Source organism: Marmota flaviventris, chromosome 9 (genome assembly GCF_047511675.1).
Source record: "Marmota flaviventris isolate mMarFla1 chromosome 9, mMarFla1.hap1, whole genome shotgun sequence".
In the NCBI taxonomy this organism is placed as follows: Eukaryota; Metazoa; Chordata; class Mammalia; order Rodentia; family Sciuridae; genus Marmota; species Marmota flaviventris.
In genome coordinates this window covers 56,506,809-56,650,987 of record NC_092506.1, presented here as the reverse complement: position 1 = coordinate 56,650,987, position 144,179 = coordinate 56,506,809, and the positions used below count along the sequence as shown (strand labels likewise).

Genomic DNA, 144,179 nt, shown 5'->3' with positions numbered 1-144,179 from the left:
AGATTTAAGAGCCATTAATAATGAGATGGTTATTATGGGACCTGCTCAATCAGGGATTCCTCAATTGTCTGCTTTGCCAAAAACCTGGCATGTTTTAGCTATAGATATTAAAGATTGTTTTTTTTCAATTCCAATTCATCCCGAGGATAGTCCACATTTTGCATTTACTATCCCTGCATTAAATCATGAAGGTCCTGATCAGAGATATGAATGGAAAGTACTCCCTCAAGGGATGGCTAACGGCCCAACTATGTGTCAAATATATGTTAACAAAGCAATCCAGCCACTTAGAAATCAAAATCCTGAACTACAAATATTTCACTATATGGATGATGTATTATTGGCACAAAAAGATAAAAGTATATTGCTGGAATGTTATGCCACACTTACAAACTTATTAAAAAATTATAATCTAGAGATAGCAATAGATAAAGTACAATTAAATTTTCCAATTAATTATTTAGGAGTTCTATTATCCTCAACCATGGTCCGTCCACCAAAAATTCAAATACGAGTAGATCAACTCAAATCACTTAACGACTTTCAAAAGTTATTGGGAGACATAAATTGGATAAGGCCTTATCTAGGTATACCAACAGGAGAGTTGGTACCTTTATTTGATAATCTAAAAGGTCCATCAGATCCAAATTCACCCCGCATGTTAACTCCTAAAGCAAGAAAGGCATTAAAAATTATTGAAACATATATGGAAAATATACATTTGGATAGAATTGATATAAGTTTGCCTTTATTATTTATTGTACTACCAACAAAAAATATTCCTACAGGAGTATTTTGGCAAGAAGGTCCATTATTGTGGATACATTTATCTTATTCTCCTAACACTATTCTTACTAGGTATCCTGAGGCTGTAGGACAATTAATACTCAAAGGAATAAAAGCAGCGAAGGGAGTGTTTGGAATTTCTCCCAATAAAATTATTACTCCATATACTATGGTTCAAATTGATGAGTTAGCTAATGAGTTAAATACTTGGGCAATAATCATGTGTAAATCTAATGTTACATTTGATAATCATTTACCATCTAATCCTTTGTTGTCTTTTTGGTCTAAACATCCTGTAGTTTTTCCTAAAATGACAAGAAAAACACCTATCATGAATGCTCCAAATATATTCACTGATGGGTCTAATAATGGTACAGCAGCAGTAGTTACCCCAGATCAAACTTTTACATTTTTAGTACCCAAACAATCAGATGGTGTCACTAGTGATGCAATTTTTATTTCCTTGCCAGCGCACCCCATGTTAATTGTGGTAGTGCTGACACATCTTTGCTGATGGTGTCACCAGTGATGCAATTTTTCCCAAGGATCCGTCAATTGGCTTGGTGTCGTGGCATTTCTGTATCCTCCTCCCTTCTGCTAGTGATGGTCTAAAATTTGGGGGCCAATGGCTATATGCTGGACTGGTATTCAGTGACGGGTATGATCCAATTGCAGTGGTATCAACCTAAGACAGGAGGCTGACGCCTAAAGGTCAGTTTTTCCCATGACGGGTAAGAACCATATGTTGAATTGGACAACCTACCAGGCACGGTCCTTAAGCCACATTGCTTGTTGTTTAATTAATCAGAAGGGGGGGAGATGCATGGAGCCATTAGCCAAGTAGGTATGACAATTTCCTTGCCAGCGTACCCCATGTTGCTTAGTGGAAGGACTCGTGGAAATAGGACATTTTGCAGTGACATTGCATGTAGGTGACCTTGCTCAAGGACCAGGGTGGATTAGGGTGTTCCTGGTTTAGGATAATCGGGTTTAGGGCGTTCCAGGTTTAAGATTATTCCTGCTGGGAATAGGGCATATCCTGCTGCCTGAGTTCCCCTTGAGTTCTCACGGGATTCAGACAGTATTTTTGGGGAGATAGAAGCCCAGTGGAGGTGGATTAGGGCAGAGAACGTGGATTTCCCCAGAACGTGATTGTAGACGGCTGGTGTGAGTTCGGGAATAAAGAGTTGCTGTTTGAATCTACAAGCTGTGTGGTGGCTCGTGATTTTGTGCCCAGCCAGACTGCGGCATTTGTGCCCAGCCAGACTGCGGCAGTCACCTCCTGCTCCTATTTACCTTCCCTTGGATCTTGTTTTCTATATCTTGAGTCTAAGATATCTTGAGCATTATACTTTCTTGGTTGCTTCAAATTGGACAAGAACACATGCTCAAGTCTTTCCATTCTACATTCCATTAAATTCAAATCTGCATTCCATAAATGCAGATTGTATCCTGACTATAATTTTTATCTTCTTCATGTTTCCTTTAGTGTGAGAATTCTTAATAATAATTTTAAAAGGCTTAAAATGAGCATATCTGTTTCAACAAATGCTTGTTGGTGAAATCAAAGGATGAATCCATCACATCCACTGATTATTTAGTCTGACTTCTGACTAGAGATTTAACAAAGAGACGCTAAAATTCAGGAATCTATTTCACACATATTTATTGAGGGCTACCCATGCTGGGAAATATCTAGGAGCTGTGGGTTCATTGATAAATAAGACAGATTAGGTTCCTGCCCTTAGGTGTTTACATATTAACAGGTTAATTAGACCATGGGTAAACACATGAATGAATAAAATACTTTCAGAATAATTTAAGTGTAAGAAAGCATGTTATTGGGGCTGGGGTTGTGGCTCAGTGGTAGAGTGCTAGCCTAGCAATTTCAGGGCCCTGGGTTCGATCCTCAGCACCATATAAAAGTAAAAAAAATAAAAGGTTTTTTGTCCAACCAAAACTAAAAAATAAAATATTTTTTTTGAAAAGCAAGTTATTGGTTATAAACTCAAGGCTGCTTTAGATTGTGTGGTCAGGGAACATAGCTTTGAGGAGCTGTCATTCTGAGGCTCAACATGGGGTGCTTTTGCTCTTCTTACCTTTTCTAATTTTTATTAAATTTTAGCTTGCTTCTTGGTCTCTGTCTACTGTCTGAAGTGTTATTATTTCTCTGGAGTAGAAGCATCTCTCAGGACTTATTGAATTACCCATACAGAGTTGTTTATTCTGGGAACTTGTCCTAATTTCCAGCTGTCACTCTAGCCATTTCTTTTTCCTAGATATATTCTCTACTTCTATGTGGTCAGTATATTTAGACTCTCCATGTGAGTGAGATCATACGTAATTTTGGTTTTTTGCATGGCTTATTTCACTTAACATGTCTTTCAATTCCATCCATGATGTCACAAATGACAGGGTTTCATTCATTGTTAAGGGTTATTCCATTGTGTATACATATCATCTTTCCTTTGTTCAGTCATCCCTGATGGGTGTTTAGATTGATTCCAGTGCATAGCTGTTGTGAATATTGCTATAATTGATATGCAAATGCAGATGTCTTTTTGACAAACTGATTTCATTTCATTTGGATATAAACTCTGTAGTGGCATTGCTGGATCATATGGGAATTCCCTTTATAATTTTTGTGGAATGTACATACTATTTACAATAATTGTTATACTAATTTACATTTCCACCAACAGCATATGAATTCTCCTTCCCCATATCCTCACCAGCATTTTTTATTTTTGCCCTTTTTATAATAACCATTCTTAAGGGAGTGAAGTGTTGCCTCATTGTGTTTTGATTCACATTTCCCTGATCATTTAGAGGTATGGAGCATTTTTTTTTCATATACCTGTTGGCCAAGCATATGTCTAAGTTTGGAAAATATCTACTTAGGTCTATTTTCTATTATTTGACATAGAAAATATATCATGACAAGTTTCAACTTTAGGATTCCATCACAATAATATAGTACATCATGGTCAGGTAGAGGTGTTCTTACAAAGATGCCTTAGGTTCTATGTGTTGTGGCTGATGAATTGAAACCTCATGTGCTGCCACAACCTATCATGGAAGAGTAATCTGACCCCAGAATGATGTGATATGGACTGTCAGAGTGTGCATTTTGTGGTCCTTTTGTGATAACATTTTTTGTTTTCTTTCCCAATAATTAAAAAGAAAAAAATTACTCTGGTAGGTGAGTACCAGGTAAAGGATCAGAGACCTCAGAGCCCTCACATGGCTAATGCTGTTTTTCCAAAGAAGATTAATTAAATCTAAACAAAACCTTTAAGAAATTATTAAAATCACACTCACCATCAAAAACAAATCCTGAGCACAAGGAAGAATTTGATTTCTAGATTCCCATGTTATAGTTTCAAAATTTCCAGTTTTTTTACAAAAAATTAAAAATCATAAGAATATAGTTTGGTCTATTTACATAAAAACTAACAAAAAAACTAACATATTCCTTGGGGGGGGGAAAGTCACTTTATTCATTCAGCAAAGATTTTAAATCAGTTGGCTTAAATATGCTTCAAGAGGTAAATGAAAATCATTAACAAAGTGTTAAAGGAAATCAGTAATGATGTCTCCTAAAATACTAAATATTTATAAAGAGATACAATATTATAAAAGGCCCCATACAGAAATTCTAGAGCTTAACATGCAATAAATTAAATGAAGGAGTTACAAAGAGTTTCAATAGCAAACTTAAGTAGACAGTAGAAAGAACCAGAGAACTTTAATAGAAGTCAATTGAACTTACCCAGTCTGAGGAGAAGTGGATAAAAAATAATGAAGAACAATGAAAATAGATTATGAGACTTCTGGGGCACCATCAGTCACACCATTGTATATATACTGGTAGCTTCAGAAGGGGAGAAGTGTTTGGGGGAGAGAAAGAACTGCTGTGGTGTGGATAGGGTTTGGTTATCCTCAAGTATCCATGGGATTGGAAGGTTAGTATTTAGGGGGGTGGTAATGGGAGGTGCTGTTGGACTTTTAAGAGGTGGGCTATTAGGGGCATGCCCTCAAAATGGATCATGGTACTTTCCAAGGAACCCTGGTTAATCCTTTGAAGAGTGCTTTTACAAAGTGAGTATGGTTGGCTCCTTCTCTCTCTGTTCTATGGTTCAATATGGAACTCCTTGCTCCTTCAGGCAGTCTTGACATCTGCCTTGCCGTTTGGATTTTCTGTCTTAAAAATTGACTTATATATAACATCTCTTCTTTAGAAATTCACTGTTGCTGGTATTATATTAGGGCAAGAATATGTGGACTAATATAAAAATTTATATCCAGGAAATGAAATACCAAATGGCTATAGAAAAAATAGCAAAATGACTAAAAAAAGCCTTTGATCACTGATGGATATAAAAAGATTAATCTCTTCCATCAAAAGGCAGAGATTGAGAAAGTGAACAAAATATTAGGATACAACTTTACATTGTCTACAGGAGACTCATTTAGAAACAACAACAAATAAATAAGCCAAAATACAAAAGAAAATATATTCCAGGCCGCTAGTAACCAAACAAGAGCTGGGGTGGCTTCCTAAAATCAGATGAAATATATAGTAAGTAAACAATTGTTTCAAGAGACAAATAAGGACATAAAATATTGATCAAATATCAATTCATCAATAAGGTAAAACAATCATACATATCCAAGTATAAATCTCTGTATTTTACATGGAGTACAAATTGAAAGAATTAAATAGAGAAATAGTTCTATAAAATAGGACAAGGTTTTAATGTTCCATTTTAATTTTTTTCTTTTAAAGTGCTTTATAATTATACATAACAGTAGGCTTCAGTGTTACATATACATACATGAACATAACATAATTTGGTCAATTTGATTCCCCAATCCTTCTGCTTTCCCTTCAACACTCCATTTTTGATAATGGATATAATCAAATATGAGATTAAAAATACAGAGCTTGTAGAGCACTATAAACTGACTACACCTGACAGATGTTGTATACAGAACGTTCCATTCAACTACATTCTTCTTTGATATACACATTCTACCTATGCAACATTTTCCAGAATAGACTATTTAGTAAGCCATAAAAAGTGTCAATAAAAAATTAGAAGATTGAAATCATAAAATGTATCTTCTCTGACCACAGTGTAATGAAAGTATAAATTAATAACTAAAGAAAATATAGAATATGAAATTATGTGAGAATTTAATAATACATTCTTTAATAACAAAATGTCAAAATGACCATAACTCCAAGAGTATTATATAGAGTTAATGCAATCCCCCACCAAAATACCAATGATTTTCTTCACAAACTAGAAAAAAGAGTCCTAAAATTAATCTGGAAGAAATAGGAGGCCTAGAATATCTAAAGTGATTCTTTGCAGGAGAGTGATGCTGGAGGGAACACAATGCAATACCTCATATTACACTACACAGCTAGAGTGCCACAACCAGCATTATATTGGCCCCAAAACAGACATGAACCACACAGACAAATCTACATAAATACAGTCAACGGATACTCAAAAAGAGTGCCAAATACACACATTGGAGAAAAGATAGACTTTTTAACAAATGGTACTAGGAAAACAGGATATCCATATATAGAAAAATGAAACTAGGTCCCTATCTTTCACCCTGCACAAAAATCAACTCAAAGAGAATTAAAGACCAAGGAACTAAACCATAAACTTTGCAACTGCTAGAATAATAGACTTAATATTTGAACATATTGGTATAGGCACCGATTTCTTGAACAAGACTTCTAAAGCATAAGAAATAAAGCCAGGAATCAATAACAGATATAGTGTTATATCTCTGCAACGGAAATAATTAAGAATATGAAGAAAGAGCCTACAGAATGAGAGATCTTTGCCAGTTGTTCCTCCAATAGGGTTTAATATCCAGAATATATAAATAACTCAAAAACTTTAATAACAACAAAACACAAATAATAAAATTAACAAATGAATAAAAATACTATACAGACACTGCTCAAAACTGCCAACAATTATATGAGACAATGTTCAACATCCCTATCAATCAGAGAAATGCAAGTCAAATTGAGACTTAATCTTACTTCAGTCAGAATGACAATTATCAAGAATAAAAAAATAATTAATGCTGGCAAAATTGTGGAGAAAATGATACACTCGTATTGTTGATGGGACTGCAAATTACTCAACAACTCCGGAAAGGAGTATGAAGAGCCCTCAAAAAAATCAAGAATGAAACAAGTGAGCATACAATAGTGATACAGCCACAACAATGTTTATAGCAGCACAATTCACCATAGCCAAATATGGAACCAGCCCAAGTACCCATCAACATACGAATGGATAAAGACAATGTGGAACATACACACCTGTACATTTATTCAATCATAAAAAGAATGAAATTATGGCATTTGTTGTTAAATGGATGGAACTGGAGAACATCATGCTGAGGCAAATGTCCCAGAGTCAGACAGTTAAGGGTGCAATGTTTTCTCTTGTTGACAGAAACTACACCAAATAAGGAAAAATAAATGAAGGAAAATCCCAAGAAAAATAGAAGGAAGGTCAGTGAAGCAGAGGAAGGAAATTTTAGGGGAGACGGGAGAGTAGGAAAAAGAGAGGAATCGTGGAATGAAGTTGATGAAATTATATTAACTACACACACACACACACACACATATATATATATATATATATATATATATATATAAATACACATAAGTAAATTTTAACTTTATGTATAACTACAACTATGTATAACTATAACACTAATTTCAAAAACACAGTAAATAAATAGAAGGAAGATCAGTAGAGTAGAGAAAAAGGAAAATAAGGATGGGGAAGGAGAGGAAAATGAGAAGTACTAGTGATTGAAGTGGGGAAAATTATATCCTATGGTTCTATAATTAAATAAAAGTAAATTCTAATATTATGTGTAACTATAATGCACTAAGAAAAAAGATGTATTTTTAAAAGTACAAATTAAACTGGATGAGACAATTCTTTGGCATAATTATAAATTAAAATGCATCAGTCAAGTTTTAGAAGATGCAGTGAAATCAATGCTCCATGGGAAATTTACAGCTCTGAATTTCTAAATCACAAAAGAGGGAAGTCCTCAATCCATAACATATTTTCATAGTTTAAGGAAATAGAAACCAAAGAGTAAACTGAACTCAAAGACTGCAGAAGGGAGAAAATAGTAAAGATTAGTGTGGTGATAAATGAAATAGAGAATAGAAAGACAATGGAGAAAACTGACACAAACAAAATTTAGCTTCATGTAAAGACAATATCCATATGTACAAAAAAGAAGTCAGTGCCCTACGTTCCAAGATATACAAAAATTAACTCTAATGGAGCAAAGACATAAATATAAGAGGTAAAAACATAAAACCCCTTCAAGAAACCATGGGTAAATCTTCATGATCTTGGATTCAATAGTAGATTTTTACATGACACCAAAAGCCAAGGCAAAGAGAGGGAGGGTGGGATGGGGGGAGATAGAAAGAGGACTCTTCAAAATTAAAAAACCTTACACTTCAAAGCTCATGATCAAAAAATGAAAAGTCAATCCAAAGAATGGAAGAATATATTTGCCTGATATATATACAATATTGATTTAATGCAATGAATATAAAATGAACTCTTACAACTCATTACCATAAAGACAAGGAACCCAATTTAAAAATGGGCATATGATTGCATAGATATTTCTCGTAAGTAAATGTACCAGTGCCCAAAAAGCACATTAAATGATGTATAATATCCTTAGTCATTGGGAAAATGCAAATTAATACCACACTGGATATTTTACATCCACTAGGATAGGTTTATCAACAAAGGACTAACAAATGCTGGAGAGGGAGGCAGAAAGTGAAACATTATTTGTGGGAAGGAGGAATGGTGCAGATGTCATAAAAAGCAGTCCTGTGGTTTCTTAAAAAAGATTAATAGTAAATTATGATGTGGCCTAGGAAATCTAAAGAGAGGTATAAACCTCCCAAATTGAAAATAAGTGTTAAAATACTTATACACAAGTGTCCACAGTGGTACAATTCATAGAAGCCAAAAGGATGAATATTACCCAAATGCCTATTAAGCAATGCATAAAAAAGATGTGGCACATTCATGCAATGGAACAAAATCGGCCAAAAAAGAATGTTCCAATGTAGCCCCAGTGTGGATGAACCTTGAAAATATTATTATAAGTGAAATGAACTGTACAGAAAAAGTGAAATATTGTATCATTCCCTTTATAAGAAATATTCAAGATACATACATCCATAGTGACTGAATGCAGATTGGTGGCTGCCAAGAGATCTATAGGAGGTGCGAATGGGGAGTGATAGCTTAATGGGCTTGGAATTGTCTTTTGGGATAATGAAATTAGTTTGAAACTTGAAAGAGATGCTTGTTCTATAACATTGTGGATGTACCAAAGGCTAGTGAACTGTAATATTTAAAATTGCTAATTTGATATTATGTAAAATTCACCTTAATAAAACAGAAATCATGTACATTTCCAATTAAATAAAGGGTAATAAAATGAAAAGGTAGTCAAACTGAAATTATTGTATTATATTGTACTATTATTTATGCTCAAGGGTCCATGTTTAGCCATCATATGTGTACAGAGGGCAAGCTACAAACTGATGTGTTACTATGCATCACTTCCCAACTGAAAGTTTCTCCTGGAAAATGAAAGCCTAGGCATTTAAAAGTGGTTTTAAAAATAGTGATTTATCAGAATTATCCTGTAGTTGGAATGGGTAATTTTCAGTTGGATACTTTATGTAACGAAAATGAGTAAATGCTATAACCAGGAATTACGGGCTGGGAGTACAGCTCAGTGGTAAAGTACTTACCTAGCATGCACAAGGCCCTGGGTTGGATTCCCACCAATGACAAAATTCCAAAACAAGAGTTTCTTCTCCTGAGAGTTGTTAGACATTTACTACACTGCATGGAATGGAAACTTCATGGTCTTATCTGCTTCCCTTAGATGATTGACTATGATCTCAGGGACCACAGATAATTCAACTTTCAGTTTTGAATACAGACAACAGTTTCTGGCAAAGATTGAGCATGTTCAGGAATCAGAGAATGTGCTCTGCAAACTTTTTTGTCTCCAGGCTTCTGCAGTTTCTTTCCCTGTTTTCTATTTGAAGTTCCTTGGAAAGAATTCTAGCTGTATTCTGGAATAAACTAAGGGAATTTGGTAACACTTTTTTTTTTTCTGGGAGAAGAAAAAAAACTAATGATTCAGGAAACCATACCCAGCTTTGACTAAAAGGCATTTAGCAATGTGGGGCAGAGAGGGAAAATAAGATGGTAACTGTGATGATTGCTCTTTTCCTTGTGGAGTTCTCTAAAGTTAATCATCAGCTGTGAATGAATATTTCTTTCTAGTCAATCAGTTGATCTCTACTAAAAACCAACTTACTTTTTGAGCTACATAAAAAAATGTAGAAAATATGACATGGACACCTATTCCATTATTATCATTATGCAAAAATTCTGCTCACTTTTTTCTTCACTTTTTCCTAATATACTATAAGCATTCATAAGGTCTGCTCTTTTATGATGTATAATAAAATTTTAGTATTGTATTTAAGTGTGTCATAAAGAAAAATCTCTAGAAATAGTTTCTTAGAAAACTGAAGATTTCCTCTTTTATTATATTTACAGAGATATTTGTCTGACTGGAAATATATTAAGAATAGCAACAATGAATATTATTTTTACTCATATGATCTAATCTGTGAATATTTATAAGTATTAACTTTTTCTGGTCTCTGTTAATTAAACTGTAAGGCAAGAAGTCTGGTATTTTTTTTTTTAAAGGAAGAAGGCAAAAAATATTCTTTATCCTTGGTCTCAAAACCATGACTTCATTGTTTAATTGTCATCAGGGGCAAGATCTGAAATTTTGGTAACAGGTATGATATGATGATCTTTCACTAAAACCTTAAAAACATCAAAACACCAAAGTAATCTGGTACATAAAGAACACTTTCAAAAGAATGAGTTTGGTACAGTGCTATGGATCAAGCCAGAAGTTGTGGAGAAAGCTTTAGGACACCATTCTTTACAAAAACTAGCATGAGACCAATGCATAGGACAATAGTTTATCTGAAAGTCATCTATGGATGTGGCTTGTGTCCAATGGAGTAAGGCCCCAATGAAATATATCACAAGTTCTTGAGAATATTAGTGTAAGAGGACAGATAGATGAGAATGATGGAAACACCTGGTTAAGAGAATAATTGTATACAATTGGCCCACAGTGCTGAGCCTCTTCATACACATGCTTTCTTTGCCAAAAGCAATATGCTGGTAGCCCTTCATGGTCTGAGTGGACAGGATATGTCACATACCTCAGCAAACTGAGGCAGGGGGTGAAGGTCAGGCCATCAGTGTAGGTAATGAACAACTAGGATGAGGGCTGTTTATCAAACAGAGAACAATGGGTTGTGACTCTCTCTCTCTACCCCATTGCTCAACTTGTTTTTCACCTACTTGTCTCCTTAAGGCCAACAGTCTGTCAAGTGCACTGCTGAGAGCAGTTTTCTTCCCCAAGTGTGGGAAGCTGAGGATTCACAGCTGAGGATTCACACTCTGGTTGCTAACAACTAACAATTCCCTGCTTCCAGGAACACACATGGAGAAGAAAGAGAAGACAATGAATAAAAGGGGGTTCTAAGGTGTATAGGAGAACAAGATGTACACCCAGCTCAGGAGCCCCTTCTCTTAGTAAAAGTCTATCTCTATCACTTCCTTAACCAAAACTGGCTTTCTACACTTGCCTCTGCATTTTTTTGATGTTTAATCTTCAACACCAGGGAACAAGGACCTGTTTCTGATCTCCAAGACACATATCATTAGTACAACAGACAGCCTGCCAGTTGAACTGAGACACGATGAGTACAAAATAAAAAGTGGCTGTTATAGCCTATCATTCCACCTCCAAATTCTACTGATAGGAAGCAAATGACAAAACTGTCAACTCTGAACATTTCATGAAAAAGAAAGGGTGACTCACAGGGCAGAACCAGGAGCCCAGGGAGCAGAAGCAGAGGCCATTATTGCCCTCGGATATGGAAACCTAATTGAGGAACTCCAACTACAGTTTCCCATCTGGATTTCAGAATCATCAAGTCTGGTTCTTTAAATTTCTCTGTCTCCCCCATTGCTCAGCTTTGTTATTCACCTACTTGTCTCCTTAAGGCCAACAGTCTATCTTCATGTTGCTCCAGGAAAAAAGTGCACTGCTGAGAGCTGTTTTCTTCCTCAAGTGTGGCACGCTGAGGAGTCACAGTTGCATTCAGTTCTGGCTTCTTTCCTGGGAGAGGGGACTGAACGTAATCTCAGGGCAAGGCACCTCCCAGTTTCTCTTTCTGTTGTGGGAGTTTCTCTCTTATGCATGTGATATCCTTAGTCTTACACAAAGTGAATTAAATGTATGGATGTTCAACCCATGTGTGATGATTGAAAAAAAAACTTTCATATCTGAACCGGTTTCTGCTTTTGTTTGTGGGGATGAATTTGTTAGGTAGTAGCTACATTGAGCAGTGAAATGCAGGCAAGGCCACAAGTGTTCTTTAAATTCCTTTATGTTCTTCTTAAACTACTTCAAGAATAAACAAGAAAGCAAAGGGTGGTAGTTAACTTGTATAAAATAAACAGAAGCAAAAGGAGCTAATTGGGAAATATGTCAAGAGAAAAGGATTAATGGGACTAACTCTTGACAGGGTCCATTGATGCTGACATAAAGCTAGGAATTATGGCTCTAAGTGACTCCAATTGTCTGGGAAGACAGTTTCCTTTAGTAATGCAGGTGCACTAAGGTAACTTCTGATCAGCTATTTTCCCCAGAGCCCACGTTAACAAGGGATTGACTTGTAGATAAAGCAACCCTAAATAGGATGGCCACCATGACAGTTTCAGAGAGATCCAACTAAGGTCAAAAACTGTAAGGCCCAGGAACTGAACACCTGATTGACAAAGAGAACAGAAGGTGGTCCCCAGTTCTCCTGGTAAACATCAAACAGTGATAAAATTGGGGACAGCATTTTCTCTTTGTCATTGTCTTCTTGGAGATATCCCACTCTCTCCCTTGAGAGCGCTTTTTGCTTAAGCCTCACTTTTCTTTTACTTTACTTTCACGTCTAATAAAATTCTCCTGAGGGACTCTTGGTGTCTGACTTTAAATCTTCTGTCATTGGCACACACAAACCAAGGTTTGGAGTTTCATATCCCTGCTTTCCTGTGACAAACTGGTGTGAGGAACACAGGGGATATAAAGAGTGTCTTACCAGCAAGACTGATCTCCCTTTTCATAGGAGCACTTTCTAAAGAGGGAGAGTTTTAGTATGAGTCAAAGTTTTAACCCAGGATTCAAGTTACTAATGAGGGAAATCAAAATATCTCACTGTAAATGTATTTCTTTTTTTATGGACAGCATGCCTTTATTTTATTTGTTTATTTTTATATGGTGCTGAGGATCCAACCCAGTGCCTCACATTTGCAAGGCAAGAACTTTGCCACTGAGCTACAGCCCCAGCCCAACTATAAATGTATTTCTTTGGTACAGTTTGAGTTGGTTATTCAGATACTGATGATCTCTTAAACAAAGGAAGGCATCTGAAAACTTTTCCTTTTGTAAAAAGTATTCTACATGTACCTGCCCTAGTAAAGTACACTGTGAACTCAGGCAGAGGCTTTTCTATCTGATACCCTCTTTCTATCTACAAAAGATCTTTTTCTCAAGAAAAAGAGATTGAGAGTCTGACACCAGGCCCAGACAGAGGTTACTAGTGGTGACTGCTACCTGGAAAATTCACCTGCATGAAAGACAACAACACTGTGCTCCTCCTTCCCTGCCTTTCCAGTGCCTGTGACACTCCCCCTCCCAGAAGTCCAGCACCTATACCCTTGTTCACCTCTCCATGAAGTTCACAACATCTTGCCCTCTTTGAGTCTCATACATTGTTATGAATTCCATGCTTAAGCACATTAATATCCTGTAGGCATTTTTCTCTCGCACAGTATGTATGTTGTAAATTTATTTTTCTGACTAAACTTATTAAAATCTGTGGAGGAAAAATAGTAAATTTAAAGCTTCCCTACACTACCTGTCTATAGGAAAAGAGCAGGCAAAACACTGAGAAGAAACTAAATGGTGGATGAATTTGCTAGTGGCAGTACTATTATCTAACTCAGTAACAGTCTTGAGGACAAAAGGAGATGACATTGATGACTTCTATCTCGTCCTTGTTCTGAAGTACATGTTCAAATATGAATTCTTTTCTCCCCAGCACAGAGTTGACTTTGAAGATCAAATGTGTCAGAAGAGGAGGTACTGGGGAGGCACTCTCCGGCTATCATATTCTAAGAGTTTAATTTAAACCTGTGACACTTTTCCTATGACTGCCAAAATCTTCGATTTGTTGGGGCTTAGAAAATGTCATTTCCCAAAGATTGATTTTTTTTTGGCTTGTTGAGCAATTTCATGTAAAAGGAGAAGCTACCTGGAAATTTTTTTATATGCATTAAGACTAGACTGCAAAAGGGAATGATTGCCTCACTCCCACCCTAAAATCCCATTATCTATGTGAAAAATAGGGGGGATTGTCTTGACTCCTTATGCTGAAGATTTTTTTAATTTTTTTTATTAGTTACACATGACAGTATAATGATCTTGACATTTCATACATTTGAATCAAATGGGGTATAATTTCTCATTTTTCTGATTGTACAGGTTGCAGAATCACATTGGTCATACAGTCACGTATATACATACAGCAAGAGGATTTTATTGGTGCCTGTGTTCTCTGTTGCAGGGGAATACAACTACATTTGTATGGACTTTCCTTATAAGATTCTGTCCTTTGGGCTCTTTCAAAATTCTAAGACACCCTCCTGGAAACCACCTTCTCGACTAATAATAATTATAAGCCCTCCAAAATATCTACCTGTCCCAACCTCCCCCTGCCTATAGAAAAAGGGTTATGTATTTAGCATTTGTGCATAATGCTAAACAGGTGGGTAATCATACTCTTGTGACTGTCTCTCGTGCTGTGATTTTTCTAATTTTCATCATAATCAATCCATATGCCTTTTCTCCTATCTAATCTTGTTTCTTCCCAGTGGTCCTCAAGAGGGCTGAGGGGAAATTCCACATTGCTTCTACACAGTTCATGGGGGGGATTGTCTTGACCCCTTGTGCTGAGGCTTTTATTGGTGCCTGTGTTCTCTGTTGCTGTGCTAGGAGTTCACAGGTGATAGTCTGTGTCCGATCCCCCTGAGATTTCTTCACAGTGAGAGCATACTGCCTGTACATGGTCAGATCTCAGTAAGGGTTGTATCAATTGATGAAGTTGGTAAAACCCACCATTCCACCATCTGTCTGTGTCCTCAAATGCTGGCTCATTCCCATAACTGAAAATGGACTTAGTTTCTTTTACAATTCTCAGAAAGGCTTATATTTAACATGACTGATGACTTGTTTCCTTGTAAGCAGTTTTCACTAGGGGTAACTGTCTTTTCTTTTCTTCTTTCTTTATTTCTTCATGTCATTTTCCTAACTTAAATCTACTTGAAAAATTCTGACCTTTTTATGATGCATTGAAGAAAAGGGAATTTACCTAGACCTCCTTAGGGAACATGGAGAATCCTATGACCCAGGACTACCCAGGGGGACAAGGGAATCTGAGAGCTTTTGCTCAAATACTGATCCAAGGTGCCTCACTTCTCTCACCCTATTTTCAGCCCTCGCCAGGCTCCGACTGAAAGCTTTGGGATTGGGCCAGTATATTTTTCATTCATTGGTTAAAAAGTGAAGGGCAGCTAACTTTGCTGGTTCTTTCTTGCCTGGAATTTACCAGTAGCCTTTTTCCTGAAAGCAGGCTCAAAGTTTGTTAAGAGGTTATTTTATAAATGCCTCCTGTTAATCACTTGAAATCTGTGAGCAATACTTGACAACAAAGAGAACAAGGGAGAAGAGGAATAAAAATCAAGAACTCAGGGACAGAGAGGGAAGATCCTGCCTTCTGTGGGCTTCTCTCCCCACCTCTGAGGGCAGTGCAAGCTGCAGTCAGAAGGCTCTGCTTGCCAGAGGAAGTATAGAGGAAGAATATCCCCCATGCCCTGTGTGTTTGGAATATTTTCTATTTCAGCTATCCAATCATATGCCTAACCTGCTCACTTTAGGAAGTATGAATTTCTGAGCAAATTATCAAGTGTTGCCATCTTAGCATATGGGCCCCTCTCACACACTGTGCGGGGCTGAGTAGAAGGTGTGTGTTTCAACATATTTGAGCTACCTCCAAGTTCCAGAAAAACAACTTGGGCAACTGGTATCATTTTTACCTACAGGTCAAAGGTGTTATCTATAGTGAAGCTAGTGGCAATATATTGTTTCACTCTGTGACCTTGAAAAATTGGTACCATTTTATCAATTGGCAAATTGGTAAAATCAAGTGAAACTAGAGGGTTTATTTGGATTTCCTGTGAGGTTTATTGATCAAATTAGATTATTCTAGTGGCACACCCAAAATAGGGGATCACATCACAGGTGCCTTTCATGTCTCCCTTCCATTCAAACAGGAGAACCCTTTCTTATCAACTCAATCTAAGCCCTAAGTGAGGATATTAAACCTGACTCTGAAAAACAGAATATAGATCTCAAGCAATCTTCCGCCACCAAGTCAAGGGGAGATGTTGCACTTTTCTAAATATCATTATCTTTCTGATAATCTATGGTAATAACTGCTATAAATATAGGATAAGTATCCACAAGTGGAGATCTAGAGGAGTAGGTAAGGAGAACTTAAGGTGAGTGAGGACTTAGGGCAATTCCCTTTGCAGAGAGTCCATGGAGACTGTCAACATGGCCAACCTCTACAGAGTGCCCACCATAGAAGTCAGTGATAGGGATGGGCATGGAGGACAAACTACAAGCTGTGTGGCAGCAGTGATGGGCTTTTTTTTAAACTGATTTAAAAAAAAATGACAGCACAGCTCATTATGATTCTTATGTATACAGCACAATTTTTCGTATCTCTGGTTGTATGTTGACACCAATTTGTGTCTTCATACATGTACTTTGGATGATGATGTCTATCACATTCCACCATCCTTGCTAATCTCCTGCTCCCTCCCTTTCAGTTTTGGACTTTGCTTGTTCTCAAAGGTGTTCAACTGCATTCTGACACCACTGGTCATTGTGGAGAAATACACCCTTTAATAGAAGAGATTAGTAACCACCAAAAATACTCCATGGGTTTGGGATCAAGTTTGAGGAAGAAACTGATTCAGGGATTTTATTAGTTTTGCCAAATAAGATTTGTAGTTAATGGAATTTGTGATAACATTTGAAATGATATTACTAAACTTTCCAAGTCAGGAACCTGGAAGAACATAGCATTTTCATATGTAATCCAAGCAAATTCTGATGGTGCTACCATCAGAATTCTGTATATTCAAAATGCATGCTGATTCAGAAGACTTGTACCATACATAGCACTAACCACCACCCTTATCCAAGCTGCCATGGTCTCTTTCCTGGCTCATTACACAGTGTTCTAGATCATTTCTCTGTTTTGCCATTCTACTCTAATCCACCTCATCTCAGTTTATTCTTCATATGGCAGCATAATTGATGGTTTTAAATTGTTAGGATGGTAGTTCTCTGCAAAGTAGACCTCCAAGATTTTCCTGCCTCACTCTTAGCAAAAGAAATACTCCTTTTAATGACTCCAAGTCCCTAGGCCATCCTACTGTGTTCCTTGGCCAACTTCTCTCTGACACTTTCTCCCTTGCTTATTGTGCTACAGCCTTACTAGCTTCCTTGCTGTCCTGAGTCACCCTGGGCACTTTCCCTTTGAAGGTCATTGTGATTGATCTCTTTGGTTGAAAAACAATTTCACAGCTCCTTCTCAGATTCATTGATCACTGTCATCCAAATTCTCCTCATATATTCCCACTCAAAGAAGTTGGCCCTAATGACACAACATGAAGTCATGATCCTCCAAGTCTAGCATTCATCATTGCCATATTTTCTTCATAGAAATTGCTGCCATCCAACACACAATTTTATTTTAACATTTAAGTAAAAATTAATGATCATATGACTATTAGAAAAACAGGCAAGGTTACAGTTAGAGGGAGGTACAATAGTTATTTTAAAATATTTAATTACCTTATCAAGATCATTGAGGCAGAGTATTTACACTGAGGGATCCTCGGGCATGGCCAGAAGCTTTGAACTCAGCATTAATTCCATGAACTTTTGTCAACTAGTACATTTTAACAAAGGTTAAAGTAACATTGGAACCTAGGTTGTGGAGACAGAAAAGTCAATCAATGCCCTTTCTATCTTTTTTGTTACATAAATTCTTTAGCATATAAATTATTGTATGAATTTCAAATTTCTAATGATTCAAATTGTGTAAAATGTATATACAATTAAACAATTAATTGTATATTCATAATTAAATTTATATATATAATTTATTTATTAACTTTTATATCCTTTTCTTCTCCTCTGCATCGAGAGCTTTGCTTGTGAAACAACAAATAGAATCTAAGGCTTGCACGATGTAATGGGTCCTGTTGCTCCCTCAGTAAAAGATCCTCTCCCCTGACCCTTGGACTTATACCATCTAAAGCAATAGTCTCTTCTCTTTTTGTTTCTCTCTTTTCTTACATTTGCTTTCTATGTCTTTCTTTTTGTTTCTCTATTGATCGATTGATTGATTGATTTTAAGTATTAGAGGCCTGAATCCAAAGTCCTTAGTTTCTGATTCTGGTTGATAAGAGGGAAAAAGTCAGATGAGAAGAGGCCCAGTACTTGTAGGAAGTAACTCTTTATCATTTTGGACTGTACCCCATGACAAGGTAGTGTGACCAGGGCAAAGGACAGGTTGCTGATTATAAAAGAAAATGAGTAGATAGCACTCTCCATTACCTTGTTACTAACAACATCTAAGGGAGGGGAAGGATAACATTTTCAAACACAAGTAATCACCCTTGGATGGCTCTCTTCTCACCCATTTGGTCACCCCATAGGCAGGGTGGGAGAAGGGGACATGAGAAGAAAGGAAACCTGCAATCTATACAAGGGGTAAGACACTCCCACTCCCTTGGGCCCCAGCTCTGGATCTCCTCCTTTCCTGAAGGACCTGTGTGTCCCTCCCTCTGTCCCTCCTCCCACCATCTTCTATCCTTTAAATAAAACTTGTTTTTGTGCCTTGGCATTTCTCAGGTGTTCAATCTTCAACACCAGGAAAAGAGAACCCAGTCCTGATTTTCAAGGCCCATTTCAATAGTCTTTGTTTTCTTTTTCTATATAATAAGCTCTTTGAAATGGACTTCATTTGAAGAGGACTGTAAAATGTTTCTTTTTCTTCTCTCTGAATCATTTCCTGAGTGCTTTGGGTGGTATAGAAGAGCCTCTTGTCCATTTGTTCTCATAGATTTTTACTGGAAAACAAAATTGTGGGTAACCTCCTACTATACTGGCCTTGTAATCAGCCACTTCCCTTCCCAGAGTGTTCCAACTGACCTCTGAATGGTTGAGGGATTCAAAACCAAATCTGCAAGAGAGGCAGCAGTGTAAGGTGGTGCTTGCCCCAGCAACCCCATTCTAGGCAGGAGCCAAGGGACTCAGGGGAACTCAGATATCAAAGCAATCTGATCCCTTCACCCTGGCTCTAGTTTATCTACCCCCTGAATCAAACTGTCTTATTCAACTGTTACTCAGGAGAAATTACTACTTCCCTGGAGCCTGGTGGCTTGTATCTCTTTCATCTGCAAGACTCATCTTGACCAGTGTGGCCTGGCACATGGATTGCCAATGGCCACTACCAATAACTCAGGTCACTGAAATGGGACACATGTCATAAGTTTCAAATGGTGTCCCTCTGCGACTCAGGTTGCTGAGGGAAATGCACATTTTATCCTGAATTTGCCTCCTTTGCTTTCAGTGTTGCCCATCACTTCAGCGAGTTGTGTACAGGTACCACAATTTCAGAACAATCTGAAAGACAGTGCCAGATGACAGCAGTATGCAGCTGCACGAAGTAGCACAAACACTAGCAGTCTCTAAGAGGACCACCCTTGAGGACAACCAAGCATAACACCTGTCTATCCTTATGCACATGCCTTCCCTAGACAGAGGTCATATGTTTTTCTAGAGAAACATACCAGATTCAATCTTATAAACTGAGGATGAAAATCTAAAAATTGTTCTCACATATATTTCAAAGGGTGTACAGCCACAAAACCAAGAGCAAGGAAGGCCCTTCATTATTATCCAAATAATAAAAGTTGTATCCAAATTTATTCTTAAGCCCATAACTTCTAAACCCTTCTATTCACAGTCCATTTCCAGTTCTAAACACTCTGACTCTTACTTCCTGTTCTAAATATCCTGAAAAATCTCTCTCCAACTATGCTCCTACCCGTGTCTCAAACCCAAAACTATAGACATTTCTCTTGAGAGGATCTCTTTCAAGCTTCCTCAATCTGAGATGATCACCCATCACTACAGAATTCTTTCATTTTCTTTTCCACACTTTTGGGACTTACACTTGTTCTTCAGGCGATCTTATTATATGAGACTCTAGTGACTAATAATATCAGGGTAGAGGACAAGAAGACTAAATAAAGGTGCCCAGTACTGTCTTCTTCACAAAAACAAATAAACAAAGTTTGTACACAGGCATTTTGAGGTAAGTGATCAAAGAGAACCCTGGAAATCACAAGAGATACTGGAATCTTGTAAGATTCATTGACCTAGAACAATAACATAGTAAGAGAAATAAAATACCCTGATGTCCTCCACCCTGTCTCCACAGCCAGGGGAATGGGGAGTCTCTCCTTTGCAGAAGGAAGGGTGTAAAGGAGAATCCCTGCAAACTCCATTAGTGTGTGTGCTGGCAATCCTAGCTACTGGAAAGTTTCACAGCCCACTCAGATAAGAACACTGAAATTGCACATTAGCCTTACTTTGGAAAAGGATTTCACATCATCTCCATAGGTGCTATATCCAGGTTTCCATCTTGAGAACAGAGCTGTTTTCTGAGTTTTGAAGGCCATAGGGATCATAAACCCCTGCATGTTCTCATCTGTGAATGCACAGACATTTGACTGCACAGTTTGTGAAGGGGAGTTAGTGCTTAGAGAAACCAACCCAGTTCAGCAGAGTGACACGACTCAGATGCACTGGGGGTCCTGAGCTAAGGTTACTTGTGTCTTCTATCTCTTTCAACTCAGGGCTATATTTCATATTGACAATTTGTAAGTGCCAAAAACTTAATTTAAATTTATTTTTGTTGTGAGAGCATCTATTATAAACATATGATATTTTGCAGCAATGAGCATACAACTATTAGAAAAACAGGCAATTTTACAGTTAGAGGGAAGTACAATAGTTATATAAAAATATTTAATTACCTTCTCAAGATAATTGAGGCAGAGAATTTTCATTGAGAGGGATCCTCGGGTATGGCCAGATGTTTTGAACTCAGCATTAATTCCATGAACTTTTGTCAACTAGTACATTTTAACAAAGGTTAAAATAACATTCAAACCTATATTGTAGAGGCAGAAAAGTCAATCAATATCTTGTCTATCTTTTTGTTACATGAATTCTTTAGCATATAAATTATTGTACGAATTTCATATTTCTAATGATTCAAATTGTGTAAAATGTATATACAATTTATCAATTAATTGTATATTTATAATAAATTTCATATATATAATTTATCTATTTACTATTATTTCCCTTTGCTTCCTCCCTGCATCTAGAGCTTTGCTTGTGAATCAACAAATAGAATCTAAGGCTACCCTGTTGCTCCCTCAGTAAAAGTTCCACTCCCCTGACCCCTTGGACTTTAACCACCTAAAGCAATATCTGTTCCTCTTTTTCTTTTTCTCTTTTCTTGCATTTGTTTTCTATGTCTCTCTTTTTGTTTATCTACTTATTGATTGATTAATTGATTAATTTTAACTATTGGAGGCCTGAATCCAAAGTCCTTAGTTTCTGATTCTGGTTGATAAGAGGGAAAAAGACAGATGGAAAGAGGCCCAGGGCTTATAGGAAGTAACTCTTTATCATTTTGGACTGTACCCCATGACAAGGTAGTATGACCAGGGCAAAGAAAAAGTTGCTGATTATAAAAGAAAATGAGTAGATAGCACTCTCCATTACCTTGTTACTAACAACATCTAAGGGAGGGGAAGGATAACATTTTCAAACACAAGTAATCACCCTTGGATGGCTTTCTTCTCACTTATTTGGTCTCCTAATAGGCAGGGTGGGAGAAGGGGACATGAGAAGAAAGGAAAACTGCAATCTATAAAAGGGGCAAGACACTCCCACTCTCTTGGGCCTCAGCTCTGGATCTCCTCCTTTCCTGAAGGACCTGTGTGTCCCTCCCTCTGTCCCTCCTCCCACCATCTTCTATCCTTTAAATAAAACTTGTTTTTGTGCCTTGGCATTTCTCAGGTGTTTAATCTTCAACACCAGGAAAAGAGAACCCAGTCCTGATTTTCAAGGCCCATTTCAATAGTCTTTGTTTTCTTTTTCTATATAATAAGCTCTTTGAAATGGACTTCATTTGAAGAGGACTGTAAAATGTTTCTTTTTCTTCTCTCTGAATCATTTCCTGAGTGCTTTGGGTGGTATAGAAGAGCCTCTTGTCCATTTGTTCTCATAGATTTTTACTGGAAAACAAAATTGTGGGTAACCTCCTACTATACTGGCCTTGTAATCAGCCACTTCCCTTCCCAGAGTGTTCCAACTGACCTCTGAATGGTTGAGGGATTCAAAACCAAATCTGCAAGAGAGGCAGCAGTGTAAGGTGGTGCTTGCCGCAGCAGCCCCATTCTAGGCAGGAGCCAAGGGACTCAGGGAAACTCAGATATCAAAGCAATCTGATCCCTTCACCCTGGCTCTAGTTTATCTACCCCCTGAATCAAACTGTCTTATTCAACTGTTACTCAGGAGAAATTACTACTTCCCTGGAGCCTGGTGGCTTGTATCTCTTTCATCTGCAAGACTCATCTTGACCAGTGTGGCCTGGCACATGGATTGCCAATGGCCACTACCAATAACTCAGGTCACTGAAATGGGACACATGTCATAAGTTTCAAATGGTGTCCCTCTGCGACTCAGGTTGCTGAGGGAAATGCACATTTTATCCTGAATTTGCCTCCTTTGCTTTCAGTGTTGCCCATCACTTCAGCGAGTTGTGTACAGGTACCACAATTTCAGAACAATCTGAAAGACAGTGCCAGATGACAGCAGTATGCAGCTGCACGAAGTAGCACAAACACTAGCAGTCTCTAAGAGGACCACCTTTGAGGACAACCAAGCATCACCCTGTCTACCCTTATGCACATGCCTTCCCTAGTCAGAGGTCATATGTTTTTCTAGAGAAACATACCAGATTCAATCTTATAAACTGAGGATGAAAATCTAAAAATTGTTCTCACATATATTTCAAAGGGTGTACAGCCACAAAACCAAGAGCAAGGAAGGTCCTCCATTATTATCCAAATAATAAAAGTTGTATCCAAATTTATTCTTAAGCCCATAACTTCTAAACCCTTCTACTCACAGTCCATTTCCAATTCTAAACACTCTGACTCTTACTTCCTGTTCTAAATACCCTGAAAAATCTCTCTCCAACTATGCTCCTACCCGTGTCTCAAACCCAAAACTATAGACATTTCTCTTGAGAGGATCTCTTTCAAGCTTCCTCAGTCTGAGATGATCACCCATCACTAGACTTCTTTCATTTTCTTTTCCACACTTTTGGGACTTACACTTGTTCTTCAGACGATCTTATTATATGAGACTCTAGTGACTAATAATATCAGGGTAGAGGACAAGAAGACTAAATAAAGGTGCCCAGTACTGTCTTCTTCACAAAAACAAACAAATAAACAAAGTTTGTTTACAGGCACTTTAAGGTAAGTGATCAAAGAGAACCCTGGAAATCACAAGAGATACTGGAATCTTGTATGATTCATTCACCTAGAACAGTAACATGGTAAGAGAAATAAAATACCCTGATGTCTACCACCCTGTCTCCACAGTCAGGGGAATGGGGAGTCTCTCCTTTGCAGGAGAAAGGGTGTAAAGGAGAATCCCTTCAAACTCCATTAGTGTGTGTGCTGGCAATCCTAGCTACAGGAAAGTTTCATAGCCCACTCAGATAAGAACACTGAAATCTGCACATTAGCCTTACTTTGGAAAAGGATCTCACATCATCTCCCTAGGTGCTATATCCAGGTTTCCATCTTGAGAATAGAGCTGTTTTCTGAGTTTTGAAGGCCATGGGGATCATAACCCCCTTCATATTCTGAGCTCTGAGAATCCACAGACATTTCACTTCACTGGTTTGTGAAAGAGCGTTAATGCTTAGAGTTCATGCTTACAGTTCAGCAGTGTGACACTGACTTTGACCCACTGGGGATCCTCAGCTAGGGTTATTTGTGTCTTCTATTTCTGTATTTGATTGTTTGGCTAAGGGTCTATCAATCTTGTTTATCTTTTAGATGAACAAACTCTTGGTTTCACTAATCGATCATATTTTTTGGTCTGTATTTCATTTAGTTCATCTCTGATCCTTATTATTTCATTCTTTCAGCTGATTTTAGCTTTGCTTTCTTCTTTTCTTTTAAAGACCTTGAGATTCATTGGTAAGTTATTTGAAATCTCTCAGTTTTTTTAATGCAGTTACTCATAGCTATTAACTTTCCTCTTTGAACCACTTATTGTATACCAGAGACTGTGTAATTTGTTTCCATTTTCATTTCATTCTGGAAGTTTTCTCATTTCCCCTTGATTCTTCAAAGTTATGCCCTATTTTTAGATCAGTCTCCTTGAGTTTGTGTACTGTTCTGCAGTTTCTTTTTCTATAGATTTCTGGTTTCCTTCCATTATGATATGATCTTATCAGATGCCTTTTCAGTCCATTTGTCCAAGTGTCAATTAAGTCTAAAGATTTTTTGTTAACTTTTTGTCTGGATAATCTATCTGTTGTTAAGATTGAGGTAGGAATCAATCACCCCTTGTTTTTGCATTGAGGGCTATCTCTCCATTTTGGTCCTGTATTATTTGTTTATAAAATTGCATATATACAGAATGGAATATTACTCTGGCTTAAAGAAGCATGGAATTATGGAATTTGCTGGTAAATGGATGTAACTGAAGACTATTATGCTAAGAAAAATAAGCAAATTTCCCAAAACCGAAGGCCAAACATTTTCTGATATTTGGATGCTAACTCACAACAAGTTAGGGGGAGAGGGAGTGAAGAAAAGGGAGAAGGCATGGGAATAGAAATGATAGTAGAATGAATTTGACAATAATACCCTATGTGCATATATGATTACATGACCTGTGTAACTCTACATCACGTACAACCAGACAAATGGGAAGTTATACTCTATTTATGTATGATGTGTCAAAATGCATTCTGCTGTCATATAAAACTAATTAGTACAAATTAAAAAAATTAAAAATCATGTATTCTGGTTTTAGGTGCATATATATTTCAATCACTACATCTTTTTGATGTAATATCTTTTTATCAATGCGTAGTGAACTTCATGCTTTAGAGTAACTAACTTGGAGTCAGTTTTGTTGGCTATCATAAAATTCCAAATGGACTTAATAGTATAGTGGCTTTTCTGGTTTCTAGCTAGGATTGGTTGTAGTTTTGCTTTTTGTTTTTTGTATTTTCTTTTGGTACCAGTGCTTGAACCTAGGGGCACTTAACCACAGAGCCACAACCCAAGCCTTTTTTTAAAAATTTATTTAGAGATAGGGTCTCCCTAAGTTGCTTAGGGACTCACTAAGTTGCATGAGGCTGACTGAACTGGTGATCCTCCTGCCTCAGCATCCTGAGCTGCTGGGATTACAGCTGTGCACTACTGCACCTAGTTTCATTTGACAGCTTTCACATGGTTTTTACTTATTATGTAGGGCCTGATGTTTGAAAATTTTATGTGAGTCTCCCAAGAGCTGAGTCCCTGTGGTAGGTTAGAAGGTGTGTTATACACAGTGGATTAAATGAGGTGCAACCTTTGCAATTATTATTCTAGTCTTTTCAACAATATGCTATTTGCAGGGTGGGTATGGGAATGAACTATGCTATTTCTCTTATGGGTGTAGGGTCACAGCAGATATTTCCTTTTTCTCTGCTGTAATTATTGGAGAGAATATCCTGGATCAGATTATCCAGGATCTGAACCACTCCTCCAGCCATGCTTACTTGTGGCTGGGTCATTGCCTAAAACTTTGACTGGGCCATGATTAGAGTAAGGTCCATTCTCATTTAGTCATATTGGGAGGTTAATTCAGTGGCAGAGCCTGCATCCAAAGTGCTTCAAGTGTCAGGCTTAAACTCTAACATTGTTTAGAAAAGAAGGAAACAATTAACACTACAAAGAACAAATTTAAAAAATCAGACACAGAAATAAAGGGAAAACCATGAAAAAAATGCAACTTTCATACCAGCATCAATAAAAGTGGGAAAGGCAAAAACAATATAAAGTAAGCTAAAAAGTCACTAATGTTTCAAATAAATTTAAGAGAGCAAAAATGTGATAGAAGAGCAAAAAAAAAAAAAAGAAAATACAGAAGAAAGACAAAACAGGGATAGGTAGAACATGAAAACTACAATTTTAAAGAAAGAAGAAAAAATAAATTCAAGTCTTTTTAAAAATTTTTTTAGTTGTAGATAGACACAGTATCTTTATTTATTTTTATGTGGTGCTGAGGATTAAACCCAGTGCCTCACATGTGCAAGTCAGGCAATCTACCATAGAGCTATAGGCCCAGCCCGAATTTAAGTCTTAAAAGAAGAGGAGACTCATATATATAAACAAATTATATATATATATATATATATATATATATATATATATATATATTAGGATATAAATGTGTAAAAGTGATATAAACATCATACAATAGCTACATAAATCAAACATTATATATATTTCATTTTATATATAATCTTTATGTTTCAGTTAAAGTATATATATATAGATAGATAGATATTTATATATATATATATATATATTCCCACTTCAAAAAGCTTTTAGTGGTATTCCACTCCCCTCTTGCTGAGCCAAGCCTCAAGAAGTATTCTCATTAGACAGTCTAATAATGTTAGCTCTGAGTCCCTGAGGAGACGAAATTGCTGCATGCACTGAAGAGTGGTGGGTTCCAAGGAAAGCAAACAAAAATTTTCAGGAATATAGAAGAGATAAACCATTTTTTTGTCCTGTTAATCTTTTTTTAAAAAAGTTTGTTATATATGGCAGCAGAATGTATTACAATTCATATTACACATATAGAGCACAAATTTTCATATCTCTGGTTGTACACAAAGTAGAGTTACACCATTTGTGTTTTCATACATGTACTTAGGATAATGATGTCCATAACATCCCATACGATTTGCAATGATAAATGTGTGTGAGATGAAATAAGGAGATTAATTTTAAAATTTTTGGAATCAAATGGGAAAAATGATGCAACACACCAGAATCTCTGAGACAGTATGAAGGCAGTTCTATGTGAAAAATTATTGGGAAGGGTTCTGAAAATCAGAATGATCCAAATTAAACAATTTATAATGTATCTCAACGCCCTTGGAAAAAAGAACAAACCAATTACAAACCCAGTGGAAGGAAGGAAATAATGAAGATCAGAGTTGAAACCAATGAAATTGAGAATAAAGAATATTAGAAAGGATCACTGAAATTAAGAGTTGGTTCTTTGAAAGGATAAAGCAGAGTGATAGAAGTTTACCCATACAAACCAAAAGAAAAATGAAGATGACTCAAATGAATAAAATTAGAGAGGAAAAGTAACATTCACCACAGATATCAAAGAAATCAAGAGGATCATTAAGGACTCTTTTAAAAACATTTGTTTCAATAATTTGGAAAATATAGAATGGATATATTTCTGGACACATACGACTTGCCAAAATTGAATCAATAAGACATAGAAAATATAAACAGACCAAAAACTAGTAGTGAGACAGAAGCAGCATTCAAAAGCTTTTCAGGAAAGAAATGTCCTGGACCACATGGATTCTCAACCCAAACCTACCAGACCTTTAAAGTATAATGATATAGGCCAAACTCTATGACTCCAATGTTTGCATGTACAAATATGTAACAGCAAGTGAAGCCATTATGTACAATGATAATGTGCCAAGACAATAAGGGGGGAAAAGCTAGAGGAAAGGATAATGAAAATTTTCACCATAAAGGAATCATAAAAATTTAGGATATAAATGTGTATAAAGTGATATAAACATCATACAATCGCTACATAAATCAAACATTATATATATTTCATTTTATATATAATCTTTATGTTTCAGTTAAAGAATAAATTTTAACAAGATCTTTCTCCAGACTTATCCCTGTGTCATCAACAGTGGCTTGAACATTAACAACTTCTATTTTAATAGGCTAATGAAATTATTAAAACAACTTACATAGGTTTGCTATTTGTAGAAAATGAAATGTATTTTATAGGTAGAAAATATAAAAAAGAACCCCAGTAATACTGTCAAATCAATATTTCAATGAAGTGCTTTTTAAAAATTCCACTTAATTTTGTCCCTGGTCAAAGTGATTCTTGCCTGTGGTTGGAATAAGTAGAAAGTAGAGAAATTTTTTTAAGGGAACTTGTAATTCTACAACAAATAGTCATTTCATTTTCTTTCCAAAATTTCTTCTGGTTTTGCATATATACATACATACACATAAATACAGAGTTATGATAATTTTGTCATAATTATAAATATTCTCAGAATACATTTTTACTACTTTCTTACTGACCCTTACTTGGAGATGTTTTCTGGAAATTTAATTTTAACAACAATGTATTGTTTCATTAGTTAAATGTCTTATAATTTACTTAACTTACTTCTTTTCATTGGGATTTAGTTCATGCCCAGATATCCTAATTTAAATAATTCCACAAGAAAATATATTCTTTACTACATATTTGATTTTTCTATGAAATGCAGAAGAGTGATCAAAGTGGGGCACAAATAAGCACACTGCCTTCACAATGGGGTTGGAGATGGCCCACTCATTCTCCAGTGACCTGGGTTGCAGTGCCTTAGACGGACTGAACAGTCCACATGAATTAAAGAGGGATAAATGAGTGTTTGCCTATGAATTTGTTCTCTCTTTTCCTTTGCATATGCTAGAGAAGAAAGTGAATATGTTCTATATTGGTCTCACAACATGGTATAAAAAATTCAAACAGTCCTCCCTCCATTCCCAACTAATCCATGGTGACTTGTGTTCTTCCTAGGTCTCTTCAAACATATTTATTCTCTGCAAGAAAAATATCCAGGTGCATGTCAGATGTTCTAGTCCTTAGAACACAGCCACAAAATGGTCTTGAAATTAACCATCATGTCTCCAAATTCATTACTTACTAAGAACTTGTAAAGGAAACCAGAAATTACTAATAAGAGGCTTAATTCTTTCCTTTACTCTCTCAAAGGTAAAACTTAGAAAGTTTGTAAATATATTCTCCTCTCTTTGAAATGCATATACCTTTTATTGAGGATTATATAGTTCTTTTGACCCAAGGAGAGTGTTTCCTAAGAACCTGGGAGCCATCTCTTTGAAACATACAAACATCAAGGGAAAGAGCATTCCAAGTCCCAGCTTCTTTGAGGGTAGGTTGTAATTTCCTTGAGCTCTTTGCTCAAAGCTAAAAAAGTACCTCTTACCATCAGCTTATGGGAAGTTTGGTTTTGCTCTGGATAAAACTAATTAGATAACACATGACCACCCAAATTACAGGAGATGTTAGAATAAGATATATTGGACAAGTTATTGTCAAGTGCCCTTACTTGTTCATCTTGAAACATTTCTGTCCTGAATTGTACCTGCTTGGTTACATAAGAGGTTGAGATTTCTTTGTGTCTTTATAATCACAATAGATTTGTTGTGATAATTACCACATTCTGTTTTAATTATTTTTTCAAAAAGAAAAGTGGATTTTTTTTTCTCTCTACTACTCTTGGGAAGAGAGTTTCTGAGTTAAGACTAAATTTGCTTTTTAAGTATGATTCCTGAACAAACTCAAATTTCTGTTATACTTAATGTCACAATTTTAACTTATTTCCATATTCTCTATTTGTTAGTAATTTCTGGTTTCCTTAACAAGTTCTTAGTAAGTAATGAATTTGGAGACATGATGGTTAATTTCAAGGCCATTATGTGGTTCTGTGTTCCAACTAGTACTTGTAGTTATTTATGAATATAAATATCTCAAAATTTTAATTGAATAAAACAATTATAAAGAAAAGAAATTGTATTCAAAATCTACAAGGGAATTTTTTAGTGAGGAAATGTATTTTTTTAAGTTTTAAAAACTAATTTAAGACTTTCTTATGGGCAATAAAAAAGAAAAACATGGATCACTTAAAATATTAATACTGTCTATGGGATAAGAAACTAATTACTCAGCAAAAGTGTAAATTTTCTTGCGACAGATTTCCTAGATGAACTTCTCTTGAACATTGGTAAGTGGCATACTGAGTGATGCTGTGGAAAATACCCCTCACACATAATAATCAGAGTAAAGATTTCTATGCAATTGTTTTGTTCAAATATTTATTTGTTAGTTGTAGTTGGACACAATACCTTTATTTATAATTTTTATGTGGTGCTGAGGATCGAACCCAGGGACTTGCACATTCGAGGTGAGTGCTCTACCACTGAGCCACAACCCCAACCCCTATGCAATTGTTTTTATAGTGCAATTCAAGACCATGATCCCAAATCCAGAGGTGTAAAGGCAATACAGTAGAAATAATGAGTTTCAAAATTGTACTTTCTGATGGACTAATATTCTTTGGGAAAAGTTTGAAATATTGAAAAGACTAGAATATTTTCATGTATCTGTTTTGAGTGAAGTTTCTTCCAAGCAAGCGGAAGTTATTCAATTTTATATTAGGTATCAAGCACCTGAGTTGCAGGGATTCTTTCCTGATGCTCATAAGCTGATTCCTGTAGTCTAAAAATAAATAACATAGAAATTGGGATTTGCTGGAAATGATAATACTAAATCAGTACTCTTCATATTCAAATGCATGGACTGAGAAAGAGGTGGCTAAGAGACGAGGATTCTTCATTTATGGAAATGTAGCAAAAAGGGAGGCTGTAAATCTTGGTGATGTAAAAATGAAATAAGACTTCAATGAAGTAAAATATAATAAGCATCTTTAAAATGCACCAGTGATTTTTCAAGAAGAAAAGATGCAGTGACCCTAAAATAGAGGAACACCCAGAATAGAGAGCAATCAGCTCCTGCTGCAGTAGCCCAGAGGAGGAGTGTCCTCTCAGGATCATGAGGTTTTAACCTATGTGTCAAAACAGGAGAGGAGGCCATAAACCCAAGAAAGATAGGAAGTTGGTACTAGTATCATCACTTAAATCAGACTTGGACAGAACTTTTTCAGCATTGATATGGTGTCCGAAAAAAGTTGTCTGTTTTTTATTGTATATTTTTAAATCAAGCTGCACTCCCTCCCCACCCATTCTCTAGGAATCTCAACTTAAAAATGCAAAGAGGCAGTTAAAAAAAAACACTCATGAGCAAAATGACTTTAAGGGCAAGTAAACCACTGACAAGTAGACCTTAGACTGTTATTTTCTAATCCATTGTTTTATAAACATCTGGAGTTCACCATTTTTTAAAATCAGTGTCAGCCTTAAATGCCACTATGCTCAAGCACTAGGCATACTATTTTAAACAGATGCCATTCATGAAGTAATACCGTTTCTTAATGCTTCTTTTTCTTGGAACTATGAGCTCAGCAGTGTGTGTGTGTGTGTGTGTGTGTGTGTGTGTGTGTATAAAACATATGATTAAGATGATATAATTCAAATTTTTGACATTTTCAAACCTTTATTATTTTATGTAATAAAGCCAACTTAAAACACTCTTTTTTTGGAAGGAGGGTACCAGGAATAGATCTCCGGGCACTCAACCATTGAGGCACATGCCCAGCCCTATTTTGTATTTTATTTAGAGACAGGGTCTCACTGAGTTTTTTAGGACCTAGCTGTTGCTGAGGCTGGCTTTGAACTGGGGATCCTCCTACATCAGCTTTCCAAGATGTTGGGATTATGAGCATGCACCACTATGCCTGGCTTCAAACACTCTTAATTAGTGGAAAGTAAATGCTAAATAGGAGACACCTGGAAGTGAAAGAGATAGATGTTTATTGAATTCATTGAGAACAGAATTTTCATTAGTATATGAATTATATGCATAAATTTATGAATATATAATTTATAAATTTCCCTGATAATTAAATTAGAGAGGGACATATTTCTAGAAATAGAGGATTAATAGAATTTGTGAAATTGTAAGCAGTTAGTGTTGGTTGTAATTGTTGGACATTTTAAAGCACATCACTTTTGAAGCACAGCCTGGGAGGACTGATCAACATTTCTATAAATAAAAATCCAAAGACTGTGGCCTAACACACGTAGAATGGCAGATGGGCAGCCAACATAGGGCACCAAGATAGGGTCTCTATGGATCTATACATAAGAACCCATGTAACCCTTATTCAGATGAGATCCCATATTTAATAGCATATCCCTGAATTAGTAGAAGCATTCAGATATATCTCAAAGTCTTCAAAAAGTTATTTTTCCAGAATATTTGAAAACAACTATATTCACTCAGAATCTACACTAAGAAAATAATCAAGATCCATGTGCAGGTATGTTCATCAGAACATAATTCAGGAAAGTGTTTAATTTGTAAAATAAATACTCAATAATATATAGAGAGTACAACAAAATAATAATGTACTTCTGATCAATTAATACAGCCTGCAATATGGTATTTGGAAGGACAAATACCCGTGAAAGGCAATATACACAATGCATATTGGGTAAAAGTCAAAATAGGTGTAGACACCAAAATGCCTTGGCTTCAACCCTAGAACTGGTTTAGGTAAAAGTAGAAAATAATTTTGTTTCTATGTTAGTAATTAGTACCAAGTTTCCTAATCAACAGCAATAAGACAAACTAGTCCCAAACATCAATGAGATGTTGCAAATGTAAATGAAAAACTTCAGAAATGTGTTTTACAGTCTCCAGGGGAAAATGGTTCCATGTAAATAGAGAGTATTATTGCATTCTCAAATACATATAAGTGAGTTTATACTTCATATAAAATAAATATCAAGCATTTTTGTAGCACAACAGAAATTTCATCAAAAAGAAAAGAAAACTCAGAGTCTGAACACTGAATTTTTCATCTGCAACATTTACAGGACTTTAATGAAAGAAGATTTAATACCTTTATCTGTTCCTATGTCTTTGTATGAGCCTTAAAATTAGGGAAACAGTAAATGATGGCTAACCATGTGAATTATGTCAATGTACAAATGGGACAACTTACTAGCTCAAAAATAATTAGTGACTATTATTCCCTATTAATTAGAGAGCAGAATTAATTTCTATTGTTGTCATTAACTCACATCATATCAGGAATTTTTTTTCCCTGAAAATGTGTAATACTTTTCTGGATACATCAGGCTCTCATCTCCATCTCGATTACTTTATACAAGATCCTGATCAGACACTGAAAATTCTTTAGAGTTTTTATCTCATGTTAGCAGGTTGCAAATAAATATATAACACCCCCTCCACACACACACACACACACACACACACACACACACACACACACTATGCAGTGAATGGATATTAGATATTACCCATGTAGAACTAAACATTGTAATTTTAAGTCTACATCAAGTTTTCCCATGTTTTATGTCTTTAAATACCTGACATTGAAATAGATACCAGTTTCATAGTTTATACTTATCCACAGGATCTTTTATCCAATATTTCAATTAAGTTACTGAGATAAGAAGATTAGCCTTTCAGAATTTACCCTAGAGGAAAGCTCCCAGGACCCTCTCTAGTCCCTGAAGCATGGTTATCTACCACCATGTTATGTTTTCCTCACAAATGATGAAACAACTCTTTTGCATAAGTCATTTTAAGAGAAACTTACTCAAGGATTGACATATTTCTTTTCTGAATTGTTCTCATTCATTTTATTTTTTCTATGATAAAACAACATGATGTCATAGAGTATATGCAAATCCACTTTAAAGGAGAAGATAAATATACACTTAAGATATAAAAAAATGCAGGACATATCCATTCTTCCTCCTTTTCTTTAGGGATGATACAGTTGCACTATAGATCATGCTATGTTAGTACCAACTGTATTTACAACAAATTTTCAATATGCGATAACATAGATATTTCAAATATTGAAAAAAACATTGTTGTAGTTTATACTCACTGGCATTTTTAAAGCACTAATGCTTATAGTCATAGATTCAACACAGAGCACAAATTTTGCAACATATCATATTAAAAGTGTATTCTCAAGTTCTAATTGTATTTAAAATAAATATATATGGCATATACCTATATGATACATCTGGCTCTCATCTCCAAATGTACTTCTTTATATTGGATTCTGAACAAAACTCTGAACAATTTTTCAGAGTTTTTATCTTATAATGGAAGGCTACAAATAAATACATAACCACACACACAAACACACAAAGAAGTGAATGGATATTAGATAATTACCCATGTAGAAACAAATGTGTATATATACATGGAGAGAGATAGATAGAGAGAGAGAGAGAAGAGAGAGATGTAGAAAGATATATACCCTAATTGTGTTAGGTAATAAAAGCATGAATTAAATGTAATGTCTTTGGGTTCCTTGATCATATTTGACATTATACATATTAAGAACTTTTAAATATTAAATCCCATAAACCAATAGTAAGTATTTTTAACACTCTCCAAAGTTTCTCAGACCTCAACCCCTGGTAAGAAGTAGTGAAACACAAATTGTTCGTTATACTTTTAAAAATTAATTCACTGGTTTCATTTTATTTTCACCTTGAAAGTTTAAACTATGTGATTAGGTAGATTTTTAAAATCTTCACACTTTAAACTGTGGTTTTTCTGCATGAAACATCAAAGGCATAAAGAGTTAATCTGCAATTTTCTAATAGCATTCATTCCATTTTTAAAATAGGTTGCTAAATTGTTACTGGATTCCTAGTTTAATAATTGCTTTTAAAATTAGAGTCTGAGATACATGGAGCATTATAGGAACATTTTTGCCATGTAATTTGAAAAATAAATAAAATTTTTCTCCACTACTCTGAAAACAAAAAGGTCTTACACATTAACAACTGAAGCCCACTTCCCTAATAATCACCTAGCTTCCGAGTAACACTAGCAGAACAGATACCATTGGAAAAATAGCTCACTTGGAGAGTGCTGAGGAGATAGAACTCTATGATCTTCTTGATGGCTATGAATTAGATGAGAGTAAATTGTGGAATAATGTCTCATCCACTGACCTCAACTTGCCCACTTCTGATAATCACAGCTACTGGGAATTCATTCCACTTGTCAAAATACATCAGCAATAAGATGATAAACAGTAGAAAAAGAAAGAGATCATGTTAGGTAGAGATGAATTTATTGAGCAAGTAAAAAGACTTTACTGTCTCATCAGAGAATGACCAAGAGGGTCAGAGAAAAGGGAAAGGCCCCACAGAGTAACTTCCTGTTCCTTTAACACAGCAGATAAATTACCCAAATGGGAGGGGCTGGCAGCTGCTCTGTTGTGGAACCAGTGAATGCAGTGAATGTAAGATTCACACTGATCTCTTGGGAGGGGCTTTTGAGAGGTTAGGAGGATTAACCAGTGACAGGGACATCATTACTTGTGTTCCATCCATAAGATCTACAAAATTCTGGCTAGAATAAGCTTTTTAAAAAATTTCTCCACTTATTTTAATTAGGTATATATTACAGCAGAATGCATTTTGATTCATTGTACACAATTGTAGCACAACTTTTCATTTCTCTGGTTGTACACAATGTAGGTTTGCACAATATGTGCAGTCATATATATATATATATATAGGATAATGATGTCTATCTCATTCCACTATCTTTCCTGCCCCCACACCCCCTCCTTCTCCTTCGCCCAAAGTTCCTCCATTTTTCCCATGCTTCCCCCCTCCCAATTTTGGATCAGCATCCAATTATTAGAGAGAACATTCGGCTTTTGTTTTTTTAGGGATTGGTTTCTTTGCTTAGCATGATATACCCTCACTCCATCCATTTACCTGCAAATGCCATAATTTTATTCTCTTTTAACACTGAGTAATATTCCATTGTGTATATATAACACAGTTCCTTTATTGTTTCATCTATTGAAGGGCATTTAGGTTGCTTCCACAATTTAGCTATTGTGAATTGAGCTGCTATATACATTGACGTGATTTTAAGTCTTTTGATATAGATAACTAATAAATTCAGCAAACTGGCAGGATATAAAATCAATAACACGAATCAAATGCATTTCTATATATCAGTGATTAATCCTCTGAAAGAAAAATTAGGAAAACTATCCCATACACAATAGCCTCAAAACAATAACAACAACAACAACAACAAAAGAAAAACAAACAAACAAACAAAAAAACAACTTGGGAATTAACTTAACAAAAGAGGTGAAAGACCTCCAGAATGAAAACTACAGAACACTAAAGGAAGAAATTGAAGAAGATCTTAGAAGATGGAAAAATCCCCCATGCCCTTGGTTAGGCAAAATTCATCATGTCTAAAGGATCATACTTCCCAATATACTGATACAGATTCAATGCAATTCCAATTAAAATCCCAATGTCATTTTTTATAGAAATAGAAAAGGCAATCATGAAATTCATTTGGAAAAATAAGAGACTCAGAATAGTCAAAGCAATCCTTCGCAAGTATATTGAAGTAGGAGGCATCACAATAACAGACTTTATACTATGATACAAAGCTATACTGACAAAAACACCATGGTATTGGCACCAAAATAGATATTTAGACCAATGATACAGAATAGAAGACACAAAGACAAACTCACATATATACAGTTATGTCATAGTAGACAAAGGTGCCAAAAATATACTTTTAAGATGTTTGACTCTGAAGTGCTTCTTCTAATTACTTTCTCCAGACCACACCCCAGACCACACCCCTACGCTGCCATCCCTTTCAGGAGTCACTGCCTTTGGAAATAATTGCAAGAGAAAGAGAAGTACTTTCTGATTTGGAACTCTTCACAAAAGAAGTCCAGAAGAAAGAAAATATAATCAGCCAGACAGAATATATTCCGTCTGGGAATGAGTTGAAGCCCAGTGTAACCATGTCTTCAGGGACAGCTGCATTCATTTTATTGATATTTTTTACCTATCAGTTACATTATTTAATTCCTCAATTCTAAAACATTCTTAAAACCCACCATGGTACCTTTGTTGCTAAATTATGTAGTGGTATAGATGGTAATCCAAGTGTACTGATTTTAACCTTAGATTATGTGCTTTTTGTTGAGGTATTTTGATGGGATGGCATCAAATTAGGGTTCAAGTCTAATTTGAATGCTAATTAGGATATCATGCTAATATATTTTCAGCTAAAGACATAAAACTACCACGGAATCTAAAGAATTAAAGTAGGGAGAATTTGCTCACATTTTTAACTCTTTTCATAAACTTTCTCTTCACTACTTTTTATTTATTTTTCTGGCTGGGCACAAATGCCGCAGTCTGGCTGGGCACAAAATCACGAGCCACCACACAGCTTGTAGATTCAAACAGCAACTCTTTATTCCCGAACTCACACCAGCCGTCTACAATCACGTTCTGGGGAAATCCACGTTCTCTGCCCTAATCCACCTCCACTGGGCTTCTATCTCCCCAAAAATACTGTCTGAATCCCGTGAGAACTCAAGGGGAACTCAGGCAGCAGGATACGCCCTATTCCCAGCAGGAATAATCTTAAACCTGGAACGCCCTAAACCCGATTATCCTAAACCGGGAACACCCTAATCCCGGATCCGCCCTGGTCCTTGAGCAAGGTCACCTAACTGCAATGTCACTGCAAAATGTCCTATTTCCACGAGTCCTTCCACTAAGCAACATGGGGTACGCTGGCAAGGAAATTGTCATACCTACTTGGCTAATGGCTCCCAGCAAATAAATAGCATCTAGCAGTTTGTTGATTCTTAAATTCACCAACAATAAGGAGGGAGGGGTGAAGAAAAGATATTTAGTAGGTTGACAAAGGGGAATGAAGGGTAAAGGGGCAGATAAAGGGAAGACAGTGTAATGAATTTAAACTACTTTTCCTATGTACTTCTATGAATATACCACAGTAAATCCCACTCTTATATCCATAAGAATGGGATCCTAATTAGAATAAGATATATTCCATGCTTGTATAATTGTATCAAAATGAACTCTGTCATGTATAACTAAAAAAAACAATAAAATTTAAATAATTAAAATGCACAAGCTAGACCCAAATAAGGGGGACAACCTGGGCAGGAGGATCCCTTGAAAATAGAAGAAAGGTCCATAGAGGAGAAATTAAGGAGGGATGGGAAAGAAAGGAACAGTATGATGAAATTGACCAAACCATGCCATGTACATATATGAATATACCATAGTGAATTTCATAATTATGTATATCTATAAAACACTAATAATTAAAAAAATAAACCTATGGATAAATAGAAGGAATACCAATAGAGTAGAAGAAGAGGAATAGTAGTAGGAGGAGGGACAGGAAAGGAGAAGTAGTAGGAAATATAGGAGACCAAATTATATTCCATGCTTATATGATTATGTCAAAACGAACCCCAATGTTTTATATAACTATAAGGCATTAATAAAATATAATTTAAAAACAATAATGGAATGAAACTCTCGTTTTGAATACAATGATCTTTCTGACATATTCTGTTCTTTCAGACTGACACTGTGTTGTGAAGATGTGTGTACCAGGCATGTGAACAAGTTGAAACCTGGAATATGTGTGAATGTAGCCAATTCTTCCTGTGACTTACAAACTGTATATGAATGTTAGTCTTAATATTTTCAGAAAGTTGCAAATTTCTTTTTTTTTTTTTTTTGTTTTTACTTTGTTTTTTTTTTTTTAATTTTTTATTGTGGGTTGTTCAAAACATTACAAATTTCTTGACATATCATATTCCACACTTTGATTCAAGTGGGAAAAGTTGCAAATTTCAACAACAAATTTTATAGGGACTTATAAGATTGTGTGACCATTCAACCAATATTGCAGTATACGTATGTCTTTTGTATTTTGGTGTAAAATGTTTCTGAGAAAATTATAGGCATATGCAGGGAGAATCCGCTATCAGTTTAGTTGAATATTTTCAAGTCCCTTGAAAGTGACTAAGATTTTACCTATCTTTGAGCTATACAATGCTCAGAATAAAAAGGTTTGAACTAGGAATCACTTCTGACCTTTATGTAATGTCATTCATTTCTATATCCATGCATACATCACCATGTGTCTTAATGTGATAAAGAAATTAAAGATCATTTAAAGTTACTCTCCAGTTAATAATTCGGGTAAAATACATTTGTGCCAATTTTGTTTTATGTACTGGACAAAAATTACTAGCATTCTGAAGATTATGTGTTAAAATACACAACACTCAGTTGTTAAAATTGTTGTAGTTAAAGCAACATCCCGAGGTTTCATAAATTGACTTCCAGACCACTCACATATAATCGAATCAAGCCTTTATGGAAGCACACCAGCGGTGACTGACCAGAACATAAAGCTGTTCCCATGATCAGCCCTGAACAATTGCAAGGGCATTCCTTATAGGCATGAAAACCACAAAAAGGTTGTTCTGGGGTCTAGCCAAGGCAAGCAAACCAAGTTACAGAAGTGGGAGAGTGCAGTCAGGTGGCGGGAAGCTTAACCAATCACAATTAGCCCAGTCACCCCAGTTACAGAAACACAGCCCCATTACCCTTGTTACAGAAACAATGCCCCATTAGGTAGCTCCATGTTCTTAAAGATTTCTATAGCAAAAAAAAAAAAAAAAAGAACTTGCCCCAGTCTTGACCTTTGTATTTGGCATGGTTGTTTTACAAAATGGAGTTACTTTGGCTTGACTATCACAAAATGAAAAATTCTGTTAATATAGTGCCTCCAATTCTGAACTACAATAATTAAAGACAAATTAATTCCAAGACTTTTTCAAATTTATTTTTCTTATCTCAAAAGCCTGGCCCCTACAATCTAAAGAGAATATTCTAGACAAGTAATCTAATTTGAAGTTCATGATTTACTAGTATTTTTAGTATATTAAACACATTCTACATTTGAAGAAAGACATGTCAGTCAAATGAGAAAAGTGTGCTTATTGAGGAAAAGCCTTATATTTTGAATATTTTAAAGTAAGAAGAGTCTGATTAAAATTTATGAAAACTACCTTTTTTCTACAAATATATACAGCAGACTAAGATACAGGACACATCACAGCCCTGAGAATCATCATGATTTATCTTTTTCCCATTACAGCTTTGTTGTTTATATCCTAATATACTTAGGAATAGTTTAATGTTGGACATGTTTATGTAGAATTGACCTATTGCTCACATATTTTTTGGAACCTTAACTCATTAAACATGATTTCATATACACACATATATAACATATAGTCCTAAGAGCTTTTCAATACAGTTTTCCTTGATTAAATTAATTCATTGTTGACATGATTGTGGCCAAAACTCATGTCCTTCTAAAAAATAAGAGTCAATGTACTCTTCTGTTGTCATGATTAAAAATCTTGCATAAGATATATGAGGAATGAATCAGATTACCTAAATCATTGCCTGACATCGAAAGAAAAAATACATGAGGAAATGTATAGAGCAATTTTTAGACTGAACTAACTAGTTCCAGCATAACAAGTTAGCCCAAGATATGGGCACTTTTCTTCATTCTCAAGTGCTGAACATTAACTACAACTGCTATGGATTGGTTTTTTTTTTTTTTTCCCCCGTGCTGGTTATTGAACACAGGGCCTCACTCATGCTAGGCAAGTGTTCTTCTACTGCGATACCTCCAGTACTTCTATTTTTATTTATATTTATGAGACAGAGTCTCATTAAGTTTCAGGCTGGCCTTGAACTTTTGATATTCTTGCCTCAGCTCTGGAGTAGCTGGTATCACAGCCCCTGTGCCACTATGCCCAAATCCAACTGGGAGTTTTTAAATGTGGCTCCAATTTAAAATGAAAGCAAAATGATAACACACTTTTTGTTGTTTCAAAATCTTAAACTAGAATGAAAAGACTATGCTTCATAGTTTCATTTGGTTTTTAATTCACAGGTTATTTCACTATTTTCCATGTTTAAAAATCATCATGTAATTGTTACCTAATGTTTTCAAGTCTAGAAGTCTTCCCAAAATAGGTTCAGTCAAAATCTCAGTCTAATTACAGTAGTTCATTTAACAGAAGTAAATGAGGGAAAGGTCACTGATTTGTCTTATGGGTAAACATAAGCATGACTAATGCATGTTTGAATTAACAATCATGAACCTTCTTTAAGAAGTATAACAAACCAAACAACTTCTAAGATGGGACAAGATTAATCAAGATTTGCAAATTTCTCAGATGAGCTTTGCAAACATCATGGCATATTCTTATATGGAGGAAGAAATTTCTTTAATTTCGAAAGTGACATTTTTAGAAAGCTGGTATTTTTAGAATTCATTTGAATTTGGGTTTTTATTAAAATCAAGCAATGCAAAACTAAAACAAACAGGCAAGCATACTGTTTATAGCAGAACTTTAAACAAATATTTTTGTAGTGCTAGGGATCAAACACAGGCCTCATGCAAGTAACAGAGTACTCTACCACTGAGGTACGTCCCCAGCCCAGAACAAGACAAAACAAACAAACAAAACAATGCTCCTATTTATAAATACTTATGTAAACAAAAATTAACAGTCTAAAATGCCCATATGACCAGAACTTAAAATTGGAATATGTTTATTAACGAGTTTGAAATACTTTCCAGGAAAAACCTTTTACATGTCTAGTTCTCAAGTATCTTTTTGGATATTATTTCCAGACTTTCCCTATAATATTAGTAAAAGGCTCCTAGGTGCTTCCACTCCCTTCCACTGCTGATGAAAGAGAGTTTTCATTAACTCTTATTTAAATTAATTAATTTCTTTAATTTAATTTGGCATATATGACAGCAGAATACATTTTGATTCATTGTATACAATTGTAGCACAACTTTTCATTTCTCTAGTTGTACACAATGTAGCTTCCCACCATATGTACAGTCATACAAGTACCTAGGTAATAAGTACATCTCATTCCACCATCTTTCCTGCTCCCATCCCTTCTCCTCACATCTCCCTCCCTTTTGATCAATCAAAGTTCCTCCATTTTGTCCATCCCCCCGCCCCAAGTTATAGATCAGCATCCACTTATCAGAGAGAATATTCAGCCTTTGGTTTTTGGGGATTGTCTAACTTCGCTTAGCATGATATTCTCCAACTCCATCCATTTACCTGCAAATGCCAGAATTTTATTCTCTTTTAATGCTGAGTAATATTCCACTGTGTGTGTGTGTGTGTGTGTGTATATATATATATATATATATATATATATATATATATATATATATCATAGCTTCTTTATCCATTCATCTATTAGAGGGCATCTAAGTTGCTTCCACAGTTTACCTGTTGTGAACTGACCTGCTGTGAATATTGATGTGGTTGCATTATGATACTATGCTAATTTAAATCCTATGGGTATAAACCGAGGAGTGGAGTAGCTGGGTCAAATGGTGGTTCAATTCCAACTTTTCTAAGCAATCTCTATACTGCTTTCCAGATTGGTTGCACCAATTTGCAGTTCCACAAGCAATGTATGAGTGTGCCTTTTCCATTAACTCTTGTTACCACAATTGCACTTCTTTCACTATCTATCCCAGATGTCAATGTACTTGTTTGTTTTTTATGATGAGTTAAGTCTTTAAAAAGAAAAGCAGATGTGTCTTCATTTTCAATGTGGTACATGTACCTGATTGAAGAGAAAATTCTGAATGGATTTGCAACATGCCTTTGAGGTCAGATAATCTTGCCATATTCTAGAGCCCATGAAGAAGTCAAGCATTGATTTCTTGTCAAATTAACATGTGAGTATCCCACTTGAAAAAGTAACCCAAATAAAGCCCTTCTTCCTATGATCCAACTGCATTACTTTTCTGCCTATTAGTTTGACATCATTAGAAAATTAGTCTATAATTTCAAACTTAAAAGATTTCCATCATGTATGAATTACCGTAGATGTTCAAAATGTAAGGGAAAATCAAGCTAAACTTTGAAAGTACCAGCAAAGTGATTCTTGTGCTTATGAAGCCAGATTTAAAGTTAGGTAGTCAGTGTAGTTAGGTAAATCCGGGTCTAATATCGAGTGAAATCTAAAATGGAGACCATGCGGAGAATGACTCAGGGAAAACACAGGACAACTCATGGAATGTTAATGAAGTCCCTAAAAGGCCCTAGGCCAAAGTCCACCTCAAAGAAATGTTAATGAACAGCCCCCAGCAAAAAGGTGCTGACTCAGAAGTCCTTCCTGACCAGATTACTTCTTTGGCCCACCTGTGTCCCACCCCTTGGGCCTTCCAACCTCCATTCCACCACCAAAACTATAAAAAGGGGAAACAACTGCACTTCCACGGATTCCACCTCTTGGGTCCCCTTCTTCCTCCGGGAGAAGTCTTTTCTGCTGTCCTTTAATAAACTTCTAATTTCTACTCTGACCTTGCCTCAGCGTGCTTCTTTGGTGTTATTCTTCAACATTGGGGAAGCAAGGACTCGTCACCAGTCAACAGCGGTAACAAATTGGAGGTCCCAGACCGAGATTCTACACCGAGGTAAGTGCACGCACCCCATGTCTGTTTGAGGTGCATCTTTCTCTCTATTTCTTTCTGGAGGGTAAGGTGGGCACCCGACGGCTACTTAAAGGCAATTAGTGCAGCCGCCACTCTTCAAGACTCGGGTGAGAGGTTTCCCGGCCTAGGCAGCTCTCAATCACCTGTTCAATACAGAGCAGGCATGTTGGGTTCTGCCAAAGCCGCTTCCAACTTTTCTGTCTGGGCCTGGAGAGCAATTGGCTTGAGTACACAGTGTCCCGAATCCCGATCTGCCTTGGATGCGTGGAGGTGGAGGAAGGAGTTTGGAACAACTGCGGAATTCCGGTCTGGGCTACACTCAGATGATTCCTAAGGTTCCTTTCTCTTGAGCCCCCTCCCGACAGCCCTCAGGGGTATCTAGGGTGATCGGTAGATGAATGGCACTGAGGGAAAGCCCCAATCACATTTGCCTCCATATGGGCCATGCAACACTCCCAACCTCGCATCCATTCCTCCTGGATGCTCCCCTTCCTTCGCAGGTCAGAAATGTTAGCAATTCAGGTTGTAGGACTGAGAGAAAGGCATGGGATAATTAGCAAAATCTGCCCAGGTTCCCTAAAATGCATAGGTAAATTTCACTAGTCTGTTTTACCGCCCCAATGTTTAAAATGTGTTGTGTTCCTTAAGCTGCTAGAGAGGCATTTTTAGAATCAACTCCTCCGGTAATCTGCTACCTTACAACCAGTAGATATTCCTTAACACTTAGGTGGCTCCTTTAGTCTACAGAGCAAAGGCAACAAAAGAGCACACGATTCTCTTTTGCAATGGGTTTTTAGTGGCCGGGAGGATAAGCAGTAATGCCCTTAAGTCTGAATCCTCCCAGGGTCTCTGGCACAGGGCAAACTGAGACCCTAGCACTTTGCTAAAGGGGACCAGAAACCCCTTGGCAAAGCAAGGTGAGAGACGGGTTTTCTGGACCGTTTAGGAAGCTCAAACTTAGGGAGACGTCCCTAATGAGAACAGTTTTCTCTGGCGCGGCGTGGGCGCCTGAGTCCTGTTCTTCTCACTCAGACGGGAGCTTCTCTCTCTCCAATACACCAGGTGCACCACTAGCCTGCGTATTGAAAAATTGGGATAAATTTGAACCTCAGACGCTCAAGAAAAAGCGCCTCATTTTCTTGGCCTGGCCTCAATACAAACTCTGAAGAAACCTGGCCACCAGAGGGAAATATCAATTTTAATACAATTTTACAGTTTGATAAAATTTACAAAAAAGGAAATGGTGTGAGGTGCTGTATGTTCAGATTTTCTTTGCTCTAAGGGAAAATCCTAAATTATGCCAACAATGTAAAGTAGACTTAGCTATGATATCTGCCATGAAGAGAAAATCTTGGACTCACTGAGGAAAAAGAATCAAGAGAAAAATTTGGGCTGATCAAAGTACATACCCCCTTCCCCCTTCAAGACCTAAGGCAGATAAAAACTGACTCTACTGGAAAGTTAGGAGATATGCCAGATTGCCTGGGATTGGATCTATCCAAAGGAGCTAATCCTGTAAGTAAAAGGGAAACTGAGGATTCCCAGCAGCTGCCAGAGCCATTTTTGCTTTGGGGAATTTCCTCATTCTTCCCTGCACTGTAAGGATTGCTCCATCTCTGTCCACTTAAAAAGAAGGGACACTGAATGCAGTAAAGTCAGTCACACTGAGACCCTTGATTTTACACCTATAGTTGCCCCTCTGTGAAAATATCTGGTCCACTTATGGGGAAATCTATGGTGCCACTGATAGGAGTCATAATTAAATGGAAGTAAAAAACCTGGAGAAATTTTTCTCTTATCTGGTCTCTCTATTTTAAAGGTTATTATAGATTGTTTCTTGGGGATGATCTTGGCTAAATGTGTGTCTAAAAGATGATTTTTTATTGTAACAATCTGGTATCTAAATGAGTTTGAAGCATTGCATAATCTTGCAGTTAAAAGTTGGGGTTAGGTAATTGTTTATTTTGTGATTTCAGATAATTCATGCTGGAGAACTTAAATACTTAGGATAGAAAATTAAAAGAATTCTACTTCCAAGTTGGCAAGTAACTCCCAATCATTTAGCTTTATTTTTTTTCTCATCAATTTTGAACTGGGTAGCCTGAGAAGATTTCACTAGGTATACCAGTGCATTAACTTGGGCAAGGATAGTAAATTATGATATGGTATCTTTCCCCTCAGTGTGTAAGATTTAGGAAAAAAATGTTGAATTGGAACGTTGGTCTGGCTTATTGAAATAACATTGAATAGCAACAGTCTTAAATTTTTAAAGCTTAATTTTGGATATACATGGTAGTGTGTGGTTCTATTTTAAGATTTTTTTCAAATGATTTAATGTAACTTAATACTATAGGAACTTCAGAACAAAGGAAGTAGCTTAATGATCCTAAAGAAATTTCTTCTGATGGTAGAGATCCTATTTTCAGTTTTGTGTGAGCAAGTTTTTGTAGTGTAGGAAAATGTAAAGGTATGAAATTTTGTAAATTGTATCTTAAACTTGTATCATAATTTTCAACATCCAAACCTGAAAATTGTGACTTATGGTTAAAATGCCTTAGGCATGAGGTTTCTGCTCAGAATTCCAGTTTTCCCAGTTCCTTCCAGACCTCAGCCAGGACTTAAGTTGATATGCAAATAGAAGAAGCCTGGAGCAATCAGTAGGAGACAGATCTGAGGCCCAAGAAAAAAAAAAGAGTAAAGGTGTCTTTTTATGGGCACTCAAACTAGATTAAACCAAAGAGTAAGTTGTATGGCATTTACTAATTACTGGCCGGTCAATTTTTTCTAGGACTTTTACTTTTTTCTTAGATTTTTTTGAGCTCGTGATTTTTATCCTACAGACAAGTTAATGTTTTTCTGATAAGTTCTATTTTTGATCAACTGGAGTTTTTTTTTTAAACATTGCAATGAGATTTCACCTGAAAAAGCTACAAGGCCTTTACTATTGTGTTGTGTTACACTTGTGTTACGTGTTGTATGTCGGTATGTCTGTGTGTATGTCTATATCATGTAGGGATATGACAATTGACAGATGAGGAGCACTCATGAAAAATTTTTAAAAAATGGATCCAAATATCTTTTGATTCATGTGATTCAAATGGTTCAATTTAAATTGGGTAAACAGATGAAAGTAAAGATGTCTTTAAAATTAAGCTTATAAGTTTTTCTAGATGTTCAAAAAGGCCCTAATAAAATGTTAAATCTGCTTAAATTCAAAAAATTTACAAGTATTGTTTCAAAATGTGAACAGAAGGAGGTTAACAGATAAAAAAGAGAAACTAGAAGGTTCTAGATATGGATTTAATAGAGGGAAAATGTGTTTCTGGATAAGAGTCTATATGATTAAGTAATTAAGAGGGTTTAAGTAAATGATATAAAAAAGGTCTGTGTAAGTTGCTTATAAGTGTAGGTTTTGAACAAGTAATCTTAAAGAAATTAAACAGCTGGTCAAACAAGTGCTGTTGTTTTAGAGAATTGTGCTATGTTATTTCTTTAAAAAGCTAAACTTGATTAATATAAAAACATCAATGTAATTGTGGTGTTAATGTGTCCATATCTTCCAGGTATACAAGTCTGTAAGGTAGAAGTTTTAAAAGAGCATTATATCAAGCTGGTGGTTCTAAAGTTGTATGGTAATTTTAGGCTTAAAAAGAAAAAGATGTTGGAGATTTATATCATTTGTGTTCTATAACTGGACTTGTTATCCATAAGATATGTAAAGTTCTATGTTACTTTTTACACTGAGATACAATTTAAATGTATTTTTAAATTAATGAGAGCCTAATCTGTGTGAAGGTTTTATTGCAAAACACAAAAGTACATTACTACTTTTCTACAAAAGGTTAAAAGCTTTCAGCTTTTCTTTAATTCATGTTTTAGGTGTGATATTATATTATGTTAGCTAATATTCATGTGAACTTGAGCAACAATTTATGTAGGCTTTGTAAAATGATGTTTGAAAAGCAAAGATCAGTGATCAGTTTCAGAACTACAGTACTTAAGATTTATGAAGAGCCCTGCCTTACTTGAGATAAGGCTCTGTCCAATCTCACTACATTTGAAAGTGACTATGGAAGAAGTAGGCCAGATTTCAGTACATTTAAAGTTGTGTCCAAAAGTTGGTTTTTGTCACGATTACCAGGATCTCAAACAGGGAATTATGATGTATAACCCTGCCAGAATTCAAGGTAGCTATTATATAAGCTAAATGTTTTTACTCTTGATAATTTTATTTTGTAGTTTTCTTATAAATGATTTAGGATTGCCTGTTAATGTTTTAAAGAGGTACTGCTTTAAGAACACAACCTGGGTCAACATAAGATAAGGAGTTATCACCTACAGGATAGAGAGATAGACATTAAAGCCCAGTGCTCTTAATATAAGGCTGTTAACTTATTTGCTGGATGTTTAAGATTAAGTTTTAAAATTAAAAATTTGGCTCTTGCCCTCTGAGTCAGTCTGAATCAGGGAATAGGGGACTTCTCCAAAGGGCTCTGCAACTCTAGGCCACATAACCTCCTGAGCAGGGAGATTAATGAGACCAGTGGAGGACAGAAAGCCAATCAGTGCATTTGCTGTGAAGAGGAGGGTCATCAGAAAAGGGAGACATCCCTGATGCTTCCAAGGGAAGCCACATGGTCAAGCAAGGCCTGGACCCATCCTAGCGCAATGGCACTAGCAGAACTGAGAAGCTGCTGTGAAGTTCCCGAGGACTCCCAGGGAAACTCAGCTGACTGTTAACCATAGATAGAAACAAAAGTCAGTTTGACTTGCTTCATCTTAAACACTTAGCAAAGACAGTCAAAGCCAAAACACAGCTATCCCTGGGCATTTTAAATAATAATAATAGTTAAATGTAACTTCCAAAAATAAGTAAACTGGAGGCTACAAAAGAGATTCTCAGACAGGAATGCCTGATAACTATCAAAAGGAACTGTCAGAGTAGTTTTTTTTAGTTTAAGGCCTTTATTTCTAACTTACACAGGTAGGCTTAGTGTTTGCAAGTATGGTTATCCAGCCCTCAGTAACAGAATTAAAGATTTCTCTATTAGACACAGAGGTCATACTAGTAAAAGGATTTTGCAAGATCAGATGACATTAAATTATTAAACTATATCTTAAGGGAAAAGACATCTGTAACCCTAAAAGTTAAATGTTGTGTTTACATCCCTGACATTTCTGGCAATGTGACAAATATCCTTAAAGATTTACATGCTCAGATAGAAGCCATGTCCTCAGCAACTTTGTCATGGAAACAATATCTTATCTCCTAGTTCTTGGTACTTCCTGGTGGAAAACATTGTTAGTCTTTGTCTTTGCCATCATACTCATTGGCATATTCCTGTGCTATGGCATTTATTGCTGCATCAATATGGTTCCAGTACTAATGAATTCTTGTTTCTCTTATAGACCATCCATCACTCAAATGGCCCTCCACCCTATTACTTCTCAATTGGACTTTTATCATGGACCACTCGATAGACCCGATTTTAAAGGGGGACTCCAAACTGCTTGCCCCACATCGTCCCTTTTCAGCCTGAAGAAGCCAGAAAGATCTTCTTCGCCCCCCTTCCTTACAGCAGTAAGGAGTTCCCAACTTAGAGGGGGGAATGAAGCCAGATTTAAAGTTAGGTAGTCAGTGTAGTTAGGTAAATCCGGGTCTAATATCGAGTGAAATCTAAAATGGAGACCATGCGGAGAATGACTCAGGGAAAACACAGGACAACTCATGGAATGTTAATGAAGTCCCTAAAAGGCCCTAGGCCAAAGTCCACCTCAAAGAAATGTTAATGAACAGCCCCCAGCAAAAAGGTGCTGACTCAGAAGTCCTTCCTGACCAGATTACTTCTTTGGCCCACCTGTGTCCCACCCCTTGGGCCTTCCAACCTCCATTCCACCACCAAAACTATAAAAAGGGGAAACAACTGCACTTCCACGGATTCCACCTCTTGGGTCCCCTTCTTCCTCCGGGAGAAGTCTTTTCTGCTGTCCTTTAATAAACTTCTAATTTCTACTCTGACCTTGCCTCAGCGTGCTTCTTTGGTGTTATTCTTCAACATTGGGGAAGCAAGGACTCGTCACCAGTCAACAGCGGTAACACTTATTTGTCTAATATTTTTCTTTAAACGATACAAAAATATGAATTTTCCAAGTTTATATACTGTCATTTAAAATATTTAAATGACACTTTCCTTACATTGAATTAATCAAGGGAATAGAATTGGCTCATGTAAACACTGGGAGCTCTATTTACTGTAGTCACTACTACACCCACTTCCAAGTTCTCTGTAGCTTCAAGTTGTCATGAAGGTTCTTATTGTCACAAGCAATTTATGAGTGAGGGACAAAAAATCATGAAACAGAGTTATAAGTTCCTAAGAGAATAATTATTTTTGAAATGAAAAAATGCTTCTATATTTTAAAAATTACATTTACTTAAGACTTAACAAATTGTGTGTGTGAGCAAATTTAATAAAAAAAAATCCATGTACCCATCACCCAGTTTAAGAAAAATAACATTACATTTCTATTCATGTGGCTTGCATTTCTCTCCCCAAACTAATACCAATATCTCTGTACTCTTAGTAAGCATGATCCAGTGTTTTGTGAGTTATACAGGTGATTTCCTTTAGAGTTCTATCATCCTTATTTCCATTGATACACATAGACTGTTTATGTGGGCATAGTTTTTACTTCATATAAATGGAGTCATACTACTCATAGTATCAGTGATTGACTTCTTAAGCACAAAATTATGGGCCAAGGATTTTTCAAGTTGTTTCTTGTGTTTGAATTTAATTATTTTTATATTAAATAACAAAAAACTCTGTGCCTATGCTAGAGCTATTTTTCATTTTACTATATATAAGAATTTTTATTTTCATTTTTTTTTTGTTTTCCTGTTAAAATTTTACTCTAAACAATCTTGTTCATCTCTTCTGTTCATGTGTGAGTTAGTTATTTGAGGCATATACTTAGGAATAAAATTACTAGGTTTAGGATTAGCCCATCATCACATTTATTAGACAATATCTAATGAATTTATCCCATTGCTCTATAATTTTTCTGACATCTGATATAATCAAGTATATATTTATGCAACTCTAGTAGCAGTGAAACTAAATCTGATTGTCCGCTTACTTTTCCTACTCTAAAGTACTAGTTGCATTGAGTATCTGTATATAAACTTATATAACATTTGAGTTTCATTTACTTTAAAATAACTGGTCAGGACTTTTTCCATTAGGTTATTTTAATTTTGTTAATTTGTACAATATTTTCATGCTAATAGTTTGTCACTTATGTAGGTAGCAAATAACTCCTCCGTTTATTTTTTATCTTTGGACATAACTCATTGATTTTTAATGAAATAAATTCTATCAATTTTTTTGCTGAGGGGCATTTTTTGTTTTATAAACATTTTCTAATGAGAAAATATTTTTCTACATCGTGTTCTAAAAGTTTCATCTTTTTTTATTCCTATTTAATTTTTGCTCTACCTGTTACATATATTTCTGTATAATATAAGAATCTACTTCTGTATATTTTCAGGGATTCATCAATTCTCCCAGTACCATATATTGACCAAGAAAGCCAGAAACCCATTGGTTGACCTTGGTTTCTTTGATTTGCTTATTCATTTGCAATAATAACCTTGTGAAATATTAAATTTTTCTATGAGTATGAATCTCATTCTAGTGTCCATAATCAACTTCATACTGAGCAATTAAGTCATACCCACACTAATATTGTATACTCTGTATAGCTATAGCATAAGTTTTGATATGTAGCAAGGTCAGTTTTCCATTGTTTTTGTGTTCTATAATGTTTTGGTATTTGTTGGATTGTCATATAAATTTTTAAAACAGTTTGTAAATTCCATACACACACACTCACAAATGCCTATTGGGATTTTGTTCAGAATTTAATTGACTATATATCAATTTTGGGAGTTGTCATCTTCATAATGCTATGCTAACATGGTTTGTCCTTAAAATGTCTACTATCTTTCTTAATATTTTCAATTAAATTTAATAATTATTGATAACATATTTTACAAATTTCTTTTACAAACATCCAATGATAAAAAGTAAGTTGTCAAAAGTTGTTTACCTGTAATACTATGATAACAAAAATAATTTAAAGTATATTGACAAAGCATTAGAAAGCTGAACAATATCTGTAGACAAAAATAACAATGCAAAAAAGGAATTCAATTTATATTGAGCAGGAAAAATTAGAAATTTCCTTTTATATATAATCAAAAATATAGCTTATGTAGTGTAACTACATGGATTCTTTCTGAAGTGAAGTTCAAAACTTAAACTTATTATTTTTTTGTGGTTTGTATTTGGTATAGGTTTTATATTATGTAATGTTTCTGGCTTTGACTCACTTTTAAAAATTTATATTTATTTAGTCTTTTCAATTTTTTATTGGTGCATTGTAATTGTACATAATGGTGGGATTTGTTCTTACACATTTGTATATACATACAATATCACAATGTAATTTGAGCAATATTACTCACCAATATTTCCCATTTCCTTTTCTTCTTCCATCCCTTTTCCCCTTTCCTCTACTCCACTGATCTTTCATTGATTTTCAGGAGACTCACCCTGAATTTCTTTTCCTTTTTTTCTCTGTAGTTTCCACATATGAGAGAAACAAGTATAACCCCTGGATTTCTACATTTGGCTTATTTGGCTTAAAACAATATTCTCAAATTCCATCTTTTCTTTAGAAAATGACATAATATAATTTTTCTTTATGGCTGAATAAAGAAGCATTGTACATATATACCACAATTTCTTTATCCACTTATCCATTGGCAGACACCAAGTTTTTTTCATATTTTGGCTATTATAAATTTTTCTTCTATAACCATTGGTATACATGTATAACTATAGTATGATGACTTTAAATAATTAGGATACATATTAAGGAGTGGTATAGCTGGGTCATATGGTATTACTATTACTAGTCTTTTGAGGAAATGCGATACTGATTTCCATAGTGGTTGTACTAATTAACACTCCCACTAATAGTCTAAAATGTTCCTTTTCCTCCACATTCTTTCTAGCATTTGTTGTAGTTTTTATTCTTGATGATTGCCATTCTGACTGGAGTGAGATAAAATCTCAGTGTAGTTTTGACATGCATTTTCTTAATTGCTAATGATGCTAAATATTTTTTTCAGACATTTGTTAGCAATTTGTAGTTTTTCAAATAAGAAGTATCTATTGAAGTAATTTGCCTATTAATTAGTTGGTGTTTCTTGGTGTTAAGTTTTGAGTTCTTTATATTTTCTTGGTATTAATCCTCTGTCAAAAGAGTTGTTGGAAAAGATTATATCCTAGTCTGTAGGCTCTCTCTTCATATTCTTAATTGGTTTCTTTGCTGTGAAGAAGTTTTTAATTTTATTATCTCTTGACATTATTTCCTGAGCTTTCAGAGTCTTATTGAGAAAGTAGTTGCTGTTCCTAAAAGCTGGAACTTTGCATGTTTTCTTTTTGAATTTGCACAGTTTCTGGTCTAATTCCTAGGTCTTTGATCCATTTTGAGTTGATTTAGGGGCAGGTGAGAGAAAAGGGTCGAGTTTCATTCTTCTACAAGGGCTAAATAATTGGCCTGTCACCATTTGTTTAAAATGATATATTTTTTCTAATGTTATTTTTGGTATTTAGTTGATTGGATTTTCAATTAGTACAATCACTATGGAGGTTTCTCAAAGACTAGACATGGAAGCACCATATAACCCAGCTCTTCTACTCCTCTGTAGCCATTCTAAAGAATTGAAGTCATCATATTATAGCAATATATGCATAATGCTTCATCCATGTCTTTAGGAGATCAATTTTTCAATAAAAGTTTACATTTTGTACTTAATAATTTTTACAACATTGTAAAATATTTTCTTGTGTTTTGTCATATGCTAACAAAACTTTAAATGACATATGAATCTACTATACCTATGTAGGTTTTTCTCTGTGCCTTTATTTCTTAACATTGCTCTACATGTCTATTTCTATACTGATACTTTGTAGTTTTTGTTAATAGTTCTGTGTATGATTTGAAGTCAGGTGTTGTGATGTCTCCAGCATTGCCATTTGGGCTAAGAATTGCTTTAGCTAGTCTGGGTCTTTATTCTTCCAAATAAATTTCAGGACTTTTTTTTTTGCTACTGCTATGAAGAATGATACTGATATTTTGACAAAAATTTCATTGAATCTGTATATAACTTTTGGTTGTATGGTCAAGGTAACACTATTAATTCTGATATCCATGAACATTGGAGGTCTTTTGATCTTCTTGTGTGTTCTTCAGTTTCTATCTTTACTATTTTATAGTTTTTATTGCAGAGGTCTTTCACCTCTTTAATTAGCTTCATCACAGACTATTTTCTTATTTGGAGACTATTATGAATGAGATTGTTTTCCTGTTTTCTTTCTCAGAAGATTCATTTTGGTGTATAGCAAAATAATCAGGTTTTATATGCTGATTTTATGCCCTAGAACACTGCTGAATTTATTAGCTCTAGTAGTCATCTAGTAGTCTCTAAACTATAGAAGATCCAAATCATTTGCAAACAGTAGTATTTTTACTTCTTCCTTTCCTATTTTTCCCCTTCAGTTCCCTTTCTTGCCCAATTACTCTGGCTAAAACAAAACACAAACTGATACGTAGGTTGTTCATTTATAATCCTAGAAAAAAAGAATGAAGTATAAGAGAAGCAAGAAATGAAGAAAGATTCATTAGTCAATTGGCCACTGTAGGGATGACATCTCAAAACCACATGAGGAGCCTTATAAAGCATTCCTCAGAAGCATCTATTTGGGGGCAGAAAAGGAAAAAAAACAGTTATTCACCACTTCCCATCCATATTGCTCATAAATGGCCCCATGGAAATAAATTTCCTTACCCTTTCATGTTGCACATGTAAGATGGCCAGTAGATTCCCATGGGCACCCTGTAGGAATATACAACACATTCATAAAAGAAAAAAAAACGTTTTTCAAAAGTAAAACATAATTAATATATCCACCACATAACAGTATCTTTATATTTATCATTTCTCACATTCTGCTTAATGGCATAGTCATAATGTAGTCCAATGTTGGACTATCAACTTTCCTCCTATTCCAATCCCCTATGGGTTATTCACTGTGATGTTACTGCATGTGAGAAGTAAACTTTAGCTGCTTGTTATGAACTATCAGATGGTATGAGTCAGTTTAAAGATGTAAAAAAATGTGGCTACGTATTATGTGAAACCATGGTAACATTTTATGGGTGATTGAAGTAATTTCATTTACAGCTACTACTAATGCTTTGGCTGCTGTAATGAAGCCAATGGACTGGTGTGGAAGTTCCAGATTAGAAACACTGGTGTATAGCAACATAGGTTAACCAGGAGAGTCAGAAAAAAAGTTCATATATTGCTAATTCTACTGAATATATTCTTTTCAACAACAATATGTACCCTTTTTAAGCCCTGTATTTCCATGTGGCTCAGTAAGTTTTCTTTTTACTGTTAATCTCTACTGAACTCAGTCTTGTTTCAGCATTGGGTATTATTTTCATTTAAGGATCAATGAACTAGTTAAAAATATGGCACATTCATGTCCTTAGGAGATTAAGTTTTCAATAAAAAATTTACATTTTGTACTTAATGTATTTTCACAAAATTGTAAAATATTTTCTCTTGTTCTGTCATATACTAACAAAAGTTTAAATGACAAATGAAATTTTCATACATAAATTGACATTTAGTTTCAATTTTGTGTACATATTTTGGTGGCAGAGAAACCACATATGCAAGACATCAATCTTAGAGCAGTCTTTCAAGAAGAATATGTAAAGGACTTCAATAAAACCAACCCAAAATAAGATGGATGAAAAATAAACAGACATTTTATATAAGTGAATATCCAAATAGTCAATAGAGTATTTAAAATGCACAACTTCATTATTAAGAAGGGAATTTCTTATCCAGACTATATTAAATATTAAATACTAAAATACTGATGTACATGTCAGAATGACAAAAATTTGAAAGAATAAAACCAAATGCTTACAATATAAATATACTAGAACTCTCATACATTTCTGACATAAATGGACACTTTGAAAAAAATTGTAATTTTTAAAAACTGATAATCAATTTTTTACAAGTGTTGGCATAGGCATCTACAGTGTTGACTTCAACCTCCACTCCTGGCTTAATACTGATGGAGTTTTTTTTTTTGTTTTGTTTTGTTTTTAAACCAATCTCAGAAGGACTGTGTAAGTCAATGAGTCACTTGAGGATTCTCATGTGGAAGTGATCCCATGACTTGGAACCTACACCACAAGGCTTTTCTTGCAGCCCTTCTTAATCTTGGTAGGTGTGCAAAGAGATGCTTTCACTTTGAGATTCTTTTCCTTTGTGCCTCTGATGAAGTGAGCACACATTTTCTCTAGCAATTTCACATTGCAGGTGGTGAGGGTAATTCTAGTTCTCTCACTTGCCACCTCAGGTTGCAGGGTGTCCTTCCAGTATTTTTAAATGCCATGGCTGTGCTGGAGCCTCCTGATTGATTTATTCCTTGGCAAGAGAGAACATCCATGAGTGTGCAGCATAAGCAAACTGAATGGTGTTCTGTAGCACCACACCCACATCACTCTCTAAAAACCAAACTAAATCAAAACAATAACAAAAAACTGTTCACATATTTAAAAGCCATTTGGTATTCTTTACTGATCTTGAAAATAAGTGTATGCTATGACTTAGCCATTTTGACTCCTAGTGTATACCTAATGGTATGTAAGTGCAAAAAAATGCAAAAATTGTTTGTTACAACGTTATTTAATATCTCCCCAAGCTTAAATTAAAGTGTTCATCAATGGTAAAATGAATAATATAAAATCTAATGTGATCATATTGTGGGATATTGTGCAATAATGAAAATGAACCAATAGAGTTCTCAGGTAGTAATGTGGATAAATCTCACAAACAGAATATTTAGTGAAGGATATCTAGCACAAAACACAAATACTTTATCATTCCAAGCAAAATCTAATCTATGGTGTTAAATTCCCTATGGGGAAGAAAGAGGGTATAGTGCTTATGGAGAGGCATGTGATGGGAGAAAAAAGTGGGGTTGTGGATAATATTCTACAACTTAACCTGGATGATAGTTACAGGAGTGTGTTTGCTTCCTGACAAATATATCTGAGCTGTTCACATGCAATCTGTGTATTGTTTTTAATATATCTGTTATATTTCCTTTTTTAAAATAAAAAGAAAAAAGGATTAACCACATGTTTTGTAGCCTTCTGACTCACTGAGAGTCATTCTTTCTTTGAATCTAGTATAGATAGATATTTCCCCTAAAGATATCTATATCTTAATCCCCAGAACCTGTGAATATGTTCTATGGTAAAAATGTGTTTGCAGATGTCTTTAAGTAATTAATATTCTCCTGGGTTATCCAGGGACCCAATGTAAATTCTAGGTCCTCATGAGAAGGAGACAGCAGGGTAAGAGTTAGTGAAGCAGCATGGGAACAACTTGGCTGGCCATAGCTGGAGCTAAAGATGGCAGAGCTCATGAGTCTAGGAATGCAGGCAGTTTCTAGAAGTTGGGAAACACAAGAAAATGGATTTTCCCCTAATGAAACCAGAGGGAATGAAGTCCTGCCATACCTTGTTTTCAGTTCCATAAGACCTAATTTTGGACTTTAGCCTCCAGAACTGGAAGATAAATTTGTTGTTTGAAACCATGTTGGTGAGTTTGTTGCTACATGAAGAGGAAGCTATCAGTGAACCACACATTGTAATTGTGAAAGTATATGTCACATGATTACTCTATGAATGTGTATGGAATGAATGGTGACAGTCCCCAAATGACGGAATCCTAATTTTGATGAAGTGATGTTATACATAAGTGTCCCTCTGTGAGAATTCAGTAATGGTATCAGCTGCCACCACAAGGCAGTTGCCTTCCAGTCCCTCTTTTTCTCTGATCTTCAGACTTCAGAGGCCTGGATTTGAAGAAGACAGAGCACAGTCTTTGTATTCATCAGACAAAACAAACTAAGGACAAGGATGTGAATAAAGATGGCATGATTAGTGTTTCTCCTTAGTCCATCTGAGGAATTCATTTGTCTGAAAGGTGAAAAGAATTTTTTTTTAATATTTATTTTTTTAGTTTTTTAGGTGAGCACAATATCTTTATTTTTTATTTTTATGTATTGCTGAGAATCGAACCCAGTGCCTCTCGCATGCTAGACGAGCACGCTACCACTTGAGCCACAGGCAATGAATTTACCTCTTAAAACTTCTTTCATTGTGTCCCATAGATTCCTATATGTTGTGTCTGTATTTTCATTTATCTCTAAGAATTTTTTGATTTCATTCTTTATGTTTTCTGTAACCCATTGATCATTCAGTAACATATTGTTCATTTTCCAGGTGATACAGGATTTTTCCTTCCTTCTTTTATCATTGATTTCTAGTTTCATTCCATTATGATTGGATAAAATGCATGTTATTATCTCCACACATTTATATTTACTAAAGGTTGCCCTATGGCATAATATATGGTCTATCTTTGAGAAGGATCCATGTGCTGGTGAGAAAAACGTATATCCACTTGATGATGGTTGATATATTCTATATATGTCGGTTAAGTCTAGGTTATTAATTATGTTATTGAGTCTATAGTTTCTTTATTCAACTTTTGTTTGGAGGATCTGTCCAATGGTGAGAGAGGTGTGTTGAAGTCACCCATAATTATTGTGTTGTGGTCTATTTGATTCTTAAACTTGAGGAGAGTTTGTTTTATGAACGTTGCAGCACCATTGTTTGGTGCATAAATATTGATAATTGTTAAGTCTTGTTGGTGAATGGTTCCTTTTAACAGTATATAGTGTCCTTCTTTATCCCTTTTGATTAACTTAGGTTTGAAGTTGATTTTATTCGATATGAGTATGACCATTCCTGCTTGCTTCCGAGGACCATGTGAGTAGTATGATTTTTCCCAACCTTTCACCTTCAGCCTGTGTATGTCTTTTCCTATCATATGAGTCTCCTGAAGGCAGCATATTGTTGGATCTGTTTTTTTAATCCACGTTACTAGCCTATGTCACTTAATTGGGTGAGTTTAAGCCATTAACGTTTAGGGTTACTATTGATATATGGTTTGTACTTCCAGTCATGATTATTTGTTTATTTATTTATTTATTTATTTTAATTTGGCTTGTTTTCCTCTTTGATTAATCCCCCCCCCCCCCGTTTACTGAGTTACTCCCACTGTTGGTTTTGGGTGTTGTTTTTCATTTCCTCTTCTTGTAGTGTTTTGCTCAAAATGTTTTGCAGTGCTGGTTTTCTGGCTGCAAATTCTTTTAACTTTTGTTCATCATGAAATATTTTAATTTCATTGTCAATCCTGAAGCTTAATTTTGCTGGATACAATATTCTTGGTTGGAATCCATTATTTTTCAGCATTTGAAATATGTTGTTCCAGGATCTTCTCTCTTTCAATGTCTGTGATGAAAAATCAGCCGTTAACCTAATTGGTTTACCCCTGAATGTAATCTGCCTCCTTTCTCTTGTAGCTTTTAGTATTCTCTCCTTGTTCTGTATGTTGGATATCTTCATAATAATGTGTCTTGGAGTTGGTCTATTATGGTTTTGTATGTTTGAGGTCCTGTAGGTTTCCAGGATTTGGCAATCCGTTCCATCTTTCATGTCTGGAAAGTTTTCTAAAATTATTTCATTCAACAGAGTGCTCATTCCTTTGGTTTGGACCTCTATAACTTCCTCTTTCCCAGTGACTCTTAAGTTTGTTTTTTTTATGACATCCCATATCTCTTGGATGTTTTGTTTGTGGTTTCTTACCAGCCTTTCTGCGTTGACTATACTCTTTTTGAGTTGATATACTTTGTCTTCATTATCTGATGTTCTTACTTCTATTTGATCTAGTCTACTTGTAATATTCTCATTTGAGTTTTTGATTTGGTTTATGGTTTTCTGCATTTCTAGGATTATTGTTTGATTTTTTAAAAAAATCTCTATCTCCTGGAAGAGTTGATTTTTTGTTTCTTGAATCTGCTTATGTAATTCATTTTCAAAGTATTCTTTCATTGTTTGGACTGGCTGTCTAATGACTTCTTTAAGATTCCATTCCATCTGAGTCAGGTATGCCTTGAGTTTTTTCTCTGTCCATTTTTCTGATGCCTCTAAGTTCTCCTGTAAATTTAAGTTGTCTTGCATTGTTTGTAATCCTTTTTTCCCTTGTTTTTTCATGGTGTTCACATTACTTTCCAATTCTGATTAACTGCTGTGTTTCTGTTTTCTCCTATAAATTCATTTTGGTTTTGTATATCTCTGTGGTCTCTCCTTTGTGGTGGGAGACTATGTCTAGAGATGTTGGGCTTTATTGTAATTTAAAGTTGATTCATTCATTTCATAAAAGGCTTACAGATTCTGTAGGCATATAGTGATCTGTTGTATGGTATTAGGACTTTATGTTTAGGTTGGGTGCTATGATGGTATGAAGGTTAGTATGTCTTGGCTACTTTGCAAGATTGCTCTACTGAAGGGGGATATTAACAGGCGAATGGATCAGGGTATTTGGTAGTAGCTGGGGTCTTTGGAGCCCTATAGACAGCCTCGGAACATTCACTTGTTTGCATTTAGAAAATTACACGTGATGAAAGTTGTAATGCTTGGGATGAGAGTTAGGGGAAGGGGAAGGAAGAAATCCTTAAAGAGAAAGAGGGAGAGAAAAATAGGTAGAATAAAGGAGAATGGAAAGAACAATAAAAATTGAAAAGGGAAAAGAAAAAAAAATGATAAATGCAGTCTTAGAGTTCTATTTTCTTCTCTTCCAGTAGGTGGAGCTGTGCCTTCTGAGCCGAGCTTCTGCCCTCTATATGCCAGAAGCAATCCCTGTAAGGCGGCTCCTCTTCCCCTACTGGGCGTCTCCAATCCTGTTAGCCCAGGGCCTTTTCTCTTCTAGGGCCCCTCCCCCCTTTCTCCTGCCAGCCAGCCAGGCCCCGCTCACCGGAGGCATTCTCTGCAGATCTAGTTATACTTGCAGCCCCCTGAGTGCCCTGTTCTCTTGAACGACTGAACACTCTCTCTGTTTGCCATTCATCCAGACCCCAAGGTTGTGGAGCAGGTGATCTGGGAACCGTCAGCTTATTTTGCCTGGACTCCTTCGGTGGCCACGCTGCCGGGAGCTGGCAGCTAGGCTTTGGCTGTTGCCGCTGGTGGTAGGGGGAGTTGGAGATCAGGAGTTCCCCTCTGCTTCCCTCGGCCCCTATAGTCACACCCATGGAGCTCTGGGGAGAGATTTTTGAGGTTTCCCAGCTGTGTGTATCTGGTAGGGATGGGAGTCACACACCTGTTGAAGCCGATTTTGCTGGGAAGGGATCCCGTCTGCCGAACTCTGGTGATGTCAGCTCTCTGCTATGGCAGGCCCCAGACTCCTTGCCAGAGTGTCTGATGGGAGGGGTGGGTCTGGCCTGTCTCTGGTCTGTCCCGGTCTCGGTTTCAGTTCTCAGTGCACTGTTTCATGAAGGCTTCGTTAGCAACCTCTTCCAAGGGACCAACCCTTCCTTTCTCTACACCAAACACGGTCTCCAGTGTGCTGACACGCCTCTGTCTGCGGTCGGTCGCCAGACAGTGGCGACCCGCACCTCCGCGCGCAGGGTGGCAGAGATTCACCCATACCAGGGCAAGCTGTCACCTCCAATAATCCCAAACACCCCGCCTAGGTCTCACTTCAGTGGAATTTTCCTGGGAGTTTCTCAGCAGGCTGAGGAGGTAATGAAAGCGCTGCCTCCTGGCCCTCCACCATGTTGAGTCTCACCACCATGTTGAGTCTCACCGTGAAAATATTCATGGAGGGTGGTATTTGGAATTTTATTATTTTCCAAAATTTTAAAGTTTTGTCCAAATTTCATTATTTATTTAAATTCAGTTATAAAATTGTTATCAACATTTGATTTTTTTTCTCTAAACAAAATTATTTAGGGGCTCATTGTGGGAAGCCATTCTTGCATGTGATTTGAGTTACCTCCATGGCTTGGTGAGAGGCACTCAGGCAAGCTTTGTCAGAGCCTTCCCCACCCTGTCTCAGGTGGGAGGGCTCGTCCATGTGGGGGTGTGCCTGTCCACTGACCTGAAGACCAATCACTGACCCTGATCTTGGAATGCTGTTCCCCTCGACATTCATTGGATGGAATTTTCCCTTGAATTTTTTTGTTCCCCAATAAAAGCTCACTCCCTGGTATGTTCGCTCTGTCTATTGCTGGCCTCTCGTGTTAACCTCACGACCACATTAGGTGGCTGGAGGCATGAGCTAGGAGGAGCTGTCTCTGAGCTTGGAAAAAAGGTAACTGAGAGTCATGTCTCTTTAATTTGAACTCACTAGTTAATTTCTATGCTTCAAACCTCTATTATGAAGCTAGGGTGCTGGTCGAGTGGCTGAGCTCATTGCATAGTGGATCTCATTTGGAGCAATGTAAAGGTTTCAGATACATTTGGCAATATCTGGAAACATTTTTGGTGCCCTTTCTGCTGAGATAGGTAAAGGCATCCAGTGGTGAATCACAGAGTAGCAGCTAAGCATACTATAAGACACTGCACATTCCCTCTCAACAAAGAGTTGTCTGACTCTAAATGTTAATATTGCTTAGTTGAGATATCTTGAGAGTCTTTAACCTCATTAGGCACATTCTCACCACTTGATGGTGGTGAAGGGCCTTCAAATTTCATGTATCTTCAACTATAAGTCAGATGATTGAAATGAGTATCAAGGAAGGAATGTATTGGGATAAACTTTGTAGATTTAACTTGATGGATAGAAGGGAAGAATCTGTACTTACACCCATGGGTGTCTCTCAACTACATAGGATGATGAAACTTTAATTTTCAGGAATAATTACAACCTGGAGCAAAAAGGACCATGGTACCTTCCTTCTTTTGGTTCAGTATGTTTTCTATATTTCACTCCAAGGAATGAATTTGCAAGACCTAGGGTTCTTTCCTTGACCCCCACTGTAAGGAAAATTAAAAGAGACACAGAGACAAGATGCAGAGACAAGAAAGATGGAAGAATGGCAAGATGGCCAGGATACCAGCTTTATTTATACTAATATGTTACATTAGGTCACTGGTATCATTAGTACATTATTCTTCATTGTGTCATTAGGCAGGTTACAGAGTTAGCAACATTATGCAGGTTATTCCTCAGTTACATAATATAGTTGCAATGTGCATTATGAGGAGGTTTGTGTAGCTCTCAAGAAAATCCATTGTTTAAAGTTAACTGTTATGTGGGCAGGTTCAGGCTCAGCAGAGCTTGGTGAAACAGGAGCTGTGTGCCTGAAATCAAGTTTGAGACTGATAAGACTCTAACACAGAGCCTCCTCATGCAGGGTATTGCTACAGCAGGTAGGCATTCTGTGTTTTGCACAGAGGTTTTCCTAGCAGCCACACATTCTGTGTTTTTGCACAGATCCTTCCTAGTCACTAAGCATGCCACAATCATGAACCATCAGCGACCTCAATCCCAAACACAGAACGCTTACACCTCCCTCCAACTACCAATTTGAAGGCCAAATGGAAAAATATCTATTCTTCTCCTCGTTAGTGTTCCTCTTTTAAAAAAATTATCAGTTTTCTATTTACTAATTATTACTGACTAATGAGTGGCTCATCTAGCAACTGTCTCATGCTTCTCTTTGCTCTTCGCTTTCCTGTCTGCTAGTCTATTCTGAAAGGCCTTCATCCTCTCTGCTGCTCTCTTCATACTGGTTTTGGGAACAGAATATTATGTAGCCCTTATTTTCTTTTTTTCAGTTTCTTTCTTATTCACAAACCCATTGTTCAAATCCATCTGCACTCAGCAATCTGTACCAAGGCCTTGAATAATGCCACAGTTTTGTTTTTCCAGAAGCAGATGTTGAAACAGTGTGGAAGATATTTCTTAGTGGTAAACACTTATGAAAGAAGGGGGAGTAATAGGACTTGGCAGTGGGAGAAATTGAAATGTGGTGCAGGCCTCAGGATGCTTCCAGGACAAGGAAGAAACTCTGGAGTGAGTGGAGCCCATCAGAGCATCCTGTGTCAGGCCAACATGGCAGGGCCTCTGTGTCTCACTCAATCATGGATGCAAGTTGCTCAGGAGAGCCTGACCCCAGGGGAAAGGCTCTCTTCAATTGAGGCAGATGTGACAACTGATGAGTGGCTGCTTCCTTTACTCCCCTCATGTGGGCAGCAAACTCTTCCTTGAAGAAGGATCTGAGTGGTGCGCTTATGTTCCCCCACAGTGGAGATAATGGAAATTACAGGGTAAAGTAACAGATATACCTGATACTTTTCTTTGTTCAAAGGAGAAGAACCAAAGATATTTAACAATTAGGACTGTTGTTTCTAGGAGAACATGATCAGGTTCACATTTTTCCCCAATTTATGTAAATCCCTTGCATTGCCTTAAAAATAATGACATTGGAGGTGATTGGCTATTGTCAAAAGAACCTTATAATGCTCTTACTCAGCCTTTCTTCCTTCTGTTCCTCATACATTTTTTCTTTATGGTTTTTATTATATTTTTTAATATTCTATTTAGATAAAATATAGAGAAAACAGTCAGACAAACATATTTATAAACATTACTTGGCTCAAAATATGAAAGTTGGACCTGCATCTTCAGGAAGTTGCAACTGAGCATTGAGTGGAGACCTCACTGCATTTCATTGCAGTAATAATAGTGGCACAATGACTTCTATTAACATGATTTTGTTCCCTGGTACTACAACCAGCTAACACGGGAACATATACCAAGAGCCAGGCATACATATTATATCCAAGTCATCTTCACACCTTTATGAGATAGCAGAATTTTATAGAAGAAGCACATGAAGCAGACACATGCTGACTTATCCCAGGGCAGATAGCTAGCAAAGTGATGGTCTTTATTTACATACACATCTAAGCAGTCTTGATGCTAAGTTCCTGCTCTTAACTACAGTAGCAAGCTGGCATTCCCTAATAGTTAACACTTGACTTAAATCCACTAATTCCCTTCTTCATCTTGAATCCCACCTCTTCTTGTTTCCTCTCTCCATTATTCATTTTTTTACAGGAATAACTTCTAAAACAAATTGTGTGCATGCAAATTTATTTCTCAGGAATGAGAAACCTAAGATCTATCTAAGGCATGGGGAACCTGAGATCTATTTCACACTGACAAAAAACATTACAAAATTGACTTGGTTGCATTTGGTTAATTTGTGTTTCAAATACATATAGCTATTAATAAAGTACTGAAGAACTTTGATATTCTGAACTGCATTTTGAGTTATTAAGTATTAATTAGACATTTTATTTTATTTTATTTTTTGAGAGATCAAGTCTCTGACCTCTTCAGCACTAATTAGACATTTTAAAGACTATATTATCAAGTGTGACTTCCCAAGGAGGCCATGTTGAATACTATTGTTAATGAACTTCCAGTGAGACTACTTCATCTATTGGTGTGCTTCTAGTAAAATTTTATTCAAAAGCAAATGAAGAAGGAACCTGGGATAGACAGCATGACATAACAACTGACACTTACAGTGTACTTACTCCATGTGTAGCATTGTCCTCCATGCCTTGTAAGTAGCCATTCATTTATTAATGAGAATCCTATCATTGCAGTGTTAGGATGCCTGAAGACACAGGGGCTAAATTACAAGTCCAAGTTCACACAGATACCAATACTACAATGATAGCACTATTGGTTTTCCTCACAAACATATGATATAGTATAATACAAAACAATATAATGTAATTTAATACTCTTTATTGCCCTCTAAACTCATATACAACAATAATAAAGGTTTGAATAGCTTGTTTAGAATTTACTGAAAGTTGGAATTGAGAGAATAACCATTCTCTCAATGTAAGAATAAAGGTAAGAATAAAATGACAATTATGCATTTCACAAGTCTATCTTCAGTGTTCCAATGAAAGCACCCCCAAATTTAAACGGGTCAATTTTTAGACATACCACATTCTGTAGATGTTATTGGGTTCATATTATCTGTCTCTAAGAAAAAGAGATCTCCTGAAAAAATCTTGAAGCAGTTTTCCATTGCATTTTATGTAAATCATTTTTTATTGTTTATTTTTAATTTTTATTGACAGATAATAAATGTACATAATATGGGGTACAATTTGATGCTTTTATACATGTATAGATTGAGGAATAAGCAAATTAGGCAAATTAACATATCCATAACTTTATATACTTATCTATTTTTGGGGGGTTATGACACTTAAAATTCACTGTTTGCAATTTTGTATTGTATAATTCATTAAGCATGATTATTTTAATTCTACTTTATTTTAAGATTACATTTAGAGAAAATAAAACACAGACTGAGAAAAGAGCACTACAAACACTTATGCAACTCATACTTGGATTAAAATAGAAAGCTTGGACTTGCTTCTTACAAGTGAGCAGACTATAAACACAACCACATTTCAGTAAGATAGCAATAGTACTAATGATAATAATTAGCATAATTACTAGTCACCTGGTTTTATAGATCACCAGAATTTTTCCTCTTCTTTAACTGAAACTTTCCCTTTTGACCAAACTTTCCCCTATCCCCCACCCTGTCCTCAGTCTCTGGTAACCTGCATTCTACTCTCTATTTCTATGAGTTCTCATTTTTGGAGTCCACGTATAAGTGAATAACTTACATCCTGTCATGAATTTCCATACTCTCCTAGGTCCATTACCATCCTTGCCCCATCTCTTTTGGCCTTGTGATTCCTTTACCACACTACTTGGCACCTTTGCCTTAATGACTGGAACATCTGAAATCTGCTCATGTGGTGACCCCCAATTCCTTTTTCTCTGCTCCTCACCTCAGTGACTGAGGCTCATTCTGCTACCCATGAGAACCCTACCCCTACTAACCTTGCACCTATTTTCAACTCTAATTTTGTGACCTTCAATCAGACCCAGTGCTCTACATCTTGATGTTCTCATCCCCACTGACTCCTCTCCCCTGCTCCACTGTTCCTGAGGTCTCTTCCCTAATGAGACCCAAAATACTAACACTATTATCTCTCCCATTTCTGGCACCAACTTCATTATTTTCCCTAATTGTATCACAGAAAACACCATCTCTACATAGTCATCTTCTTTTACTCTAATTTACCTCTTCCCAATATTTTTGTCATCTCTCTAGTTTTTCCTTGGGATCTCATGTAAGAATCACACTGTTAACATACCTGAGGAATTTATTAGAGGCCTTTTTACTTTTGCCAAATATTTTTGGCTTTAAAATCAAAAGTAATATATGAGACTTATTAGTTGAAGGCTATATTGATTCATTCAATATAAAAAGCATTCAGCTAATACAAGGGGGAGAAATGAATTGCAGTAGAGTGGGTAGAGAGAGAAGAGGGGAGGGGAGGGGGGATAGTAGAGGATAGGAAAGGCAGCAGAATACAACAGACACTAGTATGGCAATATGTAAATCAATGGATGTGTAACTGATGTGATTCTGCAATCTGTATACAGGGTAAAAATGGGAGTTCATAACCCACTTGAATCAAAGTGTGAAATACGATATATCAAGAACTATGTAATGTTTTGAACAACCAACAATAAAAAAAATAAATAAATAAAAGCATTCAGCTAATGTCAATTGAACATTAAGCCTTTTCAAAGCTTGCAGTGATGAGTGTGACAGGCACCATGCTGTGCAGAGCTTCTGTTCCTAATACTATATCAGGTTGATCTCATTAAGAGATCCTCCCAACTCTCACCAAGACTATTTTTTCAGAAAAAAAAATCATTCTGTTCAAGAACACCTATATCCTTCACAATTTTTTCAAGATTTCTGATACCTTTAATCCCAGCAACCTGAGAGCCTGAGGCAGGAGGCTCACAGGTTGCATCTTAATGAAACTCCATCTCCGAAATTAAAAAAAAAAAAAAATGCTGTAGTTGAGTAAAAATGTGCTTCCTGACATGTGTAATGCCAGGGTTTAATCCACAGCACTACAACAAAAACAAACAGAAAACTTATGGAGATTCTAGTCAGTAGATCTGAAACTGATAATATATTTGTAGTCCTGTGGTGGACAAAGGTGATGGAGTCAGCATCTCCCATTTCTGAAGATCTATGTTGTTTAACTACTGTGGCTTTGGTTGTGTCTTTTCACTGTCCATAGATAGGTAGAGCCTGTATCAGTAAATGGAAACCAAAGGGTATCTTTATGTCTAAAATGAGGACATTTTCTTCTTTCATCAGCATTATTTTAAATCATCAGCTTTGAGAACTGAGCATAAGGTATAGGTTTGTAGAAGGGTGATTCCCCTAGCACGGAAAAAGTATAAGGAAGCAAAAATATGTCTCATTGTAGATAAGCACTCCTCTGCATTTTATACATGAAATATATATTTATACAAGAAATATAAATTTTTATTAAAAAGTGAGAACCCAATTAAGATTAATTAATAATTATGAAATTTTTATAAAAAGTAGATATTTTTTCATTTTTTTTCTTTAGGGGATGGTGTTTATAATCATTAATGGCTTTATCTAATTTGACCTTGTCCACAGACTTGATGGGTAGGGTCCCATTTACATGGTTATCATTACACTTGTTTCAGGAGGTAATCTCAGGCAGATAACACCAGCTTTGAAGATCTAAACTTTGTGAATAACTCAACTTTTTGTAGCATGACAAGGAAGTTCCAAGAAACCAGAAAGAAGAGAATGTTGATTAAATGAAGCAATTATTTAACTTCTATTTCCTATGTTTGCCTGATAATGTTTCCTGACTTGATGAAGACTTTATCTTTGTCAAGTCTCTGGTTTGTTCTCTGCTAGAATAAAATATCCCTATAAAATACTATACATGGGAATCATGAAATTTCCATGAATCTTTTGTGTTTAAGGGTGAGTAAATTTTCTTCATGGATTGAATGATTGAAAAAATTCAGTGAAATAGAGAAAGTTTATTTGTCGTTGCTTGTCAAGACTTGTATATTAGTTCAACAGCCATGCAGTTACTGTAGAGAAATTTGTAGTATCATGAAATGACTTAAAATTTTCCGTGTGAAGATGATTTTTTTCTGAGGTGTTACATATTTTAAAATATGTAGAGCAATATTTCAAAATAGGAACTAGATATTTGGATTTTGTCATATTCTCCTATTTTAGTAATTTCTTTCTATTCCAAATGGAATTGAGGCAGAGAGATATCAAGTATTTTTCCAGGAATTCTTAAATTCTTGAATTGATATTTAATCACTTTTTAAACATTTTCTTTACAAAGTGGAATATGTAAAGCTCTAGTTGTAAGGAGGATATGTTTTGAGGTTGCTTGGTACTCTGACTTTGTACAGATGCTAAGGTATTTATGTGGTCATTGAAGATTATTTTTTCAAGTCATTAAGCACTTCCTGCTTTGTGATTTTGCCCCATTCATAGGGCATTTGACCTTTATCTATAAATTTTAGTTGATATTTTTCTTCCAATTTTGTTCTGAAGTGACAGACAAACCATTTCCAGTATGGCTGGGTGGATGAATCTGGGGTGATGCTCCATGTGGCATAATCCCCTCCTGCCTCCCGATAGTTCTTATATGGGATCATCCAATCATCTCTCAAAACAAGCAAATTATTACTTGCTACTAAACTAGTACAACAATCAATGACAAAGTGGTCTGTTCTATACCAATTGACTCCACGGACAGCCTGAGGACGATGAAATGGAACACTGTGGTCTCCTTCATGTTCAGGAATTGTGTTTGTACAAATTGCTTTACAGAAGGGACACTGTTTCCAACATCCACAGAGATGTTCAGAGAGGATTTTCTCAATTTCAGGAACCATTTCTTCTATAGGCATACTTGACAAGTTCTGTTCCACCTTCTTCATTGCAGGATCCAAACCTGCACTCATGGCTTCTTTGAGAAAATCCATATCTTTTATCTCTTGGTGCTCAATGTTTATCAAGTCTCTTCGTGGGAAAATCAAGTTGTTCCCCAGGTGATCACAGAACAAATCCAGCCACCCAGATGCAGTGCTGCTTCTGTCTTTAGCTACTGCTGTGGATTCATGAATGGCAGAGAGGATAGTATTCTTGATGTCATCAAGACTTGTTTTGAATAAAGTCTTTATTTTTTTATCTCTGTTGTCTGAACAGTACTTTTTGGTATAGTTCTCAATGTAACTCCTACAAAATGATTTTGGATTGTAAATGTATTGCCAATAATTTTCAAAATTTTCTTCTTCTGCTAGAGAGATGAGAATGTGTTTCTCCAGGTTAGATCTGTTTCCATTGAATGCAGGGCAGGAGGCTCTTATCTCCCCAGCTATTCTAGGGACCATTTTCCCCTGGATGGTAGCAGAGACAGCAGGAGTGAGCTTTTGCCACAGAAAATCAACAAAACATGTGATGGAGGTTGCACCTTGGCAGGAGATCTTGAAACTCATGAAAAAATCGTCTTTCTTTTGTTCTAGATATTTTACAGGATCATTTGCTCTCCTAAATGCCCTATGCCTTTCCTTAAAATGCTTTGTTGCCTTTTGAAATAAATATGAAGATAATTCAATGTTGTATTCGCTCGTAAATATATATCTATTCTTAGTGTGTTCAGATTTCCCTTCCTCTTCTATTATTCTCAGGATTTGATGGAAGTCACTTTGATCATAATCACGTTGTTGATTCGTAATATTTTCAATATATTCATTAAATCTTGAAAAAATACGATCAGTAGTCATATCAATGGACACTTTATCACAGGCCTCTAAACTCTTTGTGAGAAAGAAATATTCCTTACACATCTTGACATGTTTTCCAAAATCTAGCTGAAAATTCTTTCCAATATTTCTCTTTAGTTTTTCTACTATGTTTTTCTCTTTTCTGAAATAATCCAAAAGGATGTTTTCAGCATGCACATCAATTTTAGGCTCTGTGGCTTGAGGGAGATTTGAGGATACTTCACAAACCCATTTTCCCCAAAGTTGACTGAATTTCTCATATAACTCTTCATCACTCAACTTTTTACCTTTTACTCTTAAAGCCAAGTTTTGGCTCTTCTTCAATAATTCATTTTCATATACAGTCTTTTTCTGTTCTAGTTGTTCTTGATTTTGTTTGAGATGAATAAGTTCATGGGCTTTTCTCTTGGTGTCTGAAATAAGTGACTCTTTAAGGATTAGTAGCTTATTTTCAAAATAGGCTTTCCATTGGACAAGTATCTCTCTCTCTGGGTCTTCAGTAAAATATTTTTCAAGTACTTGCTTGATGGTTTCATATTTCTCTGTAACTGGACACTCAATTATGCTTGATGTGAGTGTCTGAATTTTTCTATTTTGAATCTGATTGTGAAGCTGGTTCTGCAAGTCCAACATATGGCTCCTGAGCTCCCAGGTCCAGTGGTTATACATGGTTTCCAGTTTGCTCATGGCCATGACCTCTCGGGTGTTTCTGAAACTGAAAATGAAGTTCTCACTTACCAGGGCTCTCCACAAATCTTGAACTCTGAATTTCACATCTGATATCTTCATGATGCTTCCCCTGGATTCCTGTTTGGCAGTTAAAAGAATTGTACTTTTCAGTTCCTGGACATTGTGGCTATAGCGAGGATTGGGAGGGGCCATGGGGGGATTGCCATCCCAGAGGTGAGCAAAGTAGTACACGTGAGTATTGACATCAAACTTGATGACATCACTGAAGTGAGTGACATCTGAGCACTCTTCTTGTTTAGCAGCCAGTGCTGCCATTTCATCTAGCCTCTGCTCTAACCGCCTTCGTCCTTCTGTAGTTTGGTCTTTAGCTGTAACTTCTCCTACATTCTGATGGACAAATATGCACCTGGGGGAAATTTTCACTTGTTTCATCCTCAGAAAGGCTTGGACTACTATCTGTAGGATATCCTGCATTTCTGATGGATTCTCCCCAAATATATTGATGAGAGTCAAGTTTGCAAGCCCAATGACAAAGGTGGCTAACTCGTTGTCCCAGTTCTGGGATTTGTTGCTGAGTTCTGGGGCCCGAAGTCCTTCTGTGTCTACAACTAGCACAAAGTCAAAGCCAAGTTCCTCTGTGGATGTCTTGTCTACCTTTAGGAGCTGCATGTAGGCCCCCTTGGTACACCTGCCTGCACTTACACTGAACTGCAGCCCAAAAAGAGCATTCAGTAGGGTAGACTTCCCAGAGCTCTGCAGGCCAAGCACAGAGAGGACAAAGAGACGTTTGTCTCCAAGTTTCTCAGAGAGCTTGTCAAAAACAGCTGCCATCCATTTTAAGGGCACATAGGAAGCATCTCCATCCATCAGCTCTATGGGGACACCAGCTATCATCAGGTCTGCAGCAATTTGGGGAAGGAAGAGAAAAACTATATCATTTGTGGAGGAAGTTTCTTCCAGAGCTTCATAGATCTGGCCAACCTCTCTGAGAAACTGCTCAATTCCTAAGGTATAATCACTAATCTTCTTTTGACAGAGCTCCAAAGAGTGGCTGCTTTGGGAGCTTTGCTTCTCTGTTTTCACAATTGACCACAAATGAATTAGTTTTTCATGTAGGTTCTCCAAATGCTCTTCAGTCAACCTATCTAAAAACACACTCATCCATTGCAAGAAGTAGAGTGTGGTGTGAGTTTCTGAATAGCGGTAGAGAATTTGAAGCACAGAGAACATTACATCATTGAGAGGAAAAGCTCTTTGCACCTGTTTTTGCCGAATTATTTGTTTATCTGACTCAAGCTCACTCTTGTGTTGTTCAATGCTTCGATTTCCCTTCTCTCTCAGATGATAAAGTTCTTTGTCCTTCCTACACCAAAGTTGCCACAGTTGTCCCTGAAGCGGTAGGAAGGTTTCCTTCACCTTAGATAACTCTGTTCCTCTTAAAAGAGCCATTATAATCTGTGCCTTTTCTTTGCCCTCCTTACAATCTCTCTGGTCTTCATCAATAAGAAATCCTTGCTGGCGAGCAATTTGAGAACAGTCCTCTAGGCTGAGAGCTGTGTCAGAGAGCTCTAGCAAACGTCTGATGGTAGTTGTGAGCTCCTCTGTCAATTCTGCCTCATTTCTATTCCTCAGGCCAATTTTCACTCTTCTACCAGAACTACTGGGTTTGGATTTTTCTTTGTCATCTAGCAAGCAGATCAATGATCTTGATGACTGACATAGGTCACGGACAATTTTTTGGTTTTGTTTGTTGTCATCAGAAGCTGACATGAGGACCACAATGAGAGAAGAGACCTCCTGCAGGAAAGTGAGCTGCCTTTTATGTTCCTTTGCATCTCCATGAAGATTCATGAAGGTCACACAGTTGTCAAACCTGTCCTCCACTTCCCCTCCAGGCCAAAACCAGCAGATTTCTACCACACCTCCCATCAAGAGGCAGTCCTTGCTGCTTTCTCTGCAGTGTCGGTGGAAAAAGACATTATGTTTACGTTCACTGAGAAGACAGTTCATGATCTGAGATTTGGAAGCAGACAGGCCATTGCCCACTCTAATGAAGGACACAATGGGGGTGGAGACACAACACATCTGCTGACACTTATGACTGTTCTTCCCATGTGGTGATTTCTTTTCTTGCTGCCAACTTCTCCTAACTTTTCTGAGAGACCAGAGAGAGAGAGAATTCGATTTGAGAAGTGCAAGGATTTGGCACCAGGAGAGGCAGGGCAAATTGACAAGTAGAAAGTTTGGTCAAAATATATTGTCTGGCAAAATCATCTGCACAGTGAAAAATGGTCATCTGGATATCCATGGGGTGAATGTGGGGCCTTGACTCAGTAGTCAAAGGATCAGTGAGAGTATCACTATCTTCAACGAAGTCTTCATATGGATCAAAACCCTCATATTCCTGATTGGAGGCACTTGGAGAAACCTTAGATTCTCTATTTCCATAGTCTTTAAAGACAAGGTATCTCAGTCCATAATCCAGCAACATTAGCTTCTGAAGGAAATAAAAGGGAAGTTCCTTTTCAGAATTGGGCTGGGTGTTGTAAAGAGAAGTCTTGTAGATCAGATGAAATTTAGCTTTACTCATTTTTTTAGGGTAGTAATGTTGTAGGCCTAGACGCTGGAGTAAGTCTAGGAAGGCTTCATTTTCTATTACTTCATTTGTGTTATTTTCATTAATATCTGGTTCACAGGGCCGTTTCTTTTCATGGAAAAGATTTAGTAGCTCTCTTTCAACGTCATCCCTTTTCAAAGAAGAGATAGTGGCTTCATAATCTCCATCAATGAGTAATCTCAAGTTTCTTTCTAGGTTTTCCCAATCATGATCTTCTTCAAATTTAGTGAGGACATGTACAACTTCTTTAGAAAATAATTGTCCCATGTGTTTTATTATAAATTCCATGCGTTTTGTCTTCTCTTCTATAGATAGAGCTCTTAATTCAGCTGTGGCTGTCAGACCTGTGAGCAACAGGAATGCATGGGCCCTATAGCTGGAAATACTTTTGAGCTGCTGGTATTCATTAAAGGCAGTTTGTATTTCATCCAGTAGGAAGTTTAACTCACCAGGCCCCAGGAGAGGCTTAAAAATATTGCTTCCCACCTGATATCCTGCACCAGCTGCAATGGAAAGTAGCAAGAGCTGTGTATCTGGCTGCTCTGTTGCTTGCAAGTGGCTCAAGAAGCTGTTGAGAGCCAAGCAGACCTCATATGTGGCCTTTCTTTGAGCTTCTTCTACTTTTTCTTGGACCTTCACTTCCAAGAATTCTTCCTGTGTTTTTGTTAATTTTTTAATGAATTCAGAAAAATCGGAGATGTGGACTTGCTCTTGCTCTGAATCTGACTGTTTGATCCAGTGCATAATGGAGTGAGTCTGAGGAAAATTTTCCACTTTGTAGATGTGAGGATCTAGAAGGCTGCACAACTGAATTTTAATATAATTTGTTTTACAATTGGTAGACATTTTGCAAAAATTGATGGTATTGACTAGAAAAGTCTGCAGATCCTTATCTATGAGGCATAGGTTAATCCAAGTGTCATTTCCTTTTGTTTTTTGACTCAGTGTTTGCTTAAAATTTATCAGCTTTTGAAGCTGTTCTTCAGGATCAGAGACTTCCCAGGACTTCACAGCATCTAAGAAAACTCTAACCTCTTGCCTAACACTCAGTATCTCCTCTCCTTCTTGGATCTGGGAAGCAAGGCCAGTCAGAGTAGTGTAGTTGTCTTTCAGACACTTAGCTACCTTACATGGATCTCTAAAATCACTTCTGTGGCTGGAGAGGATAATGTCCCAAATAGGCACCACCTGGAATCCCCGATCAATGACACACCAGGTTTGATTGCTGGCAACAAGGCCAGCTTTCCATTGAGCAAGGTCATCTGCTTCTGGTGGTCCACCTGTCTTGGACACAGATAATTGGAATTTGGTTTGGAGGTTTTGAAAAGTCTTGTTCTGAATAGCTGCTTTTGAATGTGAGTCTGACACATTCATACCTGCAGCAACATTCATTCCAAAACCTTGGTAGCCACCACTTATGTAAAAATCCAGGGCCTCTATTGCCTGCTGCTTTATATCAACTAGGTGATAATTTTGGAACCCCTTTGAGACAGCCTTCCACCAGTAGATTCCTCCCAGATGCAGAGGGCCTTGGTTAGCATGAGAGCCAAACCTGTGGAAGAATCTTTCACTCCACTGTTTCAGCACCTGGGATTCCTGAGGGTCTGTAGTCTGATCCAGAAGGTCTTCAAGGCATTTCAATTCCTGAAGAGCAGCATGGGACAACTGGAGCTGATCAATGGGGAAGTGGCAGGATGCCATGGGAGTGTATCTGAACTTGGTTGAGCAGAAATAAGAGCACTCAGAATTTGTTAGGTGGGTTTGCTTGGATTCTGAATGTTTGCCTTTATCCAGTTCAGTTTGTAAACTAAATCCCCAACCTCCACCCTTGGCTGAAGTAGTTAAACTGAAGCCTAAATTCTCCATAGACTGGGTGAACATGACTTCTGCTTGAGAAGATGTAAATTCTTCCGATTTCATCAATGTGCCCTGCTGAGGGCCAAAGAGTGAGAACTCCTTGGGGACACTGAGTAGCTCCTCTCTCCTCTGTATCAGGTCCATGTGGTGGCAGGTTTTGTATATTCCCTGCAGGGCCAGCCCTCCAGATGCCCATCTTACCAGATCTCTATCTGGGAGGTTTGGCCTGTGGGATGGCGTCTGCTCCATGGGACTGAATTCTTTCTTTATGATTTCCATGACTTCCCTGAGGGGCTTTGGAGGCTTCAGCCTGTTCTCTTCAGGGATCTCCACGGCTTGCCTCAGCTTTGCTTCCTTTCTCTTCACTGCCTCTTCCTGTCTCTGTCTCCCTTCTGACAGCAAGTTCCTCAGCTCTTTCACTGCTTGTTCTGCCTGCTTCTCCTTTTTCCTCTCCACTGGTGACTCCTGTAACTCTGCAAGACTATTTGAGTGGGACAGGTCAAGCAGCTTCTCCAGGGCCCTTTTCTCCCATGGATATTTTACCTCATATTTCAGCTTCTGGAGGTCTTTTTCTTTTAAATAACTTAATGACTGGGCACAGGTCACACCCAGGACTTCCTTCAGCTTGATCAACCAGTACTCAACTTCCAGTCCCACTTCTCTGAGCATCTCTGGAAGATCTTGCCTCCTTTTGCTTCTGAGGAGAGGCTCATCAGGGGTCTGCTTGCTTGTGTCCATGGCTGTGTGAAAAAAAAGATATTCAGTTAGTGTTGACTGGGTCCTGAGATTAGGAAGTGTGAGCCACGTGATGAAAAGCATGAATGTATTAGGAAAGCTACTCTCAAAGTTCTTCTCAACTCCTGCTTTACTTATATAAAATACATTTTCATCAAAACTTTCCTGTGCGTATTTTAGACATAATTGAGTGTACTGTCAAGATAGACTTTTTAAAAAATATGCTATGGTGAATTGCAAGTTAATAGCATGCTTTGGGCACTTACTACACAATCTCAATTGCATGGAAAGTATGAGGCTGAGGCACGGAGTTTTCCAATATCCATGTGTTTCTAAGCTCAATGCTTATTTTTTCAAATAGTGCAACACCACCATTTGGTTATCTTTCTTCTATATTTTTCCTTTTAATTGCTTCATTCCTATCACTGTCAGTTTGTCTTAAGTTATATAATGCTTATTTACTTTCTTGTAGTTTAAAATGAACTTCTAATCTAATTTACACCTCTAACTTCTATATTTCATCATCACCTAATTAATATTTCTATTCATTTTATGAATAATTATTTATATATAGATGTCATCCAATTCTATGAATATAGCTCACGATGATCTCCTCAATCCAGGATTTTATTAGTGTTTTGCAGCCAATGACATTGCAGTGCATATGCTTAGATGGAAGATGGGAAAAAACCCAGAAATCTTTGAAATGAAGGAAACAATAAATCCAATAAAAAACTCAATAGAAAGAATCACCACCAGACTAGATCACTTGGAAGAAGGAGCATCAGATAATGGAGACAAAATATACAATCTGGAAAATAAAGTGATCACACAGTGAAGATAGTAAGAAACCATGATCAGAACATCCAAGAATTATGGGACAGCATCAAAAGACCAAATCTAAGAGTTACTGGGATAGAGGAAGGCACAGAGTTTCAAACCAAAAAATGCACAATCTTTTTAATGAGATAATATCAGAAAATTTCTCAAGCATGAAGATTGGATTGTAAAACCAAATACAAGAGGCCTACAGGACACCAAATGTACAAAATTACAACAGATCTACACCAAAGCACATTATAATGAAAATGCCTAGCATACAGAATAAGGATAGATTCTTAAAAGCCATAGGAGAGAGGAATCAGATCACATATAAGGGGAGACCAATTTGGGTCTCAGCAGATTTTTCAACCCAGACCTTCAAAGCCCGAATATCCTGAAACAACATATACTAATATCTGAAAAAAAATGGATGCCAACCAAGAATCTTATTTCCAGCAAAATTAAGCTTTTGTTTTGATGGTGAAATAAAAACTTTCTATGATAAACAAAAGTTAAAAGAATTTACAACTAGAAAGCCTACACTACAGAACATTCTCAGCAAAATATTCCTCAAAGAGGAAATGGGAAACAATGATAAAAAATCAGCAGAGGGAGGGTTTACACTAAATAAAAATCTAATCAGAGGAGAAACCAAGTCACATTAAATACCAAAAGTAAACAAAAAATGGCTGGGAATACAAATCATGTCTCAATAATAACCCTGAATGTTAATGGCCTAAACTCACCAATCAAAAGATATAGATTAGCAGATTGGATAAAAAAAAAAAAACAAAAAAAACAATATGCTGCCTCCAAGAGACTCATAGGAAAAGACAACCATAGACTGAAGGTGAAAGGTTGGGAAAAATCATACCACTCACATAAACTGCATAAACAAGCAGGGGTTTCTATCCTCGTATCAAATAAAGTAGTCTGAAAGCCAATAATAATCAAAAGGGATAAATATGGACATTACATACTGCTCAAGGGAACCATACACCAACAAGACAGAACAATCATAAATATATATGCCCCAAACAATGGTACAGCTATGTTCATCCAACAAATTCTACTCAAGTTCAAGAGTCAAATTGACCACAACACAATAATCTTGGGGAACTTTAACACACCTTTCTCACCACTGGAGATCTTCAAAACAAAAGTTGAATAAGAAACTATAGAACTCAATAATACAATCAATAACTTAGACTTAACTGTCATATATAGAATGTTTCAACCTGCATCACTTTCTTCTCAGCAGCACATGGATCCTTCTCTAAAATAGACCATATAGTATGCCACAAAGCAACTCTTAGCAAAAACAAAAAGTAGAGATACTACCATGCATTTTTTAGATCATAATGGAATGAAACAAAATAAAAAAGAAAAATTTCTGCATTACATGGAGACTGAACAATATGCTACTAAATGAACAATGGGTTACAGAAGACATCAAGGAGGAGATTAAAAAATTCTTAGAGGTAAATGAGAACACAGACACAACATATCAAAATCTCTGGGACACTATACAAGCAGTACTAAGAGGAAAATTCATTGCATGGAGTTCATTCCTTAAAAGAAGAAAAAGTCAACAAATAAATGACCTCACACTACATCTCAAAGCCCTAGAAAAAGAAGAACAAAACAGCAGCAAAAGCAGTACAAGGCACAAATAATTAAAATTAGAGCTGAAATCAATAAAATCAAAACAAAAGAAACAATTGAAAAAATTGACAAAACAAAATGTTGGTTCTTTGAAAAAATAAATAAAATTGACAGATCCTTAGCCACACTAATGAAGAGTAGGGGAGAGAGAACTCAAATTACCAGCATATGTGATGAAAATGGCAGTATCATAACAGACACAAAGAGAAATACAGAGGAAATTAGAAATTATTTTAAAACCTTATACTCCAATAAAATAGAAGACATTGAAGGCACCAACAAATTTCTTAAGTAATATGATCTGCCCAGATTGAGTCAGGAAGATATACACAACTTAAACAGACCAATAACAAGTAAGGAAATAGACAAAACCATCAAAAGATTAATAACCAAGAAAAACCCAGCAACAGAAAGATACACAGCTGAGTTCTACAAGATCTTTAAAGAAAAATTAATACTAATAAATAACAATTTATTTCAGGAAATATAAAAAGAGGGAGCACTTCCAAACTCTAAGAGGCCAATATCACCCTGATTCCAAAACCAGACAAAGACACTTCAAAGAAAGAAAACTTCAGACCAATATCTCTAATGAACAAAAATTCTCAACAAAATTCTGGCAAAGAGAATACAAAAACATATCAAAAAGATTGTGCACCATGATCAAGTGGGATTCATCTCAGGGATGCAAGGTTGGTTCAACATACGGAAATCAATAAATGTAATTCCTCACATCAGTAGACTTAAGATAAGAATCATATGATCATCTCAATAGATGCAGGAAAAGCATTTGACAAAATATAGTATCATTTCATGTTCAAAACACTAGAAAAACTAAGGATAACATGAACATATCCCAACATCATAAAGGCTATCTACTCTAAGCCTCAGACCAACATCATTCTAAATGGAGGAAAATTAAAAGCATTCCCTCTAAAAACTGGTACAAGACAGGGATGTCCTCTTTCACCACTTCTATTCAACATAGTTCTTGAAACACTGGCCAGAGCAGTTAGATAAAAGAAATTAAAGGGGTATGTATAGGAAAAGAAGAACTTAAATTAGCACTATTTGCTGATGATTTGATTCTATACCTAGAAGACCCAAAAAGCTCCACCAGAAAACTACTAGAACTAGTAAATGAATTCAGCAAAGTTGCAGGATATAAAATCAACATCCATAAATCAAAGGCATGTCTGTATATCAGTGAAAAATCCTCTGAGAAGGAAATGAGGAAAACTACCCCATTCACAATAACCTAAAAAAAAAGATACTTAGGAATCAACAAAAGAGGTGAAAGATCTATACAATGAAAACCACAGAACTCTAAAGAAAGAAATCAAAGAAGACCTTAGAAGATGGAAAGATCTAACTTGCTCTTGGATAGGCAGAATTAATGTTATCAAAATGACCTTACTATCAAAAGCACTATACAGATATAGTGCAATTCCTGTTAAAATCCCAATGACATTCCTCATAGAAATAGAAAAATCAATCATGAAATTCATCTGGAAAAAAAAAGAGACCTAGAATAACTAAAGCAATCCAGAGCAGGAAGAGTGAAGCAGGTGGCATCACATACCAGATCTTAAAGTATACCACAGAGAAATAGTAACAAAACAGCATGGTATTAGCACCAAAACAGACTGGTAGATCAATGGTATAGAATAGAGGACACAGACACTAACCACAAAATTACAATTATCTGATATTAGACAAAGGTGCCAAAAACATGCACTGGAGAGATGATAGCACCTTTAACAAATGGTGCTGGGAAAACTGGAATTCCATATGCAACAAAATGAAATTAAATCCCCATCTCTCACCATGCACAATACTCAACTCAGTGGATCAAAGATCTAGGAATTAAACCAGAGACTGCATCTAACAGAAGAAAAAGTAGGCCCTAATCTTCATCATGAGGGATTAGGCCCCAACTTCCTTTTTTTTTTTTAATTTTCAACATTGTTTTATTTATTTTTAATTTTTTTATTATTAGTTGTTCAAAACTTTACAAAGCTCTTGACATATCATATTTCACACATTTGATTCAAGGAGATTATGAACTCCCATTTTTACCCCATATACATATTGCAGATTCACATCGGTTACACATCCACATTTTTACCTACTGCCATACTAGTGTATGTTGTATTCTGCTGCCTTTCCTATCCTCTACTATCCCCCCTCCCCTCCCCTTCCCTCCCCTCCCCTCCCATCTCCTCTCCCTACCCCATCTACTGTAATTCATTTCTCTCTCTTGTTTTTTTCCCCCTTTTCCCCTCACTTCCTCTTATATGTAATTTTGTATAACAATGAGGGTCTCCTTCCTTTACCATGCAATTTCCCTTCTCTCTCTCTTTCCCTCCCACCTCTCATCCCTGTTTAGTGGTGATCTTCTTCTCATGCTCTTCCTCCCTATTCTGTTCTTAGTTGCTCTCCTTATATCAAAGATGACATTTGGCATTTGTTTTTTAAGGATTGGCTAGCTTCACTTAGCATAATCTGCTCAAATGCCATCCATTTCCCTGAAAATGCCAAGATTTTGTCATTTTTTAGTGCAGAGTAATACTCCATTGTGTATAAATGCCACATTTTTTTTTTATCCATTCATCTATTGAAGGGCATCTAGGTTGGTTCCACAGTCTAGCTATTGTGAATTGTGCTGCTATGAACATTGTTGTAGCAGTGTCCCTGTAGTATGCTCTTTTAAGGTCTTTAGGAAATAGTCCAAGAAGGGCAATAGCTGGGTCAAATGGTGGTTCCATTCCCAGCTTTCCAAGGAATCTCCATACTGCTTTCCAAATTGGCCGCACCAATTTGCAGCCCCACCAGCAATGAACAAGTGTACCCTTTTCCCCACATCCTCACCAGCACTTGTTGTTGTTTGACTTCATAATGGCTGCCAATCATACTGGAGTGAGATGGTATCTTAGGGTGGTTTTGATTTACATTTCTCTGACTGCTAGAGATGGTGAGCATTTTTTCATGTACTTGTTGATTGATTGTATGTCCTCCTCTGAGAAGTGTCTGTTCAGGTCCTTGGCCCATTTGTTGATTGGGTTATTTGTTATCTTATTGTTTAATTTTTTGAGTTCTTTGTATACACTGGATATTAGGGCTCTATCTGAAGTGTGAGGAGTAAAAATTTGTTCCCATGATGTAGGCTCCCTATTTACCTCTCTTATTGTTTCTCTTGCTGAGAAAAAAAACTTTTTAGTTTAAGTAAGTCCCATTTGTTGATTCTTGTTATTATCTCTTGTGCTATGGGTGTCCTATTAAGGAATTTGGAGCCCGACCCCACAATATGTAGATTGGAGCCAACTTTTTCTTCTATCAGATGCAGAGTCTCTGATTTGATATCAAGCTCCTTGATCCATTTTGAGTTAACTTTTGTGCATGGCGAGCCCAACTTCCTTAATAAGACTCCAATAGTGCAAGAATTAAAACCAAGAATCAATAAATGGGATGGAATCAAACTAATTAAAAGGTTTCTTCTCAGCAAAAGAAACAATCTGTGAGGTGAACAGAGAGCCTACATCCTGGGAGCAAATTTTTACCCCTCACACATCAGATAGAGCACTAGTCTCTAGGGTATATAAAGAACTCAAAAAGCTAAGCACCAAAAAAACAAATAACCCAATCAACAAATGGGCCAAAGACCTGAACAGACACTTCTCAGAAGACGATATACAATCAATCAAAAAATATATGAAAAAAATGTTCATCATGTCTAGCTATTAGAGAAATGCAAACTAAAACTACTCTAAGATAACATCTCACTCCAGTCAGAATGGCAGCTATTATGAAGACAAACAACAATAAGTGTTGGCGAGAATGTGGGGAAAAAGGTACACTCATACATTGCTGGTGGGACTCAAATTGGTGCAGCCAATATGGAAAGCAGTATGGAGATTCTTTGGAAATATGGGAAAGGAACCACCATTTGACCCAGCTATCCCTTTCCTCAATCTATACCCAAAAGACTTAAAAACAGCAAACTATAGGGACACACCCACATCAATGTTTATAGCAGCACAATTTACGATAGTTAAACTGTGGAACCAATCTAGATGCCCTTCAGTAGATGAATCAATTAAAAAATGTGGCATATACACACAATGGAATATTACTCAGTAATAAAAGAGAATAAAATCATGGCATTTGTAGGTAAATGGATGGAGTTATAGAAGATAATGCTAGGTGAATTTGCAGGATGTAAAATCAACATCCATAAATCAAAGGCATTTCTGTATATCAGTGAAAAATTAACCAATCCCCAAAAAACAAATGGTGAATGTTTTCTCTGATATAAGGAGGCTGATTCATAGTGGGGTAGGGAGAGGGAGCATGGAGGAATAGATGAACTCTAGATAGGGCAGAGGGGTTGGAGGGCAAGGGACAGGGGCAGGGGATTAGCAATGATGATGGAATGTGATGGACATCATTAACCTAAGTACATGTATGAAGACACTAAGTGGTGTGAATATACTTTGTATACAACCAGGTATAAGAAAAATTGTGCTCTATATGTGTAATGTGAATTGTAATGGATTCCACTGTCATATATAAATAAGAAAATTAATAAAGAATTTTTAAATTATTAAGAGGGGATGAATGTATTTTATATGTGATAGGGGCATGAGTTTGAGAGGCTGAGTGTAGAATGCTATCATTTGAATATTTGTCACCTCCAGAACCCATGTTGGAATTCAGATATTTTGTAATGGTATTGTGAAGTGGAGCCTTTGGGAAATTTAAGGTCAAGAGGGTGGTGCCCTCGCAGGTGTCATTAATGACATTATAAACAGTGAATAAATCCCTATTTACTTCTTTTTCTTCTGCTTTCAGCTGTGTGATTACCCAGCAAGAAATTGCTTCTCAGAAGCTGGAAACTTGATCTTGAAATTTCCTGCCTCCAAAACTCTGAGCTAATAAGTTTCCATTCCTCATAAATTATCCCATCCCACGTATTCTGTTACCACGATGCAAAGTGGACTAACAGAATATCATACTCATTTCATCTTGTGCTTCCTATATTCTACAACATCATTAAAATTTCCAATAAATAAAAATTTAAGCCCAAATCTTTAGACCATCAAAAAGCTTCTTCAGTAGTGGAAAGTATCTATCTGAAAAAGGAGGTAAATAATTTGAATAAATAATGAATGAGTTTGTGGGTTTGTGGCTCAGTGGTAGAGCACTTGCCTAGCATGTGTGAGTCACTGGGTTTGATTCTCAGCACCATGTATAAATAAATAAAATAAAGATCCATCAACAACTAAGAGGTATTTTAAAAAATGAATGAAATTTCCCATTACATGTTAAAGAAAAAATTTAAGACCTTTAAAAATGCAAGAAACATAAAAGGAATTTATTTTCAGAATTATTAGAAACTTAAAAAATGACATAAAATAAGAAATAAGATGACCAAAAGATAGAAATAATGAGTTGTTCAAAAACCTGGTAAAAAGAGCTGACTTCTCTGCAGCTCTAGTGGAAGCCAAAAGAAGAGAATGGAGTCTTTAATGCTCTGAAAGAAAATAACAGACAATTTCTATACAAAGCAATATAATCTTGAAGAATTGTGGTACAAAGTGAACACTGAAAATAAAAAATAAGAGGATTCACCACTAGAAAATGCACAGTAAAAGATATAAAATATTGCATTCTTCAGTGCAAGCACAAAATGACTGAAACAGTTACAGACCTCATGAATTCAGGAAAACCTTTATACAGCAGTGCACACAGGAATCTGAGCTTCTGGGCACACTTCCTGGATGGAAAATGGCACCCATTATGGGAGGTGTATGGGTTTACATAGACTACATTTAGTCTGCGAAAACTTTATCTGGCCAGGGGTAGGTTGTGAACATCTGGTACTTGTTTTTACTGGTCATAGTTTCTGTTAGGCAGTGTTTTTACAGGGCAGGCATGGAGGTTAGAGGTCAGGGTCCAGTGCTTGCCTTGCCCTCCCCAGGGTCATTGTATTGTCATGAGGACAAGATTGATATTCTCAGGTTAATGGCTATCTGCTTTCCAGGGTCTGTCTTGCTGCAGGGAAATGACTGATGGGAAGGATTAAATTTTTTTGTTTTTTTTTTTTCTTTTCTCTTCTTTACCCCAGACCACACACTGTCTTAGGTGTCATTTTCCCTACATCCTTCACTCAGAGGAAGGAAAATGTCACCCACAGATTTTTAAACATCCAGGAAGGACTAACGGGCCATCAAAAGAAAAATATGTAGAGCTCAGCAGTAAAAATCCTTGATATTCATACAGAGGAGTTGAAACCATATCCATAAAAAAAACCTGTACACAGATGTTTGTGGAAGATTTATTTACAATTGCAAAAACTTAAAGATAACAAAAGATTTTATTCAGTAGTTAGATGGGTAAATATATTGTGGCATATGTAGATGATGGGATGTAATTCAGCACTAATATAAAATCTATTATGAAAAAAATGAAAAGATGTATAGGACCCTTACATGTGTAGTACTCAGAGAAGAAAGTCAACCGGAAAAGACTATTTACTATATGGTTCTAATAACACAATTTTCTGGGACAAGTCAAATTATGAAAATAGTAAAAGTATATTTCCAGAGTTTAATTGGGATGGAAGGATGAACTGGTGAAGTACAGAGAATGCTTCCTAATACAGGAAATGATAAAGCCACATGCATTCCCACAGCAGAGTATATACCAAGTAAATGCTTGAGAAGACTCAAGATGACACTTCTGACTGATATTTAGGCTCAGGAAATGCAGGAAGTGAAGAGTCGGAATGGTAAAGGGTCTGACTAGGCATTAAGAGAATATCCCAACACTGAGCCAATGCAAAGATCAGATGAGACTTTTTTTCCTTTTCTCCAAGAATTAAAATAAATTTTGTACCAATAGCTCAGCTGAACAGAGGCTAGAGGAACTGAGGCTTCAGGGAAAACATATGAAAAAGAAAGTCTATCCAAAGAAGTTTTCAAATTGTTCCTTAAATAATTACAACCCACACCAGCCATCAAAAAAGATGGAAAGAGAGAGTGTCCTAAAGCTTCCTCAGGGACTTCTAGTTTGATTGGTATTTGAGAGGCAAATCTTATTTTTTGAAAGAGTAATTTGTGTACCTGCTTATTTTTAGAAAAAGATCATACAATCATATACTGCAATCATGACTGAAACTCTTGATTCTAATGTGTTTGCCTTTTGGAGTTCATGAGAAATTCCAACATCACAGAGGTCTAGTTTCTCTTTGTTTGAGAATCATTTCCTCAGTTTAACACTCCACTTATATTTTATTATTGTCAGCAAGAAGAAATCAGGAGTCACTTCAACACTTTGGAAATTCCTTATATATATAAGCAATTTTATCACTTAAAGGTTCTGGTATGTATATAACTCCAGGACATAGTTTTGCCAGGCTTTCTGCCACCATACAATAAGGATATTTTTCCTTTTGTTCTGATGACATGTTCCATACTTTCTTCTGAGCACTCACTTCAGCATCCTGAGTCCAGGTTTCTACTAATCGCCCATTTAAGGTTCTTTAAAATGTCTCTGTCATGTTCCTCAATATTCTTCTATCTTCCAGCTTCAAGCCTGATTCCAAATATGCTCCCACGATTTTCAGTATTTGCTAGAACAGCATTGAACTTTTCCTTACCTAAAACATATGTTATTTTTGTATCACTGTGTAACAAATTAGCACAAAATTATTACCTTCAAACAACACACATCAATCAAAATGTGTTTAATGAGTCTAGGCACTGAGACAGAATAGGAGGCCAGATCTTCCCCAAGAGAAGGTCTCTCCTTGTAAAAACTTTGGCCAAATAGTAAGTGCTGGATTGAATTTGCTGGAGAAGAAAGTTATCTTGTATTGAATCTTGCTTTCTTCCAGATAATCAAGGATTTTATTATCTGTGGGTAATACATAACAAGTGAAGTCCTTTGTTACCAGATCATCATTAATACAAGTATCTTTATCTCTAATCATTGCACTTAGAATGTTCTGAATATATTTTTCTATTCTTTCCTTTTAAATAGCCAAATCTGCCAGATAATTTGTGATGCAGGTCATCTCTGGATCAGCTGTTCAACTGACAGCTGTCAAGTCTCTCCCTGGTACACTGTCATTGCAGCTGCTACCATCCTGAGCTTGCTGGACAAGATGGAAGTAGAATAAGGATCAGACCTGGGACCATTTTACCTGCAAAACCAGGCAATGGCCTCATCTATCCCTGAGGGATGAGTAAAGACATCTGCAAGTGTTTGTGGTTGCTGTGGCCTCACTGTGTTCCAATGGTACCACTGCCAGCTCCAGTGCCTGGCCACTAGACTGACAGTTATCTGCCATGATTCATGCCATGATCACTGCACTCAGCCAGGCAGGATTAAGGGGCTGATGATGTCATTCATCCCCTCAGACTCCTCATCTAAAAGGGATCTGATCAAAACCACTGCTTCTGAAATTAAATTGGAGGCAGAAGCAGCTTGACTTCATTCACACCACTACAATATTAACAATGGGAGTTGCCAATAAAGTGACTGCTTCTTTAGCAGTCCAGTCCAGGTGTAATAATGACAACTATAGCTGGTCCAGGTGTCTCAAGATGTCTACAGGGCACTTCACTTTAGTTGCAACGCTTCAGACCATGTTACCACCCCAGACTATTCTGACCTACTACCACTCTGGATGTCTCTGCCTACCTTATCACTGCTTCAGATGTTGCCACTCTGGTATATAAACAGCATCTCTTCCACCTATGACAGACAGTCGAACAGGTGAGCCTAGGATGCCTGCATAGCCTGGCCCTACAGTGCAGAGAGCTGTGGTCAACAGGCAAGAGACTGTGCATATAGTTGGCTCTGCCCCTTTTGTATATATATGCAGTATTCCTTTCAGTCCTACTGGGCTAATTGGGGAGCTCTAGCACTGCACTGCCCAATACCTCACCCCACTGTGGTGCAGTATAAACCCCCCAAAGCTTTTTTTTGGATGGTTTTATTTTGACTATTTATAATTTCTCATACTAATACAGCAAGCTAACTGGTTGTACTAAAATCTGATAATACCAAGGGTTGCTAATGCAGAATACTGCGCAGCCAGAGAGACTGAAACACACACTCTCTCAGTCAAGAGCTGCTGAGAGACCAACAGTGGTGCTGCTGAGAGCTGTTAGCTTCTGGCTTCATTTGCTGCTAGGAATGGTTAGCTCTGGCTGTGGAGTGCTGTGGCAAGTTGCTAAGTACAGCTGCTGAGAGCAACTAGGATAGTTGCAACAGTAAGGGTTGAGAGCTCTTGGCATCCATGTCTTATAGCTGATATCACTAAGAGAGCTGAACTTTGTATTTTTCCAATTTCTATACATATTGATCAAAAGAACCCTCAGCCAATTAGTAAAAAGCCCTGCTTGACTGAGTCCTCTTCTCAGGGTCTCACAATCCTGCGATGCAGGTTTGAACTGAGTTATTTTCTCATGTAGGATTAACTGGAATAATAAGCTGCATGCAAGTGTAATGTAGGCAGAATTCAGTTCCTTGGATCGTAGGACTGAAGTTCCCATTTTCTTTCTGGCTTTTGTCTTCATTGTTCTCAGCTCCTGGAGGCGGCCTGTAGTTTCTTGCCACATAGTCCTCTCCATAGTTCCTCTCACAACATGGCATCTTACTTATTCTAGACACCAAACAAGAAAAATATTTGCCTAATCTCTCTTGTAAAGACCAAATCTGTCTTTTAAGGGCTTTTTCCAATGAAGTGCATCTCAACAGAGATGATCCTTACTTTGCTTATTCAAAATTTATCATTTTTGAAAAATCCCGCTCTGTTTTTGCAACATTCTATTGGCTAGAAGGCAGAAGAGGGCATCATACAAGACATGAACCATGAGGCATTTCTATCTGATTGACAACTGAACTATATAAAGCGTTCATTCAAGTGTTTGACTTGTCAGAGGAACTCAATAGATTTTAACTATATTATTCTCTGAATTTTTGAAAGCTCCTCCAAGAACCACAATCTCGTTTTCCAATGGGATGTGGGATTGGATGAGTTACATTCTCATTGAAAGGATAGAGGACAAAAAAGGGTTGCCACATTCAAGACAAAGGAGAATCTCATTCTCTTAGAAATGACAGTGTTATTGTTTGTGCAAATCTGTACAGAGAGCACCTTTATCATGGACCTGGAAGATCTATAACAGATGACTTATAAGGCATATGTTCACAAAGGTTTCCAGAGAATTTTTCAGCATTTCAGTCAGCTTTTCACTGCTGTGACCAAAGACTTTACAAGAACAAATATAGAGGAGGAAAAGTTTATTTAAGGGCTCACAGTTTCAGAGATCTCATTTCATAGACAGCCTTCTCCATTCCTCAGGGCTCAAGGTGATGCTTAACATCATGTCAAAAGGGTGTGGTGGAGAGAAGCAGTTCAATACATCACATCAGGGAGTACAGAGAGAGGTCTGCTCAGCAGAGACATAATATGTATTCCAAAGGTACACCCCCAGGGGCCCACCATGTCAGCCTATAGTTACTACTTAGTTAATCCTATCAGGAAATTAATGCGTTGAAAATGTTAAGGCTGTCCTAACTCAATTGTTCCATCTCTAAGCCTTCTTACATTATCTCACACATGAGTGTTTTGGGAAAACCTTATATTCAGACTATAGCATTTGGTTTGAGAGATTATAATTCAGAGAGAAAAAAGAGAAAAGTGCAGCCCAAGGGAGTGTATCTCCTGGAAACAGTTCTGTTTGGCTCTTATTAGAGGATACATATAACCTGCAAGATACCTGTTATCACACCTAATCTCATGTTCAGTGGGCAGAAGGAACATGGGACTTAAGAGGCTCAAGAATTTTAGCTGGATTATTCAGAACATGTGATCCACTTGGTGAACCCATCTCTTTCCAAGTGATTGAGGCAAATTTGCTGACAGGATTTCTAGCTAATTTTACCCTAAGAGCCAAAGCACTCAGGAAACAGACAAATGCATTAGAAAAAAATTATTAGAAAAAGACACAGGAGATTTTAATGCGATGAACAAGGTCCAAAGACCTGAGAATCTTAAAAACTTGGTATGGACACAGGAAAAAGAGAAACTCCCGAGAGAGAGGGTTTCTGTCCAATCCACAGAGGATGGTGAAGATTGAACATGAAACAGCAAGACATATTCCTATAGAGAGTATGAATACAGGAGTTTGTACACCCATATATTCCAAAATTATGAGGAAGACATGGAAGATAACAATGGGAAAGAAATAAATGCTCAAGACAGCCTGATTTTAAAACATGCCTTTTTCCTGGCTACTATACTTGAAAGTGCATATCAGAGATATAGCCCAGGATTCCGATCCTGTGGTTTAACTTTCAGAGGTAGCATCCACCTAGCTCCTTACTTTTTTGCCAGCAGTTAACAACAACATTAGCCATGGAAACTGTTCTAACATAGAGAAGATTCATCATTTTAGTATAGACTGAGACTAATCAGAGATTTTGTGTCTTTTTCTGCTAAAGTTTTGGTAAGTCTTAAGGTTTCTTTCTCTAAAAAATCGGGCTTTCCTCTAGGAGACATGGAAGTTGTGATGAAGCCTTGATTACTAAATATGTGAGGGAGGATTGAAAATAACAGGATATCAGTGGCAACTGATTTTTCCTACCAAGGTTTCTACTGAGCTGGATTTCTTGAACGGTTACTGAAAGGGACTGAGCAGGACACAGATGATGGTGAACTCGCTGAGAGTTTTCTCTACTGTACAACCTGGTTCACATTTCCACAATGTTCTGGTTGTAGGAACTGGGGAGTTAGTGTGGGTCTCATGAGACTCGCCTCACTGCATTCTGCACTGAGTAGGCTCTGCTGCACCCTGTATAATAGTGAAATGGATTTGAAGACATTCTTTAACATGACCCCCTGAGGGGAGCTGACAGTGCTTTGATATGTTTCCAAGGGAAAATATGATCCATAAGTGATTTGAGAGTATAAGCTTGTACCCCACAAGACACTATTTTTTTATTACCAAGCAAAATTGGAAAAATAAGGTTTTGTATTGACTAGAGAGAGAACAATGTGACCATTCATTCTATGTTTAGCTCTTGCAAAAGACTGAGTTCTTGGACATTGTGGAGCCAACTAAGATGACCTCTAATGAGGATTATGCAAGGATGTACTAGGTACCACCAGAACTCACTTCGTTATCTTTTCTAAAAGTTACCTTTTACTGATACGAAATGTACAAGGAATCTTTTTCCCTTGGCTACAGTGTCTGGAAGGAATTCCTTTGTAATGACATAAACAGTCAAATTTGTCAGTTCTAAGAAGCCTATAATAAGAAGCCGCAGGATTACATACTTGTTCAAATCCGTATTTCCTCTTTTCACTGACCCATAATCTAATTTAAATACATATAAATTATTGTGTAGATTTAAGAACTGTATATAAGGCACTCATCCAGATAGTGTCCAAAGGTAGTGAGTAATCCTTTATAGCCCTGTCTGCCTCTGGGGCTGGTCTTGTCTAAATGCAGATGAAGTAGAAACACAAGCAATTATGAACGTGGAAGAGAAGCCAAAATGTTGTGAAAGCTACTATTGTCAACAAAGGGGGAATTATGTGCTTGATGTAGATCATTTTGTCCATATCATCAACCTAGAAGACTTCAGACACTGATTTAAACAAAGTTTTTTCCTCTTAGCTTGACATAGAGCTTTTTGTTGTGTTATGGAGATAGATTTAGAGCAGGAAGGGAGAAGTTCATTCAAGGAAAGGCAAAAATTGCAGGAAACTAAGGGAGGTGTTTAGGATTGTATTGCCCTCATTTCTGTGACTGATTCAATCAGTGTATTCATGTATTAGAGAGTTGCCTTTGGTTTTAAGTCAACTTAGTGTCAAAAGACTGAATTAATATTTTAGTGCAGTTGTTCTCAATATTAATATTGCATAATAAGCATCTAGAGACATTTATAAAAATGTGGATTCTTAGCTTCTCTTATAGTTCCAACAGGAGATATTTAGGTACCATTCACAAACTATAATTTTTGTAAACATCTCAAATCCAATTGATAAAATTTGCCAACTGGTCAATTATATTTTGAAGGTGGCTATCCTAAGAAGATATTTGAATGAAGAAACTTTGTAGTAGAATAAATCAGACATTATTATCCTATGATTACATGAGCAATGTGATTCTATGTTATGTACAACCAGAAGAATGAGAAGATTTACTATACTTATGTCAAAATACATTGTAATGTCATGTATAACTAATTAGAACAAATTTTTAAAAAGAAGAAAAAAAATTGTCCTCTCTACCAATTAAAAAAGAAAAATTTTCATTCTAGATTACGTACACTTAAAAACAACTCATTTGAGTTTAATTGTTAAAGTATTTGCTTGGTGAATATTTGCATATATACACATGAAGCTTCAGCTAGAATGTTAGAATGTTTACCTGAGCATTGTTCCAGAATTTAGCATCATAAGACAAATAAACAAGGTGAAGTATAATGAGACATAGACCATAGGTCCAGAAATACAGCCAACTCTGACTGACTGATTTTGAAGTAATGTCACTAAGAATATGGGAGAAAATTACCAAAGACATAAGGAATTTTTCCCAGAGCTGCTACATGAAGTGATTTTTCTTATTGAAAATATACATCAAATATTGAACAGCATCAATAATTGGATATATGCTGGCAAAACTTGTATCCTTTTTTTTTTTTTGGTGCTGGGGATTGAACCCAGGGTCTTGTGCGTGGAAGGTAAGCATTCTACCAACTGAGCTACACCCCAGCCCCAACTTTTATAATTTCAAAATAAAGATATATAAATTATGTTATTTAAAGATAAACAAATTGTAGATCTATATCAGCTTCTCCACAGCAACACCGAATACGTGGTAGTACAGCATTATTTTTACTATGCTTAGGGAATTTGAATTGGAGCCTAAGAGCACATACTAGCCAAATTCATAAAGGAATAAACAAAACAATTAGCATGAATAATTTTATATAATATAAAATTAGAACAATCTATAATTAAATTTGTTTCTGAATCAGTATAGGAGATGGTGTTGCATGAATGAAGATAATGTGTGTGGTCCTTGCTGGTCATAAGAGTGAATATGTGAATAGTTGATAGATAGTTATTTTTGAATGTATCAGATAACAATGGAGGGCAGTCATGACACAAAATAGGGGGATTGTAACCTAAATAATGGGATGAAAAATATAAAATAAATCTCAGCCCCAAGAAGGTAGAAAAGAAGAACATATCCAAATAAAACAGTACATCACATATACACAAAATAAAAGAGCAGAGAGAAGCCAAGAGTTCCATCTCCAGGTATATGCCAATATATAAACACAGACCACAAGACATATCCACAAGAATTTCATGCCAATGCTGTTCTTTCACAGTACTGAAATATCTCCTGTTAGAACTACAAGAGAAGCTAGGAATCCACATTTTTATAAATGTCTTCAGATGCTTATTATGCAATATTAATATTGAGAACAACTGCACTAAAATATTATTTAACATTCTGGAAATATTTCACATGCTGAAAACAACTCAAATGTCTATCACATGCAAATGAGTAAAGCATTTGGGATATATTTGTTTTTGTATAAAAATAATATACAAAACTGAAAATAAATATGATAGCCATACACAACATTATGGGTTAACCTCACAATATGAAGTTTTGCAGAGGAAGCCAAAAATAAAAGAATATACTTGTATGATCTGAAGAGATAAACAGTGGGCAAAAATAACACATAAAATTCCAATCTTCTCAGTGACTCAGGCCCTAAAGAGAGTCATTTCTGGTTTTCTCCTCCTTCACACCTCACAATCAGATAACACATATTCACAATTTTACATCTGATTTGTATACACAGATGGCTCCCTTCCTAATTGCCAGGCACTTTGCTAGACAATGGGGTTGGAGAAATTAGCAAAACAAGGTCCAAGAGCATTGGTGGAACTTCCAATCTAAGACCCATAGAGGAGCCTAGGACAGTAAGAAAGAAAAACAAAGCATTCATTGAAGCTCCTCCCACCTTTGTAACCTCACTTTGTAAATCCAGATGATGTTTAAGACATCTGGTCAGGCCTTTCTCACTTTCAAATTTTTCCACCTTAAAATTTAAGACTATAATTAATAATCGTCTTTGTGTTCTTCCCTCTGGTCCCCATGGAAGAAATGTCTGTCACCTCCTGCTCCTACTTACCTCCCCTTGGATCTTGTTTTCTATATCTTGAGTCTAAGATATCTTGAGCATTATACTTTCTTGGTTGCTTCAATTTGGACAAGAACACATGCTCAAGTCTTTCCATTCTACATTCCATTAAATTCCAATCTGCATTCCATTAAATGCAGATTGTATCCTGACTATAATTTTCACCTTCTTCATGTTTTCTTTAGTGTGAGAATTCTTAATAATAATTAAAAAAAACTTGAAATGTTCATATCTGTTTCAACAAATGCGTGCTGGTGAAATCAAAGGATGAATCCATCACACCCACTGATTATTTAGTCTTACTTCTGACTAGAGATTTAACAAAGAGATGCTAAAATTCAGGAATCTATTTCACACGTATTTATTGAGGGCTACCCATGCTGGAAAATATTCTAGGACCTGTGAGTTCATTGATAAGTAAGACAGGTTAGGTTTCTGCCCTTAAGGTGTTTACATATTAACAGGTTAATTAGACTATGGGCAAAAACATGAATGAATAAAATACTTTCAGAATAAATTAAGTGTAAGAAAGCATGTTATTGGGGCTGGGGTTGTGGCTCAGTGGTAGATGCTCGCTTAGCAATTTCAGGGTCCTGGGTTCCATCCTCAGCACCGTATAAAAACAGAAAAATAAAAGGTATTCTGTCCAACCACAACTAAAAAATAAAATATTTTTTTTAAAAAAGCAAGGTATTGGTTATAAACTCAAGGCTGCTTTAGATTGTGTGGTCAGGGGACATAGCTTTGAGGAGCTGTCATTCTGCTGCTCATCTTGTGGTGCTTTTGCTCTTCTTGTCTTTTCTAATTTCTATTAAATTTTAGCTTGCTTCTTGGTCTCTGTCTACTGTCTGAAGTGTTATTATTTCTCTGGAGTAGGAGCATGTCTCAGGACTTATTGAATTATCCATGCAGACTTGTTTATTCTGGGAACTTGTTCTACATTTCCAGCTGTCACTCTTTGGCCATTTCTTTTTCCTAGATATATTCTCTACTTCTATGTGGTCAGTATATTTAGACTCTCCATGTGAGTGAGATCATACATAATTTTGTTTTTTTGCATGGCTTATTTCACTTAACATGTCTTTCAGTTCCATCCATGATGTCACAAATGACAGGGTTTCATTCATTGTTATGGATTATTCCATTGTGTATACATGTCATCTTCCCTTTGTTCAATCATCCCTGATGGGTGTTTAGATTTTCTTCCAGTGCATAGCTGTTGTGAATATTGCTATAATTGATATGCAAATGCAGATGACTTTTGACATACGGATTTTATTTCATTTGGACATAAACTCTGTAATGGCATTTCTGAATCATATGGGAATTTCCTTTTACAATCTTTGTGGAATGTACTTACTATTTACAATAATGGTTATACTAATTTACATTTCCACCAACAGCATATGAATTCCCCTTCCCCATTTCCTCACCAGCATTTTTTATTTTTGCCCTTTGTATAATAACCATTCTCAAGGGAGTGAAGTGTTGCCTCATTGTGTTTCATTCATAATTCCTTGATCATTTAGAGATATGGAGCATGTTTTTTCATATACCTGTTGGCCAAGTGTATGTCTAAGTTTGGAAAATATCTACTTAGGTCTATATTCTATTTTTTTGACATAGAAAATGTATCATGACATGTTTCAACTTTAGGATTCCATCACAATAATAAAGTACATCATGGTCAGGTAGAGGTGTTCTTATAAAGACACCTTTAGTTTCTATGTGTTGTGGATGCTGAATTGAAACCTCATGTGCTGCCACATCCTATCATGGAAGAGTAATCTGACCCCAGAATGATGTGATATGGACTGTCAGAGATTTCCTAGGCCATAAAATATATATTCAGAGGCTATTCCTGAAAATACTGAGAAGCCAATGAACTTCTTGCTGCTGCCTTTGGAAGAGATTATGAGGAAACCATATGTGTGTTGAAAACTCAGGAGGAAAGACTAGGAAGAGAGCTTTGTGGGGAATTAGAAAACTAACAGCCTCCTATATACAGAAATTGAGAAAGCCATGAATTCCCACAACAGTATATATACCCAGAAAATACCTGAGAAGACCCAAGTTTCCACCTCTAGTTGGTGAGTATAAGCAGAAAGTGGAAGGCAAGGCAGAGTGGTAAAGGGCCTGGCTGGACACTGACACTGAACCAAAGCAAACATTGGAGGAGGTTTCTATTGGATATGGAAAAAGACAAACTCCAAAATGATGTGGCCCAGGGAGAAGGAATGAAGGAGTCACTGTCTTTCAGAGTGACAAGACAGGTCCCAGGGAATAAATATCCATCAAATCTGAAATGACAATTTCTGAAAAGAGGCCAAAGCATTGATCCCACCACAGACTGACCCCACACCCTCCATCTGGCCCAGTGAAAATAAATCCTTGGCACTGACCACAGACTCCATACCCACTAACACCATATCCTCCATCTGGCCCAGTAAAGATAGCCCAAACTGACATGCTCATTAATTAAGTCGCCTCTCAGTGTAACCTATATAAGCATAAACCCTCCCTTTAGCTGGTGGCTCATTTTCCACCAGGAAAGTGGGTCCATCAGCTAAGCTGATCTGTAAAGTTTGCGTCCAGCCTGGTCCTTTTGTGATAACATTTTCTGTTTTCTTTTCCAAGAATTAAAAAGAAAAAAACTACTCTGGTAATACATTAGGTGAGCACCAGGTAAAAAGGATCAGAGACCTCAGAGCCCTCACATGGCTAATGCAGTTTTTCCAAAGAAGATTAAAACTAAACAAAACCCTTAAGAAATTATTAAAATCACACTCACCATCAAAACAAATCCCGAGCAAAAGGAAGAATCTGATTTCTAGAGTTCCCATGTTATAGTTTCGAAATGTCCATTTTTTACAAAAAATTAAAAATCATAAGTATAAAGTTTGGTCCATTTACAGAAAAATTAACATATTCCTTGTGGGAAAAAGTCACTTAATTCATTTAGCAAAGATTTTAAATCAGTTGGCTTAAATATGCTTCAGGAGGTAAATGAAAATCATCAACAAAGAGTTAAAGGAAATTAGTAATGATGTCTCCTAAAATACTAAATATTTATAAAGAGATACTTTATAAATTATTATGAAATATTATAAAAGGCCCCAAACAGAAATTCTAGAGCTTAACATGCAATAAATTAAATGAAGAAGTTACAAAGAGTTTCAATAGCAAACTTAAGCAGACAGTAGAAAGAACCAGAGAACTTTAATAGAAGTCAATTGAATTTACCTAGTCTGAGAAGTGGATAATAAAGAATGAAGAACAATGAAGAGATATTATGAGACTTCTGGGGCATCATTAGTCACATCATTGTATACATATTGGTGGCTTCAGAAGGGGAGAAGTGTTTGGGGGAGATAAAGGAGCTTCTGTGGTTTGGATATGATAAGTGTCCATGGGAATGGAAGGTTAGTATTTAGGGAGGTGGTAATGGGAGGTATTGTTGGACCTTTAAGGGGTGGGGTATAGTGTGACGCCTTTAGGTCATTAGGGGCATGCCCTCAAAATGGATCATGGTACTTTCCAAGGAACCTTGGTGAATCCTTTGAAGAGTGCTTTTACAAGGTGAGTATAGTTGGCTCCTTCTCTCTCTGTTTTATGGTTCAGTATGGAACTCCTTGCTCCTTCAGGCAGTCTTGACATCTGCCTTGCTGTTTGGATGTTCTGTCTCAAAAACTGACTTATATATAACATCTCTTCTTTAGAAATTCACTGTTGCAGGTATTTTATTAAGGTAAGAAAATGTGGACTAATATAAAATTTATATCCAGGAAATGAGATACCAAATAGCAGATATATAGAAAAAATATCAAAATGACTGAAAGAAGCCTTTTATCACAGATGAATATAAAAAGATTAATCTCTTCCATCAAAAGGCAGAGATTTATAAAAAAAAAAACAAAATATCACGATACAATTTTACATTGTCTACAGGAGACTCATTTAGATACAACAACAAATAAATAAGCCAAAATACAAAATAAAAGATATTCCTAGCCACTAGTAACCAAACAAGAACTAGGGTGGCTTCTTAAAATCAGATGAAATATATAGTAAGTAAAAAATTGTTTCAAATATGGACATAAAATAAGGATATAAAATATTGATCAAATATCAATTCATCAATAAGATAAAACAATCATACATATCCAAGTAGAAATCTCTAAATTTTATATGGAGTAAAAATTGAAAGAATTAAATAGAGAAATAGTTCTATAAAATAGGACAAGTTTTTAATGCTCCATTTTTAATTTTTTTCTTTTAAGGTGCTTTATAATTATACATAACAGTAAGCTTCAGTGTTATACATACATGAACATAACATAATTTAGTCAATTTCATTCCCCAGTCCTTCTGCTTTCCCTTCAACACTCCATTTTTGATAATGGATACAAACAAATATGAGATTACAAATACAGAGCTTGTAGAGAACTATAAACTGACTACACCTAACAGATGCATACAGAACATTCCATTCAACTACATCAGAATACACATTCTTCTTTGGTATACACATTTTACCCATTCAACATTTTCCAGAATAGATCATTTAGTAAGCCATAAAAAGTGTCAATAAAAATTAGAAGATTGAAATCATAAAATGTATCTTCTCTGACCACAGTGTAATGAAACTATAAATTAATAACTAAAGAAAAGATAGAATATGAAATTGTGTGAGAATTTAATAATACACTCTTTAATAACAAAATGTCAAAATGATCATACTACCAAAAGTATTATATAAAGTTAATGCAATTCCCCAACAAAATAACAATGATTTTCTTCACAAACTAGAAAAAAAAGAGTCCTAAAATTAATCTGGAAGAAACAGGAGACCCAGAATAGCTAAAGTGCTTCTGTGCAGGAGAGTGATGATGGAGGGAACCCAATGCCAGACTTCATATTATACTACACAGCTAGAGTACCACAACCAGCATCATATTGGCCCCAAAACAGACATGAACCACACAGACAAATCCACATAGATACAGTCAACTGATACTCAAAAAGAGTGCCAAATATATACATTGGAGAAAAGATAGACTTTTTAACAAATGGTACTAGGAAAACAGGATATCCATATAGAGAAGAATGAAACTAGGTCCCTCTCTTTCACCCGGCACAAAAATCAACTCAAAGAGGATTAAAGACCAAGGAACTAAACCAGAAACTTTGCAACTGTTAAAAGAATAGACTTAACATTTGAACATATTGGTATCGGCACCAATTTCCCGAACGAGACTTCTAAATCATAATAAATAAAGCCAGAAATCAATAACAAATATAGTGTTATAACACTGCAAAGGAAATAATTAAGAATATGAAGAAAGAGCCTACAGAATGAGAGATCTTTGCCAGTTGTTCCTCCAATAGGGTTTAATATCCAGAATATATAAATAACTCAAAAACCTTAACAATAACAACAAAACACAAATAAGAAAATTAACAAATGAATAAAAAAAACTATACAGACACTGCTCAAACCTGCCAACAATTATGAGATAATGTTCAACATTCCTATCAATCAGAGAAATGCAAATCAAAATTGAGACTTAATCTCACTTCAGTCAGAATGGCAATTATCAAGAATAAAAATAATAACAAATGCTGGCAAAAATGTGGAGAAAATGATACACTCATATTGTTGATGGGATTGCAAATTAGCTCAACAACTCTGAAAAGGAGTATGAAGAGCCCTCAAAAAATCAGGAATAGAAAAGTGAACTTACAATAGTGATACAGCCTACAACAATGTTTATGGCAGCATAATTCACCATAGCCAGATATGGAACCAGCCCAAGTACTCATCAACAGAAGAATGGATAAAGAAATGTGGAACATATACATCTGTACATTTATTCAATCATAAAAAGAATGAAATTATAGCATTTGCTGGTAAATGGATGGAACTGGAGCACATTATGCTGAGGCAAATGTCTCAGAGTCAGATAGTTAAGGGTATAATTGTAATGTTTTCTCTTGCTGACAGAAACAACACCAAATAAGGGGAAAAAATGAGGGGAAATTCTAGAAAAATAGAAGGAAGGTCAGTGAAGGAGAGGAAGGAGATTTTAGGGGAGACAGGAGAGTAGGAAAAAGAGAGGAATTGTGGAATGAAGTTGATGAAATTATATTATATACACATATGAATATATATATATATATATATATATATATATATATATATGAATTCACATAAGTAAATTTTAGCTTTATGTATAACTACAACTACATATAACTATAACACTAATTTTAACAACACAGTAAATAAATAGAAGAAAGATCAGTAGAGAAAAAGGAAAATAGCGATGGAGGGGGGAGGAAAATGAGAAGTACTAGTGATTGAAGTGGGGCAAATTATATCCTATGCTTCTATAATTAAATCATAATGAACCCTAATATTATGTGTAATTATAATGCACTAAGAGAAAAGATATATTTTTAAAAGTACAAATTAAACTGGACGAGACAATTCTTTGGCATAATTATAAATTAAAATGCAACAGTCAAATTTTAGAAGATGCAGTGAAATCAATGCTCCATGGGAAATTTGCAGCTATGAATTTCTAAATCACAAAAGAGGGAAGACCTCAATCCCTAACATATTTTCATACTTTAAGGAAATAGAAGAGAAAGGGAGAGAGAAGGGAAAGCATATGGAAATGGTAGGAGACCTTCAATGTTAGACAAAATTACATATAAGAGGTTGTGAGGGGAAAGGGGGGGGAAACAAGGGAGAGAATTGAACAACAGCAGATGAGGTAGAGAGGGAAGATGGGAGGGGAGGGGAGGGGGTATAGTAGGGGATAGGAAAGGTAGCAGAATACAACAGTCACTAATATGCCATTATGTAAAAATGTGAATGTGTAACCGATGTGATTCTGCAATTCGTATATGGGGTAAAAATGGGAGTTCATAACCCAATTGAGTCAAATGTATGAAAGATGATATATCATGAGCTTTGTAATGTTTTGAACAACCAATTAAAAAAAGGAAAAAAATTAAAAAAAAGATTTTTGGAAAAAAATACAGCCTTAATATCATTCATGTGTTAGACACAGTTGCTCTCATGAGCCTGTGTTAGTGATATTGATACTATAAATATGTTTTCATCTTATGGGAGAGGACAGTAAATGCATAGGTCTGGCAATGATAATGATTTATGCCTCTGGTTGGTTTGGGTCTTCTTTGGTCATGACACAATTGCTGATTTAAGCAACAGTTAAAAGGTTTGTTTGTTTGTTTGTTTTTTACAGGGGGATAAAAAAGAATGGTCATTCTGGAAAAAAAGATTCTATTTTCTAAAAAATATATTTAAATTGCAAGTGAGATTGGAAGCTTTATAGGGAAAGCATAAGTAAGTGCCATATTAAGTATTAATGTGGTAGATGTACCACATGTGAAGGCCCTGTGCTAATAGCATCACTTAACCTGAATACTTTATTCTACTACTTTAACCTTGATACCAACAGACTTAATGTATTCAGCTTTTGTTTTCAATTATCTGTTATGTCCTGCAATGGGTTTATTGTAGACACTGTGAAACTATTATGACCCCTCAAAGACATAAGGCAATTTTCTTCTCACCAGGATATTTTGGGAGCAAATTACTCTCAGTATTAACATGAATAAGTCGATGAATTTTAGGTCCTCATATAGTGATGGAATTCAGTTATAATTTCAATTCTAATTATCATATCACATCAATAAATTGTGACAAAATACTAAAATAAAGGAAATAGAAACCAAAGAGTAAACTGAACTCAAAGACCGCAGAAGGAAGAAAATAGTAAACATTAGAAAGACAATGGAGAAAATTGACACAAACAAAATTTAGCTTTATGTAAAGACAATATCCACATGCAAAAAAAAAAAAAAGTCAGAGCCCTACATCACAAGATATACAAAAATTAACTCCAAATGTATCAAAGACATAAATATAAGAGGTAAAAACATAAAACCCTTTCAAGAAAACAAGGGTAAATCTTTATGATCTTGGATTCAACAGTAGATTCTTACATGACACCAAAAGCCAAGACAGAAAGAGAGGGGGTGGGGTGGTGAGAGATAGGAAGAGGACTCTTCAAAATTAAAAAACCTTGTGCTTCAAAGTACATGATCAAAAAAAAAAAAAAATGAAAAGTCAATCCAAAGGATGGAAGAATATATTTGCCTGATATATATCCAATATTGATTTAATGCAATGAATATAAAATGAACTCTTACAACTCATTACCATAAAGACAGGGAACCCAATTTAAAGATGGGCATATGATTGCATAGATATTTCTCCTAAGAAAATTTACAAATGGCCAAAAAGCACATTGAAAGATGTATAATATGATTAGTCATTGGGAAAATGCAAATTAATACCACACTAGATATTTCACATCCACTAGGATAGGTTTAACAACAAAGGACTAACAAATGCTGGAGAGGGCATGCAGAAAGTGAATTATTGGTGGAAAGGTGGAATGGTGCAGCTGTCATAAAAAGCAGTTCTGTAGTTTCTTTAAAAAGATTAATAGTAAATTATGATATGGCCTAGGAAATCTAATGAGAGGTGTAAACCTCCCAAATTGAAAATAAATAAATACTTATACACAAGTGTCCACAGTGGTACAATTCATAGTAGCCAAAAGGATGAATATTATCCAAGTGCTCATTAAGTAATGCATAAAAAAGATGTGGTACATTCATGCAATGAAACAAAATCAACCATAAAAGAATGTTCTGATGTAGCCACATTGTGTGGAAGAACCTTGAAAATGTTATTATAAGTGAAAGGAACCATACAGAAAAAGTGAAATATTGTATCATTCCCTTTATAAGAAATATTAAAAATATATAAATCCATAATGACTGAGGGCAGATTGGTGGCTGCCAAGATCTATGGGAAGTGTGAAAGACAATGGAGAAGCAATTGCTTAATGGGCTTGGAGTTGTCTTTTGGGATAACGAAACTAGTTTGAAACTTGAAAGAGGTGCTTGTTCTATAACATTGTGGATGTACCAAATGCTAGTGAACTGTAATATTTAAAATGGCTAATTTGATATTATGTAAAATTCACCTTAATAAAACAGAAATCATGTACATTTCCAATTAAATAAAGGGTATTAAAATCAAAAGGTAGTCAAACTGAAATTATTGTATTATATTGTACTATTATTTATACTCAAGGGTCCACGTTTAGCCATCATATATGTACAGAGGGCATGCTACATAATGATGTGTTACTATGCATCTCTTCACAACTGAAAGTTTCTCCTGGAAAATGAAAGCCTAGGCATTTAAAAGGGTTTTAAAAATGGTGATTTATCAGAATTATCCTGTAAGTTCTCAACTTTCTTCTGTAGTTGGAATGGGTAATTTTCAGTTGGCTACTTTACATAATGAAAATGAGTAAATGCTATAACTAGGAATTATGGGCTGGGAGTACAGCTCAGTGGTAGAGTACTTACCTAGCATGCACAAGGCCCTGGGTTGGATCCCCACCAGTGACAGAATTCCAAACCAGGAGTTTCTTCTCCTGAGAGTTGTTAGACATTTACTACACGCATGGAATGGAAACTTCATGGTCTTATCTGCTTCCCTTAGACCACTGACTATGATCTCAGGGACCACAGATAATTCAACTTTCAGTTTTGAAGACAGAAAACAGTTTCTGGCAAAGAGTGAGCATGTTTAAGAATTAGAGAATGTGTTCTGCAAACTTTTCTGTCTCCAGGCTTCTGCAGTTTCTTTCCCTGTTTTCTAGTTGAAGTTCCTTTGAAAGAATTCTAGCTGTATTCCGGAATAAACTAAGGGAATTTTGTAACACATTTTTTTTTTTCTCGGAGAAGAAAAAGAACCAATGATTCAGGAAACCATACCCAGCTTTGAGCTTTGACTAAAAGGCATTTTAGCAATGTGGGGCAGAGAGGGAAAATAAGATGGTAGCTGTGATGATTGTTCTTTTCCTTGTGGAGTTCTCTAAAGTTAATCATCAGCTGTGAAGGAATATTTCTTTCTAGGGAAAAATAGCTAGACTGTGGAACCAACCTAGATGCCCTTATATAGATTAATGGATAAAAAAAAAATGTGGCATTTATACACAATGGAGTATTACTCTGCACTAAAAAATGAAAAAATCATGGAATTTGCAGGGAAATGGATGGCATTAGAGCAGATTATGCTAAGTGAAGCTAGCCAATCCCTAAAAAACAAATGCCAAATGTCTTTTTTGATATAATGAGAGCAACTAAGAACAGAGCAGGGAGGAAGAGCAGGAGGAAAAGATTAACATTAAACAGAGACATGAGGTGGGAGGGAAAGGGAGAGAAAAGGGAAATTGCATGGAAATGGAAAGAGACCCTCATTGTTACACAAAATTACATATAAGAGGTTGTGAGGGGAATGGGAAAAAAACAAGGAGAGAAATGAATTACAGTAGATGGGGTAGAGAGAGAAGATGGGAGGGAAGGGGAGGGGGGATAGTAGAGGATAGGAAAGGTAGCAGAATACAACAGTTACTAATATGGCATTATGTAAAAATGTGGATGTGTAACCGATGTGATTCTGCAATCTGTATTTGGGGTAAAAATGGGAGTTCATAACCCACTTGAACCTAATGTATGAAATATGATATGTCAAGAGCTTTGTAATGTTTTGAACATCCAATAAAAAAATTAAAAAAAAATAAAAAAATAGAGATAGAAGTGTTGACTTAAAAAAATAAAAATCAACTTACTTTCTGAGTTACATAGGAAATGTAGAAAATATTTAATGGACACTTATTCCATTATCATTATGCAAAAATTCTGCTCACGGTTTTTCATCACTGTTTTCTTAGTATACCATAAGAATTCATAAGGCCTGCTTTTTCATGATGTATAATAAAATTGCAGTGTTGTATTTAAATGTAAGTTGTAAATAAAAATCTCTTGAAATAGATTCTTAAAAACTGGAGATTTCCTCTTTTCTTATATTTACAGAGATATTTGCCTGACTGGAAATATATCAAGAACAGCAACAATGAATATTATTCTTACTTATATGATCTAATCTGTGAATGTTTATAAGTATTAACTTTTCTGGTCTCTGCTAATTAAACTGTAAGACAAGAAGTCTGGCAATTTTAAAAATAGGAAGAAGGCAAAAATGTTCTTTATCCTTTGTCTCAAAACCATGACTTCATTGTTTAATTGTCATCAGGGACAAGATCTGAAATTTTGGTAACAGGTATGATATGATGATCTTTCACTAAAATGTTAAAAAATATCAAAACACCAGAGTAATCTGGTACACAAAGAACACTTTCAAGAGAATGAGTTTGGTACACGGGTATGAATCAAGACAGAAGTTCTGGAGAAAGCTTTAGGACACCATTCTTTACAAAAACTAGCATCAGACAAATGTATAGGACAGTAGTTTATCTGAAAGTCATCTATGGATGTGGCTTGTGTCCAATGGACTAAGGCCCCAATGAAATATATCACAAGTTCTTGAGAATATTAGTGTAAGAGGACAGATAGATGAGAATGATGGAAACACCTGGTTAAGAGAATAATTGTATACAATTGGCCCACAGTGATGACCCTCTTCATATACATGCTTTCTTTGCCAAAAGCAATATGCCTGTAGCCCCTCATAGTCTGAGTGGACAGTATATGTCACATTCCTTAGCAAAGTGAGGCAGGGGGCGAAGGTCAGGCCATCAGTGTAGGTAATGAATAACCAGGATGAGGGCTGTTTGTCAAACAGAGAACAATGGGTTGTAACCTCTGTAATCATGCTCCAGACACTCTGGTTGCTAACAACTAACCCACAATTCCCTGCTTCCAGGAACATATATGAAGAGGAAAGAGAAGACAATGAATAAAAGGGGGTTCTGAGGTGTATAGGAGAACAAGATGTACACCCAGCTCAGGAGCCCCTTCTCTTAGGAAAAGTCTATCTCTATCACTTTCTTAACCAAAACTGGCTTTCTACACTTGCCTCTGCATTTCTTGAATGTTTAATCTTCAACACCAGGGAACAAGGACCTGTTTCTGATCTCCAAGACACATATCATTAGTACAACAGACAGCCTGCCAGCTTGAACTGAGACACAATGAGTACAAAATGAAAAGTGTCTGTTATAGCCTATCATCCCACCTCCAAATTCTACTGATAGGAAGCAAATGACAAAACTGTCAACTCTGAATATTTACTATTTTTCATGAAAAAGAAAGGGTGACTCACAGGGCACAACCAGGAGCCCAGGGAGCAGAAGCAGAAACCATTATTGCCCTCAGATCTGGAAACCTACTTGAGGAACTCCAACTGCAGTTTCCCATCTGGATTTCAGAATCATCAAGTCTGGTTCTGTTGTATCTCTCTGTCTACCCCATTGTTCAACTTGTTTTTCACCTACTTGTCTCCTTAAGGCCAACAGTCTGTCTTCATGTTGCTCCAGGAAAAAAGTGCACTGTTGAGAGCTGTTTTCTTCTCCAAGTGTGGGACGCTGAGGAGTCACAGATGCATTCAGTTCTGGCTTCTTTCCTGGGAGAGGGGACTGAACTTCATCTCAGGTCAAGGCACCTCCCAGTTTCCTTCCTGTTGTGGGAGGTTGTCTCTAATGCATGTGATATCCTTAGTCTTACGCAAAGAGAATGAAATATATCGATGTTCAAGCAATGTGTGATGATTGAAAAAGAAACTTTCATATCTGAGCTGGTTTCTGCTTGTGTTTGTGGGGATGATAATGGCTATTCCAATGAATTTGTTAGATAGTAGCTAACAATGAGCAGTGAAATGCAGGCAAGGTCACAAGCATTCTTTAAATTCCTTTAGGGTCTTCTTAAACTACTTCCAGAATAAACAAGAAAGCAAAGGGTGGTAGTTAATTTGTATAAAATAAACAGAAGCAAAAGGAGCTAATTGGGAAATATGTCAAGTGAAAAGGATTAATGGGACTAACTCTTGACAGGGTCTATTGATGCTGACATAAAGCTAGGAATTATGGCTCTAAGTGACTCCAATTGTCTGGGAAGACAGTTTCCTTTAGTAATGCAGGTGCACTAAGGTAACTTCTGATCAGCTATTTTTCCTAGCACCCGCATTAACATGGGATTGACTTGTAGATGAAGCCCTCCTAAATAGGATGGCCACCATGACAGTTTCAGAGAGGACCAACTAAGGTCAAATACTGTAGAGTTTAATTTAAATCTATGACACTTTTCCTGTGACTGCCAACATCTTAGATTTGTTGGGACTTAGGAAATGTGATTCTTCAAAGATTTTCCATTAAGAGTAATTTCAAGTAAAAGGAGAAACCCTCTCTGGAATTCTTTTTATATGCATTAGGACCAGGCTGCAAAAGGAATGATTGCCTCACTTCCACCCTGAAATCCCATTATCTATGTGAAAAAGAGGACCGGAGAATACAACTACATTTGAATGGACTTGCCTTACAAGATTCTGTCCTTTGGGCTCATTCGAAATTCTAAGAGACCATCTTGGAGACCACCTTCTCAAGTAATACTAATTTATAAGCCCTCCAAAATATCTACCTGTCCCACCCACCCCCACCCCCCAATAGAAAAAGGGATATGTAAGTCTGTGCTTTACATTAAACAGGTGGGTAACCATACTTTGTGATTGTTTCCTATGCTGTGGTTTTCCTAATTTACATCATAATCAACCCATATGCCTTTTCTCCTATTTAATCTTTGTTTCATCCCAGTGTCCTCAAAAGGGCTGAGGGGAAATTCCACATTGCTTCTACACAGCTCATGGGGGAACTGTCTTCACCCCTTGTGCTGAGGCTTTTGTTGGTGCCTGTGTTCTCTGTTGCTGTGCTAGGAGTTCACAGGAGATAATCTGTGTCTGATACCTCTTAGATTTCTTCACAGTGAGAGCACACTGGCTGTACATGGTAGAATCTCAGTAAGGGCTGTATCAATTGATGAATTTGGAAACCCCACCATTACACAATCTGTCTGTGTCCTCAAATGCTGGCTCATTCCCATAACTGAAAATGGACTTTCAGTTTCTTTTACAATTTTCAACTCACTTCTCAGAAAGGCTTATGTTTAACATGTCTTATGACTTGTTTCCTTGTAAGCAGTTTTCACTAGGTGTACCTGTCTTTTCTTTCTTTCTTTCTTTCTTTCTTTCTTTCTTTCTTTCTTTCTTTCTTTCTTTCTTTCTTTCCTTCTTTCTCTTTCCTCTCTCTCTCTTTCTCTCTCTCTCTCTTGCCCCCCCTCTCCCTCTTCCTCTCCCTCCCTTCCTTTCTTTATCTCTTTCTTTCCATGTCAGTTTCCTAATGTAAATCTACTTGAAAAATTCTGACCTTTTTATGATGCTTTGAAGAAAAGGGAATTCACCTAGACCTCCCCAGGGAACATCAGGAGAATCCTATGAACCAGGACTACTGAGGTAGGACTAAGAAGAGGTAAGAGAGTCAGCAGAGGGACAAGGGAACCTGAGAGCATTTGCTCAAATATTTATCTCAGGTGCCTCACTTCTCTTACCCTATTTCCAGCCCTTGCCTGGCTCTGATTAAAAGCTTTGTGGATTGGGCCAGTATATTCCCATCCATTGGTTAGAGAGGGAAGGGCAGCTAACTTTGCTGGTTCTTTCTTGCCTGGAATTTACCACTAGCCTTTTCCTGAAAGCAGGCTCAAAGGTTGTTAAGAGGTTATTTTATAAGGGCCTCCTGTTAATCACTTGAAATCTGTGAGCAATACTTGACAACAAAGAGAACAAGGGAGAAGAGGAAGAAAAATCACAGAACTCAGGGACAGAGAGGGAAGTTCCTGCCTTCTGTGGGCTTCTCTCCCCACCTCTGAGGGCAGTGCCAGCTGCAGTCAGAAGGCTCTGCTTGCCAGAGGAAGTATAGAGGAAGAATATCCCCCATGTTCTATATGTTTGGAATATTTTCTATTTCAGCTATCCAATCATATGCCCAAACTGCTCACTTTAGGAAACATGAATTTCTTAGTGAATTTTCAAGTGGTGCCATACTAGCAGATGGGGCTCCGCTCACACACTGTGCAAGGCTGAGTGAAAGGTGTTTGTTTCAAAATATTTGAGCTACCTCCAAGTTCCAGAAAACCAATTCAGGCAACTGATATCATTTTGACCTACATAAGGATAAAAATTACTTAGTTATCTCTATACATAGAAAGCTTTTGACAAGATTCAGCACCCATGCATGATCAAAAGAAAATAGGAATAGAAGGAACTTACATCAGCATGGTAAAGGCCATCTATGACAAACTAAAGTAATCATGATAGTGAATGTGTAAACCTGAAAGCATTCCTGGAAAAAGAGAAGGATGTCCATTCTCACTATTCCCATTTGATATAGTAGTAGAAATTCTACCCAGACAGATTGGGCAATAGAAGGGAAAAGAAGCAATAAAAATATAAAAGTAAGAAGTGAAATTATCACTGTTTGAAGATCATATGATCCCGTGCTTAGAAGACCCCAAAAATTCGCTAGATGAGTACTAGAGCTTCTTTGGCAAAGTAACATGTTATAAAATCTTCATAGAAAAATCAATAGCTCACAAGTACATGAAAAAAATGCTCACCATCTCTAGCAGTCAGAGAAATGCAAATCAAAACCACCCTAAGATACCATCTCACTCCAGTAGGATTGGCAGCCATTATGAAGTCAAACAACAACAAGTGCTGGCGAGGATGTGGGGAAAAGGGTACTCTTGTACATTGCTGGTGGGACTGCAAATTGGTGAGGCCAATTTGGAAAGCAGTATGGAGATTCCTGGGAAAGCTGGGAATGGAACCACCATTTGACCCAGCTATTGCCCTTCTCGGACTATTCCCTAAAGACCTTAAAAGAGCGTACTACATGGATACTGCCACATCGATGTTCATAGCAGCACAATTCACAATAGCTAGACTTTGGAACCAACCCAGATACCCTTCAATAGATGAATGGATAAAAAAAATGTGGCATTTATACACAATGGAGTATTACTCAGCACTAAAAAATGACAAAATCATGGAATTTGCAGGGAAATGGATGGCACTAGAGCAGATTATGCTAAGTGAAGCTAGCCAATCCCTAAAAAACAAATGCCAAATGTCTTCTTTGATATAATGAGAGCAACTAAGGACAGAGCAGGGAGGAAGAGCATGAAAAGAAGATCACCATTAAACAGGGATGAGATGGGGGAGGGAAATGAGAGAGAAGGGAAATTGCATGTAAACGGAAGGAGACCTTCATTGTTATACAAAATTACATATAAGAGGAAGTGAGGGGAAAGGGGAAAAAAACAAGAGAGAGAAATGAATTACAGTAGATGGGGTAGAGAGAGAAGATGGGATGGGAGTTGAGGGGAGGGGGCATAGTAGAGGATAGGAAAGGCAGCAGAATACAACATACACTAATATGGCAGTATGTAAAAAAGTGGATGTGTAACCGATGTGATTCTGCAATCTGTATATGGGGTAAAATGGGAGTTCATAACCCTCTTGAATCAAATGTATGAAAAATGATATGTCAAGGGCTGTGTAATGTTTTGAACAACTAATAATAAAAAAAATATTTTCACAAACACTCCTGCATTCAGGCATATGGACACAAAATAAAATATATATCGTTTTGCATACAGGAGAATGTATAGTATACACACTCCTTTAATCTCCTATCATATAGCTATTATGGATATTTTTATGTCAGCAAATATTGGTGTATTTAAATAATTAATTTGAATACCTACATAAGATTCCTTTGAATGTAATCATTCAGGGTCCTATCCTAGGCCAGGGAAGTTCAAAAATTTTCACTACTATAAATAGTGCTATAATTGTTAGCATCTTTGAATATATATTTTGGAACAGCATGAATTTGACACTGAATCTTACTCAATGTTGGTGACATATCTAGACTATTGCAAGGACATAGAACTTTATAGAATGAACTAGACATAGATGTTTTTCCAAAAAGGTACAAAACCTGATTGAAATAATATAAACATTGGACAGAATAAAATGTGAGTAGTGACCTTACAATTTAAGTAGCAAATACTGGGAAACAAATGAAGGGGAGAATTTATTGAAGGTCTGGGATGTCTACAGACATGTGTCTAGGAAAATTAACAAAAATATCTCAGCAACCTCTTCTTCACTGATAATATCCAGAGCAACAATTAGTATAAATGCCTATTTCCTTTGTTCCCTGTGTACAGGCCAGGGCCAGATTTTGCTTTCATATATGTCCTGTATGTACTACAAGGCTTTGATTTTAATGAACCTGCAGTAACTTCATACTTCATGGGAAATTTTCCTGTCTAGATAACTTCTTCTAAAAGAAAGAGAAGAGGGCTATGGATGCAAGTTCAAATTCCCTCCAACTTCCCGCACTCAATGAAAAATCAGGGAATAGGGAAAGAAAAGAAAGGAGACAGGAAGAGAAAGGAAAAGATGATAGGCAGTTCTCTGATCCACTCTCTCCTTTCTCAAAACTTATTCAAGGAGATATCTCAACAAATTTGCAGGAGGCTTACACTATACTTCAGATGATGTACATAAATATTTTACTCTCCTTATTACAGACTGTAATCTGATACATCTCACAGGTCCTTTTCCCTTGGTAGCAGAAGGGAAAAAAATAAGTTTCAAGCTTCAAAATTAACCCAACCTGACTATTTAAATAAGAAGTTTTTAGTTTCTATTGGATAACAGTGCTTAATCAAGCAAAGTTCACTTCTTTTCCTGCTTCTTTTCTCAATGTTTTCTGGAAGGCTGTGTCTTATGTAAACATTTTTCTGGCATTGAGAAAGGACCTAGTCTTCTGCTGGCTTATTTTATAGCATTGTCATCATCTGGAGCTTGGAACAGAGCTTTTTGTGCACATTCTGGGAGACATCACTGCTGAATTGGCTAGCTGATGTGGCTCTTAACAGACACAATGTCTCTCAGCTTATCTCACTGTTCCAAGGATTTTGCTGGCTCCAGAATTCTGGCTTTACTCCTACATTCTCCATCCCTCACATTGGTTCAGCAGTCTGTACCACCTACGTTTGGTTCAAGTCACCCTGCCATGCTAGGCCAGTGGCAGCCAGTTGGATTTCATTTCAACATCCATGCCACTTAAAAATTTAGGAAATTTTTGTAAAGTGAAACCCAGGATCTCCCTCCACCTGACCAGGATGTGCTATATTTCTGTAACTGCAACCTAAAGTTGATACACGGCAAAATCCACTTTAGATGTCAAATGACTAATGTTACTTCAATCCTAATATTCTCAATTTCTGTAAAAAATTCTTTCCAGGGGCTGGGGATGTGGCTCAAGTGCTATCGTGCTCGTCTAGCATGCGTGAGGCACTGGGTTCGATTCTCAGCAATACAGAAAAATAAAAAATAAAGATATTGTGCTCACCTAAAAAACTAAAAAAATAAATATTTAAAAACATTTTTTTTCACCTTTCAGATAAATGAATTCCTCAGATGGACTAAGGAGAAACACTGATCATGCCATCTTTATCTACATCCTTGTCCTCAGTTTGCTTTGTCTGATGAATACAAAGACTGTGCTCTGTCTTCTTCAACTCCAGGCCTCTGAAGTCTGAAGATCAGAGAAAGAGAGGGGCTGGAAGGCAACTGCCTTGTGGTGGCAGCTGATACCATCACTGAATTCTCACAGAGGGACACTGATGTATAACATCACTTCATCAAAATTAGGATTCCGTCATTTGGGGACTGTCACCATTCATTCCATACACATTCATAGAGTAATCATGTGACATACACTTCCACAATTACAATGTGTGGCTCACTGATAGCTTCCTCTTCATGTAGCAACAAACTCACCAACATGGTTTGAAACAACAAATTTATCTTCCAGTTCTGGAGGCTAAAGTCCAAAATTAGGTCTCATGGAACTGAAAACAAGGTATGGCAGGTCTTCATTCCCTCTGGTTTCATTAGGGGAAAATCCATTTTCTTGTCTTTTCCAACTTCTAGAAACTGCCTGCATTCCTAGACTCATGACCTCTGCCATCTACTGCTTCACTAACTCTGACCCTGCTGTCTCCTTCTCATGAGGACCTGGAATTTACATCAGGCCCCTGGATAACCCAGGAGAATCTTAATTACTTAAAGACATCTGCAAAGACATTTTTACCATAGAACATATTCACAGGTTCTGGGGATTAAGATATAGATATCTTTTGGGGAAACATCTATGTATACTAGCTTCAAAGAAAGAATGACTCTCAGTGAGTCAGAAGGCTACAAAACATGTGGTTAATCCTTTTTTTCTTTTTATTTTAAAAAAGGAAATATAACAGATATATTAAAAACAATAAACAGATTGCATGTGAACAGCTCAGTTTAATTTGTCAGGAAGCAAACACACTCCTGTAACCATCATCCAGGTTAAGTTGTAAAATATTATCCACAACCCCACGTTTTTCCCCCATCACATGCCTCTCCATAAGCACTATACCCTCTTTTCCTTCCCCATAGGCAATTTAACACCATAGATTAGATTTTTCTTGGAATGACAAAGTATTTGTGTTTTGTGCTAGATATCCTTCACTAAATATTCTGTTTGTGAGATTTATCCACATTACTACCTGAGAACTCTATTGGTTCATTTTCATTGTTGCACAATATCCCACTATATGATCACATTAGATTTTATATTATTCATTTTACCATTGATGAACACTTTAATTTAAGCTTGGGGAAATATTAAATAACGTTGTAACAAACAATTTTTGCATTTTTTTGCACTTACATACCATTAGGTATACACTAGGAGTCAAAATGGCTAAGTCATAGCATACACTTATTTTCAAGATCAGTAAAGAATACCAAATGGTTTTTAAATATGTGAACAGTTTTTTGTTATTGTTTTGTTTTAGTTTGTTTTTTAGAGAGTGATGTGGGTGTGCTGCTACAGAACATGATTCAGTTTGCTTATGCTGCACACTCAAGGCTGTTCTCTCTTGCCCAGGAATAAATCAATCAGGAGGCTGCAGCACAGCCATGGCATTTAAAAATACTGGAAGGACACCCTGCAACCTGAGGTGGCAAGTGAGAGAACTAGAATTACCCTCACCACCTGCAATGTGAAATTGCTGGAGAAAAAGTGTGTGCTCACTTCATCAGAGGCACAAAGGAAAAGAATCTCAAAGTGAAAGCATCTGTTTGCACGCCTACCAAGATTAAGAAGGGCTGCAAGAAAAGCCTTGTGGTGTATGTTCCAAGTCATGGGATCACTTCCACATGAGAATCCTCAAGTGACTCTTTGACTTGCACAGTCCTTCTGAGATTGGTTTAAAAAAAAAAAAAAACTCCATCAGTATTAAGCCAGGAGTGGAGGTTGAAGTCAACACTGTAGATGCCTATGCCAACACTTGTAAATAATTGATTATCAGTTTTTAAAAATTACAATTTTTTTCAAAGTGTCCATTTATGTCAGTAATGTATGAGAGTTCTAGTATCTATTTATATTGTAAGCATTTGGTTTTATTCTTTCAAATTTTTGCCATTCTGACGTGTACATCAGTATTTTAGTATTTAATATTTAATATAGTCTGGATAAGAAATTCCCTTCTTAATAATGAAGTTGTGCATTTTAAATACTCTGTTGACTATTTGGATATTCACTTATATAAAATGTCTGTTTATTTTTCATCCATCTTATTTTGGGTTGGTTTTATTGAAGTCCTTTACATATTCTGCTTGAAAGACTGCTCTAAGATTAATGTCTTGCATATGTGGTTTCTCTGCCACCAAAATAAGTACACAAAATTGAAACTAAATGTCAATTGATGTATGAAAATTTCATTTGTCACTTAAACTTTTGTTAGTATATGACAGAACAAGAGAAAATATTTTACAATTTTGTGAAAATACATTAAGTACAAAATGTAAATTTTTTTGAAAACTTAATCTCCTAAGGACATGGATGGGCCATATTTTTAACTAGTTCATTGATCCTTAAATGAAAATAATACCCAATGCTGAAACAAGACTGAGTTCAGTAGAGATTAACAGTAAAAAGAAAACTTACTGAGCCACATGGAAATACAGGGCTTTAAAAGGTACATATTGTTGTTGAAAAGATTATTTTCAGTAGAATTAGCAATATATGAACTTTTTTTCTAACTCTTCTGGTTAACATATGTTGCTATACACCAGTGTTTCTAATCTGGAACTTCCACACCAGTCCATTGGCTTCATTACAGCAGCCAAAGCATTACTAGTAGCTGTAAATGAAATTACTTCAATCACCCATAAAATGCTACCATGGTTTCACATCAAACGTAGCCACATTGTTTACATCTTTAAACTGACTCATACCATCCGATAGTTCATAACAAGCAGCTAAAGTTTACTTCTCACATGCATTAACATCACAGTGAATAACCCATAGGGGATTAGAATAGGAAGAAAGTCAATAGTCCAACATTGGACTACGTTATGACTATGCCATTGAGCAGAATGTGATCAATGATAAATATAATGATACTGTTATATGGTGGATATATTAATTATGTTTTACTTTTTAAACATTTTTTTTCTTTTATGAAAGTGTTGTATATTCCTACAGGGTGCCCATGGGAATCTACTGGCCATCTTACATGTGCAACATGAAAGGGTAAGGAAACTTATTTCCATGAGGCCATTTATGAGCAATATAAATGAGAAGTGGTGAATAACTGTTTTTTCCTTTTCTGCCCCCAAATAGATGCTTCTGAGGAATGCTTTATAAGGCTCCTCATGTGGTTTTGAGATGTCATCCCTACAGTGGCCAGTTGACTAATGAATCTTTCTTCATTTCTTGCTTCTCTTATACTTCATTCTTTTTTTCTAGGATTATAAATGAACAACCTACGTATCAGTTTGTGTTTTGTTTTAGCCAGAGTAATTGGGCAAGAAAGGGAACTGAAGGGGAAAAATAGGAAAGGAAGAAGTAAAAATACTACTGTTTGCAAGTGATTTAGATCTTCTATAGTTTAGAGACTACTAGATGACTACTAGAGCTAATAAATTCAGCAGTGTTCTAGGGCATAAAATCAGCATATAAAACCTGATTATTTTGCTATACACCAAAAATGAATCTTCTGAGAAAGAAATTAGGAAAACAATCTCATTCATAATAGGCTCCAAATAAGAAAATAGTCTGTGATGAAGCTAATTAAAGAGGTGAAAGACCTCTGCAATAAAAACCATAAAATATTAAAGATAGAAACTGAAGAACACACAAGAAGATCAAAAGACCTCCAATGTTCATGGATATCAGAATTAATAGTGTTACCTTGACCATACAACTAAAATTTATATACAGATTCAATGAAATGTTTGTCAAAATATCAGTATCATTCTTCATAGCAGTAGCAAAAAAATTAATTTGGAAGAATAAAAGACCCAGAATAGCCAAAGCAATTGAAGCCCCAATGGCAATGCTGGAGACATCACAATATCTGACTTCAAATCATACACAGAACTAGTAACAAAAACTGCAAAGTATCAGTTTATACTTGTAGACCAATGTTAAGAATTAAAGGCACAGAGAAAAACCTACATAGGTATAGTAGATTCATACGTCATTTAAAGTTTTGTTAGCATATGAAAAAACACGAGAAAATATTTTACAATGTTGTAAAAATTATTAAGTACAAAATGTAAACTTTTATTGAAAAATTGATCTCCTAAAGACATGGATAAAGCATTACGCGTATATTGCTATAATATGCTGACTTTAATTCTTTAGAATGGCTACAGAGGAGTAGAAGAGCTGGGTTATATGGTGCTTCCATGTCTAGTCTTTGAGAAACCTCCATAGTGATTGTACTAATTGAAAATCCAACCAACTAAATACCAAAAATAACATTAGAAAAAAATACATCATTTTAAACAAATGGTGACAGGCCAATTATTTACCCCTTGTAGAAGAATGAAACTTGACCCTTTTCTCTCACCTGCCCCTAAATGAACTCAAAATGGATTAAAGACCTAGGAATTAGACCAGAAACTGTGCAAATTCAAAAAGAAAACATGCAAAGTTCAGGCTTTTATGAACAGCATCTACTTTCTCAATTGACTCTGAAAGCTCAGGAAATAATGTCAAGAGATAATAAAATTAAAAACTTCTACACAGCAAAGAAACCAATTAAGAATATGAAGAGAGAGCCTACAGACTAGGATATAATCTTTTCCAACAACTCTTTTGACAGAGGATTAATACCAAGAAAATACAAAGAACTCAAAACTTAACACCAAGAAACACCAACTAATTAATAGGCAAATTACTTCAATAGATACTTCTCATTTGAAAAATTACAAATTGCTAACAAATGTCTGAAAAAAATATTTAGCATCATTAGCAATTAAGAAAATGCATGCAAAACTACACTGAGATTTCATCTCACTCCAGTCAGAATGGCAATCATCAAGAATAAAAACTACAACAAATGCTAGAAAGAATGTGGAGGGAAAGGAACACTTTCAGACTATTAGTGGGAGTGTAAATTAGTACAACCACTATGGAAATCAGGATCGCATTTCCTCAAAAGACTAGTAATAGTAATACCATATGACCCAGCTATACCACTCCTTAATATGTATCCTAATTATTTAAAGTCATCATACTATAGTTATACATGTATACCCATGGTTATAGAAGAAAAATTTATAATAGTCAAAATATGGAAAAAAGCTTGGTGTCTGCCAATGGATAAGTGGATAAAGAAATTGTGGTATATATGTACAATGCTGCTTTATCCAACCATAAAGAAAAATTATATTATGTCATTTTCTAAAAAAAAGATGGAATTTGAGAATATTGTTTTAAGCCAAATAAGCCAAATGTAGAAAGCCCCCATACCCCTATATATATATATATATATATATATATATATATAAAACAGTCACAAAATTTATATCTCTATCCAATTTGTTGTTGAAATTTGAAATTTCCTGAAAGTATTAAGACTAACATTCATATATAGTTTGTAAGGACAAGAAGAACTGGCTACATTCAAATACATTCCAAGTTTCACCTTTACATGCCTGGTACATGCATCTTCACAAAACAATATTAGTCTGAAATAACAGAATATGTGAGAAAGATCACTGTATTCAAAATGAGAGTCATTTGATTGTTTTTAATCACATTTTTATTAGTACACTGTAGTTATACAAAACATTGCTATTTATTTTGATATAATCATATAAACATGGAATATAATTTTGTTTCCCTCCAGTCCCTAATACTTCCCCTTTACCTCCCCTTCTCCTTCCTCCTGTTCCCTTTCCTTTACTCTACTATTCTTTCTTCAATTTTTTCATAGGCTTCTTTTTAAAAATAATTATCGCTTAATAGATATACATAAAGGTGAATTACATGGTGGTGCATTCATGTATGTACATACCACAATTTGGTCAATTTCTTTCTTTTTAATTTATTTATTCTAATTAGGTATACATAAAAGCAGTATGCATTTCAATTTATTGTACACAAATGTAGCACAACTTTTCATGTCTCTGATCATACATGATGTAACATCACACCGTATGTGCAGACATACATGTACCTGGGTTAATGATATTTATCTCATTCCAAAACATCTGTCCTGCCCCCATATCCCCACTCATCCCTCCTTTGACCAAAGTTCCTTCATTCTTCCTATGCCCATTCCCCATTATGGATCAGCATCCACTTATCAGAGAAAACATTCAGCCTTTGGTTTTTTGGGGATTGGCTTACTTCACTTAGCATGGTATTCTGCAACTCCATCCATTTACCTGCAAAATTTTATTCTCTTTTAATGCTGAGTAATATTCCATTGCATATGTGTGTATATATGTATATATATCACAGTTTCTTTATCCATTCATTTACTGAACGGCATATAGTTTGCTCCCACAATTTAGCTATTGTGAATTGAGCTGCTATAAACCTTGATGTGGCTGCATCACTATAGTATGCTGAGTTTAAGTCCTTTGGGTATAGACCAAGGAATGTGGTAGCTGAATCAAATGGTGGTTCCATTCTATACTGGAATACTGGAAGTTTTCTAAGGAATATCCATACTGCTTTGAAAGAAACCTATGAAAAAATTGAAGGAAGAATAGTAGAGTAAAGGAAAGGGAACAGGAGGAGGGAGAAGAGGAAGGAAAGGAAAAGTATTAGGGACTAGAGGGGAACAAATTATATTCCATGTTGATATGATTATATCAAAATAAATACCAATGTTTTGTATAACTACAGTGCCATAATAAAAAATGTGATTAAAAATAATCAAATGAAACTTCCATACTGGAAGTTTTCTAAGGAATCTCCATACTGCTTTCCAGATTGGTTGCACCAATTTTCAGTCTCACCAGTAATGTATGAGTGTGCTTTTCCCCCCACATCCTTGCCAACACTTATTGCTGTTTGTATTCTTGATAAATGCCATTCTGACTGGTGTGAGATGACATCTTAGAGTAGTTTTGATTTGCATTTCTCTAATTACTAGAGATGTTGAACATTTTTTTCATATATTTCTTGATCAAATTTATATATTCTTCTGCTATTTTCTGTTCAGCTCCTTAGCCCATTTATTGATTGGTTTGTTTGTTTTTTGGGGGGGTAAGTTCTTTGTTTTGTGGGGGGGTTAAGTTCTTTGTTTTTTGAGTTCTTTGTACATACTGAAGATTAGTGCTCTATCTGACAAAAATCTGGCAAAAATTTTCTTCTAAAATGTAGGCTCTCTCTTCACCTCATTGTTTATTTTGCTGAAAAGAAGCTTTTTAGTTTGAATCCATCAAATTTATTGATTCTTCATTTTATTTCTTGTGCTTTAGGAGTCTTGTTAAGGAAGTCAGAGCCTAATTCGACGTGACGAAGATTTGGGCCTACTGTTTTCTCTATTAGGCACAGGGTGTCTGACCTAATTCCCAGGTTCTCGATCCACTTTTAGTTTTCTCCGTGGTGACAGATAGGGGTTTAGTTTCATTTTGCTATATATGTATTTCCAAATTTCCCAGCACCATTTGTTAAAGAGGATATCTTTTCTTCAATTTATGTTTTTGGTGCCTTTGTCTAGTATGAGATAACTGTATCTATGTGGGTTTGTCTCTGTGTCTTTTATTCTGTACCATTGATCTACTAGTCTATTTTGGTGCCAATACCATACCTTTGTTGTTACTATAGCTTCATAGTATAGATTAAGATCTGGTATGGTGATGCCTCCTAATTCACTCTTGTTGCTAAGAATTGCTTTGGCTATTCTGGGTCTCTTATTTCTCCAAATGAATTTTATGATTGCTTTTTCTATTTTTATAAAGGGTGACCTTGGGAATTTAATTGGAATTTCATTGAATCTGTATCAGCACATGGGGAAGTGTGGCCATTTTGACAATATTAATTTTGCCTATCCAAGAGCATGGGAGATCTTTCCATCTTCTATGGTCTTCTTCAATTTCCTTCTTTAGTGTTCTGTAGTTTTCATTTTAGAGGTCTTTCACCTCTTTTGTTAAGTTGATTCCCATTTTTTTTGAGGTTATTGGGAATCGGATATTTTTTCTAATTTCTCTTTCAGAGAATTAATCACTGATGTGACAAAATGCATTTGATTTATGGATATTGATTTTATATTCTTTCACTTTGGTGAATTCATTTATTAATTTTAGAAGTTTCATGGTGGAGTTTTTTGGATCCTCTAAGTATAGAATCATATCATAATGATACTTTGAGTTGTTTGTTACCTGTTTGTATCCCTTTAATTTCTTTCTTCTTTCTAATTGCTCTGGCTAGTCCCAGAGTTTTAAGGACTATGTCCAATAGAAGTGGTAAAAGAGGGTATCCCTGTCTTGTTCTGGTTTTTAGAGGGAATCCTTCCCATTTTTCTCCATTTAGAATGATGTTGGACTTGGGTTTAGAATAGATAGATATTACAAGATGTGCTCTGACTATACCTAGTTTTTCTACTGTTTTGAACATGATAGGGTGCTGTGTTTTTTCAAATGCTTTCTCTGCATCAATTGATATAATCATATGATTCTTATCTTTAATTCTATTGATGTGATGAATTACATTTATTGATTTCAGTATGTTGAATCATCCTTACATCCCTGGAATGAACCCTACTTGATCATGGTGCATTATTTTTTAAAATATGTTTTTGTATGCAATTTCTCAGAATTTTATTGAGAATTTGCATCAATGTTCATCAAGGATATTAGTCTGAAATTTTCTTTCATTGATGTGTTTCTGCCTGAAATTTTCTTTCATTGATATGTTTCTGTTTTGTTATCAGGATGATACTAGCTTCATAGAATGAGTTTGGCCAAGAAGCACAATAACGATTGTATAATGTCATTAGCCACTGGGAAAATGCAAATTAATACCACACTGAATATTTTACATCCACTAGGATAGGTATAACAACAAAGGAGTAACAAATGCTGGTAAGGGCCTGCAGAAAGTAAAACTGTCATACATTTTTGGAGGGAATATGAAATGGTGCAGCTGTCATATAAAGCAGTCTAACAGTTTCTAAAAAGATTAATAGTGAATTATGATATGGCCTAGGAATTCTAATGAGAGGTGTGTACCCCTCAAATTGAAAATAACTGTTAAAAATACTTATACACAAGTGTCCATAGTGGTACTATTCATAGTAGTGAAATAGATGGATATAGCCCAAATACCCACTAATTAATGTATAAATAAGATGTATTACATTGATATAATGAAACATAATCAACCATAAAAAGATGTTCTGATGTAGCCACTTTGTGGATAAACCTTGAAAACATTATGCTAAATGAGAGGAACCATACAGAAAAAAATGAAATATTTTGTCATTCCCTTTATAAGGAATATTCAAACTACATAAATCCAAAGATTTGAAGGCAGATTGGTGTTTCCCAAGATCTATGGGAGGTGGGAATGGGGAATGATTGCTTAATGAACTTGGATTTGTCTTTTGTGATAATGAAATTAGTTTGAAACTTGATAGAGGTACTTCTTCTGTAACATTGAGAATGTACTAAATGCTAGTGGACTGCAGACCAGGACTTATGGGCTTGGAGTATAGCTCAGTGGTGGAGTACTTACCTAGCATTCATGAGGCTCTGGGTTTGATCCCCAGCAATGGCAAAATTCCAAACCAGGAGTTTTCATTTCCTGAGAGTTAAACATGTACTACACACTATTGATTGGAACTTTCATGGTTTTGGCAAAGACTGAGCATGTTCAAAAAATCAAAGAATGTGCTCTGCAAACTCTTCTGTCTCCAGGCTTCTACTGTTTTTCTCCCTATAAAAGTCCTTTTGAAAGTCCTTTGGAAGAATTCTAGCTGTATTCTGAATAAATTAAGGGAAGTAGTCTACACAATTTCTTTTTCCTGGGAGAAGAACAAGAACCAATAATCCAGGAAGCCATATCCAGCTTGAACTAAATGACATTTGGAACTGTGGGGGAGAAAGCAGTTGTGATAATTGCTCTCTTAATTCTGGAGGTTCTTTCAGATTTTCCCTAAAAATGAATCATTAGCTCTGGAGGAATATTTCTTTCTAGGGATGTGGTTGAGCCCTGCTAAAAACCAACTTTCTTTATGAGCTGTATAAGAAATGTAAGAAAATATTTAATGGACATGTATTTCATTATCATCATGGCAAAATTCTTCTCAAGTTTTTCTTCACTTTTTTTCTTAGTAAACTGTAAGCATTATGAGGCCTGCTTTTTAATGCTGTGTAATACAATCATCGTGTTTTGTTTAAAAAAAATGTAAGTCTTAAAGAAAAATCTCTAGGTAGAGATTCTTAGAACAATGGAGATTTCCTCTGTCCCTTATATTAACAGAGAAATTTGTCTGACTAGAAAAATGTCAAGAATGGCAACAATGAATATTATTCTTATTTCTATGATCCAATCTATGAATATTTATAAGGATTAAGTTTTTCTGGTCCCTGTTAACATAAATTCTAAGGCAAGAAATCTGGAAATATTGAAAAATGAAATAAGGCAAAAAATTATTTATCTTTGTCTCAAAACCATGACCTCACTGTTGGATTGGCATCAGGACAAGGACTGAGATTTTTGTAAAAAGTGTGATATGACAATTTTTGCTAAAACCTCAAAAAATATCAAAACATCAGAGTAATCTGGTACCCAAAGAACTCTTTTAAGAGAATAAGAGTTTTGCACTGTGCTATCAATCAAGCCAGAAGTTCTGGAGGAAACTTTAGGACACCATCCTATACAAAAACTAGCATGAGGCCAGTATATAGGAGAGTTTATCTGGAAATCACCTACGGATGTGGCTTTTGTCTCATAGAATGAGGCTCCAATTAAATATATCAGAAGTTCTTGAGAATACTAGTGTAAGGGGACAGATAGATGAGAATGGTGACAAAACCAGCTTAAAAGTATAATTCAATAAAATGGGACCATGTTGCTGACCCCCATACATGCTTTCTTATCCAAAAAGCAATCTTCCTGAAGCTTCACTTGGCCTGAGTAGACAGAATATGTCACATGATCAGCAAACTGAGTTAGGGGACAAAGGTCAGGCAGTCAGAACAGGTGATGAATGATGGGGGTCCAGAGAGGATGAGACTGATTAAAAAACAGAGGACAATGGGTTGTTAACCTCTGCTATCATGCTCCTGGGCACTCAGGATTGTTAACCAGAAGCTCCAAATTCACTGCTCCGAGGCACATATATGGAGAAGAAAGAAGATGTTTTGAGACCCATAAGAGAACAAGATGCACCCCCTCCTACAGAAACCTCACTCTAGGGCCACTTCTCTTAGAAATTTGTCTCTATCACATTCTTAAATAAAACTTGCTTTCTACACTTGCCTTGGCATTTTTTTTGGGGGGGGGAAGGGTTTAGTCTTCAACACCAGGGGAAAAAGGACCTGTTTCTGATCTCCAAGACACATATCATTCGTACAACAGAGAGCCTACCAGCTTGAACAGAAAGATATACAGTGAGTACAAAATAAAAACAGGCTGCTATGTCCCCTCACCTCCATCACCAAATTCTGCTGTCAGGAAGCAAGTTGATAAAAATGCTCACCTCTGAACATTAACTACTATATAAAAAAAGGAAGGATGACTCAGGGCAGGACCAAGAGCCCAGGGAGCAGAAGCCGAAGCCATTATTTCCCTCAGATCTGGAAACTTAATCAAGGAACCTCAACTGCAGTTTTTAGAACCACCTTGGTCTGTTGTTACATCTCTTTGTCTACCCCATTTCGCAACTTCTTGTCTACCTACTTGTCCCCTTACTGCCAAGAGCCTGTCTTCAGGTTGCTCCAGAGAAAAGTGCACCACCAAGAGCAGCTTCTTTCCCCAATTGTGAGAGGCAGAGGTTTCACAGTTGCAGTCAGTTTGGGTTTCTTTATTAAGAGAAGGAACTGAACTTAACCTCAGAGCAGGACTCCTCCCAGTTCTCCTTCCTGTTGTGGGAGATATTCTTATTTACGTTCATTTCTTTAGTTTCAGACAAAGAGTATGAAATATATGAATGTTCAAGCAATGTGTGATATCTGAATAAGGAACATAGTGTATCTGAACTGTTTTCCTCAGGAATGATGATGGCTATTCCAATTAATTGACATGAGGAACACAGGGGGTATAAGGCTGGTGACCTAGTGTCTTACCAGTAAGACTGATCTTCTCTCTTTCAGTGGGAGCATAGGCATTTTTTTTATGAACAAGAGTTTTAATATTAGTCAAAAGTTTGATCTCAGAATCCAACAGTTACTACAGAGAGAGATTAAAATACTTTAACATCTCACTTTAAATACATTTCTGTGGTATAGTTTAAGTTGGCTATTCAGAGAGACTGCTAACTTGTTAGACAAAGGAAGGCTCTTGTGTTAAAAAAAATCTATACCAGCCCTAGTAAAGTACACATGCATGCAGGTAGAGGCTTTTCTCTTTGATATTCGCTTCCTAACTAGGAAAGGTCTTTTCAAGACATTGAGATACCTCGCCAAGAGAGAGGTTACCCCAGTTGGCTGCTACCGAGGAAACTTCACCTGCATGAAAAAACAACACTGTGCTCCTGGTCCCTGTCCTTCTAGTGCTTGTCCCACCCTCCTCCCAGAAACCCAGCACCTATACCCTAGCTTAGCTCTGCATAAAGTTCACCCATCATGCCCTCTTTGAGTCTCATCCTTTGGTATGAATTTCATGCTTAAGTGCATTAAAAAATTTGTAGGCATGTTTTCCCTCACAGTATGTATGTTGTGAGTTCATTTTGATGACTAAACTTATTAAAACCTTTGGAGGAAAAAGAGTAAATTTAAAGCTACATTATCCCTACATTATCTGTATATAGGAGAGGCAGAAGAATAATTAGAAGATAATAATGTAGTAGAATGATGAGAAGCAGCTAAATGGTAGATTAATTTTTTAGCAGCAGTACTATTATCTAACTCAATAATAGCCATGAGGGCTAAAGGAGATGACATAGGTGACTCTCACCTAATGCTTGGCCTGAAGAACATGTTCGAATATAATTTTTTTTTCTCCCCAGCACATAACTGACTTGAAAGATCAGATGTGTCAGAAAAGGAGGGATTGTGGGGAATCCCCTCAGCCACAATATTCTAAGAGTTTAATTTGAACCTTTAAGACTTTCCCTGTGATTGCCAGCATCTTAGAATTTTTAGAGATTAGGAAATGTCATTCCCTGAAAATGGATTATTTTGGCATGCTGAGCAATTTGATGTAAATAATCCATTTCAGGGAATGACATTCCCTAAACCCTACCAATAATCCATTTTCAGGGAATGATATTTTCAGGGAATGGCTTCTTTTTAATCTGCATTAATACCAGACTGCAAAAGGGAACAATGGCATTTTATCATCACCCTGAATTCCCAGTATCAATCTCAAATAGAAGACTGAGAAATAAAACTACATTTGCATGAACTTTTCTTACCACATTCTGTCCCTTGGGCTCATTCAAAATTCAGAGACTGTCTTGGAGACCACCTTCTCCACTAAGAATAATTTCTAAGTCCTCAAAATTATCTACCTATCTCAACCCTACCTCATAGAAAAGGGATATGTAAGTTTGTGCATAATGTTAAATAGGTAGTTAATCATATTCCTGTGATTGTCCCCATGCTGTGGTTTTGCCATTTTGCATGAAAATAAATATATATAACTTTTCTCCTATTTGATGTTTGTTTGTTGCATTCCAGTGGCCCTTGGGAGGTCAGAGAGTAATTTTCCCATTGCCCCCACATAGCTCTTGGGGTATTACCTTGTTCTCTTGTGCCAAGGCTTGTACTGGGGCCTGTGTTCTCTGTTGCTGTGCTAGGAGTCCACAGTGATAAGCCCATGTCTGACCTTCCTGAGATTTCTTCACAGTGAGCGCACACTGCCTGTGTATTGTAGAATCTCCAAAAGTGTTGTATCAATTGATGAAGTTAGTAAGCCCTCCATTCCATATTTTGGCTGTGTCCTGTAATACTGGCCCACCCACAATGCTGAAAACAGACTTTCGGTTTCATTTACAAGTCTCATCTCAATTCCAGGAAATGATTATCTTAAGCAAGCATTGCTGCGCCCCTCCCCTGACTCAGGCAATGGCAAGGCCCTTATGAGGCAGATGGCACAAGGCGTCCATCCTCTGGAGGAGCGCAGTATGTTTCTGGGAATGGGCTGGTTTGTTTTTGTATTCATTTAATAAGTATAGTTGAGATTTCTCATATGGCCATGAAGTATGAAGGAAAAAACATGACTTTCCCAATTAATGCAACTACTTCTAAAGAATAGATCTGTTTGCTCTAAATGCAATGATTCAGCTGTGGACCATAAATTGTTAACGTTTAATTAAAAAAAACCCTGTAGGAAAAAACAGTCAAGGAAGTTTTTAAGAAATTAAATTAAAATCTAGAGAAGAAAAATTAATGTTAAGAAGACAGATTAGTGCTTAGTACTGGGCAACTTGTTCTTGTTCCTGTGCACAATGGTTTGTGCTCTTACTCTTGTTTGATTAAAATTAATAGCCTCTCTTTTCAAGTTAACCACTTGCCGTAACCATGGCACCGGTTCCAGTCAGTAAGTCAAGAAAGAATAGTCAAGGTATAGGCCAATAGTCTGGGACATTTCTGACTATTATTAAAAGTTAACTAAGCAGAAACAGCTCAAAGCAAAACGCAAACTGAAAGGAAAAATGCTTGCTTATGCATAAGCCAAGATACATTCTTCTATTCTAATTGTGGCTACGTGATATTTTGTTTCTTTGAATAATGATTCCTTTTTTGTAACCACAAAGTACTGTGAGCCTGCCAAAATGAAAAGTATATATGATCAACTTCACAAGTAAAGATTGGGATTCAGCACCTTCACTTTGGTGTCTGTGTTGTTTCTCCACCCGCGTTCGTCTCCTAAGACTCCCTGTTGCAGCTGGACTCAGACAAAGAATGTTTTCTCTAGGTGCTTCTGTGTCCTGTTTTTTCTTATTTCTGTTTTTCTTTTTTCCTTCTTTTCAGTTGCCTAATATCACTTCTACTCCAAAAATTCTGATGTTTTTATGATGCATTGAGGGAAAGGGAATATACCAAACTCCTCCAGGGTACCTTCAGAGAGTCCTATGACCCAGCACTATCTTGGGGAGGACTAGGGTAACCTAAGAGAGTCTGAGAGCATTTGCTTCAACTTTGTACTCCAAGTGCCTCACTTTCCTTACCCTATTTCCAGCCCTCACCTGGCTCTGGCTGTAAGCTTTGTGGATTTCCCAGTACATTTCCAATCCATTACTTAATGAGTGAAGGACAGCTAAGAGTGCTGGTTCTTTCTTGCCAGGACTTTGCCACTAGTCTTTTCCTTAAAGCACGATCAAGAGTTGTTTTTTTTTTTAATTTTTAAAATATTTGTTTATTTATTTATTTACCTGTTTATTTATTTATTTATTGTAGTTGTAGATGGACAGCATGCCTTTACTTTTTTTGTGTATTTTTTTATGTGGTGCTAAGAATCAGACCCAGGGCTTCCCACGTGCAAGACAAGTGCTCTGCCACTGAGCTACAGCCCCAGCCTGGTTTAAGAGGTCATTTTATAAGGGACTCTATTAACCATTTGAAATTCAATGAGTGATACTTGAAATTGGAAAATAGAGAAGAGGAAGAAGAAGAAAAAATGGAGAAGAGGAAGAAAAATCACATAATCCAAGGAAAGACAGGGAGTCATCCGTTTCTGCCTTCTTTGGGTTTTTCTCCCCACCTCTCAGGGCAGGGTCAGCTGCAGTAAGTAGGCTCTGCTTGCCAGAGGAAGCATAGAGAAACAGTATCCCCCTTGCTCTGGATATTTAGAACATTTTCTATTTCAAATGTCTAATAATATGCACACCCTGCTCATTTTAGAAAGCATGGATTTCTCAGCAAATTACCAAGTGGTGTCTTCCTAGCAAATAGGGCTTCCTCTCACACTCTGTGCAGGCCCCAGTGAAGGGTGAGTGTTTCAACATATTTGAGCTACCTCCAAGTTCCTGAAAATCAACTTAGGCAACTGGTACCATTTTGACCTAACTGTCAGAGGTATTATCTAGAGTAAGGCTAGTGGGAATACATTGTTTTGCTATGTGATCTTGAAAACTTCATAACATTTTAAGTTAGTTAATTAATAACAGCAACTGAAACTACAGGGTTTATTCAGGTTTCTTGTCAGTCTTATTGATCAAATCAGATAATTTTACTTGCACATCTAAAATAGGGGCTCAAAAATTCCTTTAATATCTCCTTTCCATTCAACGAGGAAGGCTCTTTATTATCAACTCAATCTCAGTCCTGTGTGGGGACATTGAACCCAGTTATGGAAAATACCAGATGGAACTCAAGGAAGCTTCTACTACCAAGTCAAGGGGAGAACCTCTTGTACTTTTCTAAATATTATTATCATTCTTATAATCTATGGTAATAATTACTATAAAACACAAGATAAATATCCACCAGTGGAAACCTGAAGATGTAACTATAGGGCATTTATAGTGGGGAGGACTTAGGGCAGCTCCCTTTGCAGAGAGTCCAGGGATACTGTCAACATGGCTGAGCTCTACAGTGTGGCCACAATGGAAGACAGTGATAGGGACAGGCCTGGAAGAGAAATTGCTGTGTATGAGGCAGCAGTTCCCCTAGGGATTCTATCCAATTTATTACATATTTGGATGCCTCAAGCCAAACTTCTTAGTCTCTGACTCAGGTTGATAAGAGGAAAAGAGAGAGATGGGTAGAAGCCCAGTGATTCTAGAAAGTAGCCTCTATCTCTTGGAGAGTGCTCCGTAACAAAGTAGTCCCTGTTTTCCTTTTAAAACACTTTTTGGAATGGCTTTCATTTCTGGGTGATTGGAAAAAATTTCCTTTTCCTCATCTGAATCCTGGTGGTATAGAGTAGCCTCCTGTTGTTTTGATGTAATAAATTATAACTGGAAAAAAAAATGTGAGTGGCCTCTTTACGTGCTGGTCTTGCAAGCAGCCACTTCCTTCTCTTTCCAATGTGTTGCAGCTGACCTCTGAGTGGCTGAAGAGTGAGAAACAACATCTGCAAGAGAGGCATCACTGTAAGTGGTGCTTGCCCCAGCAGCACCCAAGCTTGGCAGGAGCCATGGGGATTCATACAATCTTACACCATCAAACAAATTGATCCCTTCACTCTGGCTCCAGTTTACCTACCCACTGAAGCCCAGTGTCTTTTCCAACTGCTACTGAAGAGAAATTACTGCTCCCTTGTTGTCTGGTAGCCTGTATTTCTTTTTTTTTTTTATATATTAAATACACATAACTTGCTGAGATTTTTTTTAATTTTTATTTTATTTTATTTTTTTATTATTGGTTGTTCAAAACATTACATAGCTCTTGACATATCATATTTCATACATTTGATTCAAGTGGGTTATGAACTCCCATTTTTACCCCGTATACAGATTGCAGTGTCACATCGGTTACACATCCAGTTTTCTATCACCTGAAAGATTCATCTTGACCGGTATGGCTTGGAACCTAGATTTCCAATGACCACTATCAAGAACTCAGGTTGCTGAAATGGGACACCTGTCCAAGGGGCAATATACTGTCAAACAGTGTCCCTCGGTGAATGATGCTGCTGAGGGAAGCACATACTCATTATCCCTGGATTTGCCCTCCTTTGTCTTCAGGGTTGTCCAGCAGCTCAGAGAGCTGTCATAGCTACCACAATTTTAGGAAACTCTCAAAGGCAGTGCTACATGACAGCAGTTATGAAGCTGCACAAAGTAGCACAAACACTAGCAAGCACTAAGAAATGACCATGTTTGGGGACAACAAAGTGGGACCCTATTTATTTATTTTTGAATTTTTTTTCTTACTTGCTTGTCTTTATAGACAGAGGTCATATTTATCCTGGAGAAACATTTTTTACTATATCTCATAAATTGGGTAGGGAATTTTTTAAAAGTTCTCACATTCAGGTCAAATGTCCACAGCCACAAAACCAAAGGCAAGAAAAAGGTCTTATTATTCTCCAAATGGGTTATTTGTGGTTACATAAAAGGAAGTATTTCAAGATTGTACTTTTATTTCTTGTAAGATCCTTTTTATTTTCTGTATCCAATATCTTTCTGAGGCCCAGGACTTCTAAAATACTTTTACTCATATTCCATTTTCAATCCTAAACACTCTGAGAGATTCTCACTTCCCATTCTAAATACCCTAAAAATCTCTCTCCACCTATATTCCTACCCATGCCCAAACCAAAATCAGTAGACATTTCCCTTGGGAGGATTTCTTTTGAGCCTCTTTAGCTCTGAGATGATCAGCTATTACTCTGCTTTATTCATTTCGTTTTCCACATTCTTGTGACTTGAACTTGCCTTTAAACCATCTTATTCTAGACCCTAGTGAACAATATCAGGGTAGAGGACAAGAGGCCTGAATAGAGGTGTCCAGTGCTCACTTCTCCTTCACATGGAAGAACCAGAGTATCAGATGTATAGCTGCATTTAGGGGCGAGTGACCATGGGAGAACACTGTAAATCAGCAAGAAAGAGAATGGGGTCTTGGAAGTTTCTGAGACCTAGAACAGTAGCATAATAAGAAAAAAAAAAAAAAAACATATTTGGTGTCTGCCACCCTATTTCTATAGTCATGAGAAGAAGAATCTCTCTTCATAGGGGCAAGGGTAAATGACAGTCCCAACAAACTTTATTAGTGTGGATACTGGCAATCCTAACTACGGTTTCACAGTCACTCACATAAGTAACTTGAAGTCTGCACAGTAGCATTACTTTGGAAATTAATCTCACATCATCTCTCAGTGATCCCCCAGGGAGCTTAGCCAGAAAAGACATTGAGAAGTGGACTACTGTCTGAATTTGAATGTTTTAGGGATCTGAATTCCTGCATATTCCCACCTCTGCTACTATGCAGACATTCCCCTGCATTAGCTTGGGGGCTGTAGCTCCTCAGTGAACCCAGTAGACTTACTCTGACTCAATCCCACTGGATTCCCTGCACTGTAGGCATCAGGTGTTGTGACATGGAGGAACACACTGCTTTCCTCAAGAACTGGATCAGGGAGCTTGTCCTCTGAGACCAATGGCATGGTCAGGAACTTGTATACTTGTGCCCAGGTCAGGAATGAAGACATGTACCCATTTGGTTCCTGCTGTCTCTCTGTCTCCTGTGCCTTGCTGAGCTGCCTGATATTGACAAGACAAGGAAGTAACAGCACAGTTCCTTTGCTGCACAACCACAAGGTTGAGCTGAGAGGCCCTTGAACAATGCTGTGGCTACAACTATTGCCCCACCCACAGCTGTGCATACCTAGTATTGGGGAGGCCATGGGCAAATTTGCCTAACTGTAGCCAAGGGTTTGCTCCCAGTGCAAACTATCACAGTAGCAGCAGAGTAGAACACCACATTACCTGCTGCCACACCAGCCACAAGATTCCTGCTGCCAGCTGCCCTGCACCTTCTCTGACCACACACTTTAGTCAGGTCCAGGTGTGAGCATCAGAGACAGGAGGTGATACAATTACTGCTACTGTCTCTCCCATGTAGCATCTGGGCCTGCACCACTTTCTTGGAGGACAGTTCTTTAGACCTCTCACCACTATTGGTGCTGACAGTCTCAGAAGGAGTTTTGCAAGTAGTAAAGCTAACACCAAGAGTGCCTAAAGAAATCTCTATCACCTGATCTTGGCCACCACTCTCATTGTAGAAATAGCCACACCATGAGGACCCCACATCCACTGCTATCTACATCACACTTTTCTGAACTTCTGGAATAGCTTGCAGAGACACTGGTCTTTCCAATTCTGGCATGGTACCTACTTTTCCCAAACACATTAATCAGAGCCAAATAAACTACACAGAGACAATATTATGCTCTCCATATAGAATCAAAGGAATACTGCATAACAAACTGACATTCTAAAACCCATACATCTTCAAGAGAAAGTCACTTACTAAGAAGGCCATCCCCAAAAGAGTGATAGAGACATGGGATCCACTACAGGCATAAATCTCATGAATGAACACAAGATATATGAGAAATCAAGACAATATAATGTTTCTGAAAGAACATAATAACCCTTTAGCAATATATTCCAAAGAAATTGAAACAAATAAAGTGTCTGATAAAGAATTAAATATAATAATTACTAAAAAGCTCAATGAGATCCAAGAGAATACAAAGAAGCGGTTAAATGAAACAGGAAGACAACACAGTATTTAAGTAAGACATTCATAAGAGACAGAGATTGATAAATATCTGAGCAGGAATCTTGGAAAGAAGGACTCTAATGTCAAATAAATAAATGCTGCTAGGAAAACTGGATGTTCATATATAGAGGAATGAATTTGTATCCCTGTCATTTACTCTGCACAAAAGTTAAATCAAAATGGGTCAAAGGTTTAGAAATCAGACTAGAAACCTTGTAACTGCTATAAGAAAACCTAGTCAACCCTCCATCATATAGGTTCAGGCAGTGACTTCCTCAACAAGATCCCTAAAACTCAGGAAATAAAACCAAGAATCAGTAAGTGGGATGACATCAAATTAAAAAGCTTTGGCACAGCAAAGTAAATGGCTAAAAGAGTGAAGAGAGAGCCTGTGAAGAGGGAGAAAATCTTTGTGAGCTACTCCACTAACAGGGGATTAATATCTAGAACATATAAAGAATTCAAAAAAACTCAATGCTAACAAAAATAACTATATGAAAAATGGGCAAAATAACTAAACAGATATTTCTTAAAAGAAGAAATACAAATGGCCAAAAAATATATGGAAAAAAAACTTCAACATTTCTAGTAATCAGGGAGAGGCACATCAAAACTACGTTATTTCATCTCACACCGGTGAGAAGGGCAATTTTCAAGTATACAAATAGTAAATGATGAAGAGGATGTGGAGAAAAAGGAATGCATTTACACTGTTGGTGGGATCATAAATTAGTGCAACTAATAGAAATCTGGATGGAGGCTTGTCAAAAGTCTAGGCGTGGAACCACTGTATGATCCAGCTGTACAAGTCCTCCGAATGAATTTATCTTAGAAAAATTAAAGTCAGCACACCCTAGTGATACATGACTGCCATGTTTATGGCAGCATAATTCACAGAAGCCCAACTATAAAATGAACCTAGATGCCTATCAATGGATAAATGAATTAAAAATGTAGTATATATACACAGTGGAGGTCTATTCAGCCATCAAGAAAATGAAATTATGTCATTTGGAGGAAAATGGATGGAACTTGAGACCATTATGTTAGGCCAAACTCAGAAAGTAAAGGTCCATATGCTTTCTCTTACATGTGGAATGTTGTGAAGAAAAAGAAAGGGGTGGAGAGTGGGAATCTCATGAAAACCATGAGACCACTAGAGGAAAGGAACCAAGGAGTGTGAGGAAGGGAGGGAAGAAGTTCTGGGGAGTGATATTGCCATGTTATACTGTTAGATTGTTTTCATTTATGAATATGTAACAAATGCTGTCATTATATACAACTATAATGCACTAATTTAAAAATGTGAAAAGAAAAGAAATGTAACCCTTAAGGTGTCTGGAACTTTGGGCACATTTGTTATTTACAAATAAGAACATAAGACATAATCAGGTAAATTGGTCAGAGGCTGACCCAAGCATGATCTGATCTATAGTTCAAATGAATTATATTAAGAGCCCATGTTCTGGGTCCTCAGAGCAGAGAAAAATTCTGTGTGGCCAGGTGATGAGAAAATAAAGCCCCTTCTCTTCTGGATAAGGGACTGAATGTAAAAGTGTGACAAGCAAGAGTCCTTGGTTTACTGTTTTGTCATCATTGTCATTTCTGAATTCCTCTCTCACTTCTTTGTTTGACCCCTTTTTTATACCTTTGTTTTATTTATTTATTTATTTATTTATTTATTTATTTATTATGTGGTGCTGAGGATCGAAGCCAGTGCCTCACACATGCTAAGCAAGTGCTCTACCACTGAGTCAGAACTCCAGCCCATTTGCCTCTTTTCAGCTTGTTGTAGCTCACAGTTGTTCAGGTCCTATTCTGCTCATTTCATTTCATGCCTCCTCTTTCTTCTTTTATTCAATGTACATAATATCTAACTTTACCCCCACCTTCTTTCAATTTTTACCTTTTACCCTTTCTCAATTTTTTTGATGTACCTATCTCATGTAAGTGTAAGAAAAAATATAACCGACTAGAAAAAAAATGCATGTGTGAATAACTTTAAAAAAAAGACAACTATAATCCACATTTGACCTATACATATTTTCAACACAAGAGTTTTCTTATACCAACCAATCCTCATGTTTTGAAAATTTACCAATATAACAATGAATGAAAATCCTTCAGTCAGCACATCTGAAGGTATTTTGGTGCAGTGAATGCACATCAGCTCAATTTGGTGTATTGTCTTGGAGCAACTTTGTTTAAGTTATTCTTGATATTTATGCTTAGAGGCAAATGACTTTTCACTGCTTATGTCCCTGAAAACTCAAATTTTTACCAGGATTTTGCTTTTTGTTAGTTTCATGATCATTGCAATGGAGCAGTGGTAAGGCTGGTGCAGGAAGAGGGCAGACTCAACAGGCACAGTTGGAGATAGTCACAGGTATTTATAATTAGGAAGCACAAGCTCAGGAAAGTGGTTAAATGGGAAAATAATTTGATATTCAGTGTCAAAAAGTAAAATACCCCTAATGGTAATTTTTATAAAGCCAGTGACTTCATAGGGTTCAAGAAATACTAGCCAATGGGTTAAATGTCAGTGTAGCTTTATAATGTTCCAGGTGACTCAGATTCTATACTTTTTCTATTTTTAATGGAGCATTATAGTTGCACATAATGGGGGATTCATTGTTTCACATTGTGCATGCACACAACATAGCCATATAAATGGGCCAATATCATTACCCAGTATTTCCCCTTTTACCTCCTCTATTGTGCTCTGCTATGTTTTTTTTCTCCATTCTCTATTTTCTTTCTTTTTATTTCTTACTTTTGTTGGAGTAAAATTCTTAGAACTCTGTATTTTTTTAAATTTTATGCTCTTAATTTGACCAAACATTCAAATCAAAACCAATTTCATCCTAACACTGAACAAGGGAAAACAGAAAATATTCTACTTAATTTTTTTTTTTTTTAATTTTTTATTGTGGGTTGTTCAAAACATTACAAATTTCTTGACATATCATATTCCACACTTTGATTCAAGTGGGTTATGAACTCCCACCTTCACCCCATACACAGATTGCAGAATCACATCAGTTACACATCCATTGATTTACAAATTGCCATACTAGTGTCTGTTGTGCTCCACTGCCTTTCCCATCCTCCACCCTCCCCCCTCCCCACCTCTCCCCTCCCCTCCCCTCCTCTCTCTCTACCTCCTCCACTGTATAACCCTGAGGGTCTCCTTCCATTACCATGAAATTTCCCTTCTCTCTCCCTTTCCCTCCCACCTCTCATCCCTGTTAAATGTTAATCTTCTTCTCCTGTTCTTCGTCCCTACACTGTTCTTAGTTACTCTCCTTATATCAAAGAAGACATTTGGCATTTGTTTTTTAGGGATTGGCTAGCTTCACTTAGCATAATCTGCTCTAATGCCATCCATTTCCCTGTAAATTCTATGATTTTGTCATTTTTTAATGCAGAGTAATACTCCATTGTGTATAAATGCCACATTTTTTTTATCCATTCGTCTATTGAAGGGCATCTAGGTTGGTTCCACAGTCTTGCTATTGTGAACTGTGCTGCTATGAACATCGATGTAGCAGTGTCCCTGTAGCATGCTCTTTTTAGGTCTTTAGGGAATAGACCAAGAAGGGGAATAGCTGGGTCAAATGGTGGCTCCATTCCCAGCTTTCCAAGAAATCTCCATACTGCTTTCCAAATTGGCTGCACCAATCTGCAGTCCCACCAGCAATGTACAAGTGTACCCTTTTCCCCACATCCTCGCCAGCACTTGTTGTTGTTTGACTTCCTAATGGCTGACAATCTTACTGGAGTGAGATGGTATCTTAGGGTGGTTTTGATTTGCATTTCTCTGACAGCTAGAGATGTTGAGCATTTTTTCATGTACTTGTTGATTGACTGTATGTCCTCCTCTGAGAAGTGTCTGTTCAGGTCCTTGGCCCATTTGTTGATTGGGTTGTTTGTTTTCTTATTGTCTAATTTTTTGAGTTCTTTGTATACTCTGGATATTAGGGCTCTATCTGAAGTGTGAGGAGTAAAGATTTGTTCCCAGGGTGTAGGCTCCCTATTTACCTCTCTTATTGTTTCTTTTGCTGAGAAAAAACTTTTTAGTTTGAGTAAGTCCCATTTGTTGATTCTAGTTATTAACTTTTGTGCTATGGGTGTCCTATTGAGGAATTTGGAGCCCGACCCCACCGACTGTAGATCGTAGCCAACTTTTTCTTCTATCAGACGGCGCGTCTCTGATTTGATATCAAGCTCCTTGATCCATTTTGAATTCACTTTTGTGCATGGCGAGAGAAAGGGATTCAGTTTCATTTTGTTGCATATGGATTTCCAGTTTTCCCAGCACCATTTGTTGAAGATGCTATCCTTCCTCCATTGCATGCTTTTAGACCCTTTATCAAATATAAGATAGTTGTAGTTTTGTGGATTGGTTTCTGTGTCCTCTATTCTGTACCATTGGTCCACCCGCCTGTTTTGGTACCAGTACCATGCTGTTTTTGTTACTATTGCTCTGTAGTATAGTTTGAAGTCTGGTATCGCTATACCGCCTGATTCACACTTCCTGCTTAGCATTGTTTTTGCTATTCTGGGTCTTTTATTTTTCCATATGAATTTCATGATTGCTTTCTCTATTTCTACAAGAAATGCCGTTGGGATTTTGATTGGCATTGCATTAAACCTATAGAGAACTTTTGGTAATATCGCCATTTTGATGATGTTAGTTCTGCCTATCCATGAACAGGGTATATTTTTCCATCTTCTAAGATCTTCTTCTATTTCTCTCTTTAGGGTTCTGTAGTTTTCATTGTATAAGTCTTTCACCTCTTTTGTTAGGTTGATTCCCAAGTATTTTATTTTTTTTGAAGATATTGTGAATGGAGTGGTTGTCCTCATTTCCAATTCAGAGGATTTGTCGCTGATATACAGGAATGCCTTTGATTTATGTGTGTTGATTTTATATCCTGCCACTTTGCTGAATTCATTTATTAGCTCTAATAGTTTCTTTGTAGAGCCTTTTGGGTCTGCTAGGTATAGAATCATATCATCTGCAAATAGTGATAATTTAAGTTCTTCTTTTCCTATTTTGATGCCTTTAATTTCTTTCGTCTGTCTAATTGCTCTGGCCAGTGTTTCGAGAACTATGTTGAACAGAAGTGGAGAGAGAGGGCATCCCTGTCTAGTTCCAGATTTTAGAGGGAATGCCTTCAGTTTTTCTCCATTCAGAATGATGCTAGCCTGAGGATTAGCATAGATTGCTTTTACAATATTGAGGTATGTTCCTGTTATCCCTAGTTTTTCTAGAGTTTTGAACATAAAGGGATGCTGTACTTTGTCAAATGCTTTTTCCGCATCTATCGAGATGATCATATGGTTCTTATTTTTAAGTCTATTGATGTGGTGAATAACATTTATTGATTTCTGTATATTGAACCAGCCTTGCATCCCAGGGATGAATCCTACTTGATCATGGTGTACAATTTTTTTGATATGTTTTTGTATCCGATTCGCCAGAATTTTATTGAGGATTTTTGCATCTAGGTTCATTAGAGATATTGGTCTGTAGTTTTCTTTCTTTGAAGTGTCTTTGTCTGGTTTAGGTATCAGGGTGATGTTGGCCTCATAGAATGAATTTGGAAGTTCTCCCTCCTTTTCTATTTCCTGAAGTAGCTTGAAAAGTATTGGTATTAGTTCTTCTTTAAAGGTTTTGTAAAATTCTGCTGTATACCCATCTGGACCTGGGCTTTTCTTAGTTGGTAGTCTTTTTATGGTTTCTTCTATTTCCTCAATTGATATTGGTCTGTTTAGGTTTTCTATATCCTCCTGACTCAATCTGGGCAGATCATATGACTTAAGAAATTTATCTATGCCTTCACTATCTTCTAATTTATTGGAGTATAAGGATTCAAAATAGTTTTTGATTATCTTCTGTATTTCTGAGGTGTCTGTTGTGATATTGCCTTTTTCATCCCGTATGCTAGTAATTTGAGTTCTCTCTCTTCTTCTCTTCGCTAGCATCGCTAAGGGTCTGTCGATTTTGTTTATTTTTTCAAAGAACCAACTTTTAGTTTTGTCAGTTTTTTCAATTGTTTCTTTTGTTTCGATTTCATTAATTTCAGCTCTGATTTTAATTATTTCTTGCCTTCTACTTCTTTTGCTGTTGTTTTGCTCTTCTTTTTCAAGGATTTTGAGATGAAGTATGAGATCATTTATTTGTTGGTTTTTTCTTTTTTTAAGGAATGAACTCCAAGCAATGAATTTTCCTCTTAGAACTGCTTTCAATGTGTCCCATAGATTCCGATATGTTGTGTCTGTGTTTTCATTTATCTCTAAGAATTTTTTGATTTCCTTCTTGATGTCTTCTATAACCCATTGATCGTTCAGTAACCTATTGTTCATTCTCCAAGTGATGTATGCTTTTTCCTTCCTTCTTTTATCGTTGATTTTCAGTTTCATTCCATTATGATCAGATAAGATGCATGGTATTATCTCTACTCCTTTATATTGTCTAAGAGTTGCCCTGTGACATAATATATGATCTATTTTTGAGAAGGATCCATGTGCTGCTGAGAAAAAAGTGTAACTGCTTGATGTTGGGTGGTATATTCTATATATGTCAATTAGGTCTAGGTTATTAATAGTGTTATTTAGTTCTATAGTTTCCTTATTCAACTTTTGTTTGGAAGATCTGTCCAGTGGCGAGAGAGGTGTGTTGAAGTCTCCCATGATTATGGTATGGTGGTCTATTAGACTCTTGAACTTGAGAAGAGTTTGTTTGACGAATATAGCTGCACCATTGTTTGGGGCATAAATATTTATGATTGTTATGTCTTGTTGGTGTATGGTTCCCTTAAGCAGTATGTAGTGTCCCTCTTTATCTCTTTTGATTAACTTTGGCTTGAAATCTATTTTATTTGATATGAGTATGGACACTCCTGCTTGTTTCCGAAGTCCATATGAGTGATATGATTTTTCCCAACCTTTCACCTTCAGCCTATGTATGTCCTTTCCTATCAAATGCGTCTCCTGTAGGCAGCATATTGTTGGGTCTTGTTTTGTGATCCATTCTACTAGCCTGTGTCTCTTAATTGGTGAGTTTAAGCCATTAACATTTAGGGTTATTATTGAGATATGGGTTGTTCTTCCAGCCATATTTGTTTATTTCTGTTACTAAACATGGTTTGTTTTCCTCTTTGATTATCCCCCCCCTTTACTGTCCTACCTCCCACTGTTGGTTTTCATTGTTAGTTTCCATTTCCTCTTCCTGTAATGCTTTGGCGAGGATATTTTGAAGAGATGGTTTTCTAGCTGCGAATTCTTTAAACTTTTGTTTATCGTGGAAGGTTTTAATTTCATCCTCCATCCTGAAGCTTAATTTCGCTGGATACACAATTCTTTGTTGGAACCCATTTTCTTTCAGTGTTTGAAATATGTTATTCCAGGATCTTCTAGCTTTCAGAGTCTGTGTTGACAGATCAGCTGTTATCCTGATTGGCTTACCCCTAAATGTAATCTGCTTCCTTTCTCTTGTAGCTTTTAAAATTCTCTCCTTATTCTGTATGTTGGGCATCTTCATTATAATGTGTCTAGGTGTGGGTCTCTTATGATTTTGCACATTTGGCGTCCTGTAGGCTTCTAGGATTTGGGATTGTGTCTCATTCTTCAAGTCTGGGAAGTTTTCTTGTATTATTTCATTGAATAGACTTCTCATTCCTTTGGTTTGGAGCTCTGTACCTTCCTGTATCCCAATGACTCTTAAATTTGGTCTCTTAATGTTATCCCATATTTCTTGGATGTTCTGCTCATGGTTTCTTAACAGTCTTGCTGAGCTGTCTATGTTCTTTTCCAGTTGAAATACTTTGTCTTCATTGTCTGATGTTCTATCTTCTATGTGTTCTACTCTGCTGGTAGTATTCTCCATTGAGTTTTTAAGTTGGTTTATTGCTTCCTGCATTTCTAGGATTTCTGTTTGTTTGTTTTTTATAACCTCTATCTCCCTGTATAGTTGATCCTTTGCTTCCTGGATTTGTTTGCGTAATTCGTTGTCGAAGTGATCTTTCATTGTCTGATTTTGCTGTTTAATGTCTTCCTTGATACTCCAGATCATCTGAAGCATGTATATCCTGAATTCTTTATCTGACATTCCATCTGCTGCAGCTGTTACCTCTTCTAAAGTTGCGTTGACCTGCATTGCTTGTGGTCCTTTCTTTCCTTGTCTTTTCATACTGCTTGCGTATCTTTCCTGCAGGTGCGGGCGGCGGCTCTGCTCTCTCCTTATTCCAATTGGGGTGTCGTGGCTACCACGCCGGCAGGTCACTGGGCCTGTTCTGGGAGCTGGCGGCGGCTCTGTTCTGCCCCTACTCCAATTGGGGTGACGAGTGTACCACGCCGGCAGGCCACTGGGCCTGATCCGCCGGTCGGTTGCAGGTTTGCCTACCCTGCAGGTGCGGGCGGCGGCTCTACTCTGCCCCTACTGCAAATGGGGTGACGTGTCTGTCGTACCGGCAGGCCACTGGGCCTGTCCCGCTGGTCGGTCGCAGATCTGCCCACCTTTCGGGCACGGGTGGAGGCTCTGCTCTGCCCCTACTCCAATTGGGGTGTCCTGACTACCCCGCCTGCAGGACACTGGGCCTGTTCCTGGCACGGGCGGCGACTCTGCTCTGCCACTACTCCAATTAGGGTGGTGTTTGTACCACGCCGGCAGGCTCCTGGGCCTGATCCGCAGGTCTGTTGTAGGTCTGCCTACCTTGGAGGCGCGGGCGGCGGATCTGCCCTGCCCCTCCTACCACGCCTGCGGACCCCTAGGCCTGATCTACAGGTTGATCACTGGTCTGCTCACCCTGCGGGCACGGGTGGCGGTTCTGCTCCGCCCCCGATTGGGGTCACGTGACCACCACACCGGCAGGGCCTGATCCGGGCGTGGGAGAAGGATCTGCTCTGCCCCTACTCCAGTTGGGGTGACGTGTGTACCACACTGGCAGGCCACTGGGCCTGACCCGCCAGGCTGTCACAGGTCTGTTTACCTTGCACGCTCATTCGTCACAGCGCGAACCGCGGCTCTGCCCTGCCCCTCCTACCACGCCCATGTACCACTGGGTCGCGGGTCTGCCCACCTTGCGGTTGCGGGTGGCGGCTCCGCTCTGCCCCCTCTCCAATTGGGGTCACGCGGTCACCACGCTGGCGAGCCGCTGGGCCTGCTCCGGGCGCTGGCGGCGGCCCGGCTCCTTCCCTCTGGCTCGACGACAAATTGAGGAGACTCGGGTGACTGTGCCTCACCCCCCCTACCAGGAGACCAACTGCTTATGTCACCACTGGTATTGATGAAGTTCCCTCCTCCGCCGCTTTCTGCAGACATCAGATCTCTGCCATGTTGGTATCCTATGCGAATGGCAGCATTTCGTTCCCCTTGCCGGGCAACCAAAGCACCGGGTGAGTCCTGACCGGCCCTCAGCAGGACCCGGACCGAGAAGCAGTTTCCGTGGGCTCCTAGCCCCGGGCCAGGGAAGTTCCGGGAGCCGGAACTCGGCCACTCCGTGCTCGGTGTAAGCTCCTATAAATGTAAGCTCCAAGAAGCAGTCCCCGCGGGCTCAGTTCCGGGAGCCGTAATTCGGCTGCTTAGTGCTTGTTGTATGCTCTGGTAGGCGCAGGGTCCAAGAAGCAGCCTCCGCGGGCTCAGCAGCCCTGGGCCAGGGCGGTTCCGGGAGCCGGAACTCGGCCGCCCCGCGCTGGGTATTCACTCCGATAAGATCAGGTTCTAAGAAGCACTCAGGCGCTGAGCCCTAGCAATCTGTCTGCAAGCCGCAGGCGAATTGCAGCCTGAAATTACCTGTTCTATGGCTGAATGAGCTGCGGTCAGTCGAAAACAGCGGTGGTGACGTCAGTTTACCAACATGGTGGCTGCTGGCCTCCTCTGTGGTCTGACCGGTGTGGAGAACCGAGATGGACCACTTCCTTCCCCCGTCTCGAACCCAGAATTCAGCCCTGAGTACGGTGCTTGCGCGGCTGGCAGAAACTGCAGCGCTGTAACCCTGCGTCTCTATCCCAGCGCACGCTGCAGATTCTAGCCTCGGGCCGATTTGCTGAATAAGCAGTGCGACAAACCTCTCGCGTTTGAGTCCCCGTAGCTGATCCTCGTGCGATGGAAATCCTTCCTCCAGGTTCCGGAGCACCCCACTATTGCTGGAAATTCCTAACAAGATATCCTTTAGCCGTCCTGACTTGTCATACTCCCACACAGTGAAGCAGCACACGGGGGCAATGCACTCCCCTCGCCGCCATCTTTTCTATTCTACTTAATTTGATAATTGATTTTTATTCTGAAACTCAGGAACAAGGGATTCAAGGCAGCCAGCACACTCACCTGCTTCTCTGTGATTTGGAATGAGAACAAAAGAGAGCAGTTCCTCATCAAGGTGGGTGACTGAGAAGATGCTGAGTGGACAGAGACTTGGAGAAGCCCAGGCACTCTAGAGAGTGGAACAGAAAATGTGCCCTGCAGGAAGCACACATCAGCATGGGGGATGCAGCAGCAACTCTAGGGCAGGAGTAACAGAGAGGAAGGGAAAGACACAGTGGATGGAACCAGAACAGAAATTGAAACAGTGCAGAAGGACATTCCAAACTCAGATTATCTGGAACCTGCAGAGCAGGCTGGCACTGGACAGGTTCTCTCAACTTCTATTCAATACTATGGGGACTGTAATGAGAAGCCATCTTCAGATGGTTGAATTTAAGTTTATTGCTTCTGAGGAAAAAAATGTGCCTGCACAATGGATACATATCTTGAGGCTTGGCTTGGCCACAGGGGAAGGGGGAAGGGAGCACCACTGAAACAAAACCCACTAAAATCTCTTTCCAGTGGGAAACCAGTTAGTGACATGGAACAGAGGAAAACTTGCTTCCCCTTTAAGACTCTCAGCTATTCCAGATGATGAGGCTCAGGAGTCTGAGCAGGAACAGACATGATTATACCAGGAACCTGGAGTTGGACGGCCAGAGTCCTGGGTGTCGATTGTGTGGGAACTACTGGCCCTCTTATGCAGATTGTTCCCATACCAACCCATTGATCTTCCCACAGGAAACCAGTAACCTAAACAGGCCACAGTGCTGGGCATCAGGCCAATCTTTGAAGTACACTGAACTAATCATTCTATTGAAGATTTCTGCCCTGTCTACATCACAGTCCATGCTAGCTCCTACTGTGGAACAGGGCAGTTGAGAACTCTTCTAACTGGCTGCAACCCCAATCCAATCTTGTTGGATATCTGGAAAGTAACACAAAAGTTAAGAGGAAGAGGTGAATAACCCTCATCCTGTGCTGACTCCGTGGATTCTGTAAGACAATTAAGGAAAAGCTAATCCTCATGGGTAACAAACAT

At 36.8% G+C, this 144,179-nt stretch overlaps 1 protein-coding gene and 2 pseudogenes across 1 annotated transcript; 1 reads left to right on the top strand and 2 right to left on the bottom strand.

Moving 5' to 3' along the window:
- Window positions 1-55,873: 55,873 nt before the first annotated feature.
- Window positions 55,874-56,282, bottom strand: LOC114078899 (small ribosomal subunit protein uS10-like; annotated as a pseudogene).
- A 10,262-nt stretch (window positions 56,283-66,544) lies between these two features.
- On the bottom strand, window positions 66,545-126,597 carry LOC114078880 (interferon-induced very large GTPase 1-like). Its single transcript, XM_027919935.2, is given in 3 exon segments — window positions 66,545-73,384; window positions 73,386-76,423; window positions 126,393-126,597. Coding segments are annotated over 3 exon segments (7,332 nt in total). The 5' UTR covers window positions 126,472-126,597; the 3' UTR covers window positions 66,545-69,169.
- LOC114078878 (small ribosomal subunit protein uS10-like) lies at window positions 114,154-114,534 on the top strand (annotated as a pseudogene).
- Window positions 126,598-144,179: the final 17,582 nt, after the last annotated feature.